The sequence below is a fragment of the Haemaphysalis longicornis genome, unplaced genomic scaffold, assembly GCF_048455015.1.
Source record: "Haemaphysalis longicornis isolate Haplotype H1 unplaced genomic scaffold, Haemaphysalis longicornis Haplotype H1 scaffold_5, whole genome shotgun sequence".
Lineage (NCBI taxonomy): Eukaryota > Metazoa > Arthropoda > Arachnida > Ixodida > Ixodidae > Haemaphysalis > Haemaphysalis longicornis.
Window position 1 is genome coordinate 155,570,157 of NW_027526385.1, and position 144,179 is coordinate 155,714,335.

Below are 144,179 nucleotides of genomic sequence, written 5' to 3' on the forward strand. Positions count from 1 at the left end.
ATTTCGCGACACATGCTCGTTGGATGATTGGTGAGAAGTGGGAAGGTCGGAGATGTAATGTGGCGGCTTCACAAGACACAGAACGCTATTAAATGGAGAACTAAGAATTGTAGATTAGTGAATGCGGAGGGGCAGCTGAACGTGACGCCACATCATCAGCAGCAGCAGGCTCATGGGTGTACTGCAGGATGAAGGTCTCTGAGTGTCACTCTCGTGAAGACCTAAAGTGTCACTCTAATGAAAAATGAAGGCCTCTGAGGATCAGTGTCACGGTTAAAACCATTCTCCGACGGAAAAACCGCGTGAGCAATTCTTACTGTGGTTTTAAGATGCCTACATTGAAATGTCCCGCAACCACAGTAGGTCACGCGCGCCTCACGCAATTTGCCTCAATTTCGAATCTCTGCAAATCATTTTTACTGCATTGATATAGAAAATTACAGGATTTGTCTACTTTAAATTTACGGCATGCCACTGTCAGCGTCCTCGTCTTTTCTCAGGGGCCAGTACACAAGAAACAGCACACGTGTTGTCCTGTCCTTTTACCATGACACCAACAGCTCCTGAGGTTGCGCCCTTTCCAGACACCGTCATAGTGTAACCATTGACCTCAAAAAGTTCATGTGTGTCTGTTTTCAAGAGCCACAGCAAGCGCACCTCTCTGAGTATGACTTCGTGCACGAGAGCGATACCATGACCCCTAACCATCGTCCCATTGCGCGCCGAGTGTTCGCAGCTGTCAGAACCTGGTGACGAATGATTCGCAATGAAGAACAGTGGTGCACTTTTGCGAGAACAACGATGACGTCTACCCACAATGCCACTGCGCATCGAATGCTGCCAGCGTGCAAAAAGTCGTAGTAGAAGATGCGAAAACAATAACGCCCTCGATATGATCGTGTAGCCGTGAAACAGTGAAGTTTCACACCCGCGGGCGTGAAAATGGACGTTACTTACATCACCTAATTGCAGGCAGGAATCCACACTCCGAACGCGACGTGGAATCCAAACGCCCCTGATCCTTGCTCTGTGCTTTCCTCTCGGTGACGGTAATATTTCATTGGGTCTGCTGGCCAGGACCTCATCCAGCACTGGCCAAGCACTAAACGTAAGCTATATTTACGCTATCTTCGCCCTAAAAATTATCCTCTCTATGAATAAATAAGGAATATCGTGGCACTAAATTATGCGAGGGACTGGAAACTAAATGCCTCCAATGCTACGAAATTTTCTGCAACTTCTACCGCTGTTGGTTACAAGCTGACAACTTTCCTCTTACAAACGAAAATTGGGTTGTGAAGGATTGAGTGGTCAGAAGTGGGGAACTACGTAAATTTTCTATATTAAAACAATGTACAAGTGTGCTCGAAAATGGGGAATCTTTTGGCCAACAAAGCTAACTCCAGCAAACTTTATTCAGTGTGAAACCACGCCGCAATAGCAAAGTTCACCCTAAGGCCGAAGCGAGTTTCCTGAATCCGGGAATTTCCTAGGTGTGTCAAAAACGATGCTTTATTTATAGTTTCAAACGCAAATAGCTCAGAACGTTTCTGCAAGTCACAAGCGAGGCGTAAGTGCATCACAAAGCGATTAGAAAAAAAGATCATTTAGGAAGTTCTTCAAGCTTTAACCAAATGCCGTGTCGAGGGTAGGCGAAGACAAATGCAGATCCAATCTCCAAGTCTTGCTCCTGAAAGCATAAAACACAAATGTCTCACTCAACAATGGTGCCACAGATTGCTCGATAATTGAATAAGATATATTTAACAGAAGCCTTATATGTTCCATTTATCCCAGCTTGCATGTGAAGTAGCCCTCCACTTTACCCATTTCACAATGTCAGCACACACTGTGTTTGTAATGTTCTATTTCTTGCGAAGAAATATTTCTTGTGAGGTCAGTTTCTTTTGTTTAAAAGCACGGTATACGGGGTGCCCAAAAGAGACAACAAAGTTTCACTGAAGAAACGGTGTCAGAGCTAGGGTCACCCGATGTTTTTAAACCGTAAGGCTAGCAAATCTTGCGGATAAAACGGATAAAATTAACCTAACAAGTAAATCACTTTCGTAAGCCAGATTAAACCATATTTTGAGCACTTTTTCGAGTCAGTTACGTAGCTTTGTTTAGGGGCTCTTGAAGTTAATAATATGCATCAACCCAAGCAATATTTGACATATTTTTGTTTGTTGCGCCGCCGGCCCGTTGAGTGTAAAGCCGGGGCGGTGATGACGGAGAGTTTTTACTACTGAGTCTACTGATGGCTTTTCCCTGAGAAAGTAAATGCCACAAGGAACATATTTTTGAGCTTGTGACAGCAAGCAAAGCCACAGTCCCGCTAGGGTCCCTTCATAAAACTGTCCTTCAATGAATACTTAGTCGGTCCCCGTTGTTGCTGTGTGCCTATTGCTTGTATTCACTGGCGAGGCGCGCATGCAGGCAACCGTGTGAGTGCGCCGTCACTCGTTACGTCGGGCTCCGCGGGAATGCGCTACTTGTTTGTGCTAAGCGCATGACTGTTGCACGTTAACAAACTCTACCACACCCAACGCAAAGTATTGCCACGAGTCCAATGTGAGTGCGATTAATAACATCTCCGTTGACACCACCGCTGCGAATCGGGTTGAAACGGAGCAGACGACGCACGTCGCTGTTTTAGGGGCGAAGCTCCTTAGGGCGTGGGTCTGTCCAGCCTCGACGTATGTATGTAGCCACCTCTAGTTTAGTTCTTGGATTGTTTACTAGATGGCGTGGCTACCTCTAGTTTAGTTCTTGGATTGTTTACTAGATGGCGGTATTTGTATATGATGAAAAGATGCGCTTGGATTGTTTACTAGATGGCGTGGCTACCTCTAGTTTAGTTCTTGGATTGTTTACTAGATGGCGGGGAGCGTTGTAATAAAATCCGTTCGCTGTTGGCGCGCGCTCGGAGTCGCCCGGTGGATAAGGCTGCAGATGTGCGAGCCCGCGAGGCAGAAGCGCTCCGTGAAGCTGCGCGACGCCGCCGCCAAGATCCTGCCGTACGAGAGCGGGAGGCCGAAGCGTGTCGTCTGGCTGCGCGACGCCGCCGCCAAGATCCCAGCGTTCGAGAACGAGAGGCCCAAGCGTCACGGCAACGGCGCGAGGACCCTGCCGTACGCGAAGCGGCACGGCTGCGCCGCGAAGAGGATCTCCAAAACGTCAGAGAACGGGAAGCGGCGAGAAAGCGCGCGTATCGGCAGGCACACCCCGATGCAGTGAGAGCTCGTGAGGCGTCTGCAAAACGCATCAGGCGAGCTCAGCCCCAAGGTGCCGACGCGCGGTTTAAGCGAGACTTTCTAGACGTTACGTTCGGACACAGATGTAGTGGGCGAACTTTCACTGAAGAGTCACGGTTTTACCGATGATTTCCCCTCAGGAGCTTCGCCCACTCATCATCATTCACCCCGTGGATATGCTGTGAATTTTTTTTTATTCGGCGTGCGGGCGCAGTGGCACAAACCGCGCCATGCCCCTTGCGCATCGGCCATTTCTGTGGCCGTTTCCAGACGTGCCAAGGGAAGAGAATTGACAGCTTAACTTTTCAACGAATACCACCTATACAAACATCAATCGGGGAAGCTATGCACTCGACTACAAATATGAATGATCGTTTACTGCATTGCAAACAATGAACTTCTTGTTTCTCGCCATTCTCGGGCATGCGTAAGTTTCTAGAAAGCCACGGCATTGTTCCTTTCTTTTGAAAGCCTTGCTGTTTGATGTAAAAACCATCCGCACGCTGAAGTTCATTTTTCTATATATACAGTAGAGTCTCGATAAAAGGAACTTCAAGGGACCGAAAAAATTAGTTCCGTTTAACAGGAGTTCCATAAGGTGAATGTAGCTGATAGTGTTTTAGAAAGAAAAAAAACTGAAGAGGCTTTGGCACAGCATTCAAAAACTTGATTTCGCAACAATGCGTCTCTGTGTACTGTGTACAAAATCTATCAATTATTTTTGTTTGAGTCCTTGCGACAGCATCTTCATGGAGGCTAGCCGCCCCAACTTTGCGAGAGCGAACGAGCCACCGAATTTAGGAGGCGGCAACGCGGCAATGAAGCGCGACTAGCACCACGATGGCACGGACGAGGCCGCAGGAGCTGAGCCCTGTAGTCTCGGCATGTTGAATCGATACCGAACGACTGGAACAACAACTGCGGTGTGGCATTTGTTGCGCTGTCACGGCGGACGACTAACGAGACGAGGTTTACGAGGCCAACGAGGCAAAAAAAAAAGAAAACAAGGAGGAAGAAAAAAAGGAGTGACGAAACAGCCTGAGCCGTAAAAAGCTGATTCTCCTGCCAATGGGTTTCACAAGAAGTTCCATTTCTAGTTCCGTTTACACGGTTACGCAGAAATTTTAGTTCCGATTACCGAGAGTTTTTTTACGTTATCTGAATACAAAACCAACCAACTTATAGCCTGCTGTTCCGAGATTCAACACTATATATATATATATATATATATGTTTATGTACAAATACTGCAGGCCCTATTCGGGCCCAAGCAGGAGTGGGTAATAAAATGTGCACACACATCAATGCAACACAATGCACAAGAGTAATATAACAGTAATAAACATGTACACACAGCGATGGAATACACAAAGAAATTACGCACTACACATAAAATGAAAAACGAATGCAGGAAGCAGCTGCCTTCATTGCGGCAAAAAAAAAAATTATTGGTCAAAGGAAAGGTTGTTTGCAAGCTGAATGAACGATTCTGTTGTATTAGCGTTAACTACTTCTTCGGGTAATTAATTCCATAGTGAAATTGCATGCGGAAAAAGAGAATATTGATGTACGTTAATGTTACTAAATGGTTGCCTAACTGTTTTGCTGTGGTTTGTACGATCAGACCGCATGGGGGGCTCAGTTAAGTAACTTTCACGAGGTAATTTGTAGTGACCGTGGTACAACTGATATAAAAACTTAATACGAGACACAGTTCTGCGATGAGCTAGTTTTTTTAATTTTGCCCTGTCGCGAAGAACGGACACGCTGGAAAAACGCGAGTATGTGGAGTATATAAACCGCAAGGCTAAATTTTGCACTCTTTCTATTTTCTTGATTAAGTATTTTTGATTCGGGCTCCATATCAGATCCGCATATTCTAATTTTGGTCTGACGAGAGCTTTGTACGCTGTTAACTTAACGGCCGATGATGTACGGCGCAATTTCCGTTCAATGTTACGTAAGTAAACATTGTTTGTTATTGTTCTTGCTGTGTATCCGACTCTTTACTTATACTATTTCTGCGCGCTTTGTGAGTTTATCTTTCTCTCTCTCTCTCTCTCTCTCTCTCTCTATATATATATATATATATATATATATATATATATATATATATATATATATATCTGAAAGGGAGTCCTCTCCCTGAAACGTGAAACTTATTTCTATTTTCTACGTCTTTCTTGTTTTTGTCTCTTTCTCTTCTAACCCTATTTTTTTCGCGCTCTGTGTGAGTTTTTAATATATATATATATCCACATACACAACTTGTAAACTGCTCGAGCATATTTTATTTAAGGCAATTATGACACATCTAGAGAATAATCATTTACTTCATGCGCATCAACATGGCTTTAGGGCTGGTTTATCCACCACGACAATGTTAGCTGAGATAATGGATGATTTTGTAAATGCACTGAATATGAGGGGTCAAATTGACGCAGTGTTCTTGAACTTTTTCAAAGCGTTTGATGTAGTTCCGCATGCTGACTTAATAACCAAACTGTTCTGTATGGGCATTGAGCGCAATATTGTCCGTTGGATAGCATGTTACTTGTCTTGTCCTCACGAAAACAATACGTGGCTGTGAATGGCTGCGTTTCCGATACATTGGATGTGCACTCAGGAGTGCCACAAGGATCAGTGCTCGGTCGTTTAATGTTCTTAGTCTATATAAATGATATCTACTTATCTGTTCAATCGCCTGTGAAGATCCGGCTGTTTGCGGACGATGGTGTTGTTTATGTCAATGTAACTCATCCCTCCGATCAAATAAGACTCAATGATGCGTTGCACTCAATTAGTGTATGGTGTGAAACATGGGGCTTGAAGCTTAATACTTCTAAGACGGCGGCTATTACATTTACTAACAAAAAAGAACCTTTGGAATTTTCTTATACTATTAATAATGCTTATATAAGTAAAACCCAGCGAGTGAAGTATTTAGGTGTTACACTCGCAAGCAATTTAAGTTGGGAACCCTATATAGAAAACGTTTGCAGCAATGCGCTAAAAAAGCTGGCATTTTTTAAACGGAAATTGCGCCGTACATCATCGGCCGTTAAGTTAACAGCGTACAAAGCTCTCGTCAGACCAAAATTAGAATATGCGGATCTGATATGGAGCCCGAATCAAAAATACTTAATCAAGAAAATAGAAAGAGTGCAAAATTTAGCCTTGCGGTTTATATACTCCACATACTCGCGTTTTTCCAGCGTGTCCGTTCTTCGCGACAGGGCAAAATTAAAAAAACTAGCTCATCGCAGAACTGTGTCTCGTATTAAGTTTTTATATCAGTTCTACCACGGTCACTACAAATTACCTCGTGAAAGTTACTTAACTGAGCCCCCCATGCGGTCTGATCGTACAAACCACAGCAAAACAGTTAGGCAACCATTTAGTAACATTAACGTACATCAATATTCTCTTTTTCCGCATGCAATTTCACTATGGAATTAATTACCCGAAGAAGTAGTTAACGCTAATACAACAGAATCGTTCATTCAGCTTGCAAACAACCTTTCCTTTGACCAATAATTTTTTTTTGCCGCAATGAAGGCAGCTGCTTCCTGCATTCGTTTTTCATTTTATGTGTAGTGCGTAATTTCTTTGTGTATTCCATCGCTGTGTGTACATGTTTATTACTGTTATATTACTCTTGTGCATTGTGTTGCATTGATGTGTGTGCACATTTTATTACCCACTCCTGCTTGGGCCCGAATAGGGCCTGCAGTATTTGTACATAAACATATATATATATATATATATATAGTGTTGAATCTCGGAACAGCAGGCTATAAGTTGGTTGGTTTTGTATTCAGATAACGTAAAAAAAACTCTCGGTAATCGGAACTAAAATTTCTGCGTAACCGTGTAAACGGAACTAGAAATGGAACTTCTTGTGAAACCCATTGGCAGGAGAATCAGCTTTTTACGGCTCAGGCTGTTTCGTCACTCCTTTTTTTCTTCCTCCTTGTTTTCTTTTTTTTTTGCCTCGTTGGCCTCGTAAACCTCGTCTCGTTAGTCGTCCGCCGTGACAGCGCAACAAATGCCACACCGCAGTTGTTGTTCCAGTCGTTCGGTATCGATTCAACATGCCGAGACTACAGGGCTCAGCTCCTGCGGCCTCGTCCGTGCCGTCGTGGTGCTAGTCGCGCTTCATTGCCGCGTTGCCGCCTCCTAAATTCGGTGGCTCGTTCGCTCTCGCAAAGTTGGGGCGGCTAGCCTCCATGAAGATGCTGTCGCAAGGACTCAAACAAAAATAATTGATAGATTTTGTACACAGTACACAGAGACGCATTGTTGCGAAATCAAGTTTCTGAATGCTGTGCCAAAGCCTCTTCAGTTTTTTTTCTTTCTAAAACACTATCAGCTACATTCACCTTATGGAACTCCTGTTAAACGGAACTAATTTTTTCGGTCCCTTGAAGTTCCTTTTAATGTCTGTAGAACTATGAATAGAAATACAAGTATCTTTACGGCAGAGGCCTATGGCATACTTCTTGTAGTTCAACGTATTGTTCTAAGTCGAATTCCGAAATCTCTAATTTATACTGATTCTTTAAGTGTTGTGCGTACATTATCCTCACAGAAGTCTAAAAACCATGTGGTCAATGCTCTCATTAGTACTCTTATGTCTGTGCATGCGTTAAACCTTGAGGTGACCGTGTGCTGGGTGCCAGGGCACTCTGGAATTCCAGGTAATGAGACTGCAGACCGAATGGCGGCCGCTGCTGCCCTTACAACTACCGTTGACATAACAACAGTACCCTACACCGACCTCAAATCACACATCAGACAACACCTTCGCACAACATGGCAAGCACACTGGAATCAACAGACTGACAACAAACTACACATTATAAAGCCACTCTTGGGAGCATACACCACTGATACTCACAACAGACACAACGAAGTTACCCTGGCTCGATTACGGATAGGCCACACGCATGCAACACATTCCCACCTGCTCACGGGATCTCCTAGACCTCTGTGTAGCAGGTGCGGGGAGGGCCTATCCGTAGCCCACATACTAATAACATGTAAGGCACTTCACACAACACGACACAAACACTTCAGAGAACTCTACAGACAACATATCCCACTACATCTATCGCTGTTTCTAGGGGACGATGCCAGTGTTTCTATGAAACGTGTGTTTGATTATTTGTCAGATGTTAAGTTTTTAAACCTTATCTCATATCACGCATAATCAAATCTGGCCCTATACACCAGCCATCACCATTACTTTTAATTGATTTTACTATGTCCGATTTACATGTTTTTATACCTACCTTTTTGTCGTAATCACCTCGCCTCATTATATAACTTCTTTTCTGGCGCTCCTTGCCCTGGTTGGCCTTGCGCCATGAAACACCAACCATCATCATCATCATGTCTGGAAAATGGGTCCCACAACAATTTCGATGCCATTTTGGAAGTGTATCGGTGAAGGCGAAGTTGCTTGTGATGCTCACAAATTGTGGTGTCCTCATGAAGACTGCTTTGAACGCAGCTTGAGGAGGCGCTGATGTAGGTCTGACAATTCACGCACAACTGCGAGTTGCGGCTGGCTGCAGTAAGTGGTTTTGAGGCACTTCCTCGGCCAGAAGGTGTATGGAGGAAGTTTGTTTCCTGAAAAATATGACCAAGCATACGCGTAAGCCTCCGGAAACAAGCGCCATTTGACATCAACTAATTTATACTTCCGTACACTCAACCCGTTACCCTTTTATAGAACAGGGTAATTTATCCATGGGGGTTTTATGCTCGTGATATGGCCTGTGCTGTTCGGTATTGCCGGTTTGAATGGGCCAACCAGTATATTGTGATTGAGTCGGTCAGTTAGGGCGCTCTCGCCGATATGCGCAGCAGTTGTCTGTGCGTGTTATCCCTGCAATCATCGTAAAGTGACGCGTCATACCAATGCTCCCAAATTGCTGAATCGTGTCCGGTGTAATGTCAAGAGATCAAAACACATCTTGCGGCAAAGCGAACTTGTTTGCTTTGGATGAAACCATGATAGTGGAATAGGTGGCTAAGGTGACTATATCTGCAAGCCATGTTTCACTTGCATGTCATAATAAGTTTGCAGTGTAGTTGTTAACCATTTTAATTTTTCCGCTTACGATCAATACACGGGCATCTTCATTAATGGTTAGATTAACGAAAAAGCTGTAACGGTTTTAAGGGAACAATACCCAAACAAATCATACAACTTTGGACTGTTTAAATAAGCAAAATACCGTTTCATCTCAACAAGCATCATAGATAACTATCAGCGGCGGTTTAATTAAAAATAACATGAAGCCGCCGCTTAGAAAAATGTTTTGCAGTAATATTAGATTCGATAAAGCCACTGCGAAACAGGCACACCCATGTTTGTCTGTTAGGGCGAGGCTTTAATTCCCTCAAGTGTCATTTCCGTATTAGCCTGTGAAGTATGCAGAATTGCGCAGTACAAACTTTCGTGTTCTGTTTTTTGCGGCGATCACTGTGCGAACTGTTCGGATTTCTCAGTTCCCCTCTTAACACACAAGGTGTTGAAACCAATGTTTTTTCTCACCTTCATATTCAGAAGGAGGCGATCCGAAAGGATGGCAAGTTTGGATGTCACCACTCATTTTCAGGTTTTCCGGCCGAGTTCTGTGCCATATATGATGTTCGATGTCGGTTCGCTGTGACTTCTTTTGAACGCTTTCCACGTACGAAATGCTCCAAGGTAGTTCAAGGGAACTCCTGGGAGCAGAATGTTCGGGAAATTCTCGTCCGGCAGGCGATGACTTGCAGACGATTCTTTTCGAGGTGATACCTTGTAGGCAGTTTATCCGCAAATGATAACTTGCAGACGATGACAATTCTCCTTTTGCAGACGATGACTTTACAGACGACTGTTGTTCTTCAGATGAGGTCTTGCACATGATTCTATGTCTAGAGAAGACTTGCAGAGGCCAGTCTAAAATTACATTAGAAACACCAGCGCGGTAAATGTGCGTGGGCCAGGCGAAGTGCGGTGCGCAGGGAAAAATGACTGTGTTACACTTCTCCCTCCGCATCAGACAAGAGTGACGTTAAGCCCACTGATGACAGCCGCTATGAAACGCTCACTGGCTGTGTTCCCCTTACTGCTGTGCGAAGTCCCAAAAATAAAAAAATAGTTCCGAACTGGCCGATATATGCCGTTTACGGTCTGTTTTTTTCTGATTTCAAACGACAGGAACAATTTTCGTTTAGCAGAAAGCCAAGTGCACACATCCCGGCCACAAAAATGGTCAGCAGCACGTGAGTTTTCCGAGTTAGGGACACAGTTCCATAGTAAGCACACGTGCGGCTGATTGTGAACTTTAAAACTGTTTTGTATCTTTAATCAGAATTTATTTGAATGAAATTTTCAAAATGAAAGACAAACTACTGATACGTATAATGAGCGGTCCTATGTAATTTTAACTTGAGGGCGTGGGTTCTTGCAGTCTGATGTTTGGTAAAAGCCTATTATCATCGTTTTAAGCACATTTCTTGAAAAGTAAGCTATTTATCGACCGAAATTATATTTAATAAGCACTTCAGGAACATATACCCGCACGACGGAGACATTGCGGCTGAAGGTTCAGCGGTGCCTTTGCGAAAAATTCGCGAAAATGTTTAATTTTTTGTGTTTTTACTTAGCTAATACACCACCAAAAATCCCTACACCGCTTCAAAAATTGTCCCACATTGAACAACAATGCAAGCAGAATGTTCTAAATTAGTGTTTGTCATTCTGCATAGTTTCACTCTTAATTTAAAATTTGTTATCTCCAACCACGATTGGTGTGTTTGAAGAAAGTTTCAGGACCGAAAAATTCTTTCTACAAAAAGGCTCAGTGCAGACGTCCCACACATAATCGGCAACTAGCAGCAATTTTTTTATTTCACAATACTGCCGGCCAATGTGCTGGCCCAAACAGAAGACGGTAGCCCAAGCAGGAGACGGTGGCCCAAGCAGAAGACGGGAGACCATCCAATTATATTGGCGATGGTCAATTTTTGTGCTGGGACTTTCGCGTGGAATGAGCCTGTTGTGCCTTCGACCTTCAAAACAGGAGCTCGAAGATGTCAAGCTGCCATTCCTCGACCTTGCAAGTGAGCCCTCAGCACCTATGCTGGACATATGCACCCCGCTCGAGGAAGAGATACGACACTGATCAGCTCATTTAAAAATTGTGAAGTTGGCGGTCCCGACTTCCGTTATAAAGAATGCGTTGGTGCGGTTTGGCGCACGCACCGTGCGCACAAGTTTCAATGCACAAGTCTCGCATCATTCTCCCGCCGAGTTCCCACATCATATGCTCGGCAAGCATAGAAAATAATCTTCTGGGCGACATGCGAAGACTACTACACCAACACTTTTGCAATAAAGCTATAACCAAAAGCTTTAATGCCACTCATTGACTGTATCAGCCATTAGCTTAAAATATAGTAGGATGCGTGGGTGTGCAGTTGCTGTTTTCAGACCCTCACAAGCTCGACGGGGTCTTCAGAAACGTGAGTAGTGAGGAAGCAGCGTGCAAAGCATGCGTGAAAAATCGCGCCAAGCCTTATGTCGACTGCCAAAAAATAGTAGTGTTCGCGATCGCTTGGGTGCTTTTGGGAAATCACACGTCGCACAAACCGGGCGTTGCATCAGTGCAAGTCTAAATGATCACGCCAAGACAGTGAAGGCTGCAGTGGGCAGCATGTTTTCCCACATGTCGATTGCCGCTGCCCTTCGCAGTTTGAAAAATATAGTACCCTAAGAGGATACAAAAGCCAGCGCACACACTAAATCTTGGAAGGATTTCCTGTACGCAATGAAGAAACATTGTGTACACGCACCGCGTCAGTAGCACTCTTCTGAAAAAACTGCATACTTATCGAGATAACGTGTTTCGTTGATTATAACTATCCGTGTGTTCGCACATATCTCGTTTTATTCACTGCTCATGCGCGTAGGTATCTTTTGAGAACATTTTTTGTATATATTTCGGTCTTTCCTAATCAAATAAAGAGTTACTTGTGGGCGCTTTTTCGCTATTCTGTCCTGTGTTGTGTGGCGCCGCGTGACCAACGCCGCGGGTCTGCTTTCACCGGTGCAACTAAAGACGCAGCCCAGGGCCGCCTTTTGCGGGACGATCAACCCTGTCCTAATACATGCTATCTGGGAAAAAACCTGCTCTTCTAACATTAGAGGTATTATTGCGGAGCTGTAATAGGCTAGGATCTGAACAAATGTGCTCGCGTCGACAAGGTGTGTTTCGGCAAAGCCATCTTTTCACAGCAAAGCTTTATACCTCTACCCCCAATGGTTTCATCGCAGTGTGCAAAGGCGGTCTCTGTGCGGAAAAACACCAAGGCACGAAGGCCTAACACTTCGAGCGCATGCGTCAGGCTAATCAGGCATGCAGTACAGGGCTTACAATTTGTTTAGGAAAATCACAAAACAAGCATTGAAACCGCAATATGTAAAGGAAAGTTTGACATCCACCTAAATGCAGCTATACGGCTACAAAGGAAAGCTATACAGCTTTCTCAGAAACTTCGCAGTTGAAGAAAAATTCGTCCTGGTCCAGGATATGGGCCAAGATATGGAACCGCAATATGTATGATAAGGCGCCTGTGAACAATGGGACTGCCGACCATGTGGTCCTGGTAAAGATTATGTTTGCGGAATATCTTTGAAGGCTAGGGAGGATTAGTGCCACTAAATAGATCAGTTCTTGCCCAATACGCCGAGTCCATGCGTCAGGCTAGGCAGGACCCAGCATTTAGAGCCAGAGACGCCGAGAGTAGTGTCAGTAGATAAGGTATTAGAGTACCGCCACTAAGGCACGCAAGTCAGCAACTGTGGCCGTTTTGTCCCTCGCCGGTGTTGCGAGATTGTTGCATCTACGGCCTTTCCATCGACTTCAACTTCGTCGTTTGTTGACAACACTGCCGACGATGCAACAAAACGGCATCTTTGGACACATCCTGCTGCTGAAATGCTGTTACACGCATTATCTGTGATTACCATTCTGAAAGACATCAGTCGCGTGCAACCACAGAGCATGGAGGACAAGCTAAGCCTGTCAGAGTGGGCCGACTGAAACGCATAAACAACAAAATGGCGGCGAACGTGAACCGTCGCACTGTAAACAAATGCCACATAATACGAACAGACCAATAATCATGGCGCCGGCACGAAGCAATAGGAGAAAAGAGTGCCGATACTCCGTACCCTTGTAGTGACACTATGCCGAGTGCAATAGACAAGCCAGCCACACGATGACAAACATTTCATACCCTCTTCCATCACCATTTGTAGTGGTTTACAACAGCCTTGCTGGCGGGACTTCCGCACGGCGAAATGGCGACCACATTTTTCGCTGAATGATCTGCAGTTATCAGTCTTATGTAGGTATCGTAAAAAAGTGATACTAAAATTGTCTTTAGGGCGACGAATGGCAACAAATTACGAACTGAAGCCCTGGTGCACTGAAGACAAGTTTTGCGAGCGTCCTCAACACAGACCAGAAGCTCGGAACTGGTACATACATTGCAAATATGTAAATATGCCAGGTAATGCGGAATGTTTTTTCTGTTTATGGCAATAGGATCCATGTATTTTAAATACCGGAACGCTCACTTGAACGTCGTTATAAAGAAATGTGGAGAAAAAAACGAGTGCCATTATTCTCTGTGAGGAAGAATGACCTTCGGACCATGGGCACAGTACAAGAGGACGAATGCCGCGCTCTTTGTAAATTGCGATTGAGCACATTTTCTAATTTCCTTAATGAAACTTGCGTGGAGTAAAGTTTTATTCCAGCGGACAAGCGTGGGACTGTCCGTTTCCTTCTAGGGCAAGCCCTTGTAACCACAGGCGCAGAAAATTACGGAATATTTCCTTTGAAGTACCCAATCATAAAAGGTAAATTAAACTCGGCGTAATTACCACTTCGTCTTAGCGCCCTGTTTCCGTACGACTTTCGTCAAGATACTCTTAAAGATACCTGCATTATATTGAGAGCATAAGGCCTCTTATCAGAAAGTTGGCTAGGTCGCAAAACACATTTTCGACGCGTGCAGTTTTCTTGGCATTCTAGCCTACAAAACCTCCGCCATAATTGCTTTCATGTTCGATCAGGACGTCACTTCGTATATTTAAACAAAGTTGATCGCTTTGCCACTTTGTTGACCAGCATATTACTCGTTATACTTACACAGCGTTGACCGCAGAGCAAAAGGTGGCCGTGAGAAGCCCCGCGGCAATGGTTACGCGGCGCCACAGGGGCTGCCGTGAATATCGAAAGCACGTCAAGTAAAAGCGAGTGTCTAGAGACGCCTACTAACTAATGAGGGACAGCCATGGACAAATCACGTATGGCGCCCAAGTTTCGTCAGCCTCGACATGGCGGTCTTTGGCGGCAGGTGGTGGAGCAAAGCAGATTTGCGCCGCTTTGCCTCGAACTGCACATCTCGCACACTTTTGCGGCCGACAGCACCTCAATTAGTGACGAATGTGCCGTTTACAGCTTAGACAATACAGAGACAGAGCTGTTCATAGAGGCTTTTCATTCTTGTTCCCAGCAAAAGAACAAAAGCGGTTTTCGTTGTTTTATATTTCGCGACACATGCTCGTTGGATGATTGGTGGGAAGTGGGAAGGTTGGAGGTGTAATGTGGCGGCTTCACAAAATACAGAACGCTACTAAATGGAGAACTAAGAATTGTAGACTAGTGAATGCGGAGGGACAGCTGAACGTGACGCCACATCATCAGCTGCAGCCTCATGGGTGTACTGCAGGATGAAGGTCTCTGAGTGTCACTCTCGTGAACACCAAAAGTGTCACTCTCGTGAACACGTAAAGTGTCACTCTCATGAAAAATGAAGGCCTGTGAGGATCAGTATCACGGTGCAAACCGTTCTCCTACGGAAAAACCGCGTGAGTGTGGTTTTAGGATGCCTACATTGAAATGTCCCGCAACCACAGGAGGTCACGCGCGCCTCGCGCAATTTGCCTCAATTTCGAATCTCTCCACATCATTTTTGCTGCATTGATATCGAAAATTACAGGATTTGTCTACTTTAAATTTACTGCATGCCACTGTCAGCGTCCTTGTCTTTTCTCAAGGGCCAGTACACAAGAAATAGCACACGTTTTGTCCTTTGCGTTTACCATGACACCAACATATCCTGAGGTTGCGCCCTTTCCATACACCGTCATAGTGTAACCATTGACCTCAAAAAGTTCATGTGTGTGCGTTTGCGAGAGCCACAGCAAGCGCATCTCTCTGAGAATGACTTCGTGCACCAGAGCGATACCATGACCCCTAACCATCGTCCCATTGCGCACCGAGTGTTCTCAGCTGTCAGAACCTGGTGACGAATGATTCGCAACGAAGAACAGTGGCGCACTTTTGCGAGAAGAACGATGACGTCTACCCACAATGCCACTGCGCATCGAATACTGACAGCGTGCAAAAAGTCGTAGTAGAAGATCCGAAAACAATAACGGCTTCGATATGATCGTGTAGCCGTGAAACAATGAAGTTTCACACCCGCAAGCGTGAAAATTGACTTTACTTATATCACCTAATTGCAGGCAGGAATCCACACTGCGAACGCGACGTGGAATCCAAACGCACTTGAACCTTACTCTGTGCTCTCCTCTCGGTGACGGTAGTATTTCATTGGGTCTGCTGGCCAGGACCTCATTCAGCACTGGCCAAGCAATAAACGTAAGCTATATTTACGCTATCTTCGCCCTAAAAATTCTCCTCCCTATGAATAAATAAGGAATATCGTGACACTAAATTATGCGAAGTACTGGAAACTAAATGCCTCCAATGCTACGAAATTTTCTGCAACTTCTACCGCTGTTGTTTACAAGCTGACAACTTTCTTCTTACAAACGAAAATTGGGTTGTGAAGGATTGAGTTGTCAGAAGCGGGAGACTACGTTAATTTTCCATATTAAAACAATGTACAAGTGTGCTAAAAAATGGGGAACCTTTTGGCCAACAAAGCTAGCTCCAGCAAACTTTATTCAGTGTGAAACCACGCCGCAATAGCAAAGTTCACCCTAAGGCCGAAGCGAGTTTCGTAAATTCGGGAATTTCCTAGGTGTGTCAAAAACGATGCTTTATTCATAGTTTAAAACGCGAATAGCTCAGAACGTTTCTGCAAGTCACAAGCGAGGCGTAAGTGCATCATAAGGCATTTAGAAAACAGGATCATTTAGGAAGTTCTTCAAGCTTTAACCAAATGCCGTGTCGAGGGTAGGCGAAGACAAATGCAGATCCAATCTCCAAGTCTTGCTCCTGAAAGCATAAAACATAAATGTCTCACTCAACAATGGTGTCACAGATTGCTCGATAATTGAATAAGATATAATTAGCAGAAGCCTTATATGTTCCAATTATCCCAGCTTGCATTTGAAGTAGCCCTCCACTTTACCCATTTTACAATGTCAGCACACACTGTGTTTGTAATGTTCTATTTCTTGCGAAGAAATATTTCTCGTGAGGTCGGTTTCTTTTGTTTAAGGGCACGGTATACGGGGTGCCAAAAAGAGACAACAAAGTTTCACTGAAGAAACGGGTCAGACCTAGGGTCACCCGATGTTTTTAAACAGTAAGGCTGGTATATCTCGCGGATAAAACGAATCAAATTAACCTAACATGTAAATCACTTTCGTAAGCCAGCTCAAACCATATTTTGAGCACTTTGTTGAGTCAATTACGTCGCTTTGTTTAGGGGCTCTTGAAGTTAATATTAGGCATCAATCCAAGCATTATTTGACATGGTTCTGTTTGTTACGCCGCCGGCCACGTTGAGTGTAAAGCCGGGGCGGTGATGACGGAGAGTTTTTACTACTGAGTCTACTGATCGCTTTTTCCTGAGGAAGTAAATGCCCCCAAAAACATATTTTTGAGCGTGTGACAGCAAGCAAAGCCACAGTCCCGCTAGGGTCGCTTCATAAAACTATCCTTCAATGAATACTTCGTCGGTTCCCGTTGTTGCTGTGTGCCTATTGCTTGTATCCACTGGCGAGGCGCGCATGCAGGCAACCGTGTGAGTGCGCCGTCACTCGTTACGTCGGGCTCCGCGGGAATGCGCTACCTGTTCGTGCTAAGCACATGACTGTGTTGCACGTTAACAAACTCTAACACACCCAACGCAAAGTATTCCCACGAGTCCAATGTGCGTGCGAATAATAACATCTCCGTTGACGCCACCGCTGCGAATCGGGTTGAAACGGAGCGGACGGCGCACCTGGGATTTTTTTTCGGCGTGCGGGCGCAGTGGCCCAAACCGCGCCATGTCCTTTGTGCATCGGCCATTTCTGTGGCCGTTTCCAGAGTTGCCAAGCGAAGAGAATTGACAGCTAAACTTTTCAACGAATACCACCTATACAAACATCAATCGCGGAAGCTATGCACTCGACTACAAATATGAATGATCGTTTACTGCATTGGAAACAATGTACTTCTTGTTTCTCGCCATTCTCGGGCATGCGTAAGTTTCTAGAAAGCCACGGCATTGTTCCTTTCTTTGGAAAGCCTTGCTGTTTGATGTAAAAACCATCCGCACGCTGAAGTTCGTTTTTCTTAATATACAGTAGAGTCTCGATAAAAGGAACTTCAAGGGACAGAAAAAATGAGTTCCGTTTAACAGGAGTTCCATAAGGTCAATGTAGCTGATAGTGTTTTAGAAAGCAAGAAAACTACAAGAGGTTTTGGCACAGCATTCACAAACTTGATTTGGCAACAATGCGTCTCTGTGTACTGCAAAATCTATCAATTATTTTTGTTTGAGTCCTTGCGACTGCATCTTCATGGAGGCTAGACGCCCAAACTTTGCGAGAGCTAACGAGCCACCGAATTTAGGAGGCGGCATCGCGGCAATGAAGCGCGAATAGCACCACGATGGCACGGACGAGGCCGCAGGAGCTGAGCCCTGTAATCTCGGCATGTTGAATCGAGACCGAACGACTGGAACAAGAACTGCGGCGTGGCATTTGTTGCGCTGTCACGGCGGACCACTAACGAGACGAGGTTTGCGAGGCCAACGAGGCCAACGAGGCAAAAAAAAAAAAAGAAAACAAGGAGGAAGAATAAAAGGAGTAACGAAACACCCCGAACCGTAAAAAGCTGATTCTCCTGCCAATGGGTTTCACAAGAAGTTCCATTTCTAGTTCCGTTTACACGGTTACGGAGAAACCCACACACAAAAGAAAAAGCAATGACCCGGCAACTGAAATGGCACGTGTCACCCACGGCAGCATTCCTGGAACAGGCCTCTCCTGAAACTCAAAAACGACAAGATAAACTTAGAGTGACGTACGGGGCACAAGATCACGCGGAGTAAAAAAGAGAGAAATAAAATAAATAAAATGGAATTCCAAAAGCAAAGGTTCGAGGGATGCGGTCGAGTATTAAGCTAGAGGCTAAGGAATGAAAAAAAAAGTAATTAGGTGACCAGGTAAAGACCAGAGGGAGGGGTAATAGTCTTTGGATAAGGTATATGCAAGACAGTGCCTATTTCTGTATTCCCGGTGAATATCGCAAGGATTCCAAGTTGCCCCTAGACGCATTAATTCCAGGAGGTTCCATGGAGTTGAATTTGTGAATTAAATAGGATTCTCGGTATTTCCTGTCCTTAGGAGACCTGAAGTTTGACTGAAGTATATACAGCTTAGGGTCATCAAAATTGTGGCCTGGTTGGTTGAAATGCTGCGCTACAGCTATAGAGGATTTGCAAACACTATCTGCACGGTGACCGTTAAGAGGTAGGCTCATAGGTTGACTCGTTTCGCCTATATACTGTTTGTGGCACATTGAGCATTCCAACATATGCACAATGTTGGATGAAGTGCACGTAAAACTTGAATTAATCTTGTGGACATAATTACTGGCTGTGCTTTTTACAATGCAGTTGGTCTGCAGGGGCCTGCAAGTCTTGCATCTGGGGCGGGAGCAGCTGGCTATGACTGGTTGCTTTGAAAGCCCTGTTTTAGCATGCACTAAAATATCTTTTAGATTCCTGTTTCTCCGTTAGGTAACCCTTGGGTCTTCCGGGAAAGTCTTTGTAAGTCGGGCGTTACTGGCCAAAATGGGGTAGTACTTGCGCAGTATATTGTTTACGTTTAGGAGGGTGTTTGAAAATTTAGTTATTAGGTCAGGCGGCCTGGCGCTTTTGTTTTGTCGCTGTTTGTTGAGCACGTCATCCCCTTTGAGATAGATGCACGTTGGTACGCCTGATCGAGCGAGCTTTTGGGGTGGTTCGTGTTAATGAGGGTGGACCTGAGTTCATCTAGGTGCTATGCGTAGTCACTGTCATCACTGCATACTCGTCTAAGCCTGGTGGCTTGTCCTACAAAGATCCCTTGCTTGCAGTGTCTCGGGTGATGGCTTTTATAGTCTAGGTACTGCTGCCTGTCAGTTGATTTTCTAAAAAGCGTGGTTTTAAGTTTACCGTTGTCTAAAATGACGGTAGTATCTAGGAAGTTCACTTCTTTTTCAGAATACTGGCAGGAGAATTTAATAGTCGGATGCGAAGAATTGAGATGAGATATAAACGTTTCTAGAGTCGCGTGGCCGTGTTACCAAATCATGATGTCGTCTATGTAGCGGAGGTAAACCTGAGGTTTATGCGGAAAAGAGCTTAATAGAGTGGCTTCAAGTTGCCCCATGAAAATGTTGGCATAGGTCGGCGCGAATGGAGTACCCATGCTGGTTCCAAAAACTTGCAAAAAGTAAGAAGAGTCGAATTCAAAATAATTGAGAGTTAAAACTAGTTTTAATAAAGTTATGTACACTTCTGGCGCATGTTGTGCGGGTTCTCTGATAGAGCTTTTGAAATAGCTTCAATTCCTTCGACGAAAGGGATGTTCGTATACAATGCGGCAACGTCAAGAGTAACAAGGAGGGTTCCACTGGGTAGGCGCCCAATCTTATTTATCTCTTCTATTATGCGGAGGAAGTGGGGCGTGTCCTGAACTAGTGAAGGAAGAAGAGTCGGAATGTCAGAGAGGTAATGATTCCGAAACAGAGATAATGCTTGTGTTGGGGTATTGTTATTCGAAACTATGGGTCTGCCAGGAATGTCGGCAGTGAACAATAATTCTACAGGGACTTTGTGGACTTTTGGGAGGAGGTAAAAAAGGCCTGCATGCTTATTATTCGGTATCATCAAATTTAAGTCAGTGGTCGTTATTAAATCTCTAGTTCGCAGATCTGTGAAGCTCTGGAGGATTTTTAGGCTGTATTCCTGGCTGGGATCGTTATCTAAGGGCTTGTAGTGGCAAAGGTTATTGAGCTGCCTATAAGCTTCATCTTTGTATTTTCCCATAAGTAAAACAATACGCTACCACCTTTGTCGGCTGGGTTTATGACTATGTCGTTTCTGGCTGATAGGCTATTCAGGGTAGCTTCTTCCGACGGACTTAGGTTCTTGCGCTTGTTTGATCGCTTGGTTGTTGCCAATATTTCTCTTGATACTGATTTTAAGTACAGATCTAATTCTGGAGATTGATCTACATCTGGAGTCGAAGTGCTGGGAGGGTGGAGCGTGCATTCGTTAATGTCAGGTTGGTCCTGCTTTTCCGAAAAAAAACTCGCTTAGTCTCATTCTCCGAGAAAATTCAGTGATATCTTTATGTAACTCGTATTCATTCACAAGGTTACTTGTGGGACAGAAAGTTAGACCTCGTTCTAGGAAACCTTTTTCGTCGGCCGTTAGTGTTTTGGAAATGTCAATGACGTTGCTGCGGTCGGTAGCGAGGGAGCTCGTTTTTTCTATAGGATTATTGGCTGGGGGATGAGGTTCTACTAAAGCAATCTCTGTATCGAGGGGCAGCATTGCATGACCTAATATTCCATAGTCCGGGCTATTGAGAGGCTGATTTTCTACAGTGCAAGCTGTAATTCGCGAGGGAAGCTGGTCACGTTGAAACTTAACCGCTTGCCTATTACTAAGATCATTTTTTCTTACGATTTATAAAAATATTGAGATCTATTTTCTCCTACTTAGTTAGCGAAAGAGCTTCAATCTGTTCGTTGAAGAGGCTGGGTTGGCTAGCACAGTGGTGTCTAAGAATTTCTAGGAGGGAAAGCGAACGAAGCATTATTGAGAATACCTTGCCACCTATATATATATATATATATATATATATATATATATATATATATATATATATATATATATATATATATATATATATATATATATATATATATATATATATATATATATAGAGAGAGAGAGAGAGAGAGAGAGAGAGAGAGAGAGAGAGAGAGAAAGATAAACTCACAAAGCGCGCAGAAATAGTATAAGTAAAGAGTCGGATACACAGCAAGAACAATAACAAACAATGTTTACTTACGTAGCGGCAACGGGACTTGCCTTCATCAGAGTAAAGTTACATGAAAATCATGTAACTTTACTCTGATGAAGGCAAGTCCCGTTAAGTAAACATTGTTTGTTATTGTTCTTGCTGTGTATCCGACTCTTTACTTATACTATATATATATATATATATATATATATATATATATATATATATATATATATATATATATATATATATATATATATATATATATATATATATATATATATATATTTATATATATATATGTGTATTTATATATCAAAATGGACAGATATATCGTAGATTTTACACTATGACCTATTTATTTTCATTGTAAGCTATCAGTACAATGAAAATAGCTGAATTTTGTATACTTATGAGAGTCTACAATTATTTGTCATCTCGGGCACGTGAACGTTATGGTGCTGCTAAGATCCTGCCGTGCACTTTGCAAGGTTATTCAACGTAAGAAAAGCTACACCGAAATGCCTAAAGGAGTACTGACACAAAAACTGTGTATTCAGCCTTTTTTGGTTCCATGTTTCCGTTATACCGCATGAAATATAACGTAGGAGTTAACGGTATTACATATCTCGCAGATTACAAATTACAGCACCATTCATGGCATCAGTTCTGGTTTCGGGTTCTGAGGGCCTTGGTGTATCTGCGGGGGGTTCACAGACAACATCGTCAAAAATTTCGGTCTAAGGATGCCGACACATTTCTCATTGGATTCATACTCATCCAGGCAACTTTTCCCAACCTAGCTTGTCCTTTATTTAGCTAAATCAGGGATTAGTTCCGTCGCATTCAGCCTGCCTGACACTGCCATCAGGTGAGGCCGCCCGGAAGGAACGGGACAAATGATGCCGAAGCCCCTCCAAAATTTTTACTTTATGTTGTGCTTTTGCTGGGCACGTGCTAGCTCTTTTCATTCGTGACTAATATGCGTGTCGCTTGCTTAGGGCGAAGGAACAGACCGCGTCGAGTTTGAACAGCTGGTAACGTTTACACTAGACACCTGCGTAATTGAATTTTTTGTCAGATAGGAGCTGAGCCGCGCTGTGTCCTGACCGTTCAAGCGTAAAGCAGTAATACCTATTTAAAATTGACCTCCACTGAGTTATGATAGATGGAGGGCCACACAAGCGTCCTTTCTACTTTACAAAGAGAATTATACCAATGTTAAGAATGTCAACGAGCCACCTGCCACTATAAAAATGCAAGCAGCAGGCCTTTCGTTGTAATATCCCTTCAAATTTTCTCACTCACTTTTAGGTGACGGTCGTCAAGCAGAATCTTGTATTTGGCTAGTATTTTAGCCATCGTCAGTTTTGCTTCCAGTTGAGCAAAGCGGAGTCCGATGCAATTCCTTGGCCCCTGGCCGAACGGCTGGTACACCATGGGGTCAATTCCGGGTTTGTTTTCGGCACTGAACCTTAACAAGAGTATATAAAAGTACGGGGATTATGATATGCCAAAAAACATAAAACTCCTTAGACTACGGCACAATGTTGCGCTTTAACTACCTTTACATCAGAACTCTTTGTTTGATACCCTGTGGTTGTTATGGTGTGGTTGTGTACTGCGGCGTTTCCATTATGGTCTTCAGAACCGAGAAGTACAACTAATATTTAGAGCAACATAAGTAGGATGTGTTACCTCAAGTTACTGAACTCAATAACAAGCACTTTTAACCTGCGGCCGAGTGGTCCGCAGCCACACTTGCTTGATAATTAAATACAAACTTGCGAATGCTTTGAGAATATCGCTAAATAGGGTATCCAGTCTTCAATTTGGTATCCTGAAGTACACAAACCAATTTTACTGGTGGAGCCTACTAAATACGCTAGAATCTGCTGAAACAATTATTTCTGGGTATCGCGATTTTGCAATTGCTTCTGCGCTTGAGCGACGTTAGAAGCTATATCAGGCTGCTTTTCAGTTGAGCAACGAATGCGTTGGATTTAACAGCCGCTTTATAGAAAAATGCCACGGAACCAGGCAAGAGCTACAGGAGGCATCCGCTCAGTATAGAAATCATGCAGTGGCGTTGTACGGTCACTGTACTGCAGCTTTGGGTGTTATTTTTGCCAGAATAAATTACTGAAAGAGTGCATCGGAATAGTGGGGAGAGAAGCTACGCAAGCCGCTAATTTGTCAGCGTAGTGTCACGTTTCTGCAGGCTACCCTAACACCCGCGAGGAACTCAAACTCGGACATCCTATTGTTTTCTTTAAAGTCCAGGAACACTAACTCCACAGAAACATTGGTTCCTTACATTCAACAAAGCGCTACTGATAATTATATCGTTGCAGCTGGAGCCATTGGGCATCGTTCAGCCATATTTCCAAAAACGTAGCTTCATTTTTGGGGGTTAAGCAATGATTGCGCAAGTTACAGAAACCTTCGTTTAGAACAATTCTACACCAAAACGTGAGGACTATGAATCACATACTAATCATTGCCACGCTTCTGAAGTTGTTTAGGCAATTGATGATATGAATGCCAGCGTTCCAGATTAGGTGCCACTGACGTGTATTTGTTTAAATTGGTGTTACCGTGAACCCCCGTTAGGGCGAACTCAAAGCGACCATGATGATTTCACCGTCTTATCAGAAGCCCTTACAAAAAGCGAATTTGTCACACGCCCATGTGCATGCAAATATCTTGCTTCAAGATGGTGAGGAAAAAGGAAACAAAAATTATTCATTTGACTGCACAGCTATGTCTTCTATGACTGTCTTCAAGTGGCTCTACCCTAGTTTTATGACGTCCACGCGGCGACGGTGAGCGTAGCCACTCTGCCTCAAGCGACAACGCAGCAGAGGCAGATAGGGAACTCCCGCTTTCTTGGCGGTGACGCCGTTGGACCCGGGACGCGAACCGATGCGAATTCACAAGCTCCCGCTGAGAAACAGCATTAGACAGGATATCTCCTACGTTCTGGAACAAGAGGTCTCTGTTGTCGCTTTCTGAAAACAATTAACGCCGGTGTTCCCCAGGGAAGTGTCCTTGGGCCTTTGCTTTTTCTTATTTATAATAATGATATTACAACATGTGCTAAACAAGGTATAGAAATCCGCTTATTTGCCGATGATTGTCTTTTATTCCATCCAATTAATTCTTTAAATGATCAGATAATGCTCCAACAATCTGTCGAAGCCATAACTGAGTGGTTTGACCGCTGGGGAATGAATGTAAACCCTGACAAAAAACTATGTTCATGCGTATCACTAACAGGAAACAGCCGTTTATTTACCCGTACAGTATAAAAGGAACCCCCATTTTACTAACAGAAAGTTACAAATATCTTGGCGTAACAATCACTAACAAACTAACTTGGTCTTCTCACATTGAAAAGATTTGTTCATCGGCACGTAGGAAATTAGGCATGCTAAGGCATAGACTCAGTAGTTCTCCCCCCAGTACTAAACTGCTAGCATACAACACAATAATCAGGTCTGGTTTGAAATATGCATGTGAGGTGTGGGATCCGCATACTAAAAAAGATATTAACAATCTAGAGAAAATCCAAAGGTTAGCCGTCCGTTTTATTTTCAACCGATTTCTCCAGTCTGATTCCCCAACTGAACTAATGCATGATAACAAAATTCAAACTTTAGAATGTCGCAGGAAAACAGCAAGACTAAAATTTCTTTTCTATCTATCCAGCAAAAAAAAGTCTACTTGACCTATCAAACATTCTTTCCCCGTTATCTTCGCGTCCAACTAGACGATATCATTCCCAAAACTTCACTTCTATCTTTGCTCGAACTAACAATTTCAAATACTCTTTCTTTCCTCGCACAATAACAGAATGGAACGATCTACCACATCACATTTTTGAATCTAGAAACGTGTTAAGGTGTATTGAAAATTTTTTTGAAGTGCCTTAGATCTTGTACCGTAATATGTTGTATATTTCCCTGTTAGTTTGTGCCACCTGTATTTGTTTCCTTTTTTGGTCATGCTCTTGTATTCTACCACCCCCACTCCTGCCTGGGCTATTCTTAGCCTGCAGTATTTTCTAAATAAATAAATAAATTTATCATCCTAATAAAGTGTCATCTATCTATCATCCTAGTTTTGCACCTATCTACTCGACAGTAGAGCGGCCAAAAAACTCGCTCTCGCTTATTTTTCGTTGCTTTGCCGCTGGCTTCACAGGTTGAAGGGTGCGAGAAGTAGTTGCTTTGTCCGTCTGTCTTTTTTTCTCGTTCCCTCCCTTCTCCCGCGGCGTGAATTCGCTTTTTGCTGCGTTTTTTTTTACTTTTCGTTCTCCCTGATCGCGTGAATGCCCCGCCGCACCCCGCCAAGGCTGATATGTTCGCTACGCAGAATGGCCAGCAGTGGTTGTCACCCGGAAGTTGTTCGTCTTAACCAATGCATACGTGCGAGGCTTTTCGCCTTAAGCGAATTTCTTTTCATTAATTCTATTAAAAACCAAAATAGCGTTCCCAAGTAATTCGGTATAACCGAGAAATCGTCTCAACCAAGTTAGTCCAGACGGGATTGACTGTATTTTATTAATTAGTTCAGTTCCCGCAACGATATAATCAAATATTTTAAAATGGAGACACAATGAGGGACGATCTACCTGTCCGGATCAAACTTGTCTGGGTCCTCCCAGAAGTCAGTGTCACGGTGCATGTGAAAACCGGGGACAAGGACAGTGATTCCAGCAGGTATGGTGACATTGTTATGAACGTACTCAGTTGCGCTTGTCCTCGTGGTAAATCTGTAAAAGAACCGCAGCGACATTGATTGCTCAATGATAATTATCTCTTAGTTACTTTACTTGACTAATACTTGAAATTTCTTTCACTGGGAACAAATAACAAGTAGGGGGCCATGTTCAAGAATGAGTAAAAGGAAACAAGTCGATTTCCGTAATTGAAAGTTGTTATAATAAAGCAACAGGTGCGGGTTATCACCCGTACGGGTGCACAATATCTTTGCTCTACAAAGACCTCACGGATTGGTGACTTGGCCTCCTATACATTAAAAAGGTTGTGCCCTGAACGATTTTGTTTCTTTTTTTAAATTAGTGAAGTCATCTTCCAAGCAACACCCTACGATGATCCCGTTGTTCACCAGATGCAGTGGCAAAAACCAAAAGCCTCAGCAAAATTTACCATTCCCCCCTCAGAAAAGTAGAGAGAAACGCGAGAGTTAAAGTGCGTCTAACATTCAGTGAAAGTGAGTACAATCTATAGTAAAATCTTGAAGGGCCCAAATTGATAACCAAAAACGCACCCATGGTATCTTTTTTTTGCATCCACTAACCGAAGACATCTACCAACAATCTCAATGGGTATACGAAATGTATACGATTGTACTGCTTCATGGTCGATGAGCGCAGTGTGGTATTTAGAAGCGTTCTTTTCCGCGATTTTTAAGTAACCGTTTTTCACACTAGAAGGCCGGTTTTACGCACGTGCTGTGTATCCGGATATTCTATTGAAGCTGTTCAGTCGAACAAATGCTCCATTGGGAAAACATTAGATTTTTTACAAAATGTCATCGGTTCAACTAAGAAAGCTTTCGTTTTCAAAAGTGGCCAAAATAGTTGGATGAACCTTCTCCTGGATTTTGTTGGTATCCATGCGACCAACATACACATCCAACGTTAATTCCACCTCTACTCCCGTGGGCACTGGCGGCTACACAAATACACAATAACAACAAAACACTCACCCAACTACAGGCGAGTAGTATCTCAGAGTTTCCGAAATCACCTGGTCCAAATATTTCATGGCGAAAACGTTGTTATACGTGAACGACCCCTGAAAAGGTAGTTTGATCGAATTGCTGCAAAGACATATTTCACCCCTTGCTTTCGCCACACAGGAATAATTACGGTTTACTTACGTCCCGGTGCAGTATTTCTAACACTTCTTTCCTCAGCCTGTCTTGAATGCTTTGATGCTTTGCCAGAAGATAGGACATAAAAGACAGTGTTCCACCAGTTGTTTCGAACCTGGAACATTTCACGCGAGAACAGAACCACTTCCATCAAGATCACAAAGAACTATTAACCCTAGAAATTTTTCTGTTCTCAAACTGCGGGGAAATAAAGCGTACTAGAGCCACCACAAGTGCCTCTCACGAGTATGAAAGAAAGCATATGACCTTTAAAAAAGTTCGCGCTCGAGGAGCATTTAGTCCGTACGAAATAAAAATTCATATGTGTCGGAAAAAGTACAAAGTTTTCCGTACCCTGCAATAAAGAATAGGAGGCCATTAGCCAGGATTTCTTCGTTCGTTAAGATGCGCTTCTTCTTTGTGATTGAAAGCGTGGACACGGTGGCTTCTGTAACGAACCAGATACCATAACAATTAAACGAAAACAACCAGGTGGTAAAGGCGTGGTGTACATTTAGGTAATGCACTCATGCGAAGCATCAGGTACGAACTGAAACTCTGGAAGATAGCTTTTTAATAAAAAGCAAAACACTTGGAACTTTTTGCATGGGTAGTTTGATTCGTGCTGTACACTTTGTTATTCTTGCAGCGCTGTATTGTATTTACGCCTAACTATAAATGATCCAAGAGTTGATCTTTGGCGGAACACCATGTTGCTGTTTGGAGGAGTTCTCCACGCTGGAAAACCCTTTTAATGTTTTGGTTAGGTTTATTAGCTAATACGCACTTCGCTCTTCGATACTCGAAGGTGCTGCATCCTGACGCATGAGAAAGACGTTTGTAATGACAGGAAACGATACGAGGAAAAGTGTACTTAAAGGTTGAATGTTCCAAAACTACCTACAGTTTGTGAGTTCTGGGCACTAGAAATATTTCCCTGTCTACGACTTTGCAGCTAAGCTGTCAGCATGCGAGTACGTATGTTCATTGCACTCAGGCTCATTGTTCGGCACATGGGGTACAGCCTAGTTTCCTGGTTGCATACCAAGATGAGACTTTTTACACTTCTTCCACAATTGAAGTGCTTCGTTCTGCAACTGATCAGATTAGCCAAGCGCGATCACCAACTATGTTGGTAAGTATCGGACCAGCATCCACGTAGGTCTATTCTTTCTCTGCACGCAAACAACCCAGGGAACAACAGAGTCTTCCTGCCTAGCCAGATTTCGTTGACATAAATGGTAAGAGTATTTCCGTCTTCAGGCAGCATTCGCAACGGCGCTGAATGTCAAGCCAGCCAGTATGCTCGGGCTGGATGGTTGAAGCTTTGCGAACATCGCGCTGTAATCACTACGCACAGACGTTCACTGGTTGACTTTCCCTTGTCTTTGAGAAATCTGCCTGTCACCAATCGCTTCATGGTGGGGTTGGCGGGGCGAAGCCAGGCGGATATTGCCTTCGAAGCAACGGTACAGCCGGCGTCCGTGAAGGCTTCCATGAGGGTTAGAAGCTACTTCCGTTTAAGCAGGCTCTGATCCCCGCTTCTCTCTTCGTGGAAATGCATGTTCATACATTTTTTTTGCTCTACCATTTTTTTACCGAGTACACCTGAAGGCTGGAGCTTCAATCATGAAACACCATGCATTTCGCCAGAAATGCGTAATTGCGCTGTTAACACAGTTCATCGTCATAATGACGCAAGAAGAGATCCTTAGTCGAAAAAACTTCAAAAAATGTAAAGAGAAGAGGCGCAACAATCCTTATGGATTAGTATGCCTTTCCCTGAATTTGTGAATATTTTGTGGACAGAGAAAAACAAGAACGCCGAGGAAAAATGGCATTAGCGGTTCCTTTCCGGGCGGGGACAAGGAATAGCGGCGTAACACCAACAATACCCGATTCCAGAAGTCAATATTTTTTTAGCACTCGCAGGCCTTACAACCTTACAGCATCCAGTCCAACTCGCTTTCTAAAACCGAAGGTAAACCTGCTTATGTGACGAAAGAACGGCCCATGAGTACATCGCCTGTTCAGCTGAGAAAGTAACGGCGTGGTACATAGTAATAACCAACGCATCAGACAACGCTGTGTTATACTTCAGGTATCCGGTGAATGGTCACACTAGCCCCCGCCAGCATTTTTAAATTTCAGGACACTTTTCCGACGCAGCACATTAGTACACGCATCCAAATAATTTTATATGTATGTTAGAGGCAATGTCAGGTATGAGAACTGTGTGAAAGAAAATTTGCCTCGAATGGGTACAATTGCAGCTCAGCGTGCTACCTTAACCAGACACAGCTAGTAGTGCAAATATACGTGCCTAGGTGCCAACCATCTTACCTTCTGATGCAGTGTCGGCATCGTAGTTAGCAGTTAGGGAATGTACATTGACTGGGGCGCCTTCTTCAACTTCCGCATTGAGCATCAGTTGCAGCAAGTCCGTTCTTTCGTCCTACAAAAATGCGCAGAATGAGGGTGAATATTTGGTAGAGCCTGAGATATGAAAGGCTTTTTAACAGCGGAGCCGTTTCCGGTGTCCTCTTGAGCTCTGGCCGTGGCGAACGTTATCAGAAAACTCTGCTCGGTGAAGTGGAGAGGGGGAAGGCTAAGCCAGGTGGAGGGAAGCAATAGCTCCGCGGTGTCTGGTGAGGGAGGAAGATGTGGCACGCAACTATTCACGTATGAGCAGTGGCCGCCACACGCATGCAATATATGAACGCATACGCAAATTCAAGGCATAATCGTAATGGGAACTGGGGTGCAGCCCTGCACAAAAAATATGACAAAAAATGAACAAGCAAACCTAGGAATCACACATTCAAATCTAGGTACTCACAATGCCCAGAACACAAAACGAGGAAAAAAACTTGTGTTGATTTTAAAGATTCTTAGTAAACCCCGAAATTTTTAGTGTTTGGCTTTAGTGAACTCATAGGCTGTATTATCATTAAATATTTTAAAGAGAGTATTGTTTTGCTTATTTAGGTACACCCTGCATAATTGCAGCAGAATAGCCCCTAAATGAAAGAGCGGGATGGAAGCCACTGTCATATCCCGTTTCTCGCCGTCACCCTTTCCTTTTTTCTAGCTTCAGGGCTAGCGTCAATTAATGCACACAAGCGGCTAACATTTGGGCGGTACGATAGGCGAAATGAAAAACGACGGGCCCCTTAAGAGCTCTGACCAGCAACGTATCAGCTCATACGTGTTCGTTTTTCTTTTTCCCTCTGATTATTACCCCACGAGGACGCTACGTTTCCCTAGTTTTGACTATGCGATAGTGAAACTGATAACATGATTGACAATACAACCGAATGACTGAAACAGATTTGGGCAAATAAGATATTTATATCCGTCATTGTGTGCCGCTCGTTAACGTCTTATGTGTATTCTGTCCTATTGATTGCCCTTGAATCATAATGAATATAGAGCGATATCAAAACTCTTTTTAGCCCAACGCGTAATTATCAGAAAGATACCTTGACGTACAAAAAACCTAACAAGAAGGAGCTGTTTCTGAGATGCGATGAGTTAAGACTACACATAAAAATCGACGATATACACGAATCGGTGAAAAAAGCCGCGCCAAACACGGGAAAAGAGACACCAAGACACGTGTGCACAATTCTTTGTTTAAAATAAGTTACACAACCATCCACTAGTGCTTGCTCAAGACACAACAAACTGGTATTTCGGTAAACCACAGACATGTGTCAGCGGAGAGCAGCAATACAGAATTTTGTTGTACGATAAGATCAACAAAGCCATGCTCACTCATGTGCTGCGAAGGCTTTCTTTTATGGCAGCTTCAAGGATTTATTAGCTGATTTTCCCGCTTAATGATTGTAACAGACTCCTTAAAGGCCAGCTGCACTCAAGTTTCCGACAACGTAAAAATAATGTCACCTAATAGTACACGTAACGAGAGTGCGAAATGCAAAATACTACGTTTCAAACATGAACGCGAAGAACGTAAGCTGCTCACGACATTGGCGTTTTCGGAACCGAAACTGAATAGAAAAGGAGGCCATTACCGGTGGCCGGACGTGACGTACGTGATGAAACGAAAGCGGCCGCGCTAGAGCCGGCGTAGAGTGTACTAGAAGTTTTAGAGTGGCCCGACCGGCCGCCCGGAGAGGTGCTCGTTTCGCGCAGAAAATAGCGGCGGCGCTGTAGTCAACGACAACTGAAAGCGAAAGCGGCGGCTGGCCGCGCGCACGGCCGCGCGCGGGCCAGGAAACGCTGCTGCGTTACGCGCGGAGCGCTCGAAATTTGTTCTGCGGGTAGTCCAATTGTTTAAATATACTGTAGGTACAGTGGACTGTGGGTAACGAAATGAAAAATAAACGCTGCAGCTCATTTTGCGTTAGTTTTGCCTTTCCCGCTCGACAACAACAAGGAAAATTACGGATTTTCCTTTGCAGCATTCGTAGCGGATTGTAAATAAAGTAATTGCAGCGACATTTTCGCTTTTTCAATTTCCCATAAAAAAGTATTTTGCGTGAAATTGCCTGGTATGATCCAGTTCATGATTGCTTTATGATTGTGTCCTTATTGTGCTGCTTGATGGACATAGTTGGTCGACGCAAAGGACATGAAAAAATATATGAGGATTGGGATGATAGCTTCTCAGATGAATTTTTTATTTATTGTGTTGCAATTTACGCTCGGACTGCAGTTATGTGGGTTAATATCATAAGTTGCGTTTGTTTTTTTATTGCGTGAGTTGTTATTATAGCAGTATTTAAGCAGTGGCCCACTTGGGATAATTACGGGTCACCGTGGTGGCCGATCAGAAAATGACACGCGCAAGCGAGGTATCCTAGCTTCTCAGATGATTTTTTTATTTATTGTCTTGCAATTTACGCTCGGACTGCAGTTATGTGGGTTAACATCATTAGTTGCGTTTGTTTTTTATTGCGTGAGTTGTTATTATAGCAGTATTTAAGCAGTGGCCCGCTTGGCATAATTACGGGTAACCGTGGTGGCCGATCAGAAAATGACACGCGCAAGCGAGGTATCCTTTTAACTAAAAAGGGGTTAGCCCAGCGGTTAGCTCAGTTGTCCCAATGACCGTCTTTCATAGAACTATTCCCGCAACGTTCTATTAATCGCACCACCTTTCACCTGATTAGGTCAAGAAAGGAGTTGAATCAAATTAACACAAATTTAATTCACAAGTATGCTGATGGTACAATTACACGCACATAAAACAAATGCAAAACATAGATCAGAAAATATATTGCCCGCGACAACAATGAACTCACAGATGGCGCGTGACAACAGCGTTCTTGACAACAATGACAACAGCATTCTTGAACCTATAGAGGTTCAAGAACGCTAACATGGAGGTTCAAATAAACGGAACTGGTACAAACTACACATTTTGTTTTCATTTTCGATAGCCCAGAAAATGAAATGTAACGCGGGAAATCATGCACAAAGTCTACACAGGTAAAGGTTTAGGAATAACGCTAACATGGAGGTTTAAATTGACATTTTTGGCCAACGCATTTTCATAACTCGTCCTTGATCATTAGCGACGGCTAAGTTTAAGGTGTTGCTCCCACCTTCGCATGTAATCACGAAACTTGATTAAACCTTTTATATAGAAATGAATCCGTGTCACAATGTATACAGAACCCAACCAAATTTGCTGTCAAGGTCTCACGTGCTGGTCGCAACCAACGCCGTTAAGGTTTTTGCTGTGAATAAGGGCTGCGGCACATCCATAACGCTGTCATGGTGGAGCTCCTTGTTGCTGAAGCAACTGGTAAAAACGTCCTAGAGATGGCTAATAAACTTTCAAAAATGCACGGAAGGATTCAGAAGCCCCCCCCCCCCCCCAAATACAAGAGGTAGTAAACACAGCGGCATCTCCCCCTGGCATGCAGGATTGGTCATGCAGACTTGGCACTTCGTTTTCAGTACACACTTCCTTACCAAGTGCCTGCAATATGCGACATAGCAGGTTAATAAAATAATTAAGAAAGCCCACTAACGACAGTACAAGCATCAACTGTAGGGGTATCCCAGAAGAAGGCTCTTGGTATTTTTGTTCCAAATAGGAACGTAAAAAGCAGTAAACTTTTTGCAGCCTTATAATGTGCGCCCCGCCGCTTTTGCTTCATGCGCAGAGTCAAGAAGGGGAAGGGAAAAACATTCCTGGTGCCTGTCCGTCAAATTTATCCCTCGTTAACTCGAACTCTGCTATCTCAAAATATCTTCTCGAAACTTTTTCTCACAGTGTGTTTACCTCCCATAGGTGCTAAGCATTAGCCCGCTTTATCTCGAAACGTTATTTCGGAGGACCACGAATGTCTCTAAATACTTGCAGAGAGGACACAAGGCAAAGTCCGCTGCAGGCAGCTGATAAGGTCCCTGTTCGAATGATTACTCCCGCCGAACGCGGTCGTGAAGTGCAAGTTTACGCGCACTACGCGTCCCCGTTACCGGAATGCTGTCTGGCGCGTACATCATTGCTGTGGACGACGCAGCTGATCATGCGGACGAGGAGGAGCCTCCAGAAGTGCGTGCGTACAACGGCAGAAATAACATACATGCTGCGTCTGCTTTGTAACAAGGTAGAATGTAGCGGTGGTGACCACCGATTCATGCGATGCATTGAGAAGCTCGGGTACGCTTTTCTGGGGTGCAGATGCGAACGCGAAACAGCCGAGCGCAACACAGTTCTTCTGCAATAATAAAAGTTTCTTTTTCCTGCGAATTATTTTGCCTTCATTACGAAATCTCCCCTGTGGAATAGTGCTTTTTTTAGCACCACTAGCTGTTATTTCAGGGACCTGGCTACAAATTTTCTGCATTTGACTTAACTCGAAACTATGCGCTTATCTCAAAATTTTCAGCTAATTTTACGACTTTGAGTTAACGAGAGGTTACTGTACATCAACAATTAACGTTTTCAGAAAACGCATAAAAAAATGAGAAAGTATCGTTCAAGCGGAGTCATAACGTTTCTGCGTCTACTTTCTAGATCAGCTGACCGAAGGTGCAGGTTCGATTCCCGGCGGCGGCGGGGCCGCTTTTGTGATGGAGGATAAAAGCGAAAAACGCGCGTGTCTTCGAGATTTCGGCGCACGTTAAAGATCCCCAGGTGGTTAAAATTAATCCGAAGCCCCCCAGTATCGCTTGCCTCATCGCCTGTGTAGCGCCGGCGCGTTACACTTCGTAATCCAAAATAAATCAGCTTCGCAAGCGCAAAACACCGCCGCGAGCAACGCAAATTTTGCTGCGAGCAGGCTTGGAGCTGGTGCCAGGGAGCGCCGGCTGTTCAGTTGTCGACGACAGCAGCGCCGCCGCTATACCGGTTTTATTTTCTGCGCGAAAGTCGACCCGGCGGAGCAATGGGAGAGGCCGCCGCTCGGGCCACTCTAAAACTTCTAGTACACTCTAGCCGGCGGCCGCCGAGAGCCGCCTTCAAACGCGCGTGGTATCGTCGCGCTTCGCACTCTGATTTGCACAGAACTACTCCCACTAACATTTGCCAAGGATAATGGAGTTAGGTACAATGCCGACATCGCGTTGCTATCAATCGAAATGAAGTAGACCGTACGACAGATCTTCTTCCATCAGAATAACTGCCGTTGAGCAATCCTTGGCATTGCGAGTAAAAAAGCGGGCCGTGATTTACAAAGCTAGTTGCTCGTACAATATCGAAAAGCACCTTTGGTTAGTCGGCGCCTCGGCTGTCGCATCGCTCCCTTTGACAGGAATGAACCGCACGCGGGCGTAGATCAATCACTATTTTTGCTATACATTACGTGCAAAAAGCTTCGTGAATATCAGCCGAGTATTTCTCGCCTTGCTGCACATCAAGAATCGAATGGTAAAAGGGATATAAAATTATAGGCCAACTTCCACAGGTAAATGATCCACTAAAACACGAAAAAAGTTACCTATCTACCGCTGTTTTCTACTTTCACAGGCGACATGTGCTGTTGACAACATTTTACTATCACGTAAACTAAATCTAGTGCTCTATAAAAGTAAATACTTCATTTATGGATTGAAAAAAATCAAGTTTTTTGTTTATAGGAGGAGCAGTATTGTTAGCTTTCGCACTTCGCGAAGACGACGGCCGGTATTAATTGTACGGATGTATTTGTTACCACCAGCAAGGATGATATTGCACCCCTCAGCGACTGAGGCAAAAGTCGCACAAATGTTTATACCATCGTGTACAACATCTCAAGTTAGGTCGTTAAACTTTTAAAAGATCTGAGGGATGGGGGTCACGTTGGGCCAGCCCAAATATAGGAAAAATTGGACGCGTAAGTGCAAGTGGCCAAGAATTTATAGAACATCCCTTTTTGCTGTGATAGATGCCATAGGAATGGCAATTTAAGGGAAGTGTGCGTGTCGCGCTATGTTTTTAGTAGAAATTATATTTTCAAGTAAGAAGAGTTTTGCCAGCTCCAGAACGTTCGCAAGTGCATGAATAGTTTGTAGGCTTCTAAAATATTTTATTGCACTGAAAAAGGCGGATATTGCTACCTACGCAACTAGTTTGAAACCTGCTATGGCGACGGCGGTACAGCGAGGTGGGGTAGCAGAAAAACCCCGGGCGAACGCGTCCCTGTGCCTGCCGGAGCGCCGTGCAAGTCGTCGGAGAAGCGCGACCTCCACGGGACAGGTTCCCGAACCTCCGTCACCCGCTGCTCGGAACTCGTTTGGGCGAATTTCCGCCAGGTGCAAACGTCGTCTGTACGAAACTACTTTGAACGACTGTGCCTAGTGTTCTGCGTGCTTACGAAGCTTAGGATTTCGCCATGGCGATTTTAGGAGCATAATCTACTTATTTGGATCAAATTTGGACAAATAAAAATGGGAGTGCAGTTGGATTTAAATTTGCATTTGGGCACGGTTTCGGCCTTCTGCGCTTAGTCTGTCGTGATACTGATTTCTAATGCGTAATTAGGCCATGGTAACTCCTTCGAAATCGGTGCGATCATTCCTAGTATAATTTCTTAGCTCCTAGGCAATGCGTAAAAAAGACCCCTCCATTTCACAAAAACCACTGCCTAGATTGACCCACAAGAACGGCTTTCAGTAATGCAATTGCTTATAATAGGGAAACCGGGAGAAATATTTTCTCTGTACATGCTAGTGGGACCTCTCTACAGTGACTGTCGCTGCGTTGTCGCTTTTCATCATTTGTTTCAGTTTAATGCTGTGAAGACTAATAATCACAAAAAGTACGCTGCCTAGGTTATGAGTGGCTTTGAAGAACGGTGGTATATTAACAGAACTCAGAAATAAGTAATGAAAAGAACTTCACTAAATTTTTATAAAACAAAACGAGCTGCGAAGGAACACAACGGCTACGTGTTAGGGCGACAGATGCATCCACGGTGCTTACACATGATTGGAGTAGTTCCTAAAAGAGTTTTAATGCAAACCGAGAACGTTTGATCTCTTTTTCACCGCTAGGAAAAGGAATAGAATATATTCCCTTTTTGGCACGGGAGATATATTGGATCCTGTGAGTAATTTGAGCTGTATCGGCCATTTTTTTATAAATGAACATGGTATCAAAGTTTTATGGTGCCATTTGAGTGATCAAAACATATTGAGAAGGCAATTCCTGTTTTGTCCATGGGGAGCATCTCTCTGAGGCAGGTATTTTTTGTGTTTGTGGATCTACCGTAATATCTGTTCTCTTGCTTTCATTAAAGTACGCACGCTAGGATTCAATCATATCTACTGATATTTCCGTCGATGTTTTTTTTATTCGTTAATAGGGAATACCCCAACATAATTTGGCAAATTCAGCAGCTACTACTGCGCACATAACGTCAAAATGTGTCTTGCTATTTATTATATTCAAAGGATGCACACCCACTAATTAATGTCCACAAATACAATCTCATCGAAAACTGTTGGGAAGTAGCAAAAGCAGAGTCGCAGAAGACAGAACTCCCGCTAAAAATGTATTCCGTTTTTTAACTATGAAAAACCATGTGTTTTTGAAGTACTTGTTGGGTGGTGTTGCTGAACAATTTGTTACGAGTTTTACTCTACTTCGGTGATGATTGTGTAGCCATATGTTTTAGCTTTTCTTCATCGCCTATATGTGTTATTTTCATTTTCTTCTTTTCTACTACATGTTCATCCCGAACTGCAACCCTTCTTAATCCATGCTTTTTAATAGGACTGGAGGATATGATAAATGGTTGCGGGCAAAGCAACTCACCTCACGGTTCTCACGACGGAATTTGATGATCGCCATGAGGTCGCTTAGGATGTTGTCCGTTGCCGCCTTTTTAAACCTTGCTAAGAAAGATAACACGATCCGCCACAGACTGGAAAACTCTGGAAAGCATGCTGAAAGAAAGAATGGATGCATTTTTTTATACAGAACTTGCTCGTTGAGGGTCCATAGCTGAATCTACATCGCATTACTTGCCACCGGAGTCCTTCGTCTAGGTTTGCACGTGAGATATTATCTGTGGCGAATAATGGGGAGTTGCAATAAACGACAATACAGGGCCTGACTTGTCTTGCCTGAAACGCAGGAAATTTGATTTGTTGCCTTAGGCAAATATATTGTATGAGTGTGGGAAAAAAGACAAATAGTTCATCAGTGAAAAATTGCTTTCGTCGGTATAGTAGTTTCTGATGTTTGCTTTTCACTTATTGCTGTCTTTCCACAATAATGCCTCCATGCATGCCCGCACACATACATACAACAAATGTACGTAAACATTTTACATCGCATTTCTTATCAAGCACATTGCCAACTTGGTCCTTTACATCAGTCATCTTTATTGCCTTTTGTTTCATTTCGCATTTTTTACTGAAATGCTTTATATTTACTGCCACTTCACTCATTAAATTTTTTCTTCGGCGCTCGTTGCTCTTAGTCGGCCTTGTGCAATAGAAATCTAGTCATCATCATCATCCCATAGCTATGCTGTGACTATGCTAAGCTTCATTAATAGGCTGTGGAAGACTTGCTCCAATAATTTTCTTCAGAATTCGGTGGTATGTCGCGTTATGTAGTTAATTTCTTGGAGTAGCTCTTGTTGAGAATTTACCAAAACTTGTTTATATTTCCAGGTAATCATAAGGGGCACATTGATCTCGCCAGCTTGTCTACAACACACCAAACTGGGCTTAAAAGTATTGTTTGAAAACAGGGCTGTCTGTGCCTTTAATATTTTGCTACACAAGTCATATGATAAATTCCTGCAAAATTTCGGAGGAATGGATACATCCTTTCTAAATGGAAATTCTTTCGACACGCCAAGTTGCTGCAGCATCTCATACACACACCCGTGCTTGCATGCATGTATACATTCATACATACATGCATACATACATACAAACATAAATGCTTACATACGTACATACCTAAGTACACACTTGCTTACATCGTACACACAGGCATACCTAAAATGGGCACGTCTTGCCACCCCTTTCTTTTGATGTTGCTTTTTCGCTAGGCCACTAGACTCAATCACTACAAACGTCAAGTACTCCCAACTCTTCCACACCTATGTTAAGCCGTGCATCGACGGAAGTAGCTTTCCTTCGAATTCCTTAACAAGGATTGTGCGTGCACCTGCAACATGTGTTTTTTTATGTGTGATCTCTAACATGTGTCCATTATCATATACCGTCTTCAAACAGGAGACCATTATAGTTGCTCTTTTATCTGATATTTTACCCACAGCAACTGAGTTTGTTTCTTTGAAATAGTTTGTGCGTACACTCGTGTTTTTTTGGCCTTTAGAATGCCATGAGAAGTAACCTCGGATCTTCTAGGGGAGCACAAGTTTGAGTTTTCAGGGGAGTTGTTAAGGGAGCACAAGTTCGCTCCAATAATCTTGCTTTTCCTTCAAGCCAACTGAGTCATCTTTGTCTTCGTGACAGTATTTTCGTACCTGTGACTACTATGACGCTTTTTGAATGCTGAATAAAATGTCCTCACCAAAGTTAAGTGATGGATTCAAGTTGCCCTACTTTGACCTTAACCCGAAGAAGTACAATGGCATCAATGACCATGTGTACAGTACTGTGAGCCATATTTTGTGGTTACAAACTCAGTTCTGATAATTTCTGTATTTACGCTACCAACTTTGGAATTTCTAAGAGTCCAGAGCTAACCCTTGTATGACATAAATCAGAGCGGGTGGCCACCTCTCCCGCCATCGGAGATACGACTTTGGATCATCATCATCATAGATCCACTGCAGGAACAACGACTCTCCAACTGACCTTCAACCGCTCCGGTCCTGCGCCGGTCTAGTCCATTCCTCGCATCCGATATTCCTTATGTCGTGCGTTCATTGAGTAATTGGCCTTCCTGTTTTGTAGACCCGCCTCTCTGTGCCAAGTTTGCCACGCTATACTCCACCGGTGAGACATATTGCCCAAATATATTGGTAGCCCAGGTCCATTCTTTTTCTGCGTTTGAGCTATGATACCTTCTACTCTAGTTTCTTCTCGAGGTAAAGGAGCTCGTTTCCTGCCTCTGAGTGTTACTCCGGTCATTATTCGTTCCATGGCCCGTTGAGCCCACCTCAGTTTACTTTTAAATTGTTTTGTAAGGCGCTAAGTTTCCTCTCCATATGTCATCACCTCACATTTATTTGTGAAGTTGCCGCTGAAAGTTCTCCATGACTGGGAGGCCCGGATCGTGAAGTTCGCAGGCTTTCACATCTCTCCCACCATAAACCGCGTTATTACGCCCTAGAACCGGTGGTCAAATTGGAAGCGAACACCCACGCTACCAACCCAAATGAAAAGCTGTGCGCCCGGAATGCGATAATAGCTCACTGGTATAGACGCCGGCTTCATAAAGCCAGGACCCAGATTGGATTTCGACCACGGGGATATTTTTCTTTTCAATTGGTTGCACGTGTTATTGTTCTCCACCGCTGCTAACCCGTATCTCTCGGGCCTCTCGTGTGGACCAGTGGTTAGGTTGTGGGCTTCAAGTCATATAGGTGCCGGGTTCGAATCCCGGGACCTCTCTGACCAAGTTTTTTTCTGGATGCTTTGGGGGTTTCCTGTCTACTAACGGCGGATCTGTGCCCCCCTAGACAGCTCTCCCGTTAAAAAGCTGGGACTAAAGTGATGATTATTGGACATCACTTTGGAGGGGCGTACGCTATAACCAGTCTTTCTTGTTCCGAGCAAGTGTTGCCATGGTTACGGCGAACGCCAGAGTTCTTTCTGTCTAAGTTTGTCCATCTCCCTAAGGGGGCATGCTTGGCTTCACAAGTGGGCGCCGGGGACACTGGGCGGTTGCCATGAGCCATGCACACACGAGCGCTCGGCATTTTCTCTGTTTATTCAACGTGAACACCAAACTCTAATGATTTGCTAAACAGCTCCGCTGCTGAACCATTTCCAGTGTTTAAAGAACTAAGCTATAACCAAACGTGTCCACTCTTCAATTCCAAATGCTGTAATGGTTGATCTTTTTTGTTTAGGGTGGTTTTGAACACTTGTTTATTGTTTAGAAGACTTCACCGTTTCCGTAACCAGCAATCATTGGTGGCGATATATACTCACTCGCCAACGTCTAAAAAAGTGTCTGAAAACCTAACTTTTCTTGAACAATCTCTGCATCCTCACAATCAGAAGAGAAGCTGGACAGTGCTGAAAAGGTAACAATTACTGAGTACTCGAACGCGCACAAATGCTATTTTATCTACTCATGGGACGTTCACTCTGGTAAAAATTCAAATCAAGGGCACCGAGGAACGATTGAATGTTGCGATTTGAAACAGCATCTTTGAGTGGTCATTAGATGCACCTTCCACCTCAACTGCATTATTATTATTTGTGTTGATATCAAAATTTATACACAAAACATTCTTCACGAGGGATGAGAAAACCGTTGTATTTGCGGCGCTTTTTTCGTTCATAAGGCGTCCGCTAAAGAGCACACGCATACAACTCCCACTGCTCATCTTGTACTTTTGTTGCACGGATAGAGATTAGGCATGCATAGGATGCATAAGAGGAAAAACCTAGACTGAATAAATGGAAGTTTTCATTCTGTGGAGAGCTTCAAGAAATGTTTTGACAAAAAATTGGGCGCAGTGAATTAAAGAGAACGGCCCGCGGATATTTCAGTTTTCAAAGCAGAGCGCTGAGATTTGTAGAATTTCGTTAACAATTCACCGCTTATCTAATAACAACAGTTTTTTTCCGGATAATTTTCAACAAGCACACTTTGGAATGCTGCAAAACTGATAATCACCGTGTTTATACAAGCGGCTACGGTAATACTTGTCCAATAAAAATTCGTGTAGTTGTAAAGAATATTCCGAAAGTTCCTAAGCCAAAGACAAAAAGGTTTGTGTATTTGTGTTCATGATTTACTTTCCAAATGTAAATATTTCCTTGCTCATGAAGAACATATAGTTTAAGCAAAAACGGCCCTTGTGCGTGTGCGAAGTAACGCGAAAACACTGACCCTTTACACTTCAGTGCCTTTGCAGTCAACGTTCAGAAGAGTTTTCTGAAACTTGAACCACCCTGCCTGATGCTAACATGCAAGCTACGCCCATGGCTTGCCTTTATTGAACTATAATCTTTTTTTTTCAAATTATACAGCTCATAGCTATGGTGAAACGCGTTTTTCTAAACATTTGCAGTAGACAGTGTGCTGTTTGTATCAGGTGTTTTGAAGCACGTGTGCGGATAGTTTTAAAAGTCTGCAATCAGTCGAAAAAAATCACCGTAAGTTTTATTGCAAATTATGATTGCGGCAGTAGATGCGTGGACCGCCCACACAAGTGAGTGAAACATCTTAATAAAGGCTTGCCTCCTTGCAGGGGGCCAAGGCTCACAAAACTGACTTCAATTACAAAAATAATTAGTTTGGATTGCGTTAGAAAAGGCTGATCTGAGAAGAGGCATTTATTATGAGGTGAAACGTTTGCTCCTCTTTGAAAGGCTGTTGGATATACTTGTCTGTGCCTTTTTAGAATAATATGGTTTAAACAGCTTTCAAAGATGTTAAATTTTAGAATTTGCGCAGAATAAAATGTTCCAAAGCTAAATTAGCAATTAGCAATATCTTTTTACACTGGCTGGCGGACTATAATTATAGTAACTGTCAATCAGTTTCTTGCAAACGAAACACGATGGAAAAGATCTGATAGCACTCTATTTGTTTTCGATTCAAGCGTATTGTTTAGCGAAAACAGGAAGAAAAACACTTGGAAGAAACCCAGAATGCTATAGAAGACGAAACGAGAATCTGGCCAAATAACTGATTTATTGAGGGAGAAATTGGTCTTGTCTAGAGTTGGAAAGTGGTTTTAACGAATTCGCATAACTTGTATAAACCACCATATCAAGATGTAAGCACGATGGATTTGTTTGTGCTGTCGGAAGCAGTTTGAGCTAATATTTCTAAAAAAATAGAACAACCTTTGCCAGCTTACTACATGTGTCACTTGATTTGCGTGCGAAAAAAAAAACCTGCCTTTATTCAATTTTGATTAAATCATGCGAGTTATGTAACACATACTGCACTTGTTCTGCTTTGCCTGCAGAGGCAAATTCTTTAAATGCGCTTACATATTTTTACATCTAGATATTGTGCCATCCTCTACGGAATGGCGTTAGTTGTTCATGTGTACACAATCACACATCCACGTACGCCGGAAACCGAGCCTTGAATGTACGCACTGAAAGATAACACGTGCTTCATATCGTTTAGGGTATGGCCAACTGTGTGAATTGGGAAGCGGAGGTAATAATTGCTGTGTTTTTCTAGCGTAAGCAACACTGGCCGAGATGGAGCAGTTTTGCGTGGACCTTGAAAGACCGTGCTGCGCAAGAGCGAGGTGCATTGAATTAGATTGGATTGGATTGGATTAAAGTTGTTTGTATTGGATTGTAAATCCAATCCGATTGGACTACAGGTGTGTGAAGAATAGGGTCTGCACATTCGCCGATGTGCGCGCATTCCAGAGGAGTGACGTCATAGCCGCGGCAGACGCACTGGCGCCGGCGCGTGCCCAGCTGTGCGCCTCCGTTGCGCAGTAGCTAAGTCTGGCGGTGCGCTGGAGCCGCTTGATAGCCGTTTCGCGTGACTCCTGGAGAACCGTGGTGCGCATGCGGGAGGACCAGTGACTGGACTGGACTTGACTGGGTTGGATTGCATTGAATTGGAAATCGTTTTAGCAGCAGTAAGTATGACAATAAGCTAATCCTAAACAACCAAGAAACCTAAGAATAACCAGCTGAACCTTAGCTCATGCTACGTATATCCCGGCATAGCCGAGCTAAGCCATTGCTAATTTGTTTCTGCTATTAACTGCTGTATATAATGGGCCTGGTTTTCTTGTTTGACGGGACGTGTTTTCGTGTGGGGTGATGATGCTGTTTAATTTGTTTTTACGCTCATTGCTGTTTTTGAGAGTCTCGCCTCTCTGTGTTTTTGTTTAGGTGTTACTAATAGTAATTTTGGGGAATCAATTAGTACCAATTTCCGTCGTTGCTCGGGGGAACAAAGAATAAGTGGTCGGCGATCTGCGGCCCTTCAGCCAACTTGTTCATGTTTTTATATGCACGCAAACACTCCTTACCGATGAGATAGGTCCTCCATGCCTGACGAAACTGCTGAAAGTGCTGCTGGCTGTTTTGAAAAAGGGCTTCACCAATGCTGGTGGCGTCGTTCTTCTGTTGGACATTCGATTTGAGCCCGAATGCAGACCGAAGGATAACATCTGCTGTTAGTCGCTGGAAAAGTTCACGAGCCTCGAAAGATTCTTTTCGTGTCCCTAGACCTTCTAGTATGTCCAGGAACTCTTTTGTGCCGTCTTCCATCAGGTTGAACATCTGCAAGCGAACAATGCGACCATATTAACAAACGATTGCTCAACATACCGACGAAAAACATACAAAATTTGTGGCCGGCACGTTCGCCACACAAATTGATCGGTGCTATAAAACTATGAGGCGACTGTTCCAGGCGGATCTTCCTACTGATACTCCAGTGTTTGCAGTTGTTCGGTATAGGCTAATTTGTCTAGCTTCCAGCACACTACCTGGCGTCATTAAACTGTTTTAACCGTCGGATAATTCGAAAAATTGTTTTCTGGGCGTAAACCTGGCTCAGCTGTAGGGTCATTTCGATGTCATTCCCTGAAAGCGCACCCCTGGGGGAACACGCGCTGGTGTCTAGCCAGACAACGCATTCGAGCACACGCAGGCACGCGTTCAATCTGCTACGGCATGAACCTTGACTGAGGACCGACGGAGAGTATGGAAACGAGCGGTGGTTCGATTGGCATTCACGTCGCGCATCTTGACTTCCGGGAATTGGCTTGGACGCGGACACAAAAAGAAGTAATTGCCATCCAAGAGAGCGACTGTCGTTCATATTGTTGAACGGCAGCTTCGAACGTGTACAGCTCTTGAACGGGAAACACGGCCGATTATCCGTTGGTCCTCGAACTGCACCGGCAGTAGGAAAGTTACGACCTATGCTTGGTCACATTGTTTCATACCGCACCCTTTTCAGCTTCAAAAACCCGGCAAGTGCTCGCGCCCGCAGTACCGTATAGGCATCCTGCACCAGAGAGTAGCCGCTGTGAGCGTATCACTTTTCCTAAGAAAGTTGCCTTAGCGGACGCTTGGGCATCCATAAAGGAGTGGTTATTTGTCTACCCGTTATAACCCAATGCCTCCAGTGTGCCGAGACAACGATCTAAAGGGCCGACAGAAAAGAAGAGATGACAGAAAAACTTGTGAATTGCCGAATCTTATATGGATTTTAGTGGACACGACAACATATGCGACCGGAGGTCTACTTCACCATTTCGTTAATTGAAAGCTGGATGCAGGCAATAAAGCAAAACCTGATGCTGGAATAAGAACTATGACCACCTAGACTATCGACTACTTTTTGAACTTCACCGTTGTGTACGGTACCCCTGCGGAGCCCATTGCGCCCGAGTTCTGCTGCTCTGTACGGATGCGACAGTTAATATGCAGAAACATGAAATTTGCAAGATTTGTACAGCGAAGGTATTACACCCCTGTGGGTCCATATTTCTCGTGTCGTCCGTGTGCAGAACGAAGGTGGAAAGTTGCCAACGCCAGCAAAACAAGAAAAATTGATCGAAGATCCATTGTTAAATCTAGTAACGCGTAAGCATGGCATTCCTTGAGGTTCATGTGTGGTCTTAATAAAGTTATGTTTTCACTCGCCGTTGGGACGTTACGCATGACTTGTATTGTAACTATATTGATGTAGTATTGGAGGTCAGAAGCCTTTCTTTGCTTCGTGCATTATTTCGAGAAAGTAATCACAATTAGCAGCAGCAGCATATCTACGCCCATTGCATGGCAAAGGCCTCTCCCATAGATCTCCATTACCCCGGTCCTGTGATAACTGCTGTCAATGTATCCCCTGAAACTTCTTTATCCCCTCTACCCATCTAACTTTCTGTGTCCCTCTGCCACGCTTGACCTCTCTAAAGATCCACTCCGTTACCCTCAATGACCAACGGTTATCTAGCCTTCGCATTACCTTCCTTGTCCACACCCATTTCTTCTTCTTAATTTCCACTAATATGTCCTTAACACGCGTTTGTTCCGTTACCCACTCCGCTTTCTTTTTGTCTCTTAATTGATATATCGTATTTATGTCGTTGTGTATTTACCGTAAATCACGCCTCGCAGCTGCGCCGACCTCACAATGCTGAGGATCGGCCGGACTGGGGCACCATGCTCTCGCTTTAACTGCCCCAACACAGCATTTCTCGCCCGCCATTCACGAGCAGAATTTCAGCAGCGGGCCAAGCAACGCGAGATGCGGAAACACATGCTCGGGCACAGCCGCGCGCATCTCGATCTGGCGTCACTCCGATGAACAACACCGCCGGAGCGAACGCTGCGCCGCCGCCGCTAACTTAGCCGCCGACGGGCTTCACGTCAATCTCCCTCAGAAGCTGTTTCATTCCGTGTTCTTCTGCCGCTCTGTGTCTGCGGATCGACGTGACAACAAAAAACAAGCAAATAAGAGAATGAACGCGACACAAACGCGCACGTGCCGCCCAAGGTCAAAGAGATTTTCCGTGTAAACATTGCGTGAACACCTGAAACACTAAGGCTTCAAGGTGACGCCATGAACACGTGCACAGCAACCCTTGGCAACCCTTCTGAATAGACGGGTAGATAAAATACAACGTATAATGAATTGTATAACAGAACACGTGCAACCCGACTTTCACGCGCGAAACCATACGTAATTTCTAGGAGCCGTCCTATACTAGGATTCAACTTAAAATTACGCACTTGAAATATCGACGATAACGCCCGCTGCCTAAACACCACAACAGATCTGTTCAAACAAACTTTACCCTTAATACGAATAAACCTGTAAGGCGTCCGCTGAAAACTGACCGCGATGCGAAAACACTCAATCCCTAATAACACTTCCAACTAGTTCAGCCTCTACAAACAGTTCCACCACCGTCTCAAGGCGAATCAAAAGTCACTAGAAACTACAATATTTTACTGCTGGATAGCTGCTGCTCGCAGTGACAGTTATGTGTAAAATAAGGAATAGTTCGGTACGTAATGACGACAGTGATCATAAGCTTCGCGTGATAAATTGTGAAAGCACCGGACTTTGTCCCCTTACCTTTTTCATGTTTCTCGTTGTGAACGCAGGTGAGAGGAGGCTGCGCATTTCCTTCCAGCGTTGACCAGAGGCGTTTGTGAGGCTGTGCCTGTTGGTTGGGTGAGATTGGGAGAATGCCGAAGTAATCTGCAAGTACACCCCACGCTTATGATGACAGTTCAGTAAGAGCAGCTTCTTTATTCTCAAAACATCACTTTTTTGTTTGAACGCATACAGCGGTGTAAAGCCGCCTACGAAAAAGATTGATTGATTGATTGATTGATTGATTGATTGATTGATTGATTGATTGATTGATTGATTGATTGATTGTAGGGTTTAACGCACCGACGCAAGGCAGGCGATGAGGCGCGCCGTAGTGAAGGGCTGCGGATTAATTTTGACCAACTTGGGGCTTAAGTGCGCAGAAATGTCGCACACACAGGTGTTTTTGCTTTTCTCCTGCATCAGAAAAGCGGCCGCCCGTGCAGGGAATCAAACCCGCGTCCTCGTACTCACCACCGCAACGGCTTAGCCACTCAGCCACCGCGGCGGGTCCTACGAAAAAGAAGCACCGCTCCTATATTTTCAAAACCCCTAGTAGTCTGGCAGCTCAGGTTGGCTACCCGTAAAAGTCTTACGTGCCCTTTGCGTGTCGCTTGATACGGTGAATTTTCGTAGATATTGCGAGAAGTACAAACGGCAGCGGCCGTTAAGTCGGCAGGCGTCTTTTTAACGTGAATGATTTGATAGTTTTAAAGGCTATAGTCTTTCTTAGGCTGCTCGAACGCAAAACTTGTGGTCTGTCTGTATGCCTGCAATAATACCAAAGATCAGAATGTCTGTCTGTCTATCCCCTAATTCCGGCGCCGGCAAAAAGGTAAAATAATTTTTGAACCATTACCAAACGACCAAATCTGGTGGCAATGTCTGTACTCGCCATCAGAAAGGAAAACATGGGCATGTTTAGGCAAAACATCAATACCTAAATGATATTTGCACCCTTCATTTATGTACTTCCTGGGAAAAGCTTTTGAGCTAAAAAGGCGAAAAACCATACGCTCGCGACACTAGCCCTCCTGTCACCTTTCCGAGAAGTCCAACAGTAAAGACATGTTCCAGTACGTGGCACGCGAGCAGTGTGGCGCGCGAAATGTGAATTTACTGGCAGACACCTTCACCATGTTTATAGAGGGACGAGCGAAATGGGAGGGGAAGAGCAAGTCAGGTTGCCGGAAAGTGAAGAAAGGCACCTTCCCGGGTGCGGCTGCACAGCACTACCGTATTTCGATCACATTTATATGCGGCCATGTTTTTTTGTTCTGGCTGAACTGGTTAACACTTCGATTCGCAACATGCAACGAGTTCTAACAGGCTGAACAGGGACATCAGCCGGGTAAAAAAAAGCCCATTTTAATGCCTTTCTTTGCACGCCTTTCAACGGGCGGTGTAACTGCAATAGCGGTTGAAAAGGGATGTACCCGTTTCCAAATTTGAACAATCACAAGGACGTGGCATTCAATAAAAAAAATGAGGAGAAGGTGTCGTTGGAGTGTTGGCTTAGCAGTTTATTGTACAGTTCGTAAAAAAGTATAAAAGCGTTATTTGATATGTAGTTCCGTTTACGAATTTAATAGGCAGGCACCGGATCCAACATTTTTGCGCCCAAAATACGGGAACGGATTTTCTGGGATGTTCAGCAATCTAACAAAATATCAAATTAACTTTAATAGAGCACTCTAGACTCGGCTTTAGATCTACTTGGTTGATAATATCGGCATTTATTTAGAATAAGTTTGTAACCCAGTCTTTGTGTCGGGCTGCGTTACTTGAGCAATAAAACACGCACAATATTCAGTTTCCTTTTAGGGGCGGTAATTTAAATGAACCTGCAAAATAAATGCGCGTTTCCAGCTTCCCGGTCGTTTTGTAAGGTCTGGAAAAAATACGTTTTTCTTTGTTAACGGACTTGTTTCCCAAACATAAGTGATACACCATTGTCAGCATAGATTCGCCAGCAAAATAGGCAGAAAGGGTCTGTTGAAATGTAGAAACACACGTAAAAACGCCGCAGCCAAATGGCGAAAACAAGCTGCTTTCATCAATTAGGAAGTCTTTATGCTGCATAAGCGTGCAGTTGTTTCTTGAAAAATATGATGCATGTGGTGTCTGTCGCTTTTTAACTGATACGTAAATTATAGAAACGGTGTGCTGGAATTCGGGGGCGTGGTTTGTTTCTATTTAGATCATCTTGCACACCTCAATGGATGCGATATTGTCCATTAAAGCTTACGTGATTTGTACTCGATATTGTTAAAATAAACAAAAAATACTGATTGTTTTCCCTGCAATAGTGACTCGAATATAGGGGCTTTTTCTTTGACACCTGTGGCGTCCCCTGAAAAGCCGAAAATATCACCGAAAAATGCTTTAAGGTGACTAATGGTAACACCCTCAAAAGATTTCTCCAACTGACTCGAACGTCTTTTTTTTTCAAAATAGTATGCGCACATTCAACACAACTTTAGGTTGTGCACCACTCCCGTCAAAATATCCTACTTGCATAAAACTCTTCTAGAAACTTTTTATATTTACTCAGCACGGACCTGCATGTTCACTATTTGTTCACGTCACTGCAAAGGCCGTTGGGTGCATAACGGCGATGTGTATAATTTCTTGAGAAAAACCAACCTGCACTATTCAAAGCTTTACTGGTGTGCCAGCGTAACTGCTGCACCCTTGCCTTGTTTGGAACACCACAAATTACGGAAAGACAAACACCATTCATTTACTACGTAAAACGAAAATCTGCTCCACCATAAATCCTCCGCACTCCAACACACCTCACTTCTTTTTCAACCACAATGATTATAGCTGTGAAATATGTATTCGACTTTCGGTTAGTTTATTTTTACTTTTGCTTATATACGAATTTTCACGGCATTCCGCGGATTTAGAAAATTTCTGAATAAAGGAAGCTGATATCAGCACCGCCACCTACGGCACTTGGCTTGCTCCAAGCCTACGGTGTGAATCATCCTGGAGAAGGTGTTTCACACAAAAAGAAACTGTGGCACTATATGCTTGAAGCGAAGTGGCATTCACGCAAGTACAATGTTTATGACGCGATCGTGCTAATACTTAGTCATGATGTTCGTTATCTCTATGGCTTAGTGTACTGTTATATTGCAATCTTTGTTCCTTCAAATCGTAAATGATAAGGCCTGCAGCGCAAGCTAAAATACGCTTGCTATTGTCTGCAAATTTTATAACAGTCCGCGCCGGTTTTGTACATATTTGAAAGCCGTGCAAATCTTATTTGGACGGTGCTGTTTATACGAAAGAGGTGGGGAATTTTATCTTAGTGTGAGTTTTCCTTAACGATAAACCTTAGAGATGCAGATCGGTTGCTGTAGTTGTGTTGCACTTGAAGGGGCATATTTGCCCCCCAAAACTTGCAAATAGCTTTTGGAATTTGATTGTATATCATTTTTACCAATCGCATTCCTTGAAATGTTTCCGCAGACCCTGAGGCCCTTTCCTTTTCTCATTACATCATTCAAGTAGTGCGATTTATTTTCGCAGGTAGTACACTTAACAAATTTTCTTGAAAACAAAATGGCTTCACTTTAAAGGAACATACCCTGCATTTCCTCCATCAGCAAATATAATGATATTATTAGCCTTGAAATATCCTGATATTGTAACAAAAATCTGAGTAAAAGTTTGGGGAAATGCTGCTGAGCTGAATTTGTAATGCTCGACCAGAAAATTATTCATAACCGAGCTACTCTTCCTCAGTATACCGTTACACGAAATATTTCACAGCTTGCCTTTTTTTAAGAAGGTTACAATTATTCACCGTTGCAAATATTGTTACAAGTATGATGCCGTACAATTATATTTTGAGCAACTATTGTCACATGACAGTGTCGGTGCTACAACTTGTACCGGCAGTATGAGGCTCTGAACAAGCATCTATAAGTTTACGTGCAAACAGGGTAGGAAAAGTGGCCAAGTTTGCAGTGGTCTTACGTTCCCGTTATAAATACGGGCTGCCACACGAATGCACATTCTACAGTAAACCACCCTATTATAAGCGTCTGGGCAACGGTTAAGAAATAAAAGCGCTTGAACATCTAAAGCTTTAAGTTCACTGTGCAAGAGCAGTAACGCATCTCGTAAGCATTCACAAAAAGCCGAGCGCCGGCCATAGCACCAACTAAGCCCATTCATAGCGAGTGTAAAGAACACCTTGGCTCCCTTCATTGAAAAATAATGGCATGTTTGCGAGGACTATGCATAACAAAGGTCAGAAAAAGAGCCATCATATGACGGCACTAAAGCACTTAGCGAGAGAACCGGTGCTATCAGAGTCGCAAAAACGGAACCCGGAGCAACCACCCAGCAGAAGGCCATCTAATGGCGAACGGCTGAAGTTGCGAACCGTAATAGCCCCTTATCAGACGAACCGTGGTATTGCAGAGGAATAGCCCATCATGCCGACGGAAAAAAAATCGATATCCTTTTCCATCCTTCTACACTCGCTGACGTCAGTCGTGCTTCGGAAGGAAATACGGAACAAATGAAGCTCTCGAAATACAAGTAAACACTGCAGATAAGGCTGCGAGGACATCGATCTTGGTTTGAGCAAGTCAAACAGTGCAGATAAATACTTTGCACCCAGGTTTATAATATGTGTTCGTCAAATTCATCATAGAGCGAAAATAACCCATCATTTCCAATGTACAGATATGATATACAACTTCACCTACCATTCATCAGAGGAATTGATAGGCTTTTAAGTCCTTTCCAGCGCGCAAAAAGGGCATCCTTATTATTTATCAGGCTTTCATTGCACATCACACTACGTGGTTAGATTAAAAATAAGGAGCAAGTACAGAATTAATGTGAAGAACTCAAAATATTAACTTTGTCGATGTAATACGGTGAATGACTCAACCAACATAACAAAAAATTTCTCTCTGGACACAGCGCCGGACCTTGCACTGACCCTGGCATTGAAGATATTTTCTTGGATGTCTAACCAATAAACCGCGCGGCGATTAAACCGTTATTCGACAGCACTACCGCACTTCAAATCCTGATCCCTGAAAATATACGCCCCTCGCACCTCCAATAACCGAACATACTGCGAAGCACTCCACCCAGTCCTGTCGAACCAATCGAAGAATCATAGTTCTAGTGCTGACAGCTAATCAAAGGCACAGTAAGGAACATTTATGCACCAAATACTTCCCGGCAGTAGACACCCACTTATTACGCCTTTGGAAATTTCCTATGGATTAATTAAACCGGACACAAAACGAAGAATCAAAGAGAGGGTTGATTTTTCAATATCTGCGTTAACAAAAAAGCAGCGGAATCTGCTAACTACTTCAGCGAGAAGAAGTCGTCAGAATACAAACGAATTTTGGAAGTAAACAGCAAACGAAACGACCGCGGCAACCGCGTTATTTATTTATGATCATCGTAAACGGTGCTTGACCTATCGATATGTGGTATTCGAAATGTATTTATATAATTTACATTGTTGAAATCGAAAAGTTGCTCTTAGTGCTTTCCGCGCTGTGTATTTTACGTTTTTATTTTAGATGTCTTTCTTGCAGTTTTAGCACATATCGTTATATATTGCACATTGTACCTACTTTGATGAAGACGCGGGTTCGATTCCCGCCCGAGGCGGCCACTTTTCTGGTGGAGGCGAAAAGCAAGAACGCCCGCGTGTACGAGATTTCGGCGCACGTTAAAAATCCTCAGGTGGTCAAAATTAATCCGGAGCCCTCCACTACGGCGCACCTCATTTCCTGCGTGGCGTCGGCGCGTTAAACCCTACAATCAATCAACCACCTACCTTGATACGCTGGACATTTATTTGAATTTTAGTTGCTAATCCTCCCCGCACGGGGCACCTTGAGTATTCATGGTGACGGTGAGCAGCGACACCGCGGACCCCGAGCTCCCAACATAAGCCGTGTCCAACCGTGGCGAGGTGTTTAAAGGTGAAGGGTAGAAGCCGTAAACGGTGGCCGTCGGAGCCTTGGTCAAGCTCCGGCCGATGGGCTCCCTGCCTGTCTACCAGGCAGGGGGCTCCGGGACCTCTTTGACTACCAGGGTAAGGTCAAAGGAGAAAGTACCCCCGTCTCCCTGCTTTCCAATGTATCACATGGCATTTTCCAAACCCCCCCCCAAACGTGATCGGCCCCCGAAAAGGGGCCGCACCGAAGCTACATTCCCACCCTTGCCAACAATTGCAGCCCAAAAGCCAGATAACTATCCGCGATTCTTGATTGTTGAATCTCTTGACAAGTCGAATCCCATCTCCTCCCAGTCAGTGTTCCTTATCACCAAATTCCTTGAGGGCATCCTGGGCAAGTCTTTCAAAGCCAAGAAACTGAGAACCGGCGAAGTCCTGGTCGAGGTGAACACTCACCAGCAAGCCACAAGCCTCCTTACCCAGAATCGCATGGCAGATCTGGACATCAGAGTCACACCCCACCGTAGCCTCAATAGCTCTCAGGGTGTGATTTCTGAGCCAGATCTGATAAATGAGACAGAAGCCGATCTGCTCGAAGGTCTGAAGGGCGAGGGCGTGACGGCAGTGAGGCGCATCACCATGCGGCGAGATAATAAGCAAATCATGACAAAGCATATAATCTTAACATTTGACCGTTCCTCACTCCCCGAATCCATCAAAGCAGGTTTCATTCATTGTTCTGTCCGGCCGTACATCCCGAACCCGCGGCGCTGTTTCAAGTGCCAACGGTTCGGGCATGGCACCACCTCCTGTCGTGGAAAAACAACGTGTGCGAAATGTTCATCGCAGGATCATGAGACAGATAACTGCCAGGCTGAACAATTAATGTGCAGCAACTGTCATGGAGCTCATGCTGCGTACTCCCGCACGTGTGAAAGGTTCCAGATGGAAAAGAAAATAATCAACCTCAAAATCACTGAAAACATCACCTTCCCAGAGGCGCGGAAGAGGTTCGCCTCTTTCCCTCTGGGGAGGTACGCCGACGCAGCTCGCCGGGGGGCGGAGCGGCGTCTGGTTTCCACAGGGACCCAGTTCAGTGAGTCTGACCTGGTCCCTCCGCCGCCCCCCTCTGGGTTGCCTCTGGCAGCCCAATCCGTCGCCACGCCGCTTGCTGAGGCAGCAGCGGTTGTGGTGACATCTTCTGTAGGGACCGGTGCCGCTCCCGCCTCTGTCTCCCCGTCCTCCAGTGTGTTGGAGGGTACCGAGGTGATGGACACCACGGGCCCCGCACCGGTTCCCACCGCACCGCCCGTGCCGCCTTTGCCGCCCCGGACGCCCTCGGCGGTGGCGGCTCAAGCGAAGGGCTCCCGAGGGGGGGCCAAGTCCGGGGGGCCCGGTCCGTCGGGCAACCCTCGGACATCCGACGACGACATGGATGTCGGGCCGTTCCTGCCTGCAACGCAGCGCAAGGAACGCGTCCCGACGCCAAAGCCTCCCGACAAGCCAAGAAAGGCGAGAGTCACAGCCCCGAAAGACGACACATAAACACACACACTCCAGTAGCTCTAACACTAAATAATGGGAAGAGAAAACATAATTCAATGGAACTGTAGAGGCCTTCTTAAAAATCTTGATGACGTATATGAGATTCTGCATGCCAATCAGCCAAGTGTAATGTGTGTTCAGGAAACACACCTGAATTCCAAGAACACAAATTTCTTGAACAGTTACTTGATATACAGAAAGGACAGGGATGGCTGCACGCACTCTTCTGGGGGTGTGGCCATAATTGCTCGGAAATCCTTAGCATGCCACCCTGTCGCTCTGAACACTGTCCTTGAGGCTGTGGCAATTCGAACAATAATATTTAATAGGTTGATAACGGTATGCTCCATATACATTCCTCCTGATGTTGCACTTTCAAGCTCTGACTTCGAGGCACTGGTTGACCAGCTGCCCGAACCATACATTCTTACAGGCGACCTTAATGCTCACAACTCTCTTTGGGGCTCCTCCAGAACGGATGCCCGAGGTCGCCTGGTAGAGAAATTTCTTACATCTTCAGGAGCATGCCTTTTCAACAATAAACAGCCTACATACCATAACATAGGACACAACACATACTCATGTCTTGACTTGGCGATTGGCTCCGCAGTTCTCTTTCCTCTCCTCGAGTGGGGTGTGGGCACTGACCCATACGGTAGTGACCACTTCCCCACCTCACTCACATACATAGGTAAAGGCCCATGCAGTCCATCTTCCCATAATAGGTTCAATGAAGCACGAGCTAACTGGAATACATTTACAGAGACATCCAAACTACACCACACATCCATAGGACACCTACACGTCGAAGAAGCTACCCAACTCCTCACGGCGCACATCCTCGACGCCGCCGAAAAGTCTATTCCCCACGCCTCTGGTGCCCCGCGCAACCAGCGGAGGCCGTGGTGGAATGAGGACTGTAGGCGGGCGCGAGAGGCCCAGAACAAGGCGTGGGGTATCCTTCGTCGGTACCCCACGTCGGGAAACCTCCTCTTGTTCAAACGGGCCAAGGCGCTAGGAAAACGTGTACGCCGTGAGGCAAAACGAGAGAGTTGGCGTACATTCATAACATCAATTAACTCCTACACAGACACACGGAAAGTATGGACCCGAATACGCAAACTGAAGGGACATCAAACACACAGCCTGCCTCTGGTCAGTACAACAGGGGACACACTTGAAGACCAGGCTGACACACTCGCACAACACTTCCAACACGTTTCGAGTTCAGCACACTACACAAACACTTTCATGAAACACAAACTCGTGGCCGAAAATAAGCCTTTACGTGACAATGACACGTCAGCCACTTCTTATAACTCGGAGTTCACAATTCATGAGCTGAGGGGTGCTCTGAGCACGTGCAAACCCTCAGCTCCAGGCCCAGACAACATTACATATACAATGATACAGAACTTACACACAGACACTCTTGTAACACTTCTTCACCTTTTCAACAAGATATGGCTTTCGGGGCACATTCCAAAGTCTTGGAGGGATGCCATAGTTGTAGCATTCTTGAAAGAAGGGAAGGACCCTTCTTCTCCTGCTAGCTATCGACCCATTGCCCTGACCAGCTGCCTGTGCAAGCTTCTCGAGAAGATGATAAACCGGAGGCTCGTGTACTTTTTGGAGTATAACGGCCTTCTCGAGAGCTGCCAGGCAGGCTTCAGGGCGGGGCGATCCACGAATGATCAACTTGTGGCACTAGAGTCGTATATTAAGGATGCCTTCGTGCATAAACAGTTCTGTTTAACTGTGTTTTTCGACCTAGAAAAGGCCTATGACACCGCTTGGCGTTATGGGATCCTTACTGACCTGAAGTCATTCGGTGTTTCTGGTAGTATGTTTAACACCCTTGCTAGCTATTTGTCGGAGAGAACCTTTCGCGTCAGAGTTGGTTCTGCACTGTCAAAGGTACACGTGCAAGAAAATGGCGTGCCGCAAGGCGGAGTTCTAAGCTGCACTCTCTTCATAGTAAAAATGAACTCCCTTGGGAAGGCACTGCCGCCTACAATTTCTTACTCCATGTATGTAGATGACGTGCAGATATCTTTTAAATCATGTAATATGTCCATCTGCGAACGTCAAGTCCAGCTCGGCGTCAAGAAGCTTGCCGGCTGGGCAGACAAGAATGGTTTTAAATTGAATCCTGTAAAAAGCTCCTGCGTTGTGTTCTCTAGGAAGCGCGGGGTCCATATAGACCCAGACATTACTCTTAACAGCGTGTCGATTCCTGTGCACAAGGAACACAAGTTTTTAGGCATTTTATTCGACGAAAAGCTTACATTCATCCCGCATATCAAACAGCTCAAATGCAAATGCTTAAAAACAATGAATATTCTTAAGGTCCTCTCACATCAATCATATGGGGCCGACAAACAACTCCTGATGCGCCTTTACACGGCCTTGGTGGGGTCTCGGCTCGACTATGGCAGTGTCGTGTATGGGTCTGCTACAAAAACAGCACTGAAAATGCTCGACCCAGTGCTGCATCTTGGCCTTCGCCTCTCATGTGGCGCATTCCGCACTAGCCCTGTTGAAAGTCTTTATGTCGAGTGCGACAAATGGTGCCTAGGGCATCAGCGGGAGTATGTTGACCTGCTGTATGCATCTAAGATTGTGTCTCTTACCAACCATCCTTTTAATCCCATCATGAACAATACATCAAACTTGCAACTCTTTTTAAACAGGCCATCCGTTTCCTTACCTTTCTCTCTCAGAGTTAGGGAGGAGGCTTCTGCACTCACGGTCCCTCTTTCAGACACGCACAAGACACCCATTCAAAATTTCATCGCACCATGGCATCTTCGTCCTGTATCATGCGACCTGTCATTCACTCTTGTAGAAAAAAATAGGGTACCCAAGAATGCAATTCTGCAGCACTTCCTGTTCCTGCAGGACAAGTACAGGTGCGCAGAATTCTATAGCGACGCGTCGAAAACTGGTTCTACGGTATCTTGTGCAGCGCACGGACCAAATTTTAGAGTGATCAAAACAATGAATTTTCATAACAGTATTTACACGGCAGAAGCATATGGCATTTTACTCGTTTCAAACCACATCATCAAACATAAAATTCCCAAGTCCATTGTGTACACAGACTCTCAAAGCGTTGTACAGGCACTGTCATTAGGAAGGTCATCTAAAAACTATGTCATAAATGCTCTCTTCAAGGTACTAATGTCTGCTTATGCCTCAAATCTTGAAATAACTATATGCTGGGTACCAGGGCATTGTGGAATCCCTGGAAATGAGGCCGCCGACCAAATGGCTGGTGATGCTGCTCTCATGACTACAGTTGACGTTACAACAGTACCTTACACCGACCTAAAGACACACATCAGACGACAGCTTCGTAACACATGGCAATTACACTGGAGTCAACAAACAGACAACAAACTACACATAATAAAACCACAACTGGGACGCTACATAACTGACTCACACAACAGATACACTGAAGTCGCCCTGGCTAGGCTGCGGATAGGCCACACACATGCGACGCACTCCCACCTGCTCACTGGAACTTCGGGACCCATGTGTAGCAGGTGTGGAAAGGGCCTATCCGTAGTCCACATACTAATCACATGCAAGGCACTTGACACAACACGACACAAACATTTCCCTGAATTATACAGACAACACATTCCTTTGCACCCATCATACTTTTTAGCCGACGAACCAATGTTTTCTAGTCAACGTGTTTTTAAGTTTTTAGCTGAGGTAAACTTTCTGCAGCTCTTGTCATATCATGTGTAATCACCCTGGCCCTATACACCAGCCATCTCCATTGTCTTTTGTTTTGCATCACCTTTACTTTTAGTCACATGTTTTCGTACTTACAGTCTCATCATTATTCAGTAACTTCTTCTTTGGCGCTCTTTGCCCATAGTCGGCCTTGCGCCAATAAAACCCAACTATCATCATCATTAGTTGCTAATCCTTTAAAACAAAAATAATAGATATGACTCACACAACAACAACTTGCTACTTGCATGTCGAAAACTCCAGATTTACGACCTTCTATGTAAGGACGTACGACAAGCTTTTGTGCATAAATGATTTGGCGAGAAATCACCGACGGTTGATGCCAAACACTGCAATAATACATTGGTAATATTGGTGCACTACAATATTACAATATTAATACAATAATACATAATACATCAAGAGGCAATGTCACTGAAAAGCCAGCACCAGCGGACTGGACAATTTACAACTCTGGTTCGTCCTGATATAAGAAGGTCTAAATAAGTTACTGCAGAACATAATAAAATTTGCTCAGGTTTTTAGTAGAGCGAGCATTCTTTACAAAAAAAAACGATTGTAATAAAAAATTTTATGCTGCCGCTTTTTAGCGTGCAGTGCTGCAGTGGAAGGCTTTATAAGTAGTCGAAAGAGGAATGCTCCTACTGAAAAGCCATGCAAAACAAACGTACGCCTCTGCTATGGAAACTTCCGAAGTCCTTTATCTGAATCTTCTTTATGAGCTCTGGGTCCTTGACAATAATTGTAGGATAGGCACCATTGAAGAACCTGCGGAAAAAGTGAAGCGTTAGGCTGTTCCATACTCCATAGCTCTTGTTTAAGATTATTGTGCGGATTGCAGCAGTTTCCCAGGCGCACATGCGTGTGATTCAGCAAGCCTTTGTGTGCCTAGCAATATCACTGAGCATTCGTTCAAATAGAAAAAAAGTTTTTTTTTAATGATTGAAATCCACAAACCGGATCAAAGTCACATAATACAACATTGACAAAATAAAATCGGCAACTTTCTGTTAGAAAAGCGGTTGTCCCCAAATAGTCCAGATAAAGTCTGGAAAATGTGTTCGCATATCGTATTTAGTATCGAAAACAAACCAGATGCTGTTGTTTTACGCATAAAAATGAGCCAAATACATTTTCCCAATGCCAGTGTGCTTTTTGCGACACCTGCCAGAACCAACATGGGAGCCTTCCTGTGAGTTCTCATAGAACTGCTCAGACTGTCAGGTGACCTTAAAAATAAAAAAAATGGTCTTAGGTAATTGGTTATTAGTCAATTATTAGCGATCAAGTATTTATTCAGTGCTTAATTACAATGACCGCGAAGTTCTTCTATTGAAATGTACAACGTCGTATAATAGCTTTGAGAGCATTGTGTTTAAGGCCGGTGACAATATATTGTTTTTTCTCCAATTCTGTTGAGATAAATTTCACCCATTTCGATAAAAAACTTCTCAGTTGTTTTTGGTTGTATAGGTAAACGTACACGTCCTGCTAGTCCTTCTGCGGATCTAACTGGTCATGGTAGGCGCCTGAGATTGCACGCCTAACAAGACATGCTTGTTTCAACTCTACAAGAATGAAAAATTAAACTTAGAAGTAGAGCTGCTCAGTGCGAAGTTGCAAATAAGATGCGTTAGGTCTTTACATCGTCTGGTTTACAGCTGCAATGAATAGCTCTTATCCCCGTTTACGCTGCAGGACGCAGGCCTCTGCCAAAGATCTCCACCCACGTCTACGAGTGCTGAGTGGGTTCAACTTTCGCTTCCGAAGTTCAGTGATGACCCTCTTTACGGATACCTTGGTCGACGGTGCTGGTTAGGGTACCATAATAAGACACCGTCGGTAGTTAGGTCATAGCAGTTCTTCATTGACCAGTCGTAAATTCTCACCAAGTATTCTTACTCGAAAATAACCAACCGCTAGGAGCGGTGGTATTTTATCTCAGGTGCAGTCAGCAGTCAGCGCGTCGCGATAAAGAAGTACTAACTTCTATTAGTTGGCACATTATGCATTTGCTAGAAAAGGACAGAGAAACAGAATCACTTGCTGAAAAATACATACAGATATTTGTTGAATACTAGATTGCCAATGTGTGGCGTAATTCAAACACAAAGGTACGTTGATGTAATCGTTGTCCTGTTTGTATACAGAAGATCACGTACCCTAAAACGCTGCCATACTGGTCCATCCAGTCCTTGAATGCCTTTGCAGAACCCTGAAACAAAAACACAAAGCGTAGCGAAAATTCCCAAGCGCTATCACTTTGCAGGATACGCAGTCTCGATACGATTAGGCCGCAAGTTTAATTTACAGAAAGCCAGAGTGGATATTTACGCACATCCCATCCGGTGGCATTTGCTGCTATTTTTATCAAAAAGGGAAGAAGCAACCCGACGCTCCGGCCCCCGAAACGTTCGTTCCTGCCGTTCAATTTTCGCCATAAATGCCTGCATCCAAAACGAACATATGGGCTCTAAATACTACTTAGAAAAACAAAAACAAATGCGTTTCTAGAGTCTTGTCACGACAGCTGCAACTGCTCGGCTACGGCATTAATAAATTGGCTTTCGGGCGGTAAATGACAGCTCGTTGAGGAACTTTTTGCGAAGTAAAGTGGGTTTCAGGGCGCTGCCCGCTAGATTTGAACAAATTGAAGCCCATTTGTATTCTTCAAATGATCCGATAGAAGGCAGAATGTTCTAAGCGGGATGAATTTAGAGAGGCATCGTTACAAGGTGTCCTAAAGTGGCTTTTGTTTTACTTGAAAAAAAAAACTTTACCACAAAAAAAAAACTCACGGGGACGTTGCTGCAATCTAGGCCTAAAAATACATCACATGAAAGGGTATGTGTAAAGAGAGATTTCCGGTTATGGTACTTGCTACCGTGGGAACAGATATCCGTGGTGCGCATTTTTCGTATAGCTTCACAAGCGTAATACTGTGGTAGTAATACACGTTCATGTCCAAAAGGAGGAGATACATTGCACAGGTAAGGGCACTTGTACAGTTACTGAAGGTAGTGTAAGAAAACGTTTTGATTCTTTTTAGCACGAACTTTCAACTTTTTCGTTACGGAATACTTCTTTAGATTTCAACGAGAGATGTATTATACCTACATGGTATAAATACGCTCTCTTGCAGGGAATACTTTGTGCCCTCAGCATAAGTTGAAATTTGGCTAACAAATGGCGGAAATAAAGAGTCACTCTGAGGTTTTTCAATGTTGTAAGTACCACTTCCATACTAATTTGTACAGCCTCTCAGAAATTGGATACCTTACTGCTCAGGGTGTCAGGATATCCAGTCCAGAAATTTACATCAACATTATGAGATCTTAGCGCTATGTGTTGACCGACGGTGGTTCTAAACTCGCGTCCGCTTCGACTCCTCCATATAACAAGTCATTCGCTAAATGCACCTATCCATTCCAGTTGCGCTTTTATAAATCGCCAGGTCATCGCTTTAAATATACATTTTGAGATACCTGTTATATTTCATGAATAACGTGTATTTTAAGAGATTCATTTGTTTTCCATTTAGGTTGTAAAAGCCGCTAGACAGTCGACTGCTTTAACCAAAACAAAATCTAAAAAAACTGGAACCAGTGATGGCTGTAATGTGAAGGTACGTCAGGACACTCGTACGGGAGGCAGAAGAAACGACACTTGGTCATTGTCTTGCGTGCCTCGTTCAAATTATATTAATGGACACATGTGGCTAGTACAAAACACCTTCATCAAGCCTGATTCAGTTCCATGTATATATAGAGAACAAATATGAATATACTCTCATGGGACGTGACGGACAATCCGGCGCCATGTTCCATCACCAATGACTGTGACGATGAAGAAGATGTCTGTGTACGCAGCCAGCAGAAACTCTCTGATAACCGTCATTTTTATACTGTAAATACGTTCACATAGACCAGTTCCTAAGCAACCACGGTTCGTCTCAACAGCTCTTCCGCCACGTTACATTTGGTGGATGGTGTGGGTTCACCCCAATCCTAGCCCCAGCTTCGCATCTCATCGTCGTGGACGAGGCCGCCAAAAATAAAAAGCCGTGCCGGGGCAGCCCCAGCCCAGCTGAGACCACAACACGACGATGTCCCCGCCACGTATCCCCAGCCCAAGCGGCAGGAATGATGGTGAGTCGAGAAGGGTCGTGCCGAGGCAAGCCGAATATATGTTTCCCCGGCCCTTTCGTCCGGTGGCGTTCCAGGACATTTTTCTCTTCATCGCGACTGAAAGCAGCGTTGTTGCGCCGTCAGGCACCACCAACGTCATCGTCGTCATCCGTGCCAGCAGGAGATTCGTCACTGTACACCTTCATCGGAATGCTCATCCGCATCCTATCCTCGACTTACCTCTGTCTCGACCGTGACAGTTGTCCTCGACTGCGGGGTGATGTAACGGGACGGGACAGACAAACCGGTGCCACGGGCCATCGCCAATGCATATTGTCACGAAAGGCTCCTCCATGTGGCGCGTGTAGAAGAGTTCGTGGAATTTGAATTTTTATCTGCACCGTGCACGCATAGCGCCATCGGCCACCTGCAGCTTCTGTCAAGAGGAGGAAACACTTGACCACTTCCTGTTGTCTTGCCGGCGGTTCTCTTCCCTCCGAAATTGTTACCTGGAGGCTCCCCTCCGGCGCCTGGGTCTCGCCTTGTCGGTGCCTAATTTATTGTCATTTGGGGCAGTCGGGCTTGGTCGGTGCAACGGGGATGTTTTTCGCGCTCTTCACTCATTTATTACCGAAACAGGTCGCTTGCCTTGTTAATAAATAGCTTCAACCCATTTTTAAACGTTTATTGAAATACCTGTTGGTACAGTAGTATTGAATTTCTTTTGGTTCCAAAATTGTTAGCATCACTGTACCCTATTTTCCCTTCGTTTGAAACTAATTACTAAGCTTCTTTAGCAGTGAAATCACAATAAGACTTGGCCAATCCCCCAGAGTGGGTACGCGCCATTCTCGTTCCGGATCCAACCAACCAACCAACCAACCAACCAACCAACCAACAGCTCGTGCTTTGGAACGCTGATTTGGCTGATGTGCGCTTCGCATGAGACCACGTCTTTTTGGTGGCTTTCTTTCTAGAGGCATAAGTTCGCCTAAATAAATCTCCGTTTGTCTTTGCCCCAACTTCGCCTGCTGCACTTCTTGCAACAGTCACGTCTCGTCATGGGCTGGGGACACGGGGCGGGGGGACGTCGTCGAGTTCTTGTAGCGGCGGGGCTGGGGCTGCCCGACGCGGTTCACGCACCCTCGATGATTCCACCAATGCCGATGAGGTGCAAAGCTGGGGCCAGGACGGGGATGACGACCCGCACTCTCCACCAACTGTAACGTGGCGGCAGAGCCAATGACTCGAACGATGGTTGAAGGATGAGGAACAATCTATTTACAGAATTTACAATGCGGCCACAACAGCGCGCGCTGGGGCCCAGCCACATCTTCGTCGTCCTCGTCGTCTTCGGTGATGAGCGATGGCAGAATAGGGCATTGGCCGCCTTGGTGTCCCGTGACAAATATGACGAAGAGGAAGATGCGCGGGCGCAGCAAGCGCAAGCTCTCTCATGACCGTCATGTCCATACTGTAAATACGTTCTCCTCATCTTGTGGATGAACCAGTTCCAAATCAACCACGGTTCGTCTCCTCTGCTCTTCCACCTCGTTACAATACCATTAGGAGCGAGACGTTATTTTTCCACACGTCAAAAAGGTATGAAACTGGAGTTCAAACAAACATTGCTGCATTAAAAAAAGCGGGGGTCACTACCTTTATCATTCAATGATCAGTGTATGCATTAGAGCCAGAAGCTATTCATGTAATTCTGGTGGTAGCTGACTTGGCCGTTTTAGTCTAGAAAACGACACTCATGCTCTAGTAAAATACACCTTTTAGTGTAAACGTCTGGTGATATCTGTGTAAGCATATTTCTAGTATCCTGGCTTATCAAACGGAGCTTGCCAGACCTGAAATACTCTCAAGGCCTCGGGCAGAACCGCCTCAATAAATGTTGGCTTGAGGTCGGTGCTTACACCCCTATGCCAAGGCTCACTTAGGCTCCGCAAGCTTCTACATTTCTTCGCGTGTGGTAGATATTAATAGATGAGATGCTGATGACTCCAGGGAACATTTCCAGATGTGCTACGTTGTTTAAGAAAACAAAGTTACATGAGATCGCTGTGGCAATATAAGGCCAGCGTGGTCCTGTTGTTTTTATGCATTCGCAGCGCTAACACAAAGGCACAACGCTGCTTGTTTGATTCAAATGCCATATGGCAAATGTTACGCTGACTCTAACATGGGGCGCTGTTATAGACTTGTTTTATTGTGTTTTCATTGGTGGTAGCCGCCTCCACTTTGCAATTCACCAAGAGAACGCCAAGTTTTATCATCTGTGGCCTGTACACCGCCATCTTAACCACTATCTTGAGATCGCAACCAGAGGAAACAGGTTAAAGGGGGACTCGGGATTTTAAGAGGGACAGCAAAAACTGTGGAGCGATTGAAAAGCACGAGAAAATACGTAGCGCACTTTAAAATCGAGTACGAGGGGTGCAGGTCATGATGAAGGTAGACAAACTCACATGGACACGTGAAAGTTTCAAGAATTAGGCAGCTGAATCTTTCTACAGACTTTTAACAGCGTAGGGAGCCTCTATTCGAACTGCGGTATGGTGTTTAACATGAAAGTGATACTACAGCAGGTAGGTAGCGCGCTAGAAAAATTGGCTATGGGCAACCTAAATCATGTAGGGGGTAACCCCGATGAGGTACCTCAATTTTAATTTATAAAAATATTTATTAACGATACTTTTATTACATTTTCAACGAGGAATGCCAGGGAATAAAGATGTGCCAACAGCTTGGCTAGCTTCCCCTGACCCAGAGTGGTGTATAATGCACTCTCGTAGAAAATAAAACACAAAATACAAATTACCACCAGAAAAAGATGACGCATAAGATCACTGCCAAGAACCAACAGGTTTCACAATAACGGCAAGCGCGCAACGTCCCGGTTACACATTCTTTTCAGGTAGTATTCACAATAACAGGAAGCGCGCCGCAGCCCTTATTACAAACACATTTCCATGAGTTACCCTGGGGGACGAGTGACTCCTGAAAATACCCTGGATTGTGGGATTAATAACATGATAAGCTACCTCTGAGATACCCACCCAGGTATGAGCAAAACCTGGACCATATATATTGTGATGCGTGACCCTTGAGGACTCAAAAACCGTAAGACAGATTAGGTAAGACAGATTAGTGAAACGGGGTTATGGCCGAACGTGTACCTAACGCCAAGCCCGTGCATGAGCGTTCTATTTTACTTCTTTTCTTTGGCGATTGTGTCGTTATTCTGCCTTGAAAAGGCGAGGATTCGATGCTGCAGATAGCGGTGAGTCCGTGGGAAATGCGGGTACAGTAGTTCGTGCGTTAACATTCGATGTATGGCTTGCGGTGGACGAAGTGAACCATTTTCACATTGAGGTTCAGCGGAACGGTGGGCCCATTGTGTCGGAGACGACTTCATAGTTAAGGTAACCGACGCTGCGAAGTACCTTATACGAACCGAAGTAGCGCTTGAATGGTCCATGGCTGAGGCCACGACCGCTAACGGGTGCCCCAACTTACCAGAGGTCAAGTGTACGTTACGCCGACGGAAGTTGTAGCGGCTAGCGTCGACAGATCGGTGTCGCTGTATCCTGATCCAAGTAAGTTACCGGGTCTGCTCTGTGTGCTGGTACAATATTCAGCATCTTCGGGGGTCGAATCACTCGGCAAATTACGTAACATTGCGTCGAGCATTGGGTTCACGTGTCGGTTGACCCCGAGTAAAGTGGGGTAAAAAATGAAGTGAAAACAGTGAAAAGTGGGGAACCCCGTTGTTACTGGCCTTGTGGGTGAACCCCACGAGGCCAGTAACATATTCTGTAATATTTGATATTTGTAATATTTCTAATAATACTTGCAACAGAAATGTAGAGCAGTAAGATCGTGATAGCAAGCTTCAATAATATCCTGGTGAAGACTGTTTGTTACGATGAGAAGTCGCGATCTTCTGGCTGCGTTAAAGTTCTTTTCGTGTAACACGTCATTTCATCTACAGAAAAGCGGTCGCCCCCCTAGGCGATGTCAAGAAGTGTCGTCGTCATCAACGTCAATCTGCTTTTATTCGACGGGGCGCAAGACAGGGAGTCCGCATCACTGTGTTTGCGGCACGGCTTGTAGGAGATGGTGATATGAAAGTCTTGGAGGCGAAGGCGTCACCTAGGAAGTCGCCCACACGGTTCTTTGAGCTTAGCTCGCCAACACAGTGAACAGTGATCGGCGCCCAGTCGAATAGAACGTGCATACACATACGGTCAGAACTTCGTGAGTGCCCAGATGACCGCAAGGCGTCCCTTTGCTGTGGTGGAATAGTTCTGCTCTGCCTTTGTAAGTGTTCGATTGGCTTAAGCTGTGACACGCTCGGCGCCATCCTGAATTTGAACGAGCACAGCGTGGACTTCTGTGTTTCGCACGTTCACATGTGCTTCAGTTTCAGTGTCTTGGTCAAAGGGTTCGTACAGAGAAGTTGTCAGCAGAGCTTCGTTCAATTCCTCGAATGCATGATTTTGCTCGTCTTGATACTAAAATGGTACGTGTTTGTTCTGTTGTAAGATCAACTAGTGGTGCTGAAATCCGAAAGTAGATCGTACACAGCGTCCACAGGAAGCGCCAAAGCCCAGCAACCTTCTCATTGGCGACTTGTCAGTTGGTATTGGGAAGGCACGAATGGCAGCTATTGTCATGGGTGACAAGTGAGGCCTTTGTTGCCGATGAATGTGCCCCAGAAATTTCACTTTGTCGTATCCCTAACCTTCATTTCGTGTGTTAAGGAAGCGGTTTTGGAAGCCTTCAGTACTGCTCTAAGTCGTCGTACGTGTTCGTCGTATGTTAGGGAAAAGATGATGACATTGTTCAGAAAAACTAATTAGCCTGTCATTTAAGGCCGCACGAACGGTACCTATGATGCGCTGGAATGTTGCTGATGCCGTGTAAAGTCCCAAAGGCAAAACTTTAATTTCACAAATTCCGTCTGGAGTGATTTAACAAAACCCGCATTTCTCGGTTACGTTCGTCAACCTGAATCTGCCAGAACCCGCCATTCAGGTATGTCTAAGAGAAGTACCGGGCATGGCAACGCCGATCAAAAGGGTTATCAATACGGGGAAGTGGGTTCAGGTCTTTGTTATTCTGTTTAAGGGCCAATAATTGGCGCAAAACCGCAATGACCACCCAAATGTTTTCACCAGCATTACAGGTGTGACCCGGGTGCTGTTAAGACAGTATCATGACAATCTTAGTCATGTCTTGCACCTGACTTTGTATTGTTTCTCGTTCTTTGGGAGAAACCCTGGATGGAAGTGGTGAGTTTGGGGCTTGGCGTCATGCTTGAAAATTTTATCTTTACTGACTGCTCTACGGCCAAATTTAGATGGCGTGGCAAAACAGTGTCAAAATTTGTCGATGAGAGCAAGGAACTCACTCATTTGCTGTTCTGACAAAAGTGGGTTGATGTCAAGGTCTAAAATAGCGGCCTTTTCTTGTGAGGGCAGATTTTTGGGGCCGGAAATTACGCTGACCGCCAGAAATTCGGTGGTGCTGTTGACGTGGCTACAGCCAATAGTTTGCGCGTTTCCTTAGCGAATCTACATTAGTCCTGTAGTGACACTTATTGCTTTCCCTAAAACAAGGTAACTCGTTTCAAGCACTGCTGCACCGTGAGAAAATGTGTTTACTTTGGCGAGTAAGAAAGCTCTGGCTCGTGGAGGGATCTTCACATGTTCACTCACAAATCTTGCTGCAGTTGAATTTCTTGTGAGCTGTGTGGTGTGTCTGGCTTCTGAAGTGTAAGCCTGTTCGAGGCTAGACTAATGACGCCACCATACTCACAGGGAAGGGGCCTACAAGGGATTGAGTGTCTGGAACAGTTTTTGTGTTGGACGAATGTCACAGGGCATGCCTAACCCTGTATCTCGTACATCGCCCAGCAAGCGCGGAGAGGTGTCACCAGGAGTTGCATATATTTATTCATTTATTTCCTTCAGTTTCATCAACTTCAGCATCGTCTGTTGGTTGAAAGTAAACACCATTCATTATGTCATATTTAACCACGTTTGAAGAAAGCGAGCCAACGATGGGGTTATATCAAGGTCTACAAAATAATTGTTTAAGTAGCCAGCAAGGACTCCACTAACGAGCTCTGTGTTATTTACAGTGATTGCATCAGGGCACATGGTATGTTTTTTTCTTCCCACTACGGTATTTATTGTCTTACAGACGGGATCAGGCTGTATTTGCACATATCAGGAAACAGTCGCTGACGGTACAGATTTTTTGCTTGTATCAGGGCTGAAATAATTATTTTTTATATCTTTAAATTCTTCTAGCTTTTGCTCCGATTGCGTTTTCAAAAAAAGTAAAGTTAGAGCAATGATTAGTTTTATGTGCTTAAGGTATTTTGGTGTAACCCGCCGCTCCCTTACCTTTGTAGATCGACTGCTTGTCTTTATAGTCTGGAGTAAATACGCGCAAAACGTTTCATTTATTTAGAATAAGCAGTACCTGCATTACTATCAGCAAAGACGTTTCTCAGATCATACGGTGGCAGGTCCTGCTTAAATGATTCTAATGCTTTGTCACATATATATTGAAACGTAAGAAGCTCACACTGGGGTTTATATCGTTGATTTTGTTTTCACATATCATATAAACCGGGCAGTTATCGAAATATCATATGCAATTATACCTGAGCTGGATACAGGAGAGTGTACTGTGGCAATCAGTAGACTATTAAATTTGCCTTCACCTCCAATAAAAACACTGCAGTGGTCGCTAATATCATCAGTAATGGTACGCCGCTAGAGGCAGCAGTTCTTTGTGCAGTAATCAGTATATCACGGGTGTATGAATGTGCGAGGGTAACTCGGATAGGTGTAGTAATTAAATAAATGAATCCAGATGATCGAAGACGGATATTCAGATTACGTGCATTATCTTTCTCTTCTAGATCAACCCTACCCACTGAGTGGCTGCCGAACAATTTTCGCCCATTACAGGCTAACTCGTTGCAGCCTCCCGCCACAACACTGGCGCCTCTCCTGAAACGATGCTACCACTTCAAAGCAACTCTAGACAGCTACCATACCCCTACCACCCACCTTCATCTCATTTTTCCGACTGAACAGTCTTCCCTCTACGCTTACTCTACCCAGTATGGCACCCTATACCATATAGTATGGGTGCGCCAATGGTGCCCTATACCATATAGTATTGGTGCTCCAAGGGTGCGCCAACGAATTCGAAATTTGCCCGTCTTCCCAACCCCACATACGAGCAGTGCAGGGCTTCCCTGGCCATCCCAGACCCGGATATTCAGGTCAATGTGGGGAACGTAGCCAGACACCCAGTGGAAGTCGAATCCCGGACTAAAATTGCCTTTCACGGGGCGAGACCCATTACACCAGGCTCTGGTCTACGAATAAAGGTTATTATCCCGCTTTCCTAATAGGACATTTATAATAAAATCACCAAAGCAGGTTAGTTTCAACTTAATAATATTGGTGAAGTAAATTATGTTTTTTGGGCCATCTAGATGCTTCTCTGTACTTTCATTTAGAGGTCGATATCCAACCCCGAATACTTTATTGTCGTTACTTAAAGTTAATATATCGTAGTCATCTGTGGTAATACTGTAATTAAACATAGCTTCATATTTTTATCCTTCCTAGCACATTTCTCAAACAATTTAGGCATTCACAGCGCACAGTATAAGGATGTAATGAAGGAACGCAGACACAGCGCTGACTATCGACTGAAGGTGTCATTGGAAAATGTGAGCATATATACCATCAAAGTAAACACGAAAAAATGACGCTAAAGTTACTAATCTCTTCTCATTGACGGGCAGTCAGATATTCTAATTCCTTATGCAATAGCCCTAGATGAGGTGTGCAAGTACATTTGTCTGGAAGCCAATTAATTTCAAAGGCCTCGATAGTTTCTTTGGCAGTATTCTCACGACCGTTACCTATGTGGCTGCAGTCATCATACAGGGGTTCGCAATTGCACTGTTTAAAATGATAGGCGAGGTGTTCTGTTGCCACGAACTTCTCGACATTGTCGTGGTGTTCCCGCAGCCCGTCGTTTATGCATCTTCCTGATTGGCACACCTATTCTTTTTTGCAGTCCAAGGATAACGAGTACAGAACTTCTTCCCTGCAGGCTACAAATTGATTGCGGTGTTTTATGCGGCGATCTCGGCGTCTTTTACTGTTTGAATTCACTTTTGTGCATAAACAAATCAGTTTTTCAGGAGCCGAAAACACCGCATATACGCCTACACGCTTGCCAGTCTTTTTGAGGATGTGCACAACGGCGTAAATATAGGGTTGACAGCTTCGTTTTTTTCTCTTGTTGACATCTTGTCTGTCGTTAGAGTATAATGTGGGTTTTTATTGCGGCCTGCACTAAGCTTCTTTCTGCAACTGCTGATAAAATATGGAAGGGGTAACCTGCCGTGAGAGGGATAGTGTGCTGATAACGGAATGTAACTTTAGAACATTGTGCACAAGATTTTAGTGAAGCATTGTTAAAAGACGACTTCATATGACCTCTTTTGTTGAGCTTCGAGTGCGCGTATGAATAGATATGAGTGGTTTCTGTTCTGTGGCTCGAATTCCCAGCAGGTATACGAATAAATAATGAGAAGCTTTACACCTGGAAAGCTGATCGACTGGCGCTCTGGCATCTCGTAGGTTACTTCAAGCCATGCAAATCACTCACTAGATACATTGAGAACTTGTGTCGCGTGCGAAGGAAAATCGTCACTGCTACAACTTCAACTAACCAAGTAATCGTCAACACACCTAAAGCTTCTTACAACGTTACTTCCTTGCAAGCGCGTACTCAAAATTGTGTGGTAAAATAAAAGAAAAATATCTCTTAAAACGGGACACAGGCGGAACAAATACAAACACCATTCTTTTTGGATGAACAAATCATCCTCCCATGAAATAAAAGTAGAGTTCACATAAAAGGTAATCAGGCTTAGTAAGTCAGAAGCTGAGTGCACTGAGTGCACTTAGTAAGTCAGAAGCTGAGTGCACTTACCTTCTCAAGGAAGGTTGCGTCTCGCATGTTTTATTAGCAGTTGCAGCAAGCATGCGCGGAGCAGGCCTCAATAAAAACTACATTGTACTCTAACGACCAGAGCAGATAAGGGGAAAAGAAGAAACAAGGTTGTCGCACCCGATATACGCGCCACTGCGGACAATCTAAAAAAGACTGGTAATCGTGAAAGCGTACATTTGGTGTTCTGGGCAACTGAAAAACTGGTTCGCTTGTGCACAAACGTGAACTCAAAAGTGAAAAACGGGGAGATTACGGCACAAGGAATCGCCGCAAAACTACGTTAGCCAATGAGGAAGGGGCATAAACGATAGGCTGCGAGAACACGACAACAATGTCGAGAAGCTTGAGGTGACAGGACACCTCGCCTGTTATTGTAAAGAGTGCGGTTACAAACCACTGTATGGTAAATTCAGCCGGATAGGTAACGGTGCCGTGAAGTCTACCCGAGAAATTATCGAGGCCTTTCAAATTCATCGGCTTCAAAACAAATTTATTAGCAAGCCTTCTGTAGTGGTATAGGATGAGAAATAAGGATATCTGGCTTACCGTCACTAAGAAAAGGTTAGCAGCTGCAACTTCATTTTTTGTTTTTGTCTTAGTGGTATATATGCTCACGTTTTCCTATAAAAAACGTAAAGCGACAGTCAGCGCTGTGTCAGCGTTCCTTCTTTACGTCATGTTGCTCTGGGTTGTGCATGGAGAATGCCTCAGTACCAACTAGCCCACCAGTTAACACTCGCCACACACTGGCCGTGCCATTATTGTCAAATTTAAAAAGTTTCAAAATTAATGATTAGATTTTTGCTGCCCGAGCGAAACTGAAAGAAAAACACGTTGTTGTGAGTAAGGATTGGTCCGCCTCTATGCGTTATTTTACCAAAAAGCTTTTAGACTATGCAAAAGGCCTACCCGATTTGCCCCAATTTCAACTTCGGTGCAACAAGCTAGTTATAAACGAACAAACGCATACGTACGACTCTGCAGCCGGCAAATCTATTAAATGTTCGTCGTCACAAACAGCTAACCACCTGGCGAGTAGCACAGATGTGCGGGCGGCCGCAGACTTACCCGCTACATCCGCTACAGACTTACCCGCTTACCCGCTACAGACTTACCCGCTACACCCGCAAAAAAAATATTTCACTTCTGCATACGAATATTCGCAGCGTCGTCAACAAGCGCGATGCTTTATCTTCCGTAGTCGACACGTGCAGTGCCGACATTGTTGTTTTGACAGAAACTTGGCTTTCTAGCAAAATTATTGACCGTGAAATTCTAGAGTGCGAGGGTGCTTACCGTTTCTATCGACATGACCGTGATGTGCGATCTGGAGGTGGCGTACTTATCGCTGTTCGTGATTCTTTGATATCCTCTTCCATCCAGCTCACGTCACCACTAGAACTAGTGTGCGCACGCATAGGCTTTCAGAAAAAAAACTTTATAATTTGCGTTGTCTACAGAGCGCCTTCCTCGCCTAACACATTTTGTTCAGAGCTGCATGACGTTATAAACAATCTGACAGTAAGGTTTCCTTCCATGCCGCTAATACTCCTCGGGGACTTCAATTTTCCGGGCATTAACTGGCAGAGCGATCCCCCTACAGCCCAAGAAAGCTCCTCGGAATATTTTGATTTTTTAAGCCTTTGTCTTGATTTCAACCTGCACCAGCTTGTTCTTAAGCCAACTCGTTGTTCCGCGCAGTCCGCGAATATCTTAGATTTAATCCTCACTACATCACCGGAATTTGTTTCTCCTATGACTTATCTACCGGGTATTAGTGACCATTGTATTTTACAGTGTGATTTGAACTCAAACTTGCCTTCCCTTACCTCGTCCAAAGTAATTCGTGATTACAGAAGTGCAGACTTTGACGCAATTAATAACGAATTAGAATTGTTCATCGCTGACTACATTCCAAGTTTTCACTCCCGAACAGTCGAAGAAAACTGGTCATTATTCAAAGAAAAAGCTACCTCCCTGATTAACCAATACATACCACAGAAGCGGATTTACTCCGATTCTCGTGCACCCTGGTTCAACTCGCATCTTAAGCGTTTATTGAACAAAAAGAAACGGCTTTTCCGATCTGCAAAACACTCTGGAAGTGTTGAGCGTTGGAATGCCTACAAAACAGCTTTGAGCAGTTACAAGGTTGCTGTAGCTGAATCTAAGAAAACATTTTATGAGCAAACGCTGCCTTCTCTTTTAAAAGATAGCCCTCAGAAATTTTGGAGTGTGGTCAACGGTAAAAAATCGAGTGCCATCGAACTCTGTGATTCTAGCAATGAACCTGTCGGTCGCACCGTGTGTTGTGAAGTATTGAATGATGCGTTCGTTTCTGTATTTTCTGATTCTGCGCCTTGCGCCAGTGCTGTTTTTCCTGATGTACCTTACACTTCAATGTCGCCGATTTTCATTGATCTTGATGGCGTTGTGAAGTTGATACACAATTCAAAAGTGTCTGCATGCTCTGGTGTTGACGGTATCAACTCGAAGTTTCTTAAGGGCACCATTGCTTATTCATCTGTCATCTTGCGTGAAATCTTTGCTCAGTCACTTCAAACCGGCGCTCTGCCAAGTGATTGGAAGGCAGGAATGGTTATTCCCGTACACAAATCTGGTAGTTGTTTCTCTCCGCTCAATTATAGGCCTATATCCTTAACTAGCGTCCCCTGCAAATTAATGGAGCACATAATTTATTCACACCTGGTTTCATTTCTTGAGTCAAACTTATTTTTTACCCCGCACCAACATGGATTTAGGAAACACTTTTCCTGTGATACCCAGCTTTTGTCTTTCACAAATGATTTATTTCAAGCGATGGACGCTAACATTATTGTAGACTGCATTTTTTTAGATTTCGCCAAAGCGTTCGATACTGTTTCACACACAATTCTCCTGGCTAAATTAAGCAAGCTAAACATCGATCCCAGTGTACTTTCTTGGATTAAGGGTTTTTTGTCCGATCGTTCACAGTTTGTTTTTGCTAACGAATGTTACTCTTCTACCGCTCCTGTAACCTCTGGAGTACCTCAGGGATCTGTCTTAGGACCTCTATTGTTTTTAATTTACATTAACGATCTCCCGGGCCAAATTAACTCGTCAATTAAGCTCTTCGCTGATGACTGTGTTTTGTATCGAGTTATTTCCAATCCTGGTGACTGCGATGCTCTTCAATCAGATATTGGCATAGTAACATCATGGTGCTCTAAATCACAAATGAAGCTTAACATTAATAAGTGCAAGGCATTGCGTGTTTGTCGTGCGTTTAAGAATATTGCTCCTCCTAAGTACAGCGTTAACAATGTAGCTATAGAAAGTGTCTCCTCGTACAAGTATCTTGCTTTCACATTTCACATAACCTCACCTGGAACACACATATAAATTACATTTACAGTAATGCCAGCCGCATGCTCGGATTCTTGCGGCGTAATTTTTCATCGGCAACTCCAGCTGTCAAGTTGCTTTTGTATAAATCCTTAGTGAGGCCTAAGCTGGAATATGCATGCTCTATTTTTGACCCTTCTGCTGTATATCTCAAAAATACTCTTGAATCAATCCAAAATCGAGCTGCTCGTTTTATTCTTTGTAATTATTCTCGTCATGCAAGTGTTTCGGCGATGAAAGTAACCCTTGGATTGCCTAACCTAGATTTACGTCGTAAATACTTTCGCTTGTGTCTTTTTCAAAGGATTTATTACTCTAATCAGACCCTCAGGAACGAGCTAATGTCCCCGCCATCATACATTTCATCGCGCACAGATCATCGTTTCAAGGTTGAAGTTCCTGCCTCTCGCACCAACGTTCACTTTGATTCGTTTTTACCACGAACAACGAATGACTGGAACCACCTCCCTGCCTCCATCGCTGCTATCACTGACGCCACTAACTTTAAAAATGTTGTCAATGAATTTGTTTGTAACAATACCCACTCCTCTCTGTAATGCCTCCGGGCCTTGAGAGTATGATAATAAATAAATAAATAAATAAATAAATAAATAAATAAATCCCAATCGTTACCTCGGGTTCGGGTCGAAAACTAGGGAGGCAAAATGGGCAGGGCGAATCCCGCATCCACTGTATCATTTGTATACTGTAACATTCGCAGTACTATGAGAAAACGCGTGACTATTTAAAGGGACACTGAAGTAAATTTGAGAAGGTTCTATTTTTGCTTGCACTGTTTAGACTGGCTCAAATAAACACACTTTTCTTCGTTTATGCTGGCAATGAGAAAGCATTTATTTTGTAAAGCAAAAAAGGAAAAAAAAATAACTTCATGCGGTTCGCGCTGGCCGCACCAACTAACAGCAACAGGGTTGCCAGATCCTCGAAGAAAAAAGGAGCCAGAAAATTGACCAAAGTAGCCAGAAAAGGAGCCAACTGGCCGAGGTCGATTTATTTCGGAGCCAGAAAAGTAGCCAAGTGTAATTTAAGCTTGTTTGCGTATCGCCACAGAAAAAAAAAACAATCAAACACATCAGCTTGACCTTTGTCACATCAAAAAAAACCATAAAAAACATAATCTCCACTTTTCTCACATCACATTAGACTAGAGAGTCGACTAGACCAGAAAACTCAGGTGTACATACTCGAGTTGACTTTCTCCAGCATTTCCCGCGGCACCGAAAATGTGGAGCTTGTGACTTCTTTCAGCCGCAGTCCAAACTTGATTCTGAGGATCGCGAGGAGTAGGTCGTGGGACATTCTATTCCGCAAGTCACTTTTTGTGAGAGCGACGGCTGACTAGAGAGTTGACTAGACCAGAAACATCAGGTGTACATACTCGAGTTGACTTTCTCCAGCATTTCCCGCGGCACCGAAAATGTGGAGCTTGTGACTCCTTTCAGCCGCAGTCCAAACTTGATTCTGAGGATCGCGAGGAGTAGGTCGTGGGACATTCTATTCCGCAAGTCACTTTTTGTGAGAGCGATGGCTGAAAACACCCTTTCTGCTTCGGCGTTCGATATAGGTAGAACAAGGAGCTTCATTGCGCTGTCTGCAATGTCTTGCATTGGATTAGCACCTGACACATCCCGGTAGGCGTATATTTTGGTCCAGAATTCAATAGCTGGCATGTCTGCATTCACATCGTCAACTTGTCGAAGGTGCCGTACTTGTTCCTCAATGCGGGGCTCAGGACAACTAAACACGTCTTTTGGCAAGGTTTTCAAAGCCTTCATCGCATTTGGTCCTAAAACAGATGATGGGCTAATGGCTCTAAGCTTCCTGACCAATGATGTAGTGTTCGGAAGACGTTTCTGAAGATCAGAGGCACAAGCCTTGAGGAAGGCAAAACAACGCTGTTTCAACAACATTCGCTCTTCACTGGCGAGATGCAGTTCATTGATATGGTCATTGAAGCTGCTACCGAAATCTGCATCATCAACGCTTAAATATATTGACTCGAGGTTCACCAGGTCCAGGTCGCACAGGCTCGCTTCGTCATGCTGTCGAAGCACGGATGGCTTCAAGATTCTTGCGAGAAGGCGGTTGTACAGCTTCTGCAGCTCTTCGAAAATTCCAAGTGGGTCCACGTCCTCACCTTGGAACATTTTGTTCACTCTTTTGAGGTCAGTGAGAAGCGGCTCCAGAAACAGAAGATACGCGCGGTTCTTCTCGTCATTGTACATCTCTTTTAGCAGCCGCACGCTGTAGGCCTTGTCGGGCACATTCGTGAAATGCATCTTTAGAACATCATACTGGCTTAGTATCCGCTCTATGCAGTCAGCAATTGCTAGCCACCGTGTGGCAGAAGGTGAAAGAATCTTCAAAGGTTCAGTTTGTTCCTGAGCTGCGTTGCTGTACAGGTTTCTGTACGCGGCCTGCCGTGAGCTGCTGTGGGCGAAGTAATTATGCGTTTCTTGCACCATAAACTGCAGGCACCCTGGCATTGCCTCCATTGCTTTTGAAGCAACAAGGTCCAATGAGTGGCATGCACACTTCACAAGCGTTATCGAAGGATTCTCATCCTTCATTTTCTTCCAGAGAGAATTATTGCGGCCACACATGGCGTTTGCGCCATCCGTTGCAAGTCCAACGCAGTCTTTGGGGGTTAGCCCGCCCTCCCGCAGTGCCAGATGCACAGCATTGTAAATGGTATCAGCTTTTCCATCTTCCGTCTCCACCAAGTGCAGAAAAGTAGTGGTTATTTTCTTTGCAGTTGGGCTGTAGTAGCGTACTGACACACACACAAGCTTTCTGACTGAAATATCTGTCGACTCATCGACCAGTAGCGAATATGGCTTCGTTGAAATGTCTTTGCGCAAATATTCGGCAAAACATGGTCCTAGGACTCCTGTAATAAGTGCTGTACACTTGGTTCGGTGCATCACGAGGTTGTACTTGAGCTCTCCTTTCAGTAAATCCGAAAGCTCATCCACACATCTTATTGACATATGGCAAGCGGTGAAAAGGGCAATTTTCAGAGCGCATCTTTTTTGCTCTTCCTCAACCGCGAGAACAGGCGCGACGACATCTCGCAACCGGTGCTGGTCCTTAGGTGCAACTCTTGTGCGGTGCTTCCTTGTTTCAGCATGCTTAGTCAGGTCGGCGCAGTGTGCCCGTATGTCGCAGGAACAAATCTTGCACCGCACGAATGCTTCACCCTTTTCTGAAGGGGCAACCCAGTCTGCACAAAAGGTAAAGTACGCACTTTCAGCACAATGCTAGCGTTTCAGTAAATCACTCAATCAGTTTATTTTCCTTTTCTATACAAGAACCTTGCTGGAAAGTCACGTCAATTCAAGCTATGTTTGAATAAAAATAAGCGCTAGGAGTATGTAGCTATGTTTGAATAAAAATAAGCGCTAGGAGTATGTTTACGTGTGTCTGGTCTCTCTTGTATGCCTGAATTTACAGGTAAATAAACTTGGTGTACCCATGCAGCTCATAAAACGAAGTGCCAAACATTGCAATGCTCGTTGCTATCGCAATATATATTCGGAACCACAGAAGCCATCACGACGAAAAGTTCTCGTTAATTTTTAATCACCCACCTCCAACTAACCGCCAGCTCCCCACAAAGCTCCTGCCGCCAGCCTTTCTGTGCACCATAAAACGTTTTAAACATTGGCACCCAACTGATTTTCGAGTATAGACGTACGGAAATTTCCACTGAGCCTCCTCAGAGAGAAGCCCGACAACAACGGCAGACAGGAACAGCATAAGGAGCAGGAGAAAACGCTTCGCGATAAAATACCGACCTGTTGCACAACTGAAAAGCGACATTAACCTTTCCAAAACATTCTTACCTTTTAGGTTGGGGTCCTGCAGCCACTGCTGCCGAAACATCCTCCGTGCAGTGGCATTCTTGCCCATGGAGAAGCCGTCACCAGTGTATGGTGTATGCCAGTGTATAACTTCCAGCTGCACGTGCACGCCGCAACCGGCATTGGTCCGGCAAAACAAAACGAGGCCAGAAAGAAACACAAAGAAACTGCACAAACTGTGTTACAATGCTGCCGAACCTTGCTGTCATGCCGCCAAATGCTTTAGGAATAAAGAGAGCACAGTCATCAGTACTCCGATGAAGCCGTTGCTTGCAGAATAAATAGACGCCACTTGTTTTGTGAATGTTTTCACGTATTTTAGCGTATACGGTAGCTGTTGACACTAGCGCCAGAACAATAGCCAAAAACTAGCCAAGAAGCCAGCGCTTTTTTTTTGTCGCTGCGGCCTGCTAAAAGTAGCCAGTTTGGCGTAAAGTAGCCACATCTGGCAACCCTGAGCTGCAGTGACGTTAGTAAAAGGTGCTACGTTGTCGGACGATGTTCATGATTAGCATCCAAACCAGTTTCAGGTTCGGTTCTGTGAAACAACGTGCTGGGTATGCGATGTTATCTTTGGATGGGCATTCTCGATATCTCAGTAATCAGCATACTACGCGTCCGCCAAGTTGTCGGCTGTAAAATGCGTCAGTTAAGCTTACCAGCACAGCTTGGAATGGTAAGAACGACTAGCTGAGGCGTACGCACTGAATGAACGCCTTCCGTCTCACCGCAGACTCTCAAGTGCTTCCTGATTCGTGCCTCTATGGTAAGAGGTGCATTCGTACCAGGCCAAGAGTTGGCAGATTCAGGACTTTGCCCGCAAGCTCTCGGTGCTTATCGCAACACAACGCCATGGAGAGCTCGCCAGCGCGTGCGTGTCAGTGTCCATGCGTTCGGCGAACTCCCTCGTGGAGCAATGAATATTAAAGCGGGAAAATGGTGAATTCAGTGTAGAAAACATTGCCCAAAAACGAACAAACCAACTTTTAAAAATGCGCTATCGGGGATGCGAACTTGGGCTTGCAAAACAACAAACCTAGTGCTCCAGACCATGCGGCCATACGCCAGTGATGCCAGGGGTGGAAATATAACGTATATAATGTGTAGCCGGCTTACATTTTCATTTGTTTTTACCATATAAAGCAGCTTAGATGACCATTCCTTGTACAGCACTCGTGCAGGGAGAATTCCCCAAATTCTCACAGTATCTCATGTCTAGCGACAGCATTAGTTAGACGGAAAACCGCTCGCAGATGTGTGGTCGTGCTGCTGACCGCTGTGTTATTTCACTGAGCGCAAAATGTGCTTTCTGCACCCTCGGTTTACGCTGTAGGATAGAGGTTTCGGTTAATTTTATTTCCTTAGTACCTATGCTGACTTCGCTGACTCTTCTCCCACCTTCAATAGGCCTTCAAATTTTCTGCTAGCGTAGCAGTCAGCGAAGAGTCACTTGTGCATTTATGTGGAGCGACTTGGGCTTAGAACTTGATACAGTCAACAAACTAACAAGCTAAAGACATTCTTTCTGAAAAAAAAAAACGTGTCATCGGTTTGTTTCAGCTAAGCGCATGAATTGTGACCACCTGGTGGCCGCCAACCGACTAAACGCTGGGCCGACTGATTCTGTCGATGGGTGAGTCGGCGAGCCGTGCAGTGGCGCAGCCAAGCCAAGCCATTTTTTAACGTCATTCAAAATGTAGAAAATCGTCGAGGATTGAGAGAGGAGAACAGCATTTTCGAAATAAATGTTATAGTGAATGAAGTCGCGTAAGCGAAGAGAGGGTGGTCGAAATGTGGCCTAGAGCCTACACACTACAATTTGCGCTAGTAATACCTCATTGTTTGCAAAACACTTCAGTGTCCCCTTAACATAGTACATCGACGCCTCCAATGCTGATATAATAGCGATACCGAGACATGGGTGCATCCGACAATCCGAGATAACGAGCTTTTTCACCACACTGGGAACTCAACTGCGCATCGTTTCAATCACAATCCATGACATGGTGCCGGTGTGTCAATAGATATGCCTCAAGAAATGCCATCACATGTTGTCTAAATAAGCACCAATATTGAAATTGTTTGAGCTGTTCTTGGTACAGCTCACCACAAAATCGTTTTGGGCGTGTGCTATAGTCCACCGAATTCTCCACCAGGCTTCACTGGTCATATACACGATTTACGTAGCAACGTCATGTCCAAATACGCATCCCTATCCTCGCTTTTACTCGGTGATTTCAGTTTACCCACGATTCGCTCAATTGCCCAATATTTCGACGTCCATCATCGCTGCCATCATTGCCCAATATTTAAACGTCCATTATCTTTGCTAGTCCCCACCAGGTGACTCAGGTCGAGCCGATGGCTACAAGGTCACGATTATGCCACCTGCTGCCGTCTGACCGTCATCTGCTTTCGCCTGGTTAGACCGGGGTAGATTCCACTGGATGAACGGGGTAGCTTATTAGTGCACTGAAAGGGCTACAGGAAACGCCGTCTTATTCGTGCCGGAAACTATGCCAAGAAAGTAAACCGTGATACCGACAGCCGCCACGTATTCACAGATGCGGCATTTGAAGATAACCTCGGTGCGGTCGCCTTCAACACTTCAGGGGGTACACACAACTCTATCACTCGACGCTGCACCTCCCCAGAAGAAGCCGAACTTGTCGTTGTCGCTTTTGCCGCGGCTGACAACACATCCCCCGTCCGCACGACCAATATCTACACCGATTCAAAGTCAGCATGCTACCACCTGGCTCAGGGTCTTGCCTGCCCTCCTCACTGTCCCTCTTCAACAACGATAAAGGGCATTTTCACGTGCACTGGATGCCCGGTCACGCAGGCGTTGCAGGGAACGAACGCGTTCATCAGCTTGCCCGCAAAGCTCTCCTCCGGGCCCCTGTCGACGCTCGCGACACAAATCCTTGTCCTCCCCCTCCGCTCCCCACCTTAGCAGACATTATAAGCATACGCCGCACGTTTTCTCCCCTCCATTCCGGGCTTACCCGTCGCGAGCAAGTAGTAATTCGGCAGGCGCAAACATATACACTGCACACACCCACTCGGCTCCATCTGTTCCAACGCACGCCAGACACCCCTGTCCCACTCTGTCCGCACTTCCTTATTCTCCCTACCCAGGACCACATTCTGTGGGAGTGCCCCTACAACCCTACCCAACCACACAATTACATCGGAGAGTGGCCGGCTGTTGCGGCGAGTCTCCAACAGCAACGGGAACTGGCGACCCACATAATCAGGGCCCTTAGCGGCTGCCTGGACCGAGGCGGCTGATTCGCCCCACCATCCCATGAACATTAAAGTTTTTATCTATATATCTGTGCTGTGATCAGGACTATCCCGGGCTGTCATCACTTTCCGCCGGCGGCGGATAGATTTTGAACCCAGAAGTGAGTTGGCGTTGGTCTGCGCCAACGTGTGGCGTAACGTCGTAGCCGTCTATAATGACACCGGAGTTGTTTTTGGGCACAGGCGCAAGAAGTTTATGCTTGCTCGAGTCCGAGTGCGAGCATCTCGGTGTTTGTGGAGGTTTACTACTGTCGTCGTGAGAAACATCAGCTCGCGGCGTTGCCCGGATAAGTTTTCCCGGTGGTGTGAAGCGACTGCTTTTATCGCCTAGATCGCCGGAGAGGCAAAGGTGGGCGACAGGGTCCCTGAGGTTCGACCAACAGGGACTGGGATAAGCGTAGGAGTATTCTTCAATTTCGCGGGTATGCTGGCCGTGCCGTTGGCATGTATCGCTTGTACGGAATCCGCGAAACCCGAGCTCGTGGTAGAGACAGCAGTGAAAGGTGTGGTACGGCACATCACCGTAAAAGCACACGGTTCGTTTATCCGATTTTAGCCATACAGATCTTTGTGTTTGACGCGGCCGTGAGGCCGGCGGTGGAATATACGACGGCGCGCCGTAACGCGTTACGGTTGCGGATTTCCGTAAGATGCGGTGACTGCATGAACGGCCGCGAAGCCGGCACGGCGTACGTCACGGAAGAACGTCGTAAAGGGACAACGCCAACGGGAATTCCAGAAACAAAGGTTCGCTACATTTCTCCTGCGGCATCTGCAACCGGCACTTAGGCAGGCGTTTGGCTCGCGGGGAACACCTTTTGCAGTTCCTCGAGTAGTACTTCACGGTTAATCACGCGGAAGCAGCTGTGATAGTTACCGTTGTGGTAGAATTGCGAGGGGGTACAGGGAAAATTTTCATGCAGCCACCCACCGGTGGTAATGATCTCGCGTCGCTGCCAGCGCTTGTTTCATGTTCAGTGCCTCATTCAAAACTGTTCAATGGTCGTTGGTGTATTGCGAAGGAGCCCAACGAAAATGCCGCTTCTTACACCTCTCATCAGAGCTCGCTCCTTGTTTTCTTCGGTGGCCTGTAGGCCGGTCCGCAAATGTTCGCAACCGCAGGACACCTACGAAGAAGCTGGCAACACTCGTTCAGTACATGAATTGGAGTCTTTAGAGATCATGGGTACCTAGACGTGAAAAGCGATTGGCGAAAAGGTCTCTCTATTCTTTGCAGGACTGTCGTGACGTAAGGGCCGCCGCGTCGTTCACGAATCATTTGTTGGCAGTTCCTTCCAGACAAAAGTACAAACTCTGGCGGCGCTTGTCCGCCGACCAGCCGTTGTACCAAGCCACTCGCTCGAACTGCTCGATCCAACCTTCGACGTCCTCGATTGCGCCGCTATCGAACGAGGCAGGCCTACGGGGTGCGGCGAGCCAGTATACAGTCACAAACCCGAACGCTTCGGTTTCCTGTGATTGTAATATCACGACAACATATCTCGCCTGCATAATTTTGTGATCTCCGGGCAGGTGGCTTCATTCCGGTGCGTGGCCTTGCAGACATCGGTCTGTGCGGAAGCCGTGATCTTTGAAGAAGACACGCTTTGATTTGCGGGTGTCACCATAAAGTACGTTAACCGGCGTTTTACCGACCAAATTTTATTGATGATACTTAGGGCTTTAAAAACCGTAAGGTACAATAGCGTTTAGCAGATGTGAACTAGTGGTCGCAGCCTTGCAAGATCCTACTGCCAAGCACATGCGTTAGTGTTCTCCTTCTCTTTCCTTGCTTCGTGATGATATTGGTTGTAATGATTCCACGCTTTCGCTTACGCTGGTATTGAAAATCCGGACGTAACACCCAAGGCGGCTAAACCAAACAATGTGCGTCGTCAGTAACATTTTTGGGAGCATTGAGAGTCCAGGAGTTTCTGGAGACGCACTGTAGCGTTAGGCAACTGGAGGATATACAAAAAGGTATACCCAAGTGATAATGCCCGATAGCTCTGATAATGCCCGATAAATAATGCAAATCCACTTTTTACAAAGTCACCAATCTTGAACATACGAAATAAATATATACGCAACCTATTATATGTTTTGTTGATGCACAGCAACAAAAATTATACTCTTGAAAATCACTTCACATTTGCGTCTCAGCGAGTGCTATGCTTACTATCGCTCGGAATAAATGCTTGACTATCGGCGCGAAAACACATTTAATCAGTGAAAGATGCTGTGACTTTCTTACATATGAGACAGCAGAAACGTTTAAACGTTGTCAGCGGTCAGCTCCAGCTAATCAGGCCTTGCCAACTATCGTTAGTTATTCAATAAGGTAACCCGCCGTGGTGGCTCAGTGGCTAGGGCGTTGCGCTGCTGAGCACGAGGTTGCGGGTTCGATTCCCGGCCGCGGTGGCCGCTTTTCTGATGGCGGCGAAAAGCAAAAACGCCCGTGTGTACGAGATTTCGGCGCACGTTAAAGATCCCCGGGTGGTCAAAATTAATCCGGAGCCCTCCACTACGGTGCGCCTCATCGCCTGTGTTGCGTCGGCGCGTTAAACCCTACAATCAATCAATATCCAATAAGGTAGAAATACGACTAGTATTTTCGATCTCCCCCGCACGGGGCACCTTGAGTATTCATGGTGACGGTACTGGCGATACCGCGGACCCCGAGCCCCCAAACATAAGCTGGATCCAACCGTGGCGATGTGTTTATAGGTGGAGGGTTAGAAACCACGAACGGTGGCCGTCGGAGCCCAGGTCAAGCTCCGGCGGATGGGCTCCCTGTCTGTTCACCAGGCAGGGAGCTCCGGGACCTCTTTGGCTACCAGGGTACGGTCAAAGAAGAAAGTACCCCCGTCTCCCTGCTTTCCAATGTATCATATGGCATTTTCCAAACCCCCCCCCAAACGTGATCGGCCCCCGAAAAGGGGCCGCACCGAAGCTTCATTCCCACCCTTGCCAACAATTGCATCCCAAAAGCCAGATAACTATCCGCGCTTCTTAATTGTTGAATCTCTTGACAGTTCAAATCCTATCTCCTCCCAGTCAGTGTTCCTTATCACCAAATTCCTTGAAGGCATCCTTGGCAAGTCTTTCAAAGCCAAGAAACTGAGAACCGGCGAAGTCCTGGTCGAGGTGAACACTCACCAGCAAGCCACAAGCCTCCTTACCCAGAATCGCATGGCAGATCTGGACATCAGAGTCACACCCCACCGTAGCCTCAATGGCTCTCAGGGTGTGATTTCTGAGCCAGATCTGATAAATGAGACAGAAGCCGATCTGCTCGAAGGTCTGAAAGGCGAGGGCGTGACGGCAGTGAGGCGCATCACCATGCGGCGAGATAATAAGCAAATCATGACAAAGCATATAATCTTAACATTTGACCGTTCCTCACTCCCTGAATCCATCAAAGCAGGTTTCATTCATTGTTCTGTCCGGCCGTACATCCCGAACCCGCGGCGCTGTTTCAAGTGCCAACGGTTTGGGCATGGCACCACCTCCTGTCGTGGAAAAACAACGTGTCCGAAATGTTCATCGCAAGATCATGAGACAGATAACTGCCAGGCTGAACAATTAATGTGCAGCAACTGTCATGGACCTCATGCTGCGTACTCCCGCACGTGTGAAATGTTCCAGAAAGAAAAAAAGATAATCAACATCAAGGTAACAGAAAACATCACTTTCCCAGAGGCGCGGAAGAGGTTCGCCTCTTTCCCTCTGGGGAGGTACGCCGACGCAGCTCGCCGGGGGGCGGAGCGGCGTCTGGTTTCTGCGGGGACCCAGTACCGCGAGTCGGACTTGGTCCCGCGTCCGCCCCCCCCTGGGTTGCCTCAGGCAGCCCAACCTGCCTCCGCACCGCTCGCTGAGCCAGCAGCGGCTGTGGGGGCAACCACGTCTGGTGGAAGCGATGTTGCATCCTCCACTTCCACTCCAGCGTCCCAAGCCACAGGCGAGGGCGCAGAGGAGATGGACTTGGGGGAGCCAGCGGCAGCTCCCACCCCCACCGCACCGCCTGCGCCATCCGAGGCATTCCTTAAACCCTCGGTGGTTGTGGGTCAGTCAAAGCGCGCCCAAAAGGGTGCGCGGTCCACGGGGCCTGATCAGTCAGGCAATCCGAGGACATCAGACGACGAAACGGATGTCCGACCGTTCTTGTCTGCGGTGCACCGCAAGGAACGTGTCCCGACGCCAAAGCCTCCTGACAAGCCCAAAAAGACGAGAGTCACAGCCCCGAAAGACGACACATAAACATACACACTCCAGTAGCTCTCACACTAAATAATGGGAAGAGAAAACATAATTCAATGGAACTGCAGAGGCCTCCTTAAAAATCTTGACGATGTATATGAAATACTGCATGCTAATCAGCCAAGTGTAATGTGTGTCCAGGAAACACATCTGAATTCTAAGCACACAAATTTCTTGAATAGTTACCTGGCATACAGAAAGGACAGGGTTGGCTGCACACACTCTTCTGGCGGTGTGGCCATAATCGCCCGCAAATCCTTAGCATGCCACCCTGTCACCTTGAACACCGTCCTTGAGGCTGTAGCAATACGCTTAATAATATTTAATAGGTTGATAACGGTATGCTCCATATACATTCCTCCTGATGTTTCACTTTTAAGCTCTGACTTCGAGGCGCTGGTTGACCAGCTGCCCGAACCATACATCCTGATAGGCGACCTTAATGCTCACAACACTCTTTGGGGCTCTTCTCGCACGGATGCCCGAGGTCGCCTTATAGAAAAATTCCTTACATCTTCAGGAGCATGCCTTTTCAACAATAAACAGCCTACATACCATAACATAGGACACAACACATACTCATGTCTTGACTTGGCGATTGGCTCCGCAGTTCTCTTTCCTCTTGTCGAGTGGGGAGTGGGAACTGACCCATATGGCAGTGACCACTTCCCCACCTCACTCACATACATAGGCAAAGGCCCAAGCAGTCCATCTTCCCATAATAGGTTCAATGAAGCACGAGCTAACTGGAATACATTTACAGAGACATCCAAACTACACCACACATCCATAGGACACCTACACGTTGAAGAAGCTACCCAACTCCTCACGGCGCACATCCTCGACGCCGCCGAAAAGTCCATTCCCCACGCCTCTGGAGCCCCGCGCAACCAGCGGAGGCCGTGGTGGAATGAGGACTGTAGGCGGGCGCGAGAGGCCCAGAACAAGGCGTGGGGTATCCTTCGTCGGTACCCCACGTCGGGTAACCTCATTTTGTTCAAACGGGCCAAGGCGTTCGGCAAACGTGTTCGCCGTGAGGCAAAACGAGAGAGTTGGCGCACCTTCCTTACATCCATTAACTCATACACAGATGCACACAAGGTATGGACAAGAATACGCAAACTTAAAGGACAACATACACATAGCCTGCCCCTGGTCAGTACAACAGGGGACACACTCGAAGACCAGGCTAACACTCTTGCACAACACTTTCAACACGTTTCCAGCTCTGCACACTACACAAACACTTTCCTGAAACATAAAAATACTTGTGAAAAAAAGTCCCTACATGACAATAACAGGTCAAAATCTGGTTACAATTCTGAATTTACACTCTATGAGTTGAGGGCTGCACTGAGCACGTGTAAACCTTCAGCTCCCGGCGCAGATAACATTACATACACCATGATACAACACCTACACCCGGACACTCTTGAAACACTCCTACACCTATACAACAACATATGGCTTTCGGGGCACATCCCAAAATCTTGGAGGGAGGCTATTGTAGTGGCGTTCCTGAAGGAGGGTAAGGACCCTTCTTCTCCCGCCAGTTATCGACCCATCGCCCTCACAAGCTGCCTGGGCAAGCTTCTCGAGAAGATGATCAACAGGAGACTTGTGTACTTCTTAGAGTTCAATGGTCTTCTCGAGAGCTGCCAGGCCGGCTTCAGGGTGGGGCGATCCACAAACGACCAACTCGTCGCCCTTGAGTCGTATATCAAGGATGCGTTTGTCCATAAGCAGTTTTGTGCTACGGTGTTTTTTGATCTCGAGAAAGCCTACGATACCGCTTGGCGATACGGGATACTTTCCGACCTAAAAGCCTTCGGTGTCTCGGGAAATATGTTTAATACACTTCGTAGCTACCTGGCGGAGCGAACCTTTCGTGTGAGAGTTGGCACTGCCCTTTCAAATGTTTTCCTGCAGGAAAACGGCGTGCCTCAAGGCGGCGTTTTGAGCTGCACATTGTTCATTGTCAAGATGAGCTCACTTCGAAAGGCGTTGCCACGAACCATTTCCTGTACAATATATGTAGATGATGTGCAAATATCTTTTAAATCATGCAATATGTCAATCTGCGAACGCCAAGTCCAGCTTGGTGTCAACAAACTAGCAGGCTGGGCAGATCAGAACGGTTTTAAGCTGAACCCAGTCAAGAGCACTTGTGTGTGTTTTCCAAAAGGCGTGGGATCAGGCCAGATCCAGACATCAAACTGAATGGTGTCTCGATTCCGGTCAAAAAAGAACACAAGTTCCTTGGTGTAATTCTTGATGAAAAACTTTCCTTTATTTCTCATATGAAACAACTAAAACAAAAATGTCTTAAAACAATGAATATCCTGAAGGTTCTCTCCCATCATTCGTATGGTTCTGACAAAGAACTCCTACTACGGCTCTATACTGCTTTGGTTGGGTCTCGTTTGGACTATGGCAGTGTGGTATATGGGTCGGCGAGTAAAACAGCATTGCGAATGCTTGACCCAGTACTACACTTGGGGCTACGGCTTGCGTCGGGTGCTTTTCGCACTAGCCCTGTCGAGAGTCTATATGTTGAATGTAATAAGTGGAGCCTTGAGAACCAGCGAACGTACATGGACTTGCTGTATGCTTTTAAAATTTCATCTCAGAATAACCACCCTTTTTATCCTGTCCTTAACGATACATCCACATCTGTGCTGTTTGTAAATCGCCCGTCCATTACTCCGCCTTTTTCACTTCGAGCGAGAGAGCGAGCCTCGGATCTGAGTGCTTCGTTTTTAGACGTGTACAGGTCATCCTCTTTAAACATTTTACCGCCTTGGCAAGTTCGCCCGGTGTCCTGTGACCTTTCTTTTATAAAGCTTGACAAAAATCGGGTACCGCGAGCTGCAATACTTCAGCACTTTCTTTCTTTGCAGTTCAAATACCCACGTGCTGAATTCTACAGTGACGCTTCTAAAACCTCCACTATGGTGTCGTGCGCTGCTCATGGTCCAAATTTCAATGCAGCCAGAACCATGAGCGTGCACACAACAATTTTTTCAGCAGAGGCGTACGGAATTTTACTGATTGTACGACATATCCTTGAAAATCAAATTCCCAATTCTATCATCTACACAGATTCTTTGAGTGTTGTTCGCGCATTATCATCGCATAAACCCCCCAAAAACCACATAATTAATCTTGTATTCAACACTATCATGTCGGTGTATGCGGAGAAGCATCGGCTGCTCCTCTGCTGGGTCCCAGGACACGCTGGGATCGCTGGGAACGAGTTGGCGGACGAGAGGGCCGGTGCTGCTGCACTCAGGAACACTGTCGACATAACAAGCGTACCATATACAGACCTCAAGCCTCACATAAAACAGCACCTGCGCAGAACATGGCAAACACACTGGGACGAACAGACAGACAACAAACTACACGTAATAAAGCCACACTTGGGACGGTACACAACTGACTCACACAACAGACACACAGAAGTCGCCTTGGCAAGGCTACGGATAGGGCACACCCATGCGACGCACTCGTATCTGCTGACGGGATCTCCTAGACCCCAGTGCGGCAGGTGCGGAGAGGCCCTATCCGTACTGCACATACTAATAACATGCAAGGCACTTCACACAACACGACACAAACACTTCAGAGAACTCTACAGACAACATATTCCCCTACATCCATCTCAGTTTCTGGGTGACGATGCCATGTTTTCCGTTAAACGTGTGTGTGAGTACTTGTCAGATGTGAATTTTTTAAATCTCATTTCCTATCACGCATAATCAAATCTGGCCCTATACACCAGCCATCACCATTGCCGTTAATTGATTTTATTGTTGTTTTGGCTTTAGTAGCCACTATTTTATTTTAGATACTTTTGTTTGGCGCTCTTTGCCCTAGCTGGCCTTGCGCCAAAAAACTCTAACCATCATCATCATCATTTTCGATCTCGTTTGACGCAAAGCACTGGTTTCCAGATAAAGTGGTGGCTCATTAAAAACCCATATTTCACGCTATTTTGACTTGGACCAAATACCAACAATATAACTTGCACTATACTATGGCTCACGCATATAAAGGACTGAATTTTTTTTCAGCAAAGAAACTCGCAGGGGCAAAACTCTGTGGGCGTCACCACAGATCTTGCTTATTCGTGGACACCACAGATTAGACGGGTTATTTTTTACTGCCCACCCCCCAACAAACGATGGCGCCGAAATTAACTACAATAGGTTGAGAACCGCGGAAGCCCCTCAGTATGCGATCCTTTGTTCAAGGGCGCTTGCATTGTGTTTTCAGGTAGAGATAAAGAGGCTCGTGACTCCCTTGAGGCTGCGCTTATCGCAACAGCAGACAAGAAGTTCATCACCTTTCCCTTGTTATCAAGAGCAAACTGGGAAGTTGACTGCCTCAACGTCAGTCAATAATGGCGTCACACGTGAATAGTACTTGACCTATGTTATTTCACTTGGCGACCGCACGCTCGTTATCACTCCAAATTATTAGACTAATATTTTTTCCCATTTCAATAAAGCTCTGCTACCAGTAGAACACGTCATATTTGTTCCCGCCCTGTTTTGTTTTTTTACCATTGGTGTCATCGTTGATTGATTGATTGTAGGTTTTAACGCGCCGACGCAACACAGGCGATGAGGCGCGTGCCGTAGTTGGGGGGGGGGGGGGGGGCTCGGGATTAATTTTGACCACCTGGGGATGTTTAACGTGCGCCGAAATCTCGTAAACCCAGGCGTTTCTACTTTTCGCCTCCATCAGAAAACCGGTCGCAGCGGTCGGGGATCGAACCCGCGTCCTCGTGCTCAGCAGCGCAACGCCTTAGCCACTGAGCAACCGCGGCGGCTAATTGTGTCATCGTGTAGGTTTGCCAGCTCACCCCTGTTTCCCTGTCACTTACTGCAATGAAGGCATTTGCACAGGGCCATAATTTGTTACCTTCACTGGATGGAACTATCAATGGAGTAAAGAAGAGAACGAAACTGTTAAGAGTGTCTTTTCTATCATACGCGCTGGTGATGGACTAATCTGGGCATTTTTATTCAGTACCTGCTGAGATTTCTCATGCGCTTTAGGAGCGTGCGTGAGTTGAGACTATTTAGGATTTTTTATCATCAGGTTAGCTGAAGGTCATGCCGACGAAAGATGTTCGCATCTCAAGGTGCTTCCGGACTTCATCCTTCATCGCAGTCACACCAACAAAGTTGGCTGCAATAGTATCACTTCTTGTGTTCAAGCGACAGGGCATGTGGTAGAAATGAGCGGGATGAAGTCGAGAAATCAGACTCCCTTTTTAGTTGTTATGTGCCGCACATATATTTTAATTAGTCGATCAGGCCTCCGGACATAACCGGGTGCTCTGGGCGCAAAACTCCCTTCGGTGTGCCAAAGGACGACATCGTAAAATTGCTCAACTCCTAGGCGAGGGTCACAGGAACTGAGACACTGTTGAGTACAGTTTGCACACAGATGATCGGGGGAATGCTGGCAACTTTTTTTAACCAAATACGTCAGGTTCGCACGCAAATTTCGCCCAGTGCATGTAACATTAACTTGTCACTGGGAGTCATCCACTGTTTATTGGCGATGTGCAATCTTAAATGGCCTGTTCAGGGTACACCACCGCCAGCATGTCTCGCCAGACCAGGCCACGCCTGCGGTGTTCCCATCCCATCACTGCAGAAACCAGTGCAACCGTTGATTGATTGTAGCGTTTAACGCGCCGACGCAGCGCAGGCGATGAGGCGCGCCGTAGTGGAGGGCTGCGGATTAATTTTGACCACGTGTGTATGTTTAACGTGCGTCGAAATCTCGTACAGACGGGCGTTTTTGCTTTTCGTCTCCATCACAAAAGCGGCCGCCGCGGTCGGGAATCGAGCCCGCGACCTCGTGCTCAACAGCGCAACGTTTTTGCCACTGAGCCACCGCGGCGGTTCCAGTGCTACTGTAAAGTTGGCTCTTTTACCCGGCAAAGTGAAAGCATGAGTGCGAACCTCGCATGTGACAGTTGTGGTGCAGCAAGTGCGAGCGTCGGTGCGGCGCCTTTGCGTATGATGTTATGTCCACAGACTTGATATCAGGTTTGCGATGTGTGAAATTGGTCGAGAAACTGGGCCTAGAGCTCGTCTTCGTAGAAGTACCAGAAGTCATGAGCCTGCGCTCTCGTTTTTGACAATAACAAAAGAATCGTTCTGCTGCCAGAGAACGGTATTTTTAATTGTGTCTTGTGAATGAGTAACATGCAGCACCTAGTGTTTCAGCAAACACGACATGGCTGTATGGAGTCCACACGTATGTGTCCAGAATTACATAGTTCTGCACCAAACATAGCACTCATTTGACTGGGCATTCTGAGAGTACGCGGTCCTTAATGGACGCACTTTAGTCAGAGTCTCTGTATATAGTAAAACGTGTGTGTGAAAATAGGTTCGCATAAAAAGTAATTAAGGAGAACACGGTGCTCATTTGTTTCTTCAACTGCAGGGGCACAAAGATGTAAAGGTAGCTTCATAATTTCAAGTTATTTCTTACCATCTGTCAGCTTAACTGAAATATAACGTTTGAACCTAAAACAGAGCCCATGTTCTGTTTCGTTTCCTTGAAAACAGTCGAGGTATAAGTCCCAAGTAATAAGTGAAATGCACTTGATTAGATATAGAATTACAAACATCAAACAAGTGTATTAATGGTTTTCCTACAAGCCATGGCGTGCGCCGGATTGATGTATTGCACTACGCATATGAGGGTTCCTAAAAATGCCGCAGAACAAGAACGGCTGTGATCCAATGAACAAAGCTCAGTTTTGCAGTTTTACACCGTGGTCTAAGAAGAGTAGGCGCTTCAAGACCAAAGGAAAATCCTGGTAGAATGTCCAGGTTTAGAAATCCATACACTGATGATTCGTATGCATGCGGTCATTCTCTGCCGCCAAAGAAGGGGCTTCCATATCCCGAAGCGTTTATACGACGTGGAAGGATTTTGGTAGGTAAATGCCGAATGTTTCAGGAAATAAAGGTGAGCTTTTATTGAAGAGTTCAGACACATCGTAAAAATCGTACTCGCATGAGGAAAAAACGTTTCCAAATACCTTTTCAATGAGTTCCGACAGGTTCCCAGATAGGAAGCTAGGAGGAGGCCCGGGAATTCCACGGTCCTTGAAGAAATTGAGTCTTCGCTTTCGCTGCCTATAACAAGAGTAATATCTCAGTTTTGTCGAATCCCCACTTCCTCGCGTTTAATTTCTTAACGTGAGGCATGCAGAGCCTCACTGTCGAATCTTAACACTCATGTTGTAAGATAGGGAAATGCACTGAGCACTTAGCATCCTTCGTAAACAAAACCCGTAGGCTCAAATGCACGCAACGACCTAGCATAATCGCAGCGTGAACAACACATTTTGTTCCCAATTCTTTTTTGTGGGTTATCGAGTTGGACGTTACCACCCGTAGAAACAAACGCCGTTTACGGACAAACGAGGGGAGTAAACCCTCATCAAACATGCTGCAATCTATTACCGTCTGTGGAAGCTGTTGGGAAGCATAAAATACTCACATGTAAAACCACACGACGAGGGAAATAACCGCGCTAATCACAATGCTTTGAAACATGGTTTATACAGCGAAACGACTTGCTCCTTATGCGGAAGCTCCTCACGTGCTCACATTTAGGGCAACTGGTCTTCTTTGCACTCCCTACGATTACAACGGGGAATAGCCCCGTCGTAACAACACATTATCAACATATCTTCAAGTGCCTCACGCTTGTCCGCTATGAAAAAGCTGATTAGATAAGGGCAGTGCAGCCCTCCAGATAGGCACCGAGCGCCTAACGACAGAAAGGTTGTTTCAACAAAACGGTGGTCTTTTTTTTTGAAAGCTGGAATGTTAGAAATTCGCTGTTCAAATAAAGCCTTACATGAGTGCTTCCTGTGGAATAGGTCGGAAGAGAATGGATATACCCATTGCTGCGTATGAGGCAATGAAACTTCGGACCTATTCGATAGTCAATGTTGAGGGAAGCATCGAGACAACAATACCGGCATGCTACAGAAAGAGTATTCTTACGTTCGCTGAATTTTCCAGGCTGATGATCCCGCATGCTGTTATCCCCCCTTCATAATTTGTCTTCTCTTTAGGTGTATAGTGTTTGTGTCAGAGAGAAGCTGCTTTAAAAATCCAGATGGGAGCTCTATATGTACTTCCGTCGAGGTGTGGAAAATTCTGTTTTGAAGAGAAAGGGACAATTATCTCCGTAATTTACTCATAACTTGGAATAATATTTTCACTGGAGACGATAGTGACGTTCATGGTTAGTGCTCCTCGATGCCAACGCCGCCGTACGGCGGACGTGCGGGAATCGAGACACCCTATCCTTGGTGGCAAAAGAGCCGTACCGCCCGTGTAAAGTAGGAGCACATTACACGGAACGCTATCGTAGTTCATTTTTGGTCTCGTTGATGGCGCTGTTTTGTCGCAGAGTATGGACAAACACTCCCAAAGGAGTTTTGAGCATCCAGCATTGTACACTATACCATATCGTATAGGTGTGCCAACAGATTCCAGATTTCCCCCTACTTCCCAACCCCACATTAGAGCAATGGAGCTCTTCCCTGGCTAGTCCACACACAGACACCCAGCCCCACCTGGTGACCGCACCGAGGCCAGCCAGTCGATATTATGGATTTGCGGTCTAGAAGTGCCTTCCAGTGGGCGAGGCACATACCATCAGCCCCTGCTCGAAAATGAAACGCATCTCTCTGTCTCTGTAGGACGTGTATACTAAAATCACAGCCGCATGTCATTTTCAAGTAGTTGACATTGGCGTAGAATATTAGGTGTTCTACGCAATCTAGAACCTCCCCTAGAGTGCCATTTAGAGGTCGATGTAATATCCAGAGTACTGGATTGTCTTTTCTTAGATTTTCGTAGTCCTCGGTGGTCTGTAGTTTGAAATACGCTGATATTTTCATCATTCCTAGCCCACTGGTCAAACACTTTCTTCAGATGGGTTGGATTCCAGGCAGCGGGGGCTGATTTTCTTATGCAGGCGAAAAGCGAAAACGCCCAGGTGTTCGAGATTTCGGCGCACGTTGAAGCTCCCCAGATGGCCCAAATAAATCTGTAGCCCTCCACTAAGGTGCGCCTCTCGGCTGTCTAGCGTCGAGCGTCGTTCCGTTAAACCCCCGTAATCAATCATTCACTTTCTTCATGCACAGCGCTCAGCAACAGGGTGTAAAGAAGGGGCACAGGCAAAGCGCTGACTATCAACTCAAGGTTCAATTGTAAAAGGTGAGCATATATACCTTCAAACTAACACACAAAAATGACATTGAAGTTCGCAATCTTGTCTCATTGAAGGCCAGCCAGATATTCTAATTCCTTATCTGATAGCGCACCGGAAGGCGTGCGAATATGTGTGTCCTGAAGCCGATGAATGTCAAAGGCCTCGATAATTTTCTGCTAGTTGTAGTCTTGTCACGAACGTTACCTGCCAGGCAGCAGGTATCATACAGTGGTTTGCAACCGCACTTCTCACAATGATAGGCGAGGTATCCTGTCGCCACGAGCTTCTCGGCATTGTTATGGTGTTCTGGCAGCCTGTTGTTTGTGCATCTTTCTGATTGACCAACGTATTGTTTCTGCAGTATAAGGGTAATTAGTACACAACTTCCAGCTTGCAGGTTAGAAATTGTTTTCCGTACTTTGTGCAGCAATCTTACGATTTCTACTCAATGAGTTCGCTTCTGTGCATAAACGAATCAGTTTTCAAGGCCGAGAACACCACAAGTTCGCATGCACGCTTCGCAGACTTTTTTAAAGTAGTGAGCAACTGCGTAAATATAGGGTGTGACAGCCAGGCTTCTCCTTTTCTCGCTATCTTGTCTGGTCGTTGGAGTATCATGTGGGTTCTTATCTCGGCGCGCGTTCAGCATCTTTCTGCAACTGCTGATAAGAGATGCGAAGGTTAACATGCCGTGAGAAGCTGAGCGCACTGATTGCAGAATTAAAGGCCGGAATGATGTGGACAGGAGTGTACCAAAGCATTGTTGAGAGAAGACTTAATAATGCCTTTTTAGTGCGCGGATTAATAGGGGAGCGTTGCTTTCATGTTCCGTGGGCATCAGAAAAACGAATCCTTAGGTCTAGAAATGTAATCGACTTGCGCTCTGGCGTCTCGTAGGTTACTTCAAAGAGTGAAAGACATTCACATAATACATTCTGAACGTTCACGTAAATTTAATACAGTCGTTAGAAACAGTACAGACAACTCGCGTCGTTCTTTTACATCTAAATAGAATCGAACCGAAAGCATATCATCCATGAAAGCAGGCTGTAGCCTACCATCTCTTGCATCCCGCTGTAAAGTTTCACGCTTATGTGTTTTTCACAAGCTGTATCACCACGCCCGTATATATTCAATTCATAATCCGTCCACATCACATTTCACGAGGTAGGGATAACGTCTTCAAAGTCGGTGTCCCTTTCTGCAGAACTAATTTTTTCCCAGTCTTCTGAAGGAAAGAAATGACATATCCAACCCTACAGCAACAATGCTAGAACCCAATAGCTTCAATGCAGCAAAAAAGAGCAGAAGTTGTTCGTGGGTGAACTCGGAGTGGAATAATTGAAAACCGTGTGGTTCGGCCTTTATTTTTGTGTTTTCCCGTAAACACAGTTCGCACAAATATTGGTTTGCTTGATGTGTTAAACCTACTCCTGTCCCATGAAGGACACCGTATATTGCTCGCCGACAAGGCAATTTAGACCACCTGCGGATCTTTAAACTGCGTCGAAATCGACAGATTAAGTTTCCATTTTTTGTCTACATCATAACACCGGCAACCGGGTGCGGTGCTCGAAACCGCATCGTCGTGGTTTCCCAATGGCTCAACGACCAATGGCTCAATGACCGAGCAGTTTTTGGTGGCCCCATTTGGTTACATTTACACTTTCCAGGAATGTCAGGAATTTGTTGGAATGTAAGGAGTTCGTTGTTCAAATAAAGTCATACATGAGAGTCTCCTGTGTACTACGTCTGAATAAAACTTATGCACCCAATGCGGCGTACGAGGCAATAAATTCGATTGTCAATGCTGAGTGAAGCATCCAGACAACAAAACCGGCATGCAATAGAACGAGTATTTTATGCTCCCTGAATTAGCACTTCCAGGTTGCTGATCCCGCGTGCTGTTATCCCCCCTTCTTAATCTGTATTCTCCTTAGCTGCATAGTGTTTGTGCAAGAGAGAGGTTCCTTTACAAATCCAGACGGGAGCTCTATAAATACTTCCGTCGCGACATGGATAATTGTTCTTAAAATGGAGGGGGACAAATATGTCCATAATTTACTCATAACTTGCAATATTATTTTCAATGCAGACGATAGTGACGTTCTTGGTTAGAACTTCTCGATGCCAACGCCGCAGTACGGTGGATCTGCGCGAATCAAGGCACCCTATTCTTGGTGGCTGAAGAGCTCCACCGACTGTGTAAAGTAGTGAGCATAGAACACAGAACATCATCGTAGATCATTTTTCGTCCCGTTGCTGGTGCTGCTTAGTCGTGGAGCACAGGCAACACTGCCAATGGAGTATGAAAGGGACGCAAGTGGACGCAATATGGTGCCATTGTGTAACTCCTAAGGGCGGATTGAAGGGTTGAGACAATACTTTACCGAAAAATTCCTCGGTAGTAGTTAGTAATTGTAAAGCACATTCACACAGCCGTATTTCACCCCCTCGCATAACCGCCACGTCACCGTCTTCCGTCATGGGCGATTGTTTCTCGGGTGATTTTTCGCCGAAGACGGCGACGGGAAGCCGGGCTGTACGTTTCCGTTCCGTCAGCACGACGTGACCACGCTCCGCGGTGTGCCAGCCAATTAGAAAAATAAAAATTTAGACGGCTAAATAAATAAAAGTGAGCCCACGTAAAAATCTAAGCCAATTTTTATTTTTGCATTGCTGTAATTATAGTTTCCTTGTATCGTATATATCAAGGCCTTTTCTGTGCTTTTCTAATTGTTCATACTCAATTCTCGACTAAACTGACCACTAAGCAAAGGACCTTGTGCTCTGACGAAGAGCTTCAGTACGAACGCTACTCCGTTACATCTTCGTCGCGGCTTTTTGACGTGAAGGTGCCGTAACGGAGAAGGTGAAGGCTGTGTCAATGAGGCCTAATTTGTAGAATCTCTGCAATTCATATTTAGCCGAGTTACACACTTAAATGTTACCATAGTGTCATAATCATCATCATCATCATTACCAGCCTGTCTACGCCCACTGCAGGGCAAAGGCCTCTCCCATTATTCTCCAATTACCTCGGTCCTGTGCCAACTGTGACCAATTTATCCCCGCAAACTTCTTGATCTCATCTGCCCATCTAATTTTCTGCCGCCCCCTACAGCGCTTGCCTTCTCTAGGGATCCACTCGGTTACCCTTAATGACCAGTGGTTATCTTGCCTTCGCATTACATGCCCTGCCCACGTCCATTTCTTCTTCTTAATTTCTACTAATATGTCTTTAACACCAGTTTGCTCCCTGACCCACTCTGCTCTCTTCTTGTCCCTTAATGTTACACCTATCATTTTCCGCTCCATTGCCCGCTGAGTCGTTCTCAATTTAAGTTGAACCCTCTTAGTGAGCCTCCAAGTTTCTGCCCCGTAGGTGAGTACCGGTAAGATGCAGCAGTCATACACTTTCTTCTTCAACGACAATTGTAGGCTGCTACTCATTATCTGAGAATATCTGCCATATGCACCCCACCCCATTCTGATCCTTCTAATTATCTCTGCCTCATGGTTGGGATCTGGGGTCGCAACTTGGCCTAAGTATATATATTCGCTTACCACTTCCACTGCCTCACCATCTATCTCAAACTGCTGTGCTGTCCCGAGGTTATTGATCATTACTTTAGTTTTCTGCATGTTAATTTTCAGGCCGACGGTTCTACTCTGTTCGCCCAGTGCGGAAAGCATGCTTTGCAATTCGTCCCCCGAGTTACTTAGCAAGGCAACGTCATCAGCGAATCTGAGGTTACTGAGGTATTCTCCATTAACCCTTACTCCCACCTGTTCCCAATCCAACGTTCTGAATACTTTTTGTAAGCATGCTGTGAATAACATTGGAGAGATTGTGTCTCCTTGTCTGACACCCTTCCTTATAGGTATTTTACTGCTCTCCCTATGGAGGATGATGGTAGCTGTAGACCCATTATAGATATCCTCTAGTATTCTTACATAATGCTCATCTACCCCCTGGTTCCGTAATGCCTGAATGACTGCAAGGGTTTCGACCGAGTCAAATGCTTTCTCGTAATCTATGAAGGCTATATATAGGGGTTGAGTATACTCAGCGCACTTCTCTATCACCTGATTGATCGTGTGAATATGGTCCATTGTTGAATAACCTTTACGGAACCCTGCTTGTTCTTTAGGTTGACTGAAATCTAAGGTTGCAGAGATTCGGTTAGCGATTACCTTGGTAAATACCTTGTAGACGACTGACAGTAAGCTGATCGGCCTGTAATTTTTCACGTCCTTCATGTCGCCTTTCTTATGGATTAGGATGATGTTCGCGTTCTTCCAAGATTCCGGTACCATTGCGGTCATTAGGCATTGCGTATAGTGTAGAGGTAGAATAATGACAGAACGCTATCGAGTAGAGCAATTTTACAAAACTTGTGATCTCAATATGTTTATTGATTGATTCATTGAGTAGTTAACTCATTGATTGATTCTAACGGCGTTGTCTTCGAGTCGGCTTGATAACTTTGGTCATCTCACCATAGGCACTTGTACACCTATTCTTTGCTTGAAGTTTATCACAGGAATCGGCATACCTTTTTTGTGCCATGTTATCGGCTGCAGAATGCGTAAGACATACCTGCTAGCACCACATCAGTCCTAACATATACTCGCCGCGGCATGAGCAGTGCCTGAACGCTGTGCGCGCCATCTAAGACGCTCAACTGCGAAACGATTGATCCACCATTTTTGCTGCTTGCCTGGCTCGTGACTGTGTTGCAATAGGCGTGCTCGACAAGGCCACCAGTCGGCTGATGCTGCAGTGTGCCCGAAAGCATCGGTGCACATGTCCACACCACGCCACCGCTAAATTTCCAGCGCGTTAGTGTCACTCTGCACGTAGTCTGCCAGCTCGCATGTTGAGCAATGAAGGTTGCAGCACAAAATGGTGATTTGAGTACAGAAAACGTTACTTAAGTACAAAAAAATCAACCTAAAAACAGGTGCCTCGGGGATTCCAACTCGCTACTTTCGACACAATGCACCCTATTCCTGCACCTATGACCGAGTCGAAAGCTAATAGGTTCCCCTGCTGATCCACTACCACCGCACCCATTGCGCCATAACCGCTCTGCGATCTAAGCGTGACCCGATAATCCGCAGCGTCCACGTAATATACTTGTTTCCATTTGTCATGTTCCCGTTGGGCTCGAGTTATCTTTTTAAAGCTACCGCTCTGCTCGCTCTTTTCGCGAGAACGCTATCTAGGCGCATGGTGGCCACGAGAAGAAGAATCTTAAGGACCTCTCGCAAATGGAGACCGTATTTCTCCAAACTGCGGAGAGACGCTAAGATGTTTACGCCCGTACGGCCCCTCGGGAATGTCACCGCCTGCTCAATGGGCGCCGCTTTCCTCATTTCGTCGACCGAGTTGTGCAGCTCCATGGCCGCACATAATTTTGTCGAATTCGTGACTGGTATGCTGAATGCCTCTTTGGCAGCCCTCTTCTTCAGCCTGCCTAATTTCTCTTCCTAGCTTGTGAGCACATTGAGGACGAGCACTACATGTACCACGCCACTCACGATGAAGGCGTGTACAAGCCTAGGAGATTCACCTCCGCTATGCGGGAAATGAGTCGGGTCTCCTGGTGTACGCTACTCTCCAGCGACTTGTTGTCCTCCATGTTGGGCCGGTTAGCTTGGATCCTGCAGCACCCTCATGCTGGAGGCCGATGCAATCTTTAGTCCCTGTGGCTGAAGTTCAACCGGCGGACTTCACTTAGCTGCTTCTAAGGTGTTATATTGAAACCGCTGACAGCGTTTCTTCACAAGCCAGCGGCAGTGTTAGTGACGCAGGCCGGCGAATCAACCGACTGTGTCATCTCAGTTTCTGCTGGTTAATGAGTGTTCTTGCTGTCATGGCGACGCTTTGTTGTGTTCTTACCACTAATATGTCTAGTGTATTTGCGCTGTGTTGTCTTTGTTTTTTTCCCTTTGGTTAAACTGAGCAGACCGGGGCCCTTTCTTGGTGTTCTAAAAGTCTGTTCGACTGCGTATCTTCATGCAATTTTTACGATTAACTGCGTTCTTCCGCAAGTTGTTTATTTTTGATAATGCAGTGCGCTGCACAGTTTGCTGATTTTAAGTATTTTTTTTTCGTATTGATCACGTTATTTTGACGGTTTGCTCAGTTACCGTTTTTACTGCGAAGCAGTGTAATTGTAATAAGTGAACGACATTATCCTGTCTGCGTCAGCAAAGAACTCCCACGCTACTACTGGATACACAAACAAACATTCACATTCCAGGCTACTACTGGCTACTGGCTACGCCCAGGCTACACAAACAATCTACTGGCACCCCCGGGGATCACACGTGGGCCCGAATAAAGACGCGGAGCGAGAGCCGTCATGTTGCCTGCTAAGCTGCGCCCACACCAGAGAGAAAGACGGTGGTTTGCATTCCTAGTCTGTGGAGGGAGAGGACGCTTTTGGGGGGCGGCACAAAGAACAGGAGTGAGGGGGAGGAAGTGAGAGAGATCACGCAATAGCCGCGCGTGGCGCCTTCCTCCTCACCCTTCTAAGGACGCTCGTCTGCGCTTTTTTTTTCAGCCGACGCTGCTGCGCTCGGGAATCGCACCCGCAAATCACAGGTAACGGCTGGAAGAATCTCTTGGTTCGCTCTTTGTGGAGCAACGTGCGTGAATTCAAGTGACGTCGCATGGGTAATGGTTGTGGATTTTAATTACAGCTTCGCAGTCCAGCCACCTTCACAGCGTGGATTGGAGCCAATTTTTGGTAAGGGTCTTTGGTCCGCATTTTTGTTCCTCGTTTTGGTAGGATACATATTTTTATTTGACAAGTAGTTGTTGTAAAATTACTAAATTTGATATTTTATTTGTTTTTTGTTTCTCAAAATATATTGTTTCTGAAAATTATCTCCACTTACCCTATTATAAGAATTAAACGTGTTACTTCCGCCAGTTACGCATTTCTTGTGAGAATGGAGGACATTACACCGTTTGCTCATTTTCGGTAGTGTTCTTATTCCTACTTGCGACGTTGATTACGGAGCTGTCATTATTTAAGCTGAGTTTTTCTGGAAGAAATGTATTACAGGCACAATTTTGATTTCGAGAGCTGGTTTTTGTAAAATTGAAGTTTTGTCTTTATTGTCATTATTTTTCAAAATCATGTTCAAGCATTTATCTCCTTTTATGCGATTATAACGATTATTTGTCTTAGTTCCACCCGTTAGGCATTTTTGATGGAGTGTACGGCGTTTCAAGTTTTGCTTTTATTGATTTTTTCGTATTCCCAAATTTTGTGCATTCGTAACTTCGTTTCCTGGATTAGTTACAAAGACAGCTGTGTGACGCATTTTTTCTTAAGTTATGCCATGGCGCACTGGTATGGGAAGTACAACTGGTCAAAAGTACACAAAATTGATTATCTTGAAAAAGAATAATGCTGAGGATTTATCTGAATTACAAAGGCTGCATCAGCGGCATGAGAACGGTTCCACTATTCAGTCAATGCATCATGTTTAAAACGGACCAGATTTAGTATTTAAGCCGCCTCAAAATATTCAGCAAAATAAGACACAATTCGCAGATCGTAGGCAACGAACATTACCAAACTTTCCATTCCTTAGGGCATTGAAATCGGCATACTCCGAGAATCAGAACCGATTATGAAAAGCAAGTGTTATGAGGTCAAACCGTTACAGTCCTAAACAAACTGTGTGATATGATTATATGGACTATAGAGTGTCGGATAAAAAATTTACAAGACAAATAAGAAACCTAGACCCAAGAAAAAGCCTTCGCTTTTCTTATGTCCAAACTTCTTCTGTAATCGGGGGCCGTGCCATATCGCGGACTGTTGATTGGCAGAGCATGCGGCATTACGCCTTACGATGTGTAGGTATTCATTTGGGACGAACAAAAGGAGAAAATATCGGGTAGTGTAATCCAAAATCATTCAATAGCTCTTCTCTTGTTTCGATGTCTCGGAAAACATCCTTTTCGAAGCGTTTTCTAGACCGAGGCTTCTTTAGATGGAGGCATTCCATTGCAAGAGGCACTTCATTACGAAAGGTTAGTCGCCGCAGTAGTGGCACGTGGTCCGTTACGTCAGCGCACCCCACAATTAGTGAGACGGCGGAAAAAACGCTTATAAACGAGCAAACCTTAATCTCTTTCGCTTGCTTGTTCTGCGGTGAACTGACGAAGATTGCAGCCTCTTACTAGATTGCGTAGATTGCAGCCTATACTACACAGTATAAGAATTTGCGTTTCTACACCTCCTGCAGTGGGATTTGTCGGTCTATGGTATGCCGCGGTGTATGCAACGCTTCGCAACAAACCATTTCTCTGTCCCAAAGGGTGACGAAAGCACCGACGCTGGTTTTTGCTCAATGAAACGAGATAGGGCGCGATGCGCTAGAGACACATCCAAAATATTAAGTCGAGTTATAGGGGATCGTAAGGGAATTCATCGGACAATGCGCGGTCGAGTCAAAGCTCTTTCTCTGTTTACCTGGAGGTTCATATTTTCGCAATCCTAACGGGAAGGAAGTGGTTGGCTACGCGGGGACTACTTTTGTTTAACTGAAAATTCCTTGATAACAAATTTCACACCAGTAACAAGTGGTGTGTATTGTTGTTTTGTTGTAATATTTTTCGGTAAAGGTAATTGCAACACTAATAAACGTTAGAATTCTAGTCTCAAAGACAACATTCACTAGTGTGTAGCCGCCATAATTATATGGGGGTTGAAAGATAATGACATTTACTTGAGACTTTTGAAATTCCTCAAAACGTTTGCGAGCAATTCGAACAATGAGTTTCTGTGCTAGAAAACTCTAACCGATATCTTTGAAATGCTTCCATTCGGTGGTAATACTAAGGAGTGGTTTTATGCAACTAAGGCGCAGTCTAAACGCGATCTCACCAATAAACAAAACAAACGTATGATGGTATCAGGGATTTTAACGTTTTCAATATGATACGTAACATTACAGCTCGTTGTATTAATCGGTGTTGCGTATTGACGTAACCTGTGGTTGAAAGTTCGCTTGACACTCAAGCAGTGAAACCAAACTTCTGGTGACGTTTTCACGGGTGATACCTGCATTAGCCAACGGGTACACGAACATTAAGGGCGCTTGCTTCCTTTAAAGGGTAATCAACGTTGTATTCGATGTGTTTAACCCCAAATCCTGTTTTGTGCACCACTGCAGGATACCAAATTGTGTAATGTTTTTGCGTAAGATTTACAGTTGTGACTGCATTGAAGATTGTAAAAAAGCTTGATGTTACCCGCGACCAAAAGCTGTATACCAAAATTTACACTGTTCACAAGATTGTTTTAAACAGTAATAGAAGCGGACGTAATGTCGACCTTAGTGCAACGCCGGATAACGGTTGGGACAATTCATCACCGAAAGATTGATAGGTAGCAGTCAATAAGTGTAATGCATTGAATCTGTAAAAAAGTCATGTTTAGCTGAGTTACACACCTAAATATTATAATAGCGTAAAGTATATCAAAGTCAGTCATTATTAATTAGGGTGTTTATATACATTGTGATATGAATATTTTGATTGATTGATTGATTGACTGATTGATTGATTGAGTGATTGATTGATTGTAATGGCGCGTTGTCCTCGAGTCGGCGTGATGACGTGGGTCGCCTCACCGACGAGGCTTATGCACCTATTCACCTGCTGCGGTGGCTCAGCGGCTAAGGCCTTGTGCAGCTAAGCCAAAGGACGCGGATTCGATTCCGGGCCGCTGGGGCCCCTTTTTCTGATGGCGGCAAAAAAGCTTAAACGCCCGTGAGTTCCATATTTCGGCGCACGTTAAAGATCCCGAGGTGGTCAAATTTAATCCAAAGCCCTAAACTACGGCGCGCCTTATCGCATGTGTACCGTCGGTGCGTTAAAACTCACAATGAATCAGTGAGACTATTCACCTATCCTTTGAATGTCCTGTACGTTTTGTGCTGTTATAGCAGTGCGGCAGTAGTGTCTGCATGCAATATATAAAACGACTTGGTTGAAATTACTAAGCAAGAACCAGCACAATACGATCGCTCTATTAACCTTGGAGACGGCTGCGTCTGCAGTTGATGTTGCGAGCACGTATGCACAAAAAGGAAGCGAATTCGGGGCGGGTGCATTTTGAAGGAAATACAGTTGTAAAATTGTTGACTAAGCTTTCAAGACTTTTCGTGCTCACAACTGTTCTTAAGAGCATCGTAATGGACGCAAGCTAATCTGGTTAGAACTGATAGCCCGTGTTTTTAATTGATCGTCCTTTCTACTATGCATGTATTGCGATGAAAATTCACCATGAAAATGTATTGTTTACTCTAGGCGCACAATTTTGGGACGCTCACAACTACTTTATGAGGTGTTTGCGTAGCTCCGGCTAGACTTCTTTTGTTATATACAGCCATACTGAAGAAACCAAAACCTGACTGTTGTGTTTTCTTTTTTAATTTTTTGATACTAACACTTTTGCGCTGGCTAGAGCGTGACATTTTTGTGCACGGAAGTATCATATTTTTTTGTTTTGAATGCGAGAAAAGCCATTAGCCGGGTATACGCCAATGACTAGGAGTTACGAAGTTATCTTCGTTCCCGAGAAATTGTTTGCGTTTTGTGTGGCCTAACGCCCTGAATTTTACCCGCTGCTCGGGCATATTGAGGGAGGGTGAGCCGTCGGTAGTTAGAAGGAATAAGCAGGCGGCAGTTTGCACGCCGAGTCATCGGTTAAGGCTGGGGCCAGTCGTCAGAAGCACTTAATGGAGTGATGAGGTTCAACTCCACCAGTTTTTATTATTGCAGAAAGAAAACGAAACAAATATTTCATGGTAAGTGAAATCACGAATATATTAGGTTGAGGTTTACTGTGGAGATAGCAGGGAAATCTGCATGTAACCTTTGCTAAGGCTTGAACAACAAAAGTACTGTTCTGCATTTTTTGTTGTTGTTCGGCACGAGGTGCACATAATATTTTACTGGGTATACGGCACTGTGCTGATAAAGTGTTGTTACCATGGTATCGTTCTATCGGATGCACACGTGTGTTTTATTGATACAGGGGTGAGACAGCTGCGCATATTGCGCAGTTTTGATACAAATTCGTTTTCCTGCGCCAGGCTGCTCCCAAAGCTTTAAAATTGCAAAAATTGCGCCAAACTGCTCCGAAACAGTATGAGAGCCAAGGATTTTGACGCTCCCCTCAGTTTCAGGGGGGGAAAATACTTACTGACGGCATAATTTTCCAGCACCTTGAAGGTGATGCTGTTTGTAAAGGTTTAATTGATTGATCATTCAATAAAAAACCCACATAAAATTGCCCACTAGATAGTTTTTTCCAAAGTCACAATGTCGGGTTGCACATGTTATATTGTGCGAGTTTTGAAAGTTTTCCCATCGAAAACCATTGCAAAGTGTGTACTGAGGCGGCAAACTACTTGTGGAAGTTCATTTTAAAACGGCAATTTTGGGAGCGCCGTATCTCCGGAACGAAATTCCACCGCCATCTTGGTGCGGTGAAGATTGGAAAACGTGGCCGCTGGGCGAAGCAGTTTCTTGTGGTTCAGGCAGGGTGCTCTTCGCCGATTTCTACCGCGGTTTTGGTTATGGGGGTGGCCAGGTTTACATTTAGTCGTTTGACCTGTTGCGGGAAGTTACGCGACTCGAAAGACGGGAGTTTATCAAAACCAATTCGGTGCCCGCGAATTCGCTGTGTTTCAGCCGTGAGTGTGAGGTAGGCTCAGTGCGTGCTTGAAGTGAAATTTGGGACTCTTTGCGGCGTTGTAAAAGGCCGAGTATTAGAGTTTTAGCAGTCCGTTCGTTCCGTTAGAGTTTTAGCAGTCCGTTCGTTCCGTTGCGTACGTTGTTACCGAGTTGACCAGGACCCGTATGCGCCTGCGCGCGCGGAAGGGTGAGGAGGCGCAGACATGGCGAAGGCAGGCCCGCGGAACTAATCCCCCTACCGCGACGAATGCCCAAGTACCCAGACGGGTCCCGGTCAACCCGGTAACAACGTACGTGACGGAACGGACGGACTGCTAAAACTCTCCATTGTCGCTTTTGACAGCGAGCTTGCGAGCGGCGGGAAGGGGACGATGGACACTGCAAAAATGCGGCGCAGGGTACATCACCGCCAAATGTTCAAGCAATGTCCGATAGCGGGACGGGCTATTATTGCACGCTAGTAATAGTGGTTCATCTATCTCAAGTGAAATTTAATACCAAGAGGGAGGGGGCTAAACATACCAACGTTACTCAAATTACGGTAGTAGCGAACGTGCTCCTTGGGGATTGAAATAGGAGGGCTGGTGGGGTCAGACGACTGTCAGCTCGCTGTTCGCAACTTTTGCCGTGGCTCTGCAGTTGTGCATAACACCGAATCTGGAATTACAAAAAATAATAATTTCGGCACTCACGTGATAATAAAAATGCCTTAAAATTGCTTAGTTTTTCAATTCGATATTTTCAACGGCACTCCGCGTTATCTATGCATAGAGCCCAAGAATTTAAAAATGGTTTGTAAAATGGTAGTGCACTTCGTGCCTTGCGATACTCTACTAGAAGAAACTTTATTGAAAGGCTGTTTCAGTGTTATGTACGTTCAAAACCGATTAAAAAGTGCACTTTTCCCCTGGAGTGTAAAGGTGTAATTTTTTGTATGCTCTTAAGGTGACAGAATAAATGTCGTTGTTCTGATCCAAATGAACGTTCTTCTGCTACAAAATAGAGATTTCACTGCTCCAAAAACTGCTCCCAAATATAGTTCAGCTGTCTCACCCCTGTAATGATAATCAGTAGAAATTGTTCCTACAATTGAAAGAATGCACAGTATAGGCGTCAGTCTCTCACCCTTCATTTGTGTTCTGATGGATCAAAATGGACGACACGTAAATATTGGGTGAAGAAAATCCTCAAACCATGTTACTATTATGCTTACGAGTTCACGTTACGCAGCTAAGGTTAAACAAAGCTGATGCCACTAGGCCCAGTATAAACATTAGACCATCAAGGAGCATTGCATAAGGATACGTTGAAAGACGAATTTGTGAATTTTCCGAATGGATGTGCCGAAACTGACGAGTATACTATTACACCACAACATGTTCGTAATTACAGTTTTCGAAAAAACTCCCAAAAGCACAATGAACCCAAGCTGAGTTTATTTTGTTTACATATTTTGATGAAGCTATTCTTCGCGGGGTTCTTTTATTGAAAATTTTTTATTTGTTTCCCTTGTTTCCTGGCGTCGGGACGTTGCACGTAAGCAGGCTCGTGACCGGGGTCCGTGTGTCCTCCGAGAGCTGCGCGACAAAACAAGACGTCTATCCCGACACATTTGCCTCATCTCCCCTGCGGGGCAATGAGCGGTTTTAGAGTCGATCAGTTGGAGGCTTCTGCGCATGCGCCGATACCCGCTCAATTCCACTGCAAGATGGTTCAATCGTTAAGGTTCTTACGATCATCTCTAGTCATGATTATTCGGTCGAATTACGATTTGCTACCGTTGAATCTACCGAGGCAAATGTGACAGACTCTGCTGCCTGTCTTGAGTACTTCTTTGTGGCTTTGACTGGACGTACTCCGCGACCGTGCTGCTGCTGTTGCTGCTGCGTGGCCGCGTTCTGTGCGCTCCTCTAGTGGGGACACCATAATGCTGAAGGGGGGAAGCTTTGTTTGCATTCTCTGGAAAGGAAGTAAACATGCCCCTTATCTCCTCAAGTTTCGCGTCCATTGTCGTGTCCAAATTTTTAATAAATACCAAGTGCAGAGCACTTATGGGGCACACTTTGTTGTCCCAGGTAGTTCGTAGTCACGCTATCAAGCCACCGCAGTCAGGTGGCGTCGCGGACCCAAACAGAGCCCCGAGGTGTCACGCACCCAAAGAGAGGCTTTCAAACGATACCCACTTGTCCCTAGATTCAGCCTGCCGTCCAAACAGCGAGGGTATACTTAAACGGGAGGTTTATAAAAGCAGAACTGTTTGAAACTCCTGAAGCGCTGGCACTTGTCATAGATGTCATCATTATTTAGTGAAGAGGAGATTGCAGGTACATTTGAGGCAAAATATATGTAATTAACCGCCAGTCCCCGCGTCCTGTTAGGAGTGCTCATTGGTTTGGTTTTTAAGATAGCAAGCGAAGAAAAGCGGCCGCCGAAGAAGAAAACGACGCGTTCCAAACGGCGCAAAAAGGCTCCAGCATGTGCGAGATGAAAGCAAGGCCAAAAAGAACAGAACGTCCACACGTGCAGTTGCAGGAAGAACAAGCAACAAAAGTTAAAGAAAAGGATGCGAGCTGTCCTTAAAGGGACACTGAAGTGAATTTGTCAAGCTCCCGTTTTTGCTTGCACTGTGTAGACTGGCTCAAATTAGCACACTTTTCATCGTTTATCCGGTTGACAAGTCGGTAATTATTTTACAAAGCGCGAAAGAAGAAAAAGTACCATGCGCGGTTTGCGCGGTTTGCGTTTCAGTAAAATTCCGGTTAAGCAAATACAGAATGCTGATTCTAACCAAGAAGGAGGTCAAGGAAACAATGGAATAGCGCCAAAAAGACAAAGCTCTGCAATAAAGAGAATTGGACAGTTTTGGTGATGTGGAGAAAATAAAAGATGGGCAGAGCAATGCTTTTCATATAGAAGGAATTATGGAACTGCAATAGTCAATGAAATGCGATGTCAGTAGAAAAATAAACATATCAAGGATTGATAGTTGACTCAACAAAATACAGTGACAGGCTCTGTCTTGGAATTACAATTTATACCAGTGTAAAGACAAGGAATGACACTAAAGTCCAGACCACATGTATGCCTATATGAAGCTTTTCGTGCTGTTCCGCCATTTGCCGGCCGGGCTGTTCCGCCAGCGAAACAGCGGGACCCTCGATCGGCTCGCGGCAGGTTCCCGGCGCAGCTCAGGGTATCCGGCGCGAAATATGTTCACATGTACAGAACCAGACATTGACGTAGCCCTTGTTTTGAGCTTTATATGAACAAAAGTGTCCTTAACACTGGAGTTTCCACGCCTGCAGGTGACCTCAGGCGGTTCTTCAGGCTACTTGAACCGCACCCCAGCCTGGCACGAAACATTTCGGGGGGGGGGGGCACGGGCCCGGTGTGCCCCCCCTTCCCTCTGGCTACGCCCCTGCGTGCCGTACTACGTCGATGGCGGCCGGAGTCCGCGTGAAGTTTTGCAGACTGCGCTCCACCTCGAACCAAAAATACACCTGAGATTCAACTAATTCGTTGCACGTCCATAAAATTATATCTGCATGTGCCGGACAGCTGTGGACAAACGTTGAACGGGCGGTTGCCCCGATCTCATTTGTTAGTTGCCGCCAGTTAACTACTAAACAAGGAGCCTTAGCCGAGGCGTCCATTTTTCATGATTATCTGTGGGAGCTTCTTCGACTACGAGAGAACAATCCCAGGCACCAGCTTGGGCACCCACCTAAACCTCCGCAATCGTAAGGCGCTCCTTCAAAGATCTTTCCAGAGTAGGAGCGGCGTGTTCGGCACTTTCGGGCACCACTTGGCGCTACATTGACGTGAGCAGTAAGGTATTGTACGTTGTAGCTCTTCCTTGAAAGCAGTATAGTATGCATACATATGTACGTAAGAGAATAGAACATACAAAAGAGACTACCTCAGTAACCTCAGATTTTCTGATGACGTTGCCTTGCTATGTAACTCGGGGGATCAATTGTAAAGCATGCGTACCGCACTGGAGAAACAGATTAGACCTGTGGGCCTGAAAATTAATATCCACAAAATTAAAGTAACGATCAATAACCTCGGGACAGCACAGCGGTTTGAGATAGGTTGCGAGGCAGTGGAAGTGGTAAGCGAATATACGAACTTAGGCCAGGTTGTGACATCGAATCCCCACCATGAGGCAGGCATAATGAGAAGGATAAGAATGGGGTGGAGCGCATTCGGAAGCCATTCTCAGGTAATGACTGGCAGCCTACCATCGTCCCTGAAGAAGAAAGTGTATGACAGCTGCATATTAACCGGTAGTCACCTAAGAGGGTTCAACTTAAATTGAAGTCGACTCAACAAGAAATGAAACGGAAGATGATAGGTGTATCATTAAGGGACAAGAAGAGAGCGGAGTGTGTCAGGGAACAAGCGCGTGTTAAGGACATATTAGTAGAAATTAAGAAGAAATGGACCTCGGCAGGGCATGTAAAGCGAAGGCGAGATAACCGTTGGTTATTAAGGGCAACAGAGTGGATCCGAAGAGAATTCAAGCGTGGCAGGGGGTGGTAGAAAGTTAGATGGGAAGCTGAGATCATGAAGTTTTCGGGGATAAACTGGTCGCAGTTAGCCCAGGACAGGCATAATTGGAAATTAATGTAAGAGGCCTTTGCCCGGCAGTGGGCGTAGATAGGCTGGTAATGATGTTGATAATGACACAAGTACGGATATCTAACTCACGAATTGAACTCATTAGAAAAGCGAGATGACTAATTCTTCGAAACAGAGCCAAACTTGCACTAAGATTCATGTTACTCTACACTCATGGGGAGAAGGGATTTAGAAATTGAAAAACATTTCACAGCGCAAGCAAGAATGACTCGCCAAAAAATTTGGAACGTTTAACTAGTGATTCTTTTATATAGACTCATTTAGATATTTCTTCTCGTTACAGAAAGGGAATTGAACAGCGTAGCTCCTTAGAGGGACACTGAAGTGAATTTGTCAAGCTCCCGTTTTTGCTTGCTCTGCGTAGAATGGCTCAAATTAGCACACTTTTCATCGTTTATCCGGTTGACAAGTCGGTAATTATTTTACAAAGCGCGAAAGAAGAAAAACTACCATGCGCGGTTTGCGGCGGCCGCACCAACTAAAGGCTGTGACGACGGGAGGAGACGCACCGTGATTGGTTAGCATTCAAACAAGTTTCTCTTTCGGTTCTGTAAAATAACACGGTTGACATCCGACAACACACTTGGGTGGGCATTCTCGATATCTCAGTAATCGTCGTACCACGCTTCTGCCATGTTGTCGGCTGTAAAATATAAGATAAGCCTCCCAGGACGGCTTGGAATCGTAAGAATCACTAGCCGAGGCCTACGCAGTGAATGAACGCCCTCCGCGTCCCCCAGACGCTCAAATGCCTTGCGCTTTTTCCCCAAATTTGGAGCTAGCCTCACTCATGCCTGTATCGTAAAAAGCATATTCGCACCAGGCCAAGGGTCTGTGGATTCTGGCCTGTGCCCACTGCCCACAAGCAGTCGGTACTTATGGCTACAGCACGTCAACGAGAACTCGCTAGCACGTGACTTGCAAAACAGTTGCAATAACATACCTAGCGCTCCAGACCACTCGGCCTCGGGCGAACGCTGCTGACTTTGGAAATATAAGGTTTATAAAGTATAACTATTTTACTGTTTTTTTTTAGTTTTAGCATTTAAAGCAGCTTAGGTGACTATTTATTGGATTGCACTCGTGCAGTAAAGGTCCCCCAAGATTCCGTATTATCTCACGTCTAGCAATTGCATTTCTTAGACAGAAAAGCGTTCGCAGAGGCGTAGTCGTGCTGCCGACCGCTGTGCATATTCGCCGAGCGCAAAAAAGTGCCTCCTGCACCCTAGGTTTACGCTGTACCTTAGTACCTATATTGACTTCGCTGACTCTTCTCCCGCCGTCAAGTGGCCTTGTATTTTCCTACGGGCATACCAGTCAGCGAAGCGTCGAATGTGCGCTTGTGCAGCGCTTGTGTGAAGCGACCTTGACTTGGAGCTGGATAGAGTGTACAAACAAAGTAGAGAAAGGCACATTCTTCCATTCACAAACATGTCCTGGCTTCGTTTCAACAGAGTGAACGAATTGCGACGACCCGTCGGCGGCCGGCGGGCGAAACGCTGGGCCGACTGACTCTGTCGGAAAACCGGCGAGCCGTGCAGTAGCGCAGCCGTGGCGCAGCCAATTGCCAGCTCATCCCCTCCTGACGTCACACGAAAACGCCACAGAAAATGGGCGAAGGTGCAGAGAGGACAGCATTTTCGAACTGATTTTTCTAATAAATAAATTCGCGTAAACGCGCTCAGAGTGGTAAAAAGCAGTGCCTAGGGACTCCGGACTACAATTTGCGCTCGTAATCCCGCAATGTTTAGAAATCACTTCAGTGTCCCTTTAAATTACAAACTGTACTACACTGGAATACATTACAGTGTTACTATAACAGCACTTGGAGGCGACATTAGAGAATCAATTTCACTGCCAGTTTCCTAAATTAACTATGTTCTGTGCATACAGCCATGCCGGCGTTAATATTATGAAAGAGTGCTGTATTACTTTCTTGTCGCTGGTACAAATATGAGCGCAGATGGTTTGTCATCTACGTATAGCGATTTTTTTAGCTCTGTCCTAATAACTATAATAAAAATGATATTCCTTCGTCTGTTTTCTTTTTTAATGTGGAAATTCCTCCACAATATTCTTATGTGCAGTGTTGGAAAGTCTTCAGCTCTTAACAAATATCATCTCATGTTGGAGGTTTCATGATGAGCGAAAAGTGGAAAGCATTGTATCCGTTCTTACGAAAATTTCACTTCTGTAAACTTTTAACTACGATTTGATAACCTATCAGCCAATCAATCAGTCAATCAATCAATCAATCAATCAATCAATCAATCAATCAATCAATTATTTCACCTGTAATATGCTGCTGAAATATATCTCTGCCAGGAGACACGAAATTTTTTGATCGACGAGTACGGTAATGCTATCACGTTGCATGCTTGAAGGCGTTGCTTTAGTCTTCATTGCTTAATCTTCATTGATTCATTTATTCTTCATTTAGTCTTCATTGCTTCAAGCAAGGCGTTGCTTAATGAATCAAAAGCAAACTGGAGTACATTCACAGAAACATCTAAACTACACCACAGAACCATAAAACACCTACATGTGAAAGAAGCAGCTCAACTCGTCACGGCACACATACTCGACGCCGCCGAAAAGTCTATGCCCCAGGCCTCCAGTGCGTCCCGCAACCCAAGGAGGCCCTGGTGGAACGGGGACTGTAGGCGGGCGCGAGAGGCCCAGAACAAGGCGTGGGGTGTCCTTCGCCGGTACCCCACGTCGGATAACCTGATCTCGTTTAAACGGGCAAAGGCCTTTGGAAAGCGTGTGCGTCGTGAGGCGAAAAGGGAGAGTTGGCGCACTTTCCTTACATCCATTAACTCATACACAGACACTCGCAAAGTATAGGCAAGAATACGTAAACTTAATGGACAACACACACATAGCCTGCCCCTGGTTAGTACAACAGGGGACACACTCGAAGACCAGGCTAACACACTTGCACAACACTTCCAACACGTTTCCAGCTCTGCGCACTACACAAACACTTTCCTGAGACATAAAACCGCTTGTGAAAAGAAGTCCTTACACGATAATAATAGGTCAAAACCTGGTTACAATTCGGAATTTACACTCTATGAGCTGAGGGCTGCCCTGAGCACATGTAAACCTTCAGCTCCAGGGGCAGATAAGATTACATACACCATGATACAACACCTACACCCAGACACTCTTGAAACACTCCTACACCTATACAATAAAATATGGCTTTCGGGGCAGATTCCACACTCTTGGAGGGAGGCCATAGTAGTGGCGTTCCTGAAGGAAGGGAAGGACCCTTCCTCTCCCGCCAGTTATCGTCCCATCGCCCTGACAAGCTGCCTGTGCAAGCTGCTCGAGAAGATGATAATCGCAGGCTCGTGTACTTCCTTGAGTACAACGGTCTTCTCGGGAGCTGCCAGGCAGGTTTTAGGGTGGGGCGATCCACCAACGATCAACTTGTTGCGTTGGAATCCTTCATAAAAGATGCATTTGCTCATAAGCAGTTCTGCCTTACGGTATTCTTAGATCTTGAAAAGGCTTACGATACAGCCTGGCGATATGGCATTCTTAGCGACCTGAAGTCCTTTGGTGTGTCAGGTAACATGTTAAATACCATTTCTAGCTACATGTCCACGAGGACATTTCGTGTTAAGGTTGGGTCATCCCTGTCCGGGATACATGTGTAGGAAAATGGTGTGCCGCAAGGTGGAGTTTTAAGCTGCACATTGTTTATAGTTAAGATGAACTCCCTCTGAAATTCATTGCCACCAACCATTTCCTGTTCCATCTATGTATACGATGTTCAAATATCTTTTAAATCCTGTAACCTGTCAATTTGCGAACGTCAAGTACAGCTGGGTGTTAAGAAGCTTGCGGTATGGGCGGACCTGAACGGTTTTAAACTGAACCCGGGCAAAAGTACTTGTGTTCTCTTCTCCCGCAAGCGCGGGCTTAGTGCGGACCCTGAGATTGCTCTTGGCCGTGCATCTGTTCCTGTTAAAAAAGAGCACAAGTTTTTAGGTGTCATATTTGATAACAAGCTCACGTTCATACCTCACGTCAAAGCACTTAAACATAAATGCCTCAAAACACTGAACATTCTCAAGGTCCTCTCCCACCAATCCTATGGTGCAGACAAAGAACTACTTCTCCGGGTCTTTACCGCCTTAGTCGGGTCCCGGATAGACTACGGCAGCGTCGTGTATGGGTCGGCATCAAAAACCGCATTAAAAATGCTTGACCCAGTACTCCACTTGGGCCTCCGCCTTGCGTCCGGTGCGTTCCGCACTAGCCCGGCAAAGAGTCTATACGTTGAATGTAACAAATGGTGCCTTGAGGACCAACGAACGTACATGGACTTGCTCTACGCTTTCAAAATTTCATCGATGAATAACCATCCTTTTAAAACTGTTTTTAATGATGCATCCACATCACCAGTGTTTGTAAATCACCCGTCCGTTCCTTTGCCATTCTCACTTAGAGTGAGACAGGAAGCTTCGGATTTCAACATCTCCTTTTCAGACATTTACATATCTTCTTTTACTGACGTTTTACCACCCTGCAGCTTCAACCTGTGTGTTGTGACTTGTCTTTCATGAATATAGATAAAACCAAGGTACCACAAACTGCAATTTTGCAGCACTTCTTATCCCTGCAGTACAAGTATCAATGTGCAGAGTTTTATAGTGACGCATCAAAAACTGCAACCATAGTGTTTTGCGCGGCTCATGGACCAAACTTTGATGCATGCACAACCATGAGCACATACACCACAATTTACTCAGCTGAAGCATATGGCATCTTACTCATTCATTGCACAACACATTCTTGAACACAAAAAAATTCCCCGCATTTCCCCGAGGGGAAAAATGTGAAAGTGCGAATGCACGAGTTGAATTTGCGCGGTTCGGTACTGTTCGCGAAAGAGAGATCACACACACACACACAACTACAGAGAAAGAAAGATGCATTTATTCACAGACACCTATTTGTGTTGTCGTTGTACTTGATTGCTAGAGCGGATCTCAGCTTTGAAATTTCGTGTCAGTACTCCTTTAAGCAGGTCCATTAGCCCTTCTCACTCCCGATTCTTGGCCAATCCCCCACGTGGGTATGTGCCATGTCAGCGGCCAGGCAGCGCGCGCCCATCTCTCCCCGTTGCCAAGGAAGACGAGGAGATTCCTGGCCAATCCCCCACGTGGGTATGTGCTATGTGAGCGGCCAGGCTGCGCGCGCCCATCTCCACGTGCGCGGACATCGCCGGTGAACGCAGGTTCAGGGTCGCTTAAGAAGCGCATTGCACTTAAAATCTCGAAGTCCATCATATATACAGATTTCTTGAGCGTTGTGCGCGCATTGGCATCATACATGCCATGCAAAAACAGAATTGTCCATATGGTTTTCAACACTATCATGTCTATATATGCCCAAAAACTTGTTCTGGTGTTGTGCTGGGTTCCAGGCCATGCTGCAATTGCTGGCAATGAGGTTGCGGATCAGAAGGCCGCAGTTGCTGCACTCAGGAACACAGTAGATATAACCATACTACCACAGAGTGACCTTAAGCCACAAATTCTGCAATACCTTCGTATAAAATGGCAAGCACAGTGGAATGAACAGACAGATAACAAACTACACGTAATAATGCCACACTTGGGACGATACACAACTGACTCACACAACGGACACACGGAGGTCGCCTTGGGTAGGCTGCGGATAAGGCACACCCATGCAACGCACTCGTATCTGCTGACGGGATCTTCTAGACCCCAGTGCGGCAGATGCGGAGAGGCCCTATCCGTAGTGCACATACTAATCACATGCAAGGCACTTCAGACAACACGACACAAACACTTCAGAGAACTCTACAGACAACATATTCCCCTACATCCATCGTTTTTTCTAGGTGACGATGCATTTGTTTCCGTGAAACGTGTGTTTGAGTATTTGTCAGAAATCAAGTTTTTAAACCTCATTTCCTATCACGCATAATCAAACTGGCCCTATACACCAGCCATCACCATTATCTTTAATTGATTTTACTATGTCCGGTTGACACGCTTTTTTTAACCTACCTTTTTGTGCTAACCACTTCACTTCATGAAATAACCTTGTCTCTGGCGCTCTTTGCCCTCGTTGGCCTTGCGCCATTAAACACTTACCATCATCATCACCATGCTTTAGTCTTGTCTAATTCTTATTGTGTATGAACTGAAGTACAAGGACAAAACTGGAACAGAGTGCCGTTGTCAAAGAAAATTCTATTACAAAAGTACTAATCCTTCATGGAACATAAATAATATAAAAGTTAGCTTTATGGCTGATCACTGCACAATTCAGTATTTAGGGATTTTCACGCATTGGGAAAAACATCCTAAGTGCTAATGTAGAACGCTACTAGAAATGCCTAGAAGAATATGAAAACATGTAAACATTTTTTGCAATATACTATCGCTTGTCACAGATGCCCCACACTGAGGTCAAGAGTAAACGGAATTTGTTAAAGGCCACCAAAGCACACTTAAAACAAACGCGGGAAGGAATATCTCAAGAGACACCAGCCCTAAAAAAAAACCAAATGCAAAGAGAAGCTTAGCCAATCAATTCGTGCTTGTTAAAGTGTTGTTAAGTCGTACAACAAAAATGGCACACATTTTAATGGCCGCAGTGAAATATTTTAGACGTGGCTCTCAAAGGGCGCTTTCCACGGCACACTATTTCTGGCTACGTACTGTCATTACAAAGTAAGCTACGTCCGCGAGGTTTTTTCGCCTGCTGTCGCACGGTTAGTTCTGTTTGGCTTTCCGCACTCAGGTACTGTTCAAAAGCTTATGAACGTTCCGCACTGTACGAGAGTGTTCGTCGGTTAGGGTGGCCGCTCTACATGCATTTCGCGGTGGTTTGAGTTCCTACTGAAACAGGGTTTCTTGTTCCAGCCTGTATTTCTTGCTGTCCTCCGCTTTTGCAGGTGTTACACAAACTGAGATATTCGGCACGTGATTCAAAGCGACCAAGTTGAAAGTGAACAACACGGGGAGCGCCGCAATTGTGAAACACTCTGGAGCGTGGGATACGCCAACACCAAAATCGTAACCATCGCCATTGGGAAGAGCATAAAGCCGGCTGAAGCAGTGCATCGCGAAAGCAACATCTGGAAGTACGCGGAGAAATATCTTTTGACAAGTTATTTATATTTCTTTGAGATTTCCTCTGTTTGAGCGCTGTTGCTTCTCGCCTTTTTCGATCCGGTAAATATTGTGTGCTGTGTTTCTTTCGAGATTATCGAGATTGCATTGTTGTGTGCATTTTGTCTTGGGGTGATAAATATTTCTTATAAAGACCATAGGTTCTTCCTTCGGGGCAAATATTTCTACAATGCGTTTGTACAGACGCGTCAATCTTTCTTGAAACACTTAAAAACACTACCAAGCGCCTTTACGTCACTAGGAAGACATACACGCTGCGCGTTTATGAAAATTGGGATACTTTTAGGTATCCCGCAAGAGACCCTTCATAGCACCGGCATTGTATATGGAAAAGGACATATTTAGGGCATTTTGTAAAGCACGATTTATTAGAGGCTACGTACAGGTACGTTAAATTTCTCCCGGGATATTCTTGCAGGGGTAATAAATATTAAAAAACAAATATTCTTAGTCTTTGGAATATCTCAAATAAAACACTCCTACGGATGAAGCGTTTCGCAAGAACACTGGTACTGTTAGGTATTTTAGGCAGCGCGATGGGTATGGTATTTGAAAACCAGCACAAAAAGCGTGCATCGCAGTGGCTTCGGACGTGGACGGATCTGAACGAAGAAGTTGCCTTCGCCACATGTGGCAAAAAATGGAAGCCATTTGATGCTTCACTCTTAAAACATTCTTTGTTAAAAGCTACGGTTTGGTCGCGCGCAGAACGCAAGGCTTTGTACGAAATGGTGTTGAGGAACATATATGATAACAAAAAAACCGCAGTCGTGTTTCCCACCGTGACAAAAGGGCAAAATCTGTGCCTCCTTGACGGCGTAGGGCGCCGTAAGCTTCTTCTCTCGGTTGACTGGATAGTCTTCAAAGATGATGATGAGAGTGTTGCCAAAATGCAAACGCACCTTCACTACCTCGGTAGATGCCCAGCCTGCGTTGTCCCAGAATTCAGTACAAGTCGTAAATTTGAGGAAAACAATATTTCACAAAAAGGGACACCAGTAGTGTTCTCCCGCAGATGCGTTTCTCACGATAGAGAGCGGGGGTCGACATGGAAGGACGCGTTCAATGGAGCCACCATTTCCGGTCTGTGCTATGTAGACGATTCACCGCGACTCAAGAAGAAGGCCAGCTTTACGAGCTGCTACAATCATTCCATCGCTGAAGCTCTGCGAAGTATGAACGCAACACTTATTTTCAAACAACCGAAAGGAACTCGTGATAAGAATGAAAAATTGTACCGCGGCGAAGTTGATATTAATTTTCAGTTCGTACGAACCATACGGTACATATCGGATGTACAATTTTCCTACCCGTACATTGCATACTACAGGTACGAGCGATTTTATGTCTACTCAGGCGATGGAGAGCGGTGGAACTCCTCTTTCACGTTTTTTGGGCACTCTCAGCTGCTTTTGGCACTGTTGGTGCTCACAGGAGTGGCTGTCTGGCTGGCTCTCTCAGCTATTGGCTGCTTAACATTTGGCACAAGCTTCAGTTGCCGTATTCAATGGGGCGTCGTCTTAGATTCAGCAATGTTCACCATCTCGTCTCTGTTATCAACATCAGTGTCCACTATGTTCGATTGGGCCACATTTCGTTCGCGTTCTTTTGGCAGAGGCATACGGATTGTCCTGGCTGTATGGCTTCTGGGAATGATCCCACTGTCGTTCTACCGCGCTGTTCTGACTGCACGCTTAACCGTCTACATTTCCCCGAATCCTGTAGACACGCTAGAAGAACTTGAAGCACACTTGGACTCGGGCATGATTCAGCCATGCGTTGTGAAGGACCATGGCATGCACACTGGGTTTTTACGGAATACGCTTCCTCGCGGCGGTATTTATGAGAAACTTCGAACGGCGTACTTTAAATATCCCAACGTCACTGAAATCACGTTCGATAAATTTGAACACTGTATGAAACATTGCGCTGCAAAGCCTGGTTTTGTGTGCCTTCATTTCTCCTATTATGGAATTCGTTCGCGTGGTGAGAAGAACATCGTAGAGTCTCGCGATCACCTTGGCCTCGGTTTGGTTGCACTCTTAGTTAGGAAAAATTACCCCGAAATGAGAGCCTACCGGAACTTAGTACAAAGAATGTATGAAACAGCTTTGTTTCCGAAACTGAATGATTCTATTATACAGGGTGCTGATCAAAGAGCGAATGATGGCCGGGTAAACGCCACCGACGAAGTATCTGGGAAGGAAGCGCTGAAATTGTCCGAACTTCGGTCATTTTGGATTTGCTTCTTGTCTTTACATCTGTTTTCGGTGATTGTGTGCTGCCTTGAAGTCGCGATAGGCCGTTTTTGCCTGCAACGTATCTCCGTTTGATGCTCTTGGAAGCCAACCCAGCACTTTACATCATTTTTCGGCTATTTACGGTTAAGTAAAAATCTCCCTCGTGGAACCTTGCTAAGAATTCGAACATATTATACTTCGTTTGAAAAAGACGTGCCCTGGATCGTCATAATTTTTAAAAATTACTGTTTCGTTACTAATTTATAAGGTGACCATGTTGCGCACAACAACACGGATAATTACAAGACATTTTAGCGTGCTTTAATACCACTTTGCCTCGAATTGAGGACAAGAATGCTCTGTGTGGTCAACTGTTTTTTCATAGCAAAGTCGCACAGCCCAGGTTGTCAGGAAGTGTTGATTGATGAGATCTGTACATCTGCACGCACCACACAATAAAAAGCTTGTGTGCGGTTCACGTGTGTGTACAGCTGCAGTTTTAACAGTGGGCGAGCGTTTTGTTCTTTAGGAGATTTAGACATTGCAGTGTCGTGCGCTGGAAAATAAACTTTCGCTAACCACCTTGCAAGACCGTGTTGACAGGAAACTAATTTTAAATGTTCACGGGAGAAAAACAGGTGTGTGACCGGTGTATCCAATTTCCAGCTGAAGTACCGAAGTAAAGCCTAAATGACCAGCGTAGCTTAAGCTGTTCGTGCTATGTATGCAAACCTGTTGTTTTAACAGAGGGTAATGGTTTCGTGCTTCAAATATTTGATCTGCCCGTGCTGTGCCGACGAGAACTCTGTGTGCGGAATATTTCTGTAAAATAAGGTTACAAAACGCACTTCGTCAATGTGAGTTCACAGGAAAGGGGAATTTTAGTAATGTGCACCGGAAACAAATAAAAGTGCGTTGCGCCTTAGGAAATGCATTTGTGAGCTTTATGGGCACCTTTTGAGCATTTCTTGTAGTATTTGCGGTATAGAAAGCAGTTGTTAAAAGTCCAGGCGAGCGCTTGGTGCATAGATTTTGTACCTTGCAGTCTCGTGCGGAAGACAACACATTGTGCGGTGACCGTTTATATAAAACAAACCCATATTTCCCCACTTTCGCAGGGTGTTCAAGGAGACCAGCATTAGGCTGTGCACTACAACCAAATAAAACCGTTTGCCATCTCAACGTATTTTGAAGTTCTTGCTCCACGTTCATGAATGAATTGTCATGATTGCTTACGTGTTTTACAGTAGCAAAGATGTTTCGAAGACATGACCGCTTGGTGTTTACAACCTTTGTCATGTATTTGGGCAATTTATAGCACTGCGTTGGGTGGACGTTTATGTAACATGAAGTTAGCAATCTCTTGTCAATGACTGCTGAAAGAACAATTTTTAAGCGTGCACGGCATACGCAACAAATATCTCCTGTTGTCAATGCCTGCTGAAAGAAACATTTTTGTGCGTGAACCGCATATGAAGCTACTGCAAAGTGTGAGGTCAGGGAGTTCGGTCATAACTGCTCTTACAATGCAGGCGTGGGAGCATCACGCAACCTCTATTCAGTGTAATGAGAAGCACGGAAGCTTACATGAGTAGTATCGTCGTTGGATATCTTTTCGCGCAGTCTCGCGAAACGAACGAGCCACTCTGTGCAAGGCAGCACGATAATATAAATCTCTGTTTAGAGGGACGACTCTCCACCTGGGGAATTATCAAAAAATGACAATGTTTTAAATGCAGACCATTTCAGTAACTCACGATGTCACCCGCGTTGACGTCCGTAGTCCGCACCCCTCCCTACTATGTATAAAAAATACTATCCGGCGCCCGGTTTCGATCCCTCGACCCTGCGGGCGGAACGCAATGTACATGGTGCTCTACCCACTGCGCCACAAAGCCGACACAGAATGGGACGCTACGAACACGCCTTATATTGTTGACTCATTCAAATTACTGCTGACGAGCGCTCTCTCGTCAGCAGTTGCGACAAGTGCAACAACATTAAAGGGGTCCTGAAATACCTTACGCCGATGCGTGGATGTACATGTAACCAAATAAAGCAATGTATTAGCAATCTCCTCCTGCAAGAATTTTGTTAAAGCGATGAGTATTAGCTGAGAAATCGTAAATCAAAAACCGCGCATTATCGCCGAGCCGCGTTTCCTCCTCGTTTCAACGTACTCTCCGCTGTTGACGGCGCGCGAGGCTTCCCTCCCATGATGCTGCGCTCCTCATCGGTGACGTACTTCCGCTATTGCGATGCTCACACTGCATGCCGTCTGCTACGGGCAAGCTTTGTTGACACCATGAATCCCGCACTACGCTAAAGGCTGGAAAAGCGAACGAAAAATCTGGCCGCATGTGTGCGGCGGCCTGGCCTTGCCCTTTCGCGGTGTACGTTGCTGCAGAACTTTGCTATCGGCGGCACGTGACTTTTTATCGGCGGCGAACTCGCAGCCGCACGGGGGGATCGTGCGCTCGCTCCCTTGGATGCACAGCGCACTAGCTGTTTATCCAAAAAGCGCCGTATCAGATGTGGCCCCGCTGGTGCCGGGTCTTATTTTGTGGCGGCGGTAATTCCTGACGGCGGCATTTTAAACCGATACAGAACCCGTGCACAAAACGCCAGTTCAGCTTGGGGCGACGCGTGGTGGAGAGCGGCAACGTTGGCAAAACATGCTCTGCCGCGGCTCTGAGCTTTTTAGCGCTGGAGCGAGTGCCATTTCTTTGACAATATCAAACATCGGTTGCCCTGGCAACAAGGCACAAACCGCTCTAGAAGTCAGTTACGGTTGCGTGATCCCAGTTCAGCTTGGGGCACCACCTCGCGGCATATGGGCACTGCAGGCATACTACTCACTCTCATTTGGAGAGAGAGAGAGAAAGGACTTTATTGAAGTACCGGCAGTCGGGGACGGATCAGGCCACGCAGGGCTTGCGAGATGCGTTTGGCATTACAGGAGGCGATGGTGTGTGTGTTGTGGACGCCTTTGTTTCGCGATGAAATGCGACGTTGTGCTTCTGCGGGTGGATAGTGCTTCCCATGGTTTGGATTATCTTTCTCGAGCGGCGTACGACTTAACCTCGCATGTAGTATGTGCAGTGTGCGTGGCTAAAAGCCATCTCGGCTGGCGCGCCAGGGTTAAGTGACTTGCTGTTCGTCCCCGCAAACCGCGCGCGAGGTGACTGCCGAATTTACGACGGGCAGGAGGAGGCAACCTATCGTCTGTCAATCGCGGTTCAGACTTGCAACGCATGTTGTGACGTTGTGTTCGTTCGAAACACATCTCTGGATTGTTTTGAAGTGGAATAAAATGTATCCGTCAAACCCGGGAATTCGGCTCAGGGCGTTCTCTGCGATTGCACGAAAGAAGTGCCACGGGGCTTCAACGCTTTCTTTACGGAACGTACTCAGGTAAGAGAATATCCATGTCGTGTTATGGCCGTGTTGCATTCAATACGAACGGTTAAGCGTTTGTTTACACTTGTTTCGTTTGTCGTAAAATGCCCAAGCACTCCGACACTCCGCTGGCAGATCAGCCGGCGAGCCGACGCTGAGCAGACGACTCATCTCTTTGCCGGAAGTGCGTGAAAAAGCCGCCCAATAGCAGGATGTCTAGCTCATGACGAACATCTGGGAATCGATGATGTAGACATGTGAAGATGGCGGCGTCCAAAAACACGAAGGAAAGGGTGAGAAAAAAGCGACAAACTTTGCAACGAAAGTGTGAGCTTTCCGCTGCGCGTAAAAGAGTAATACTTGGCCCAGATGACCTTGACGACCCAATCTAACTTTTGCGCTACTTCATTCAGTGTGGTCAAAATGCCTTTCAGGGCCCCTTTAACGTAACGCAAACTACTTAACGTCGTGCGCCCCCGGAAATGCTCTGCATTTGATCGTGGCCCTCGCGAGGGGGGATGTTTCACTGCGTCTTCTCTCGGTCGCGGGACCCGTGACGCCATCTGGCGGAGGCGCGGCACAACTCGTAGCACTTTGAAAAGATGCGGCGCCAGCCAGCTGTGTGTGTGCGTGCCGCACTTGTACACATGGCGAGTGCATTGGCTGTCCACAGAGCAAAGCATTCGTGCAAGTAAGCCATTGCAGTCAGTCAGTCTTTTTGTCATCGCGCTTGCAATCTGCCAGATTGATCGTTTCCGGCAAGGATTTGCAGCTAATGAGTTCTCAGGCGCACTGAGTGGATGCATGGCTATACGAACAGCATCATTCGGAACCAGCGATGTAGGAGTTTACCGTTAGAGGAAACGACGTCCACCCGATATATAATGGCTTAAAAACTTCGAGAAGAGCACTTGGATCAACCTGAAGATTTCAAAATTCCCAAGTGCCCAAAGTTGGCATACTTAAGTGCTACAACAATATCTGGAGGTAACGTTGTCAAAAGGTGACAAACAAGAACCTTAATTACGTTCGTCAATATGGCTTGTGCTCTGTGGCTTTAAACCATACGAACACGTCAGCATTTCTGTAGCAGACGAGACAAACAAAGTACTGTTCCGGATGGCATATTTAATTCACAGGCAGACTGCGTTAGTTTCGCGTAGATAGCAAATAGCCATCGCAAATTGGATGGCCCACGTTTAGTCAGCGGCGTCTATAGAATATTATTTTAACTGAGTCTGTTCACCCCTGCTTTGGTGATGGTATCCTCATGACCGAAAAACGATATTGAAGATTATTAAGGCGTCTACACACAACCTCCAGGACCTAGGACTGCTGCATTAAACCAGTGTTTAGGTCGTAACTAGGCGACATCATGTCGCTTCACCGCTGCGTCAGCCAACGGGATGCTTTTCTTTAGCAACATGTGGACATTATATGCTGTCTGGAATCGCAGAAGTCTTTGGCCGTCAACTTGAAGTTCTACTGATGGAGGATTGATTTAGCTGCCGTTAACTTCGGAGTTCACCAGGGTAGCGCCCTGGGACCACTACTGTTTTTATTCTAAATCACTGATATTATATCCTGTGCGAAACGTAGTGTTGAAATGCGGCTGTTGGCCGATGAGTACATCCTGTTTCGTTCAGTCAAATCCACAGATGACCAAGTATTATTGGAAGAAGGTATTGATGCAGTTAATACCTGGTGGGATTGCTGGGACATGCACATAAACCCAGAAAAAAACTATGTGTGCACATTACTAACAAAAAACAACCACTAATTTAAATTACTGGTACAGTATTAAAGGAACTCCCATTTTGCTTACACAGAGTTATAAATATCTTGGCGTTACAATCACCAACAATTTAATTTGGGCCTGCCCCATTGAAAAGATTTGCTCATCTGCCCGTATAAAATTAGGGTTACTAAGGCACACTCAAAAGTTCACCCCTAGAACTAAACTCCTCGCATTTAGCACAATACTCCGGCCTTGTTTAGAGTACGCGTCTGAAGTCTGGGATTCGCACACTAAACAGGATATTAACAGTCTTGAGACAATCCAAAGAGTAGCGGTTTAGTTTATCTACAATTTCTTCCGCCAGTCTGACTCCCCGACAGAACTAATAATTAATACCATATTTCAACCTTAGAATCCCGAAGGAAACTAGCGAGACTTAAATTTCTTTTTCACCTATCAAGGAAAAACAGTATCATAGACCTTTCGCACGTCCTCACTCCGTTATCTTCGCGTCCTACTAGATGATACCATTCTTACAAATTCAACCTATCTGTGCACGCACTTACAGCTGTAAGTACTCTTTTTTCCTTCGCACAATAACATACTGGAACGAACTGCCGCACCATATTTTGACTCAGGAAATGTAATAAAATCTTTGTAAAAATACTTTGAAGTGTGATTGATGTTATTTGTGAATATTTTGTATACTTGTCTGTATTATTTTTGTTCTTTCTTTCTCTACACCTGTACGACTGTGTAACTGGTCATATCCTTATATCATTATGGTTGTACCATCTCCCACTCCTTCATGTGCCATTTTTTTGTGGCCTGCAGAATTTTAAACCTAAATAAATAAATAAATAAATAAATAAATACATAAATAAAAAATAAATAATATCGCCTATTTTCCTGATGTTTTGTTGTGAGACTTGAAGAAAACATTGCCATAAACTTTTATTTGCAGCCCATTTCATATGGTGTCTAACGCGCGGTTTCTGAACCACCAGATCAGCTTTTTGAAGGCACAAACACGGGTCGTTCAGTAAAACACATCCCTGCACGGGGCACCATGAGTACTCATGGTGACGGCATTGGTGACAACGCAGACCCAGAGCCACCAAACATAAGCTATAGCCAAAGGTGGCGATCTGTTTATAGGGGGAGCGTAAGACACCATGAACGGTGACAGTCGGAGCGGTGGTCAAGGTCCGGCCGATGGGCTCCCTCTCTGTTTACCAGACAGGGAGCTCCGGGACCTCTCTCGGAGTCTCTACCTCTCTCAGACGGTATGCCGACGCAGCTCGCCCGGGGGCGGAGTGGCGTCGGGTATCGGCCGGGACTCAGTACCCCGAGTGGGACTTGGTGCTGCCACCGCCCACCGCTGGGTTGCCTCACGTAGCCCAACATCTCACCACCCCGCTTGCTGAGCCAGAAGCGGCTGTGGTGGCAACAGTCCCCAGCAGAACCGATGCCGATCCGGCCCTTGCTTCCGCACCCTCCCTGCTTCCATTCGAGGTACGGGTGCGATGGCTGGTGCTCGCGAAGCACGCACGCACGCACGCACGCACACACACACACACACACACACACACACACACACACACACACACACACACACACACACACACACACACACACACACACGCACGCACACACACACACACACACGCACACACACTGCGCACACACATACACACACACACACCCGGCGCGGTGGCTGAGTGGCTCAGGCGTTGCGTTGCTGAGCATGAGGTCGCGGCTTCGAGTCCCGGACGCGGCGGCCACTTGATGGAGGCGGAAAGCAAAAACGCCCGTGTGTGCGAGATTTCGGCGCACGATAAACATCCCCAGGTGGTCAAAATTAATCCGGAGCCCTCCACTACGGCGCGCATCATCGCCTGTGTTGCGTCGGTGCGTTATACCCTACAATCAATCAATCAATCAATCAATCAATCAATCAATCAATCAATTAATCAATCAACACACACACACGCACACACACGCGCACACATACACACGCACACACATGGACACGTACACACGCACGCAACTCACACGCACTCACGCGCATGCACGCACGCACACACACGCACACGCACATACGCGCGCACACACACACACGCGCACACAGACACGCACACGCACACACATGGACGCACGCACGCACGTACACACGCAAACACGCCCGCACCCACACACACACACAAACACACGCACGCACGCACACACAAACACACGCATGGATGCACACACACATGCACACGCACGCACGCACGCACAAGCACACACGCACGCACACATACACACGCCTGGACTTGCACACACGCACGCCCACACACGCATATACACGCACACACACGCACACGCTTGCACACACGCACATACACACACGCACACACACGTACACACGCACGCACCCATACACACGCACCCACGCACGCACCCACGCACACAAACACACGCACGCACACAGAAACACACGCACGCACGTACACACACATGCACACAAGCAAGCACGCACACCCGTACGCAAGGACGCACACACACGCATGCACGGACACACGCACAAACACACACGCACGCGCACACACACACACGCACGCACGCAGACGCCCATGTTCACCAGGACCCCAAGACCGTGACGGAGGTCGCGAGCCTTTGCCAGAGCTTTGATGAGCTGCACATGCAACGAGCCCTGGTCCGGCAATCCCTGGGACAAATGAAGAACTCTCCAGTTTGACTTTCACTTGCGAGCGCTGTTCACTTGATACGAAAATAAAAGAGTTCGCCCGCGCGGATGTCGCATGTCAACTATCGATTGTGCCGTTGGTTTAAAAGATATGCCAGTGGATGGAGGCACCACCTCCATGCCTTCCTCCGTTTCTTCAGCGAATAATCCGGACCAGGAAAAGGTCACCTAGGCTATTCCAACTATTCGCCAAGCAGTTGCAGCTCCTGCTCCACTAACTGTTCCCATGGTAGCTACTGTTGCTCTTCCCCTTACTTCACCAGCCCCAGTAACTGTTCCGCTGACGTGTGCTGAATGTATCACAAACGCACGCACACGCACACACATGGGTGAGTAGTCCTTAATGTTCATATGTGGACAATGAATATTATGCAGTATAACTGTAGAGCCCTACTGAAAAATCTTCTTGATTCGTGCGAGACACTGCATGCTAATCAGCCAAGAGCCATGTGCCTGAAGGAAGCACATTTAACTCCAAACACAAATTTCACGAACAGTTACATGGTATTAAGAAGCACAGAGATTGTCGTGGTACATATTCAGGTGGCGTGGCTCTCATTGTCCGCAAAGCCATCGCATACCGCACTGTCCAATTATAGGCAGTACTTAAGGCTATCGTTGTAAAAACATAATGTTCAAAAGGCTGATGGCAGTATGCTTTATTTACATCCCTGCTTATTTCCAGCGTTCGAGCTCCGATTTTGAGGGCCTGATAAATCAGCTAACTGAAGCCTCTATTGTTAAAGGCGCCATCAAAGCACAGAAATCTTTTTGGCGCTCCACCCACACGAATGCGCGAGGTCCCGTGATTAAAAAATTGCTAACATCCTCAAGAGCGTCCCTTTTGAATAAGACAGAGCCTGCATACCATAATATAGGGCACAACACTTATTGACATCTTGACTTGGCTATCGGTTCTGTAGTTTTCCGTCCGTTTCTTGAGTGGGGCGCAGGCATGGACCAAATTTGTAATGATCACTTTTCTACCTCATTAGCATATATAAGTAAAGGCCCAAACAGTTCATCTTGCCAGGACAGGCTCAGTAAAGCGAGAGCTAACCGGAATACATTTACAAAGACAATTCAGCTACACTACAAGTCCATAAAATGCCTACACATTGAAGAGGCAACCCAACTTCTCACCGCGCACACCCTCGACGCCGCCGAAAAATACATTCTCCGCGCCTCTGGTGCCCCGTGAAACAAGGGGAGGCCTTGATGAAACCAGGACTCTAGGCGGGCGCAAGAGGCCCAAAACAAGCGTAGGGTGTCCTTCATCGATACCCCATGCCGGATAGCCTCCTTTTGTTTAAAATGGCAAAGGCGTTTTGAAAACGTGTGCGCCGTGAGGAAAAATGAGAGAGTTGGCCCTCCTTCCTGACATCCATAAACTCGTACACCGACGCACACAAAGGCAGGACACGTATACGATAACTCAAAGGACACCAAACACACAGCCTGCCCTGGTTAGTAAAACCGGGGGCACACTTAAAGACCAGGCTAACAAACTCGCGCAACACTCACAACACGTGCCTAGTTCAGCACACTAAACAAACACTTTCATGGAATACAAAACTTGTGGAGGGAAAAAGCCCTTGCATGACATTGACAACTCACAAACTGCTTAAAACTTTGAATTTACAATTCACAAGCCGAAGATTGCTCTTACCACTTGTAATCCTTCAGTTCCAGGTGCAGTCAAGGTTACATACACCATGATACATCACCTACATACGGACACTCTTGAGACACTTGAACACCTCTACAACAAAATATAACTTTCGGGGGAGCTTCGAAGGTCTTGGAGGAAAACCATGGTATGACTTTCTTGAAGGAGGGGAAGGACACATCCTCTCCTGCCATGTATGGACCGATGGCCCTCACAAGCTGCCTGTGGAAGCTTCCCGAGAATTTGGTAAACAGGAGATTCGAGTAATTCTTACAGTAAAACTGTCTTTTTGAGGGCTGCCAGGCAGGCTTCAGGGCGGGGTGATCCACCAAAGACTAATTGGTCGCATTCGAAGCCTACAATAAAGATGCCTACATAGATAAGCAACATTGTACGGCGGTATTACTAGGCAGCTGTAAAACTGGCGCATAAAACCATCGGCGCATAGCTTGATTTGTATTTCAGCATCACGTGACCTACAGCCATATTTCTCGTTGTCTGGTGATTTTATTTTATTTCAACATGCCGACAATGAAGAATTGCTGAGGTGCTGAGGAAAAAGCAACTTTAATAACCATTCCACTGAGTCTCTTCCAAGTAGACAGCAATTGGAAATAAGGTATCATCGAAATCACTGCAGTGTTCCAAGTGGCCTCATATGCTAATTGTGCGCTTGAATGGGCTCTCCGTGGCAGCGCCACGTGTGGCATGTTTTGTTCTTGCAGTGAGAAAGTGCGCATTTTACTTTCTGTATAGGTGTGCTTGGATGGTATTCCACGGCAAAACTTGTGGTATTTTTCAAGGTCATATGTAAATAAATATAATAAAAGTGATCGTGACGTAGCAATTTTGCAACACACCTCTGGCTTGGTGTCGTGTTGAATGGTATCAAAAATGCAGTTGTAGGAAGTTATGCGCATGTAAAGTCCACTGCTGATAACGAGTGCATGTAGGACAATGTGAAGCGCATTCTAACCCACGAATAAACTCCACAAAAAAAAACAACACAAAAAAAACTCCAGCGTTCGCCGTATCGTGGCAACACTTGCTCGGGAGGAAGAAAGACACGCCATATAGTGTACACCCCTCGTCCGTTCGTCCTCGTGTCGTCGTGCGCATGGACTGTGTACCGTAGAAGAGCCACGACTGGAATGTAAAAGGTGGTGTAGGTTATCATTGAATCGACACGGCGGATTGTTCACACGGGCGAAGAAGAGGCCGCGCTTCCACAGGCTCGGCTTACAAAGCCTCCTTAGAGAGGATAAGCCGCGCTTGCAGAGGGGCGTAGGAAAAGGTCGACCAAAATGACGTGCTTACTCTAAATTTGCTCAACATGAAGTTATTAAAATGCCATGCGGCCGACGTCAACCACGACACCACAACGATACTAAAACTCAACTTCGTGCCCGTGAATGATCACCTGCAACAGCTACGCCATTAAAGTCTTGCGCGTGAGTGGAAGCTTGCCTAATTTTTTTTCCTGTTTAAGTTCTATGTGATGTAAATATAATTGACGAATATGCTGTTAGGATGTGAAAGAAATAAAGACAAACAGGACATGACAAGCCGTTGAACTCAACTATTTATTTCACAACAAACAGATCAACACATCCTCCCACTAGGCGAAGGCTCAGAAGTAAAACAGAACATGATTGGCAGCACTATCGCTAAATCTCTACTCTTTGCCAAAGTGCATGAAAATACTAACTGCAATGGCGCGTGAAAAGGCGTACGCGCATTTCGTGCGAAGTAAAGAGTTGAGAATCCGAACTTTTCCTGTGCTGTTTGTCTTGAAATTCATCGTCCCCTTTTTCTCGGCTACGTGTTCTGTAGATAAATGTTGCAGTGATCATGAATTACAGCCGCCTATTATAGCGCGGGGGGAGCTCCTAGCTTGTAGCAGTGGCTGTTAAACTGTGGGAGCATCAGCCCCTTGAATTCTTGTGACAGGCTGTGCCCTCCTTTCGCATCCATGGAGCACTGTTTGTGCAGTTGCAAGCTGTATCTAACTTTGGTAAATTCGTTACACTTTGTTGCCCAGAATAATTTTTGCGTTCATGTAATTGCAAAACAAAGCGTGTAGGGCCCTTTGCGGAGGAACGGTGCCTAAAGAAACATGCATTTCCTGCACAACGGCAAAAAAACTGAAGCACCAAAACGAAAATGATTCTCTAGTACTTTATTTCAACGTAAGCGTTTGAGGTGGAACGACATTACATTCTTTTATGTCTCCCTTCATCTTCCTCGTCCTTGCAAGAGCACGGTCCGGATGTATCTCACCATAGCGAGAGAAACGTTAATGTCATCGGGTACCAAGTTTCCTTTCATGCATGACTGTCACCAGGGCACCAGTTTTGCAGAACATGCGTAAGAAGGAGTTGTGTGCACGGGTCGGTAAGCCGTGTTTTTCAGAACTGCATCCGAATTGATCATGAAATTTAGGACACGTAAAATTAACCGAGTCTTTACTCCCTGATAACTCGCGGCGTGACAATGACGTCAGAAACTCAATGGCAAGCTGTAATTGGTTTCAGCACCTTGTGCTGTAAATTTTATTTATGTCACTACAAATTTCACGGCGAACAATATTGCATTCGTCTCCGCTTTCAAATATGAAACCTCATGGAGCCCCCTTTGTTATTATTATATTGTCTGTGACAAATGCACATGCCAAATAAAGAACACAAATATTTCGAGCAGTACCAAATGAAATTGTCAGAATTTATAGGTAGGTAGTCATGATAATTTAAGTACCACTTTGTATCCAACACCTACCCAGCTGACTTCGCTTGGGGTCCTAGGATGACCACTGAGGCACTAGAGAGTGGGTACTATCAGGGGCTTACAGAAGTCAATTACAAAGATTCTGTTTGCAGAAGTAAAAGTTTGAACAAAGTTTCCAAAACAAAAACCACCCACTTGCACAGATTTAGAAACGCAATATCAGAATTATGGTTCTGTAAGGTGTTTAAGGCTCTCGGTGCAAAGATACCATAAGTGCTGTTTCAGCGATACTCAGGTGTTATTCGGGAACCTGAACACAATGCAGATATTTAGCTTAGAGGTTCCTGCTCTTTTTTATGCAGGTTATTTTAGCTAGAGTAAATGTTTTTCAAAGAAACTATAGTTCTCGTGAGCAACAGCGTTAAAATTTAAGAATTGCCAAATAAACTGCGTGCCAACTACAGATCGTTTTGGAAAGCAAAAAAAAGGCAACGCTGAAACACAGAGTTGAAAATGATACTAACCAGTGCATCTTTTAACAAGGAATCGACATCCATGCTCCCCAAACCGAGGAGTTCCTAGAAAATAAATGAAATCGTCAAATTTCTACGTCAACGCCGTTGTAGATAAGCAAAAAAAACCTCAGTTCTTCTGATCTAAACTTCCAAGACATATTTCAGAAAACCAGAATATCACGAAATTTGAAAATGTTGCAGGGATATAAGGCACTTCATAATTCCTGTGTAAACCTAAAAATGCAAAACTAGTGCAACCCTCATCATGAATCGGCGAGGGAACCTCGAATACCGAGCACAAAACTGGTGAGAAACATTTTAATTGAAGCTCAGTACAGGGAAACTAAGTCTGTAGGCGTTGTTTGTTTTTTACGTACCTTTGCTGTGAAGTATGTGTACTCACTGGCATATGTTTGGAATCTAGCAAAACAGAGCGTTGATTTATTGCGGATAATCCTTTCATGCATAGGGGGTGGCTGAGGACATCAGAGTCGCCCTCTCTCGAAGGAAAAAAATGAACAGCCGGAATCTTCTGACAGCCGGAGATACTAAAAACGAGCAAAGCGAGAAGCCGCGTTGCCATACATGCCGAATCAACAGGCTCGGCTTTCCGCCTTTAACTAGACGCATGGGAAAATAAATAGACAAACACAGCAGGGTTTGCGGAGTGTAGTGAGTTCATAATTTTTCACAGAAAACGCTCAGTTTGCAGATGATTAAGGGCACAAATGGTTCAATAGATCTGAGGCAAAGAAAAGATTCCGAGTGTGACGGATACTTTTTCAGCTATTTTTTCTGTAGGCCGTGCGTGTCTGGTACAAGTTTAGAAAGCAGCACGTGTTGTTAACACCACTATGTCTCTTTGTACGTTGGAATGCTACGGTTGTTTCAGAAGCGAAGATTTATTTGCCTCACGGGCTAATCTGAGGGGACTCTGCTGTTCCTTGGTGTCCCCGTGGGGAAGTCACCGCTCGCGCCAGGCGGCTTCACCTCGGCCGCGGCTCCGGTGATTAGAAGAAGCAGGTTGCGTATCCCCCGAAACCTCAAGAAGGGACGAGCGTCTCGGCGAATATGAGCAGCCGCAGCAGCCGATTGCGGCTGAACAGCGTAGAAGGAGCACGAGAACATTCGCCCCTCAATTCCTTAAGAAAAGCATTCCCGTGGCCCCCAGAACATCAAGGCCCACGATGAGTGTCACTCAGAACAGGAAAGTCGCGGCTAGCAGCCGAACGTGGAGAAGACTGCGAATCTATGCTAGGTGTGCTGGCTCTAAGACGTGACTCAAGGCAACAACCGAAGGCGTCAATAAAAGACGAGTGTCTTGAGAACTGCGACCCGTGACTGCGCCCGCAATCGACGAGCGAATAAAAACGCCACACGAACTGTTTTCTGAACCCATTTTTGCCCTGACGCATGCGCAATAATATCAAACAGTGGTACATGAACTGTATGGCGCAGACCAGGATACTGATAATAAAGTCTATGTCCGATCACAGAAAGCGGTGTTTAACGTCGCTCCCACATGTGCGTCTGACCCGACAATTGTTGTCAAGAATAATCGCCCGCCGTCATTAACAGCAGGCGTCAGTTAGTGCTCCAACGTCTTTTTTCTCCCTTTTCGTCTTCGGAAGACAACGTTACCGATGAAGCATCCCTTGGAATGTAGGCTCTCGAAGTTAGACAGGGGTGTATCACGCACCTGGTAGACTAATATTGCCACAGCCCATCCATTCAGCGACAACTGAAAGACGCGCTCTTCAGTGATGACTGTCCGTGCCGTCAACCCCGCCATAGCAACAAACATGTTAAGGTCACGGGACTAGAAATAAGAGAAGGCTAGTGTGTGTTCCACCCTGTGCCTCTTTTGCCATTTCTCTTGTGATGTAGACTCAATTATGACATTAAACTAATTGCTTACACGCTGCGAACCTAATCGTTACGCTACATTTCTGGTGAAGGATCTGGGTAAGGACTGAACCCCGCATGCATCATGAAGAAGGCGCAGTGGAAGACAAAGTGCCCGAGAGGGAGCTGTCTCCTCGTCACCAACGCACCAGCCGTCGTGTTCGGGGCGCTTTGCCCGAGTTTCGATCACTACCCATGACAAACAGGATAGCGGCGACGCGCATCGCGCCTACGACAACTATGGCAAACGACAACGTCGCACAAAGTCGGTTCATCTTTCATCAGCCCCGAACGCCTGTTTTATTTTCATGGAGACATCTGTGAATACACGGAAGATTGGTTGGATTTTCCATGAACGGGTTGCGAGGTTCAACCGACGAGACCAATACGCAAGGGCATGGTTTGCAAACCATTCTACTAAAGTGTCAAACTGGGTTGAATTTCGGTGTAGTTTCTAGCTACCTGTACGCAGAATGACCGCAAGGAAAATTCGGAAGCTGCTCGGCACTCCAGAACCCAGCGTCCAAACGAGAGTGACCATGTTTTATGAAGACATCCTGCGCCTTTTCAGGCGTGCTGACCCCAACGTGACTCAGGACACGAATCTCCGTCGCCTGGTGCGACGCGTTAAACAGGAGCTGCTTGCCGGGATCTGGAGCTGCTTGCCAGGAGCTGCTTGCCAGCCACCGCGTACCGTCCTCAATTTGTTTATGGAAGCGTCGACAATATAAAGGACTCTAGAGCAGCGCGCCAGGAAGTACGAACGCAATCATAACTACGCGGCGGTGCACGTGCTCTCTACTGCAGTGGCTACGAGCCCGGATGCCTTGCGGTAGCTCATTCGTTCAGCAGTTCGTGGTGGGCTTTCCCGACCTCAACTTCGACGGGTTTCCCCGGCGTAAGCTTCGCTGTCACAGGTCGTCCGGTTAAAAGTGCGGCAAGCTGTTAGGAAATAGTGGACCTCGATGTGCCGGCCTCTCTCAGCTCGGTTACATGCGCCGCAGCTCTCCAGCAAACCGATTAATACGCCACTCCGAGCGACGCCGCCGCAACGCCCTCCGCCACCCATGCCGCGTTGGGTGACGGCGCTGGGACTCCTCGCAGCCCGGGATATCGACGCGCCCCGGTGACCATTCGCAAGACGGACTTGTCGCGTGCACCGGACCACCGGCCACGTGTTTTCATACGGGTGAAGCGGGCTGCGTTCTTAGTGTGTACAGGTCGTGGGTACAGGTCATGTACAGCTCGTGTACAGGTCGTGTACAGGCTGCGTACAGGTCGTGTGCGTACCGCCGTAAAGGCCTCTATGGTTTTCATCCCGCGCACCCTGCCAACGCAACGGTGAATGTCCATCTGAAATTAAGCAGGATCTACTTGCACAGCACATTTTGCCGACTTGAAGCCATGAGGAAACCTGGTTGGCGTTACCTTAACGTAACCGGTCGCCAAGCCCTTGAAGCCCCTCTAGAGGCCGCGTAGGTAAAACTGAGACCAGTGAGCTCTGGAGGTGAAGTAGCTGAAGGGGGAACCGGTGAAGATCATGAAATGTTGCCGTTCGCCACATCCGCCTAGGACATCGCAGTTTAAGACACCACGTCACTTACCCCTTTTGAATTTATGTACTGCCGAACCGCTACTACTACTTTAGATTGCTTGCTACCAGTCTATGAGAACGAAGAGAACATTTACGTTGACAACGTCATGCAAAAAGAGGGGGGGGGGGGGGCTAGCCCGGCAGCGGATCTAACCTCCTCAGTACTCTGACCCTTATCGCTACAATCAGCGCAGGTGGGTGGCATTTTATGAACCTGAAGACGCGGTCTGAATATGGACACTGCAGTGCGTGCGCGCGGACGTAAGAAAAAACTCCTCTGTAGGTATATTGGTTCACATACAAGATAGTGCGCCTCCTTAGTGACGTGAACGACGAAGTTATACTGGAGGGTAGGGCTTCCTTCTCGCAATGCAGGACAACTTTCGAGGTCGTACAAGTCGTGCAAACGAACGACACAAACTGACCTCTCTTACCAACACCGCGCGCAACTACGCAAGTCTCCGAGCGAGAAATTTTGCCATTACGCATATATACTGTGGTGTTACCAGTTTGAGGGCAACTCACTGCGCCATCCTTTTCTGGCGATCATTTTCGTCTACAGACGCAGCCTAGCACTGAGAAGAGGGGGCAATGCCAGAGGGCATCGATTCAACGGCAGCTCAAAGACGTGGTCTTCAGTGACAACTGTCCGGGCCGTGAATCTTGCCATAGCACGAAAAGAGCTGCCCTTGTTCTGCCTGAGCAAATAGAAAGAATAGAAGGCTCGTTTGTGCGCCGCCCGCTACCTGTGTCGCCATTACGCTTGTGATTTAAACCCCGTTCTGGCATTCGAGTTATCGCTTACGCGTAGCAAATCTCGTCATGATGCTACAGTAATGTACGGCTTTATATTCTATAATGTCCTTAAAATTGTATCTGTATTAGTTACACTAATTATTACGGGATGTTTCTTTAACGTTGGTTCGTCTCGTATTTTTACACTCGTGAGTGTCGTTCCACCTTCTTGAACCGCACTTTTTTAGAACTGAACAAGGAAATAGCAGACAGAACGAGACGAAGCGCTTCGTCTCGTACTGTGTGCAATTTCCTTGTCCAGTTTTAAAACAGCGCGGTTCAAGAAGATGCAAAACCAACTAGCCCCATTTTAGCCTTGCTGTCGTTCCACTTGTGTTTATGCACTCGTACATGTTGAGTGGATTGGCTCATCTGTGAATCTCTACACGTTTGAATTTGAATGCAGGGTTCTGATTTGTTCTCACCAGTCTTGCCGTGAAAATCTGCCCACCAGACGGCCATTCTCCGTCGCTGGTGTACCGCAGAGTGCATGGCTAGTTTACTTGGCGGACTCGCTTAACGTTGGCGTACTCTTCGTAGTGATTATTGGTTAAGTTCAAGAATAATGTTTTCGGTGGACACATAGTTAGTGGGGTAAAAAGGAAGAATTCGAAAGCAAAGGGCTGCAAAAACGGAAACAAGATTGCCTGACGATAGCATCTGAATAAACAGTATTAGTCATTGCATAGATTTAGAGGCCGCCGTAGACAAATTTATCGATACCACGGCGGCGTATCGTTACTCGGACCGGGGTCAAAATAAAAGATTGATTTTGAGAAAAAGCTTTGTAGAGGTCGCGATGAGCTTCAAGGGTAAAAATCGGCCTTATTGTGAGAAGGTGGAGACTCTAACAATAAACAAATGTAACGTTTCAATGATAATTGAGCTCGCCAAATCACATTTGTCTGCATACCCGTACGCACATATTTATCATGCACGTGAGCGTTAGTGTGCGTCTTTTCAAACGGTACTGCCGTGTGTGGTCCCTAGGCTGCGACCAGACAGTGGCCATTTTTCATTATTAGACATCCACTATCTCAGCTGCCTGGTGCTTGTTATTGTCCAACTACGGCCACTTCAGGTACGTTTGTCCATTTCCAATCGCTCAGAGAGAGAGAGAGAGAGAGAGAGAGAGATGAAATTTTACTTAGTAGCCCAATCGTGTCCTTGAGTACGGGAGCCCGAGTGCACGTGGGAACCGATGACGGCGCCTGCCGCTGGGCCGTTCATGGAGGTGATTGCTGCACAGCGGGCGCCCATGGAGCATCGGAGGACCCCCCCCCCCCCCTCCCCCTCTTCCGGATCGCCACAGCCACAAGATGCCCTTCTGTTGGCTGAGCAGTGCGGCCTCCCAGTAAGATCTTTCGTGCATAAAATTGTTGCCCTTTATGGTGGGGCACTGCCATAACCTGTGGGACATGTTGGTCCAAAGTCAACCACTGAAGCCGATATACAATGCCTAATTTGATTACTACAATGTACCCGTTCCCAGATAGGAGGTTTTCACAGTACTTACTGCTCGTAGACCTCAGCATGATACGAATCAATACAAAACGCAGCGTAGACACTTCGAGGGTAACGCCCCGCGCAAATATAAGTGCTCATTGACTTGGCGCCGAGCAGAACACAAAATGCATTGATATTCAGAGCTTTCTCTGCTCAAAGATTGGCTTTTTTTTGCAAACATTCGGTGTTCACTCATTGCGTACTGTTCCGACTGCCTCGCTGACGCTGTGATTTGATAGGCTACGTTGTGAGCAGTTGTGTTATATATTTGGAAAGGAGAAAAGGTATACAACGCGATTTCTTCCCCTTTTTAATATTTATTTGTGCAGCGTAATGCTCTTGGAGAGGCTAAAGTCAATTCAGCAACCTTCAACTGTGGTTAATAAGGTAGGCACGTGGTCGACGTTCTATTTAGTATTTATTTATTCCGGCTTGTTCGTCATAACGTGGGCTTGTTTGTAACCTTGAAAAAGGAATACGCTACATTGGTTTCATGGAAGTAGCCAGGAGGGATTTTAATATAATTTAATTGGAACATTCTGCCGTGTTGGTATCGGGCTTCATTCAGATGGGCTATCTTATCAACATCTTATAGATTTTCGAAGGCAGTCACCCCGTGATAACCTATATTAACTTCTCACCACACGGGGCTGTAACATCTGGTGAGCTACAATCTACTTCACATCTGTTATCCTAATGAAGCAACGCAATTAAAGACATCAGCGAGAACGCGCTGCTATCGCTAGATTGCACCTAAAAAGTCAACTGAGTTGTTTGTTTGCGAGGCAGTCCACACCAATGTTTGAGTGCTCTTATTTACTGCAAAGCATAGCTTGTTTCTACCTAACGACACAGCAATTCTGGTCGTGCTAACGAATTCCAATTTTTGGTCGTCCCACTGTACCACCATTAGGGCTGATGCATTTCAGCCTAGTCAATTGAGCAACCCAAGCAAAAATCGCTGAAGCATTCGCGGCTTACCGGAATTGCTTTGTTGGCGTAGCGCACCAAATCTACCATGCATTTCGCCACCCCAGCTTTAAAATGAGGTATATCCTGAAAACATAAAACATCATTTAAATTACTTTGATAGGTTACGTTGCCAACTAAATCACCTGTCTGTGTGAAAGCTATCTGTGCCGATCTCTCCACCTGTTGTTACAGTCGACTCCTGTTAACACGAAGTCACCAAGTACCACAAAATTAGCCGAACTTCCCATAAACAAATGACACGAGAACAGAACACTTATTTATACGCAACGCACCAGCCTTCTAGATTTTTTGTGTAATGTCGACTATCGTTGCCAAGTCAAGCGTGTGAGACGGGTTAAATTATCATTGAGAGTTATACCGAAAATGGAAGCATACAGCGCCCAATACACAAACTTTTCACACGACCCTGTGCACAGCAAAGAAGGCTGACGACCTCACAGAAGTGCGTCAGCGTGCGCGAGCCTCGACTGACTAATACTTCCATTTTATCAACTGTGGCACAGGCTTGGTTGCGATACCTCTAAAATTAGTACAGAACACTGTGCTGTTTTCGCGCCTCAAAATTGGACATTTTGTCTAGGGCTGACCCTCACGTCGATGCACTTTATTGGAATATCCCTTCCAAATAACCGTTATTTATTTATTTATTTATTTATTTATTTATTTATTTTTATTTGTTTGTTTGTATGTTTGTTTGTTTGTTTTACATACCGCCGCCTAATTCGGCCAGCGCAGAAGTGGGAAGGTACAAAGAATACGAAAAACACTTTTCTGCACAACATAGCAGAGACAATTCCCAAACATTTCACGTAGCAGGTAAAATTATTTCGACAACGACAATAAAATTATGCAGAAATTCCCACAACAGAATCAATTTAAAATAAAGAAAATATTTTCTGGATGCGATGGCCTAATTTCACTTCGTAGTAAATTCTTTTTTGTTTTCAAATGTTCGGTGGGAAAATCTGTACTTAAATAAGCTGTTACATGGATGAAAAGGTGCGAGGTTAAGTTTCGGGATAGTTCTGGAAGAATTCAGTTTATCGGGGCAGTCGAATAGTTGTTGTCTAATCCGTAGCGAGGAGCATTCGTAAGAATATGCAAAAGTTTGAAACATTCTCGATCACGGCGCTCTGACAAGGGTTGTAATTCTAGGGTATCCAGGTGGGATGGCGGTGGAAATCATCCAGTCGAAGCGGCGCAAAATGAACCGGATTGATTTCTTCGGAATAGATTCAAGCGTCTTAATTTCAGAAACTTTTAAGCGTTCCAGATTGTACAGGCGTATTCGAGGATGGGTCCTATGAGCGGTTTATGTTACTAATTTTGTTTCAAGTGTAGCTTCTCGCAATGTACGCTTCAGGTAGCCTCATTCTTTTAGTGATTTTTTACATGCGTATTCAATGTTTTTTGACCACGACAAGGTAGCGGTGAAGAAGACACCCCGATACCTAAATTCAGACACCCGCTATACGAAAGGGCCATTAAAAGAATAATTAAACAAAGAAACGGAACTGCGCACGCTGAAAAATGGTAGGATTTTTTTGTAAACTTAATATTGATTTTTCGTTTGACGCTCTACGTGCAAAATTGTGCAAAAATAGTTATCATTCGCGTTAAATTTTGTTGTATAATACACAGTCGCCGGCACCGAGGCAGAATTTTGCGGATACATATTTAGGCAGATCATTTTATACAATAAGAACAAAAGTGGCCCCAGGACCGAACCCTGGGGAACTCGGGACGACGTATTCACTACAGACGAATTTGAGGAATTAAACAAAACACACTCCGAGCGGTCATTCATAATGCTAGCGATTTAATAAACTAAGGCAGGGTTTTTGAATATTACGGGACGTTTACGAAGGAGATCTGAGTGGACAAAGTTGACGAACGCCTTAGATATGTCCATACAATCTCAATCAATTTGGTTTCTCTTGTTGGGAGCTTGAGCAATTTCACTGGAAAATTCAACACGCTGAGTGATTGTACTAAATTCGCGACGGAAACCATGCTGGACAGCACACAAAATATTATTACAATAAAGGAACTCAATAATAAGACTAACGAATGTTCACTAATTTGCGATGACTGCGATGGTAATGAAGTCGGATATTTCAATGGTAACGTGTTGTTGCCGAATTTAAACAAGGGAAATTTTTTTGCCAATTTCTAAAATAACGAGACCGTCGGGGTGGATACAAACTGCATAACATTACAGTTAAGGAGTGGCTGGTACAAACGCAATACGTTACCAGAAAATCATTGTTAATTCCATCAGGACCACATGATTTGGAATTGTCCAAATGCACAATTCAATTCAGAACCTTCTCTTGCGATGCGATGATACCGCCCATTGAGTAAAGAGACTGGTGTCGGAAATCAGGTTTTCGAAGTTGTCAGCTATGAATACTGACTGAAAGTACTCGTTAAAGGTAGTGGCAATAGTTTTTGGGTTAAAAGAAAGGACATTGTTTACAAGGATAGTAGTAGCAGAAGCCAAATAGGGTAAAACTGAACTCCAAAATTTTGAATGGCTGCTTTTCGGTAAAACTTGTGATGTTACCTTTTAATACACCTCTCCAGGTGAATGTTTTTGAAGGGGGAGGTCTTGCTTAGCATCATAAATTCGGCAATTTTAATGGGATCACGGTTTCGTTTCGCACGCCTTAACCTCGCAACACGACGCGACAGGTGGATTATATCACGTGAGATCCACGCGAGGCGAATTTTTGTTGTGTTTTAGTGGGAACAACCGCTGAAGGCAGGTTGAACCAATGTTTTCAAAAGACGCCACCAAGGAATTCACGTCATTGGATACACTAAGCTGTTAGAAATCCTCAAAAGAATCGCTGAAGTAATCGATAATAGAGAAATCGTCCGCGGGTTAAAAATCTGAAATTCTAGAGTAAACAAAATAATGTTTAAGAACCGGAATGGATGCGGAAAGAAGCTCGACCCTGTGATCTGAAATGGCATCCGTAACCTCGCATTCATAGCCGGGATATAATAAGAGGGGACTAACAATACAAAATAAAAAAGGCGC

General features: G+C 45.3%; 1 protein-coding gene across 2 annotated transcripts; it reads right to left on the reverse strand.

Moving 5' to 3' along the window:
• Nucleotides 1-16,277: 16,277 nt before the first annotated feature.
• Nucleotides 16,278-94,146, reverse strand: LOC144138775 (cytochrome P450 3A14-like). Of its 2 annotated transcripts, XM_077671236.1 has the most exons (14): nucleotides 94,008-94,146; nucleotides 93,544-93,640; nucleotides 60,592-60,644; nucleotides 59,101-59,197; nucleotides 47,140-47,265; nucleotides 44,075-44,327; nucleotides 37,711-37,841; nucleotides 29,838-29,949; nucleotides 27,849-27,942; nucleotides 27,501-27,609; nucleotides 27,327-27,415; nucleotides 26,227-26,367; nucleotides 22,899-23,064; nucleotides 16,278-16,572 (listed from the first exon to the last, which is right to left on the reverse strand). In XM_077671236.1, exons 1-14 carry the CDS (start codon nucleotides 94,061-94,063, stop codon nucleotides 16,486-16,488), a joined length of 1,611 nt encoding a protein of 536 aa, XP_077527362.1. In that variant the 5' UTR covers nucleotides 94,064-94,146; the 3' UTR covers nucleotides 16,278-16,485. The 2 variants fall into 2 exon arrangements, with proteins under 2 accessions (XP_077527362.1, XP_077527363.1); XM_077671237.1 differs by lacking the exons at nucleotides 59,101-59,197; nucleotides 60,592-60,644.
• Nucleotides 94,147-144,179: the final 50,033 nt, after the last annotated feature.

Excerpts from the sequence above, each read along its gene's own strand:
- LOC144138775 (XM_077671236.1), bottom strand. The coding sequence starts at position 94,063 with ATGTTTCAAAGCATTGTGATTAGCGCGGTTATTTCCCTCGTCGTGTGG. Across the intron at positions 27,943-29,837 it reads TGCCGACACTGCATCAGAAG|AAGCCACCGTGTCCACGCTT; the intron begins GTAAGATGGTTG and ends GGTTCGTTACAG. Across the intron at positions 26,368-27,326 it reads TACTACTCGCCTGTAGTTGG|ATTTACCACGAGGACAAGCG; the intron begins GTGAGTGTTTTG and ends GTTCTTTTACAG.